Source organism: Heloderma suspectum, chromosome 2, assembly GCF_057233095.1.
Source record: "Heloderma suspectum isolate Gila_16-S chromosome 2, 16-S_ref, whole genome shotgun sequence".
NCBI lineage: Eukaryota > Metazoa > Chordata > Lepidosauria > Squamata > Helodermatidae > Heloderma > Heloderma suspectum.
This window is the reverse complement of record NC_139459.1, coordinates 400,029,301-400,171,515: the sequence shown is the minus strand read 5'-3', so window position 1 is coordinate 400,171,515 and position 142,215 is coordinate 400,029,301. Positions and strand designations below refer to the sequence as shown.

Below are 142,215 nucleotides of genomic sequence, written 5' to 3'. Positions count from 1 at the left end.
TTCTTCAAGAACAACCAAGATGTTATTCTGTCCACCACAGTTGTAGTTGGGAACATTTGCCTGCCCAGTAGAGAGCAGGTCTAGCAAGGCCTCCGAAGTCATTCCTGCATCAAAATAATTGTCATGAATCTTGTAGCCCAAGGTGATGTTGGATAAGAGCCTGGGATTCTGGTTGATCTCCTCAGTGGCAAAAAGGAAGGAGAAGATCTTCCAGTAGTTTGTGAATTCTTCCCTGTAGCATCACATAATGGAAATAACATATTCAGATCTTGCTTCTTTGACCCCACAAGTATTTTCAGGCACTATAGAGCTCTCAGTTCTACTTCTACAACTTTACTGATGCCAAAACTGATGCAGAACATAGCAGAAGCGGAACAGTCAATCCCACTTAATGGCTTCATATTGTTATGAAGCACCCCCAAATTCTGCTGATCTGGGAAGACAGGGCCTTATCGGGAAGGGCACTAGCATTTTTTCTTCTTGGAGAAGAGCAAAAAAGCAGGCAACAGGATATTGAGGCCTTGCACAAGCCTAAAGGAGTTGCAGACTTCCTTCATACAAGTTTCTGGCCAGCCATTGTGCTCTGATTGCCTTAATCCCTCATGTTAACACTTGCAGATTTCAGATCTTGCCTCAGGACAACAACCACAGAAGCCCCCACCATGAAATACTTTACACTAGGGATGGCAGAGAATTCCGCCACGGATCTCGGTGAGGCCAAATGCACTGGCATTCGGCCCCCCCGACATCTGTGGCGGAACGGCCTGCCCCCCGCCCCCCCGGGGATCCCCCCCGGGATGAGACTTACCTGTGGTGGATCTTCCGGGCGGCGGCGGCTCCGGCGGTGGCGGCAGCGGCGGCGGCAGCTGGTCTTCCGACCGGCTGCTGCCGCTGCCATTTGCAGTTTTTTGTGTGTTTTTTTACACAGACAAGATAGGCTATGTAGGTTTTTATGTAGCCTAAAATGTCTGGGTAAAAAATAAAAAATAAAAAGGCGTACGCAAATGGCGGTGGCTATGGCCACCGCCATTTGCATACGTGTTGTTCTTTTGTTTTTGTTTTTACCCAGACGTTTTAGGCTACGCAAGTTTTTACATAGCCTAAAATGACTGGGTAAAAAAAAAACACGACGCAAATGGCGGCGGCTATGGCTACGCTATTTGCGTTCCCCTTATTTTCGCCGTCTTAGTCTACGTAAATATTTACGTAGATTAAGATGGCAAAAATAAGGAACGCAAATGGCGGTGGCCCTAGCCGCCGCCATTTGTGTACGTGATTTTTTGTTGTTGTTTTTCCCCAGAGCCCTCCACAGCCGGAAATCCGGCTGCAGACAGCTCTGGCCTGGCCAGGCCTGGCCGGCTGCTCCGTGGAGCTTCCGCGGAGCACAGCCGGCCACGGAGGATTCCGGGGGGGAGGAACAGAGCGCCTCCCCCCCCATCGAGGATTCCGGAGGGAGGGACGGAACGCCTCCCCCCCACACAATCAACATAATCCGCGAAAGGTAAGTGACTTTCGTACATCCCTACTTTACACTGATTTCTAACCATGATTAAAAATAAGGAATATAGTGTCTTTTACAGCTGTGAGACCCTGAAAACCCAATATTGTGTAAGCAGGCATGCCTACATGACTGTTTTGTCACCTTTGTGTAAGACCATCACCAAAATCCACCTGGCTATCTTGCTTACCTGGACCTAGGAATGTACAAATCCCTTGCCTTGCCGTCCGTGGGGGGTCTGCTGGGGGGGGGGAGGCGATCTGTTCCTCCCCCCCCCCAGAATCCTCGCTTCCTGGCTCCGCTCCGTGGAGATTCCGCGGAGCTGCTGGCCGGCTCCAAAGCCCCAGCGATACAGCCGCCATTGCATATCGCTGGCTGGACTGACGAACTGCGGATGCAAATGGCGTCTGGCGTAGTGGACGCCATTTGCATCCCTGCTCTTTGATGTGATAGGCTACGTAAATCTTTAGCCTATCGTGCGAAGAAACAGGGATGCAAATGGTGTAGTTGTGTCCCTGTTCCTTGGCGCGATAGCCTACATAAAGATTTACATAGCCTGTCACGTCAAAGAGCAGGGACGTTAATGGTGTCCGCTATGCCGGACGCCATTTGCGTCCACAGTTTGTCAGTCCAGCCAGTGATATGGCAATGGCGGCCGTATCACTGGGGCTTCGGAGCCGGTGGCAGGCAGGATCTGCTGGCAAGGACTTGGCGATAGAGGCAGAGGTTGGAGATCCGATCCTCCACGGACTTCGGGGGGGCAGATTCAATAGAATCCAGCCTCATTGGGGTCCATGGAAGATTTCTTCAACATCCCTACCTGGACCTGTGAAAGCCAGAGATATGCACCCATCAACTCCCATCTTTTCCTCACATCAGGAAAGAAAGAGAATCCTGGCTTTCTTCCCTTAATGTCTGACACCTAAAAATCCATTTTCCAAAATCCATGAGCAATCTTAGAAGAAAGACTTGTTTTATTTTGATTACTAAATCCTGAGAGAAGAAGGATAAAAACAACAACCCAAATTCGTCGAGCACACAGAGAGGGAGAGAAGGAAAGAGGACTCCTTCCATCCTTTCTTCTCAGAAGAACAATCCCCCTTTTCTTCCCATCTTTCTCCCTTTCTTCCCCAGAGAAGGAACTCAACAGAGCTTCCCATCACTTCACAAGTCAGCAGATAAAGAGAGGTAAACCTTTGCAGCGTGGTGTAGCCTGCAACCACTTAAGACAACTGTTTAATATTTATTTATTTTAGAGCCAGTGTGGTGTAGTGGCTAGAGTGTTGGGCTGGGAGTCGGGAGATCTGGGCTCTAGTCCCCGCTCGGCTATGGAAGCTCACTGGGTGACTTTGGGCCAGTCACAGACTCTCAGCCCGAACTACCTCATGGGGTTGTTGTTGTGAGGATAAAGTGGAGAGGAGAAGGATTACGTACGCTGCCTTGGGTTCCCTAAGGAGGAAAATAGGTGGGATATCAGTGTCATAAGTAAATAAATAAATCTTCTGTTTTCCTCCTAAGTGATCCATTCGCCAATTATTCCCTTTCTTCCCTTTTTAAATATTCCATCCCATTCCAAACTCCAAAACCCCTTGGCTTTGGAGCTCCCTGTTGCTCTTTTATGCCTTTCCATCCACTTTCTTCCCAAACCCCTGCATTTGCTCTAACCCCCTCCTCTAACCCCCTGACTTGGGTTCCTGCACTGAGCAGGGGGTTGGACTCGATGGCCTTGTAGGCCCCTTCCAACCCCACTATTCTGTGATTCTTTGATTCTAAAGCTCTGTCACATTTCCCCAAAAGAGTCTATTTCTCCCCTATTCAAATTAAGCGAAGCTGAAACTTCCTTCTCTTCTCCCCCTTCTCCATGACCAGCTACTCACACACACACACACACACCCCAGTGCACCTAGCTTCACTATTAACATTAACTCACTAATTCCCCTGATGTGCGAATTTAATTCATTTGAAATTCTTCTTTAATAAAACAAAGAACCGCTTGTAGGCTCTGGCTTTCTCAGCTTGGGGTCGGGGTGGGATCAGGTTGCCCTAAGCACCTAGAGTTCAGTGCCAAAAGATCCCTCATGTGTTTGGTTTATGTGCATGTCATATGCACATCCATGTAAATTCAAGCATTCTTGGTAACAATACCTTGGGGAAGCTGATGGAGTTAGAGCTGGACTGGCTGCGTTCCAAGGTCAATAGCCATAATTCATTTGAAATCAATGGGGTGCTTGATGTCCTCTGGTTCTGTTTTGCTTCCAGGAGCTCGCACTTGTGCAACGGGACTTTCACAGTTCTGAAAATAACCCTGGAAACGGACTCTGCTCAGCGGACTCTGTTCTGTGTTGCCAGAAATTTCAGATCATTTTACAAAGTGCAAAAGACAGATGCACAAGTGAGCGCATGGGCATGATGGGATACTAGCCATGACCATGGCATAGAATCATGGAATAGTGGGGTTGGAAGGGGCCTAAAAGGCCATCGAGTCCAACCCCCTGCTCAATGCAGGAATCCAAGTCAAAGCATCCCTGACAAGTGGCTGTCCAGCTTCATCTTGAATGCCTCCAGTGTGGGAGAGCCCGCCACCTCCCTTGGTCATTGGTTCCATTGTTGTATTGCTCTGACAGGCAGGAAGTTTTTCCTGATGTTCAGCCAGGATCTGGCTTCCTGTCACTTGAGCCCATTATTCCGTGTGCTGCGCTCTGGGAGGATCGAGAAGAGATCCTGGCCTTCCTCTCTGTGACAACCTTTCAAGTACTTGAAGAGTGCTATCCTATCCTATCTCCCCTCAGTCTTCTCTTCTCAAGGCTAAACATGCCCAGTTCTTACAGACATACAGACATACATACATTCCACTGCTGGAATTCAGTATACGCAACCTTTCAAAGTCGAATCAGATATGAGGTGGACAGTCCAATGAAAACCTCAACCCAATGTGTAGCTTCTGTAAAAAGGTGATTTCCATGCTGGGTATAATTAGAAAAGGAATTAAAAATAGAACTGCCAATATCATAATGCTCTTCTACAAATTTATGGTATGATGACAGATCTGGAATATCATGTACATTTCTGGTCACTGCCCCTTGAAAAGGACATTGTAGCACTGGGGGAAAAGGGCAAAAAAGGGCAACTAAAATAATCAGGGGGATGGAACACCCTTATGAAGAAAGATTATAATATTTATTATTATTATTATTATTATTATTGTTGTTGTTATTATTGGGGCTGTTTAGCTTTGAAAAATGTTGAGTAAGAGGGGACATGATAGAGGGGTATACAATTAGGCGGTGTGTGGATAAAGTGGATAGTGAGACATTTTCCTCCCTCTCTCATAATTCTCGAAACGGGGATTATCCCATGAAGATGACTAGTGGGAGATTCAGGACAGATAAAAGGAAGGACTCCTTCATACAGCGCATAGTTAAACTCTGGAATTCACTTCCATAAGATGTAGTGATGGCCACTGATTTGAATGGCTTTAAAGGAGATTAGACAAATTCTTGGAGGAGAAGGCGGTCCATGGCTACTAGTCCTGATGGCTATGTGCTACCTCCAGAATCAGAGGCAGTGAGCCTATGTGCACCAGTGGCTGAGGAACATGGGTGGGAGGGTGCTGTTGCCATCATGTCCTGCTTGTAGGCTTCCCATTGGAGCATCCCACTGGCCACTCTGCAAACAGAACGCTGGACTTGACAGCTGTTTGTTCTGATCCAGCAAGGCTCCTCTTATGTACTTATGATAAAAGCAGATATTCAAAAGGTCCTTTCAATGATGGGGAACATTTCCTGCTATCTGATTCATTTAGAAGCTGCAGGGGACTGGATGTCCTTCTGCTAAGATGGAGCTGCTACATTAGGAAGCAAATCTTGCTTTTGTGTTTGTGTGTTGAGGGCTGGGGTTGGGCTTCTCTGCAGATGCAGTCTGTTGCAGCTTTTTCTCTTTGCTCTGCTCTGCTTCTCCTTTGAGATTTTTGTCCCATTCCCTTCATTTGAATTCTTTGATAAGAGTGGTGGGCTACATTCCAGAGTGTTCTAAGTCACCATGTCTCAGTTTTGCCCCCCAGTTCCCCACATCCTAGAATTTCTGTGTTATTGTCCTTAAAAAAATTACTGAATTACATGAGACCGTGGAAGGGGACGATTGAATTTCACTGCAGCTCTAATCATCCTCATTTTTATTACTATGTTCATAGTTTGACCAAGAGTTCAAGAAGTGGGCATGCAATGAAATATAATGTTGTTATCCTTCCACATATTGGCTGGGGGAAAGGTGGTGGATAAAAGCTGAAACAGAATCACTAATCAGTTCATCCATCCATCCATCCATCCATCCGTCTTTGTTTGCTTAAAACCAAAGCTCATCCCAAAATGGGACTAAAGGAACAAATAAAATAAAATCCACAATCAAGGGTCAAATCAGTTAATCTCTACCACTAATAAATATGATTAGACAGAATTCCAACCAATTTTAAAAGCAGCTGTTGCAGATAACAAAAGGACAAAGGAAAGGTTCCTCCTGTGCAAGCACTGGGTCATTATTGACCCCTAGAGGGACGCTGCTTGCACTGCCGTTTTCATGGCAGACTATAGTGGGGTGGTTTGCCATTGCCTTCCCCAGTCATGACTATCTTTCCCCCAGCCTGATACTTAACGTATTTGTTCTGAGCAGCCAAAAGCACACTCATTTTCCTCAAAATCTGACATCTCAGAGTGAGAGAGAAAACTGACTATTGCCCTGTTGTATTGCCCTATACAATGCAACAAATAAAACTGCCTACCCATGGTGCTTTGAACCGGATGTGTATTTCACAATGAGATGGCACAGAGTAAATACAGGTCAAGAATGATTTCTCCTTTTTGAAAACCTTCTGGATGCTCTGACTTGGATTCCTGCACTGAGCAGGGGGTTGGACTCGATGGTCTTATAGGCCCCTTCCAAGCCTACTATTCTATGATTCTATGATTCAGCAATGCCCTGGGAATTTACTGCCCATTCTTCCAGGTTGTTTAACATAAAGCTCATATAAATTGTTGAGATACAGCTAATAGGCTAATCAGTCTATAATTTCAGGTCTCCGTTTTATTTCCTTTTTGTTAACGTACGCCAAGTAAGGCAAGGAAAGAATCCTGCCTGACACCCTGGAGAGCCACAACCTGACAGTCTCAACAATACTGGGCTACATGGACCAAAAGTCTAACTCAGATCACCTTCCTATGTTCCTATGAGTAAACCAAAATATACCCATTGCCTTCTTTGAAAACTGAGGAAAATCTGATCCCGTGCCAAATTTCACAGTGAATTTGGCTCCACTTTCCTACAGAATAGCTGCAACTCAAACAGATTCAGCAACCATTGGGATAGGCGGTTATGGGGCGGTATTTGTACTTGGATAACCAAGGAAGAACCATCCTAGCCATCTGAATCTGTTCACATGGCTAACAAGAAATGTAGGTGTTTATTCCGTACATTCGAGTTATCACGGAAACGCTGACGTTTGTTCTGAACATTAAGGTTATTTTGGAAAGACTATTGATTGCTTGATTTGATTTGTACCCATCCTCTCCACCAGAGTAATGGTGCTCAAGGTGGCTAAGAGGAATAAGAACCAAAATTAAAATTAAAACATAACAGATACATTTAAAACACAACGAAAAGCGCACAATAATAAAAGAAATATGAACAGCACACAACCCAACAGACCAGCTTCCATCCCTAAGCTCTGCCTGAATAGAAATGTCTTTGTCAGTGGAAGAACAGCAGAGAGGGGGCTACCTAGTTTCCCTCAGCTGGGAGTTCCAGATCCTGGGGGCAGCCTCTGAGAAGGCCCTCTCCTCCACCCCTACCAAACATGCCTCTGATGGTGGAAGGACTGAGAGAAGGGCCTCCCCGGAAGATCTGAATGCCTGAGCAGTGTTGCCAGAAAACCCAATGTTCTGCTATTTGCAACATGGGAAGGGACTCCTCTTTTCCACCTTGGATCTCACTTCCACATTTACAGTTAAGCTCCAGATGCCAACCCAGAAGAGTCAACAGGTACATATGTAGCAGCGTGTTAATTTTTACCTTCCTGCTTAAGCTGGAAAGGGGGGGGGAAATGTTGCTAGTCTAGTTTGCTCCCCAAACTGGCACACATCTGAGCTAGTAGACAGAGGGTTTGCTGCCATCACTTGAGTTTCCATAACTCAACTCAGATTTGGGGCATATAAGCAGCACCCAGACAGCCCAGTTGTTAGGACCCATTTGACCCAAAGGAGCCTCACTCTCTCACACGATCTCACCAAGAAGCCTCACTCCAGCAGTCAATTACAGCAAAAGGATTGCTTTTAATGTGTCTGTCTTAATCATTAGAACCACTACTTTGGATGCATGAAATGTAACCCTGTAGAAAAGTCATTGCCTGAAACTGATCTTACGAATGTACAAATGTACGTATGTTTGAATCCTTTTCAATGAATGACCCCTGGGTTCTGCATCTGTGTCTTTCATCTCCAAATCCTCTTAACCCTTGAAGTGCCAAGCCCTGGAATGCTCAGCGATCTGGGTAAAAAGATCGCTTCAAGCATCAAGGTTGCATGTCTGAAGGGGCACACTCAGGCTTACATCCATGCAAAACAGGTGCTTGGGAATAGCAGGCTTTTGAAAAGGAACCTGGCCAGCTGAGGCACATGAAATTTATTTATTTATTTATTTACAACATTTCTATCCCGCCCTATATCATTAAGATCTCAGAGCGGCATACAGATAAAATCAACGTAAACAATATAAAACAACAAATAATGTAACACCTAAAAACATATTAAACTATTAAACAAGCTAAAACCAGTTAAGATCTAAAACAATAAAACAGTTAAAACAATGTGCTAGGGAATGCCTTGAGCCCTCAAAGGCTTTGTTAAAAAGCCACGTTTTTACTTGGCACCAAAACGAGACCAACGTCTGCGCCAGTTGGGCCTCCAAGGGTAGGGCAATCCACAACTGGGGTGCCACAGCAGCGAAGGCCCTCTCCCACGTCCCACCATAGTGTATGTCTCGTACTGGTGGGACACAGAGGAAGGCCCCTCCAACAGATCTCAGTTCTCGGGCAGGCATATATAGGGAGAAGCTCTCCCTATGGCAGCCTGCATACTGGATGGGTCCTTGCTGTCGATTCACCCCCCAGACTCTTCCCCCAAATGCAAACAGAACAAGCCCTTTGCCTGGAGCAGGCACCCAACAATGGGGGAGTTCCTTGGTCATCCAAGGATAACTGGACCCCATTCAGTCCGGAGAGAGTGAAGTAGCAGGAAACAAAATCACCACATAAGGACTTGCCAGTCAAGAAGGCTGCTAGAGGGAGGCGTGCTGAAGATGTCTGTCTTGGAAAAACCTGGTATTGTTACAGAGAGGACGCCGCTAATGGGGTGGTCTCCTGGCCTGTAATAACTCGACGGGTTAATTTTACCCCTTTTCAAAGTTAGCGGGCATTTGGTCTTGGGCATCCCACAGCTTTCCTTGGGCAGCAGCCAAAGCAGCAAAAGCAGGATCATTCTGAGTATGTCTGGCACTGCCTCCGCCTTATTCCTCTCAACTAATCAGAAGAATAGTTAGAAGAAGCCGAAGCCCCCTTGCCAGACCGAGGCCTCTGTAATACAGATAGCGCCCAGCCAGCCCAGGCTTCACATCTGAAGGGGATGACAGAAAGCAGCCCTCACACCCACGCAGTCCTCCTCACCTGCCCTAAGCTCTTCCCAAACTCTCAGAGGCGCAAGAGGTATTTACATGCCAGTACTTCTGTGTGTGTGTACAAGATGTCGCCTTATGTTGTCCTCGGTTCTGATGTTGATGCCAACGGCTGTCTTCGGAAAACATCTCTTGAGCTTTGCCAAGAATAATAATAAATAAATCACCAGGAACGTGAAAATTATAGGGAGAAGGAACATCACCCCTGCAACATCCTGGACTGTCCATGCGGCTTCATGCACCGCTGGAGGAAACATGTTTGTTGACATTCCCAAGGGCTTCTCCCTAATGTGATGTGAATGACTGAGCTGGGCAGCTGAGCTCCGGTAACCCTTTGTGCACAAGCAAATCCACCAGAGCCAGGATCACAACATCCTTTTAAGATATATGGTGCAATGAGTTGGAGGGGTCTGAACAGGGGTCCAACTTTGTAAACCAGACAGGGCCAGAATGACTGCAAGGGTCCCTAAATAGACGAAAGAGGGCAGACTTCCCCAACCTGATTTAGCCTGATGCGTGGGACTGCAACTTAGAATCACAGAATCATAGAACAGTAGGGTTGGAAGGGGCCCACAAGGCCATTGAGTCCAACCCCCTGCTCAAAGCAGGAATCCAAGTCAGAGCATCCCTGACAGATGGCTGTCCAGCCTCGTCTTGAATGCCCCCTTTGTGGGAGAGCCCGCCACCTCCCTGGGTCATTGGTTCCATTGTCGTATTGCTCTAACAGTCAGGAAGGTTTTCTTCCATAAGTCCCAGCCAGCATGTCCATTGCTAGAGGTTGTCTCAGTGGTGGGGTTGATTCCCCTTAAATTTGGGGGGCAACTTTGGGGCCCCAGAAACCTGTTCCTTTCCAGGCTGGCAAATTAGGTTCTGAAATTCAGCAGCAATCTGGCAAGTGCAGGAGAACAGATTGCTGTTGTAGCAGTGACTAAAAAGAGCCAATGTAGCTTTGTGTGGGGTTGTTGCTTTTGGCTGATGCCTTTGCAAAAACCTTTTGCAACAGGGTTAGCGGGGCATGTACAGAAGGACGGCATGGGGTGGGGGGTGCATGTTGTCCCTGCACTCCTTGACTGACTGTGCTGGGAAGCTTCAACATTTATCAGTGGCCCAAATGGACCTGGCCGAGTGCCTGGCCTCCATGTACTTGAGGGTAAGACCAAGCCCAGATTGCAGAATTCTCCTCAGGAGACAAAAAGGTATTTGTGTCTAATGTGTATGTCTAAAAATATAGAAAAGTAATTATTACATGGCGAATGGCTTTCCCAAACTGCTAAAGCAGGCAGAACGGAAGAATGAAATCAGATCCCTTGCAAGACAGCATTCCGTCTAGCACTAGCCAGAGTTCAATGGAGATTCAAACATGAAATGGGCAGAACTTAAGATATCAAGTGTGACTTCCTCTTTCCTCAGTGCTGATGTTTTCTTTGCCATTCAACTTCACCCTTTCCTGAGAAACTCGCAGTTTTACGTATTTGGACGAGAATGGAGTCCCGGCAGCCGTCATTGACGTTGTCAACTGGGTGGTGTTTCCCAAGAACTCCATTGTAAGAGTGAAGTTTGGGAGTGTGGAAAATTAGGGATCTGCAGGCCTCAAGTTTACCATTGAACATGATGCCATTGTTTGGCCAAAATGTCTCAACCAGGTGGGGAAGAATCATACATTTAATTTCACGCTATTTGTTTACCATCTATTAACCTCTAATAACTGTAACCAACATCACGGGTGCTTCCAGAAAGAGGGATCCTTTCTCCCTTTAATGGCTTGTTTTGCTGCGTTTGCATTCCCTAATGTGAACTTTTTCTTTTTCTTTCCAATTGGGAAAAAATATGCATTTTGAAAGTGCACACTTTCCCCAACCAAAAACATGCATTCCATAAAAATGCAGATGGGGGGGGGGGGGATTTAGGCAAATGAGCATTTGCTCACTTGCACAAGCATGCAAGTGTGCATATGTAGAAGTGTGGATTTTTGGAATTGTGCATTTTTAAAAGTGCCCATTTCATAGAATCACAGAACATTAGTGTTGGAAGGGGCCTATAAGACCATCAAGTCCAACCCCATGCTCACTGCAGGAATCCAAGTCAGAGCATCCCTGACAGATGGCTGTCCAGCCTCGTCTTGAACGCCTCCAGTGTGGGAGAGCCCACCACCTCCCTTGGTCATGGGTTCCATTGTTGCATTGCTGTAATAGTCAGGACATTTTTCCTGATGTTCAGCCGGAATCTGGCTTCCTCTAACTTGAGCCCATGATTCTGTGTCCTGCACTCTTGGATGATTGAGAAGAGATCCTGGCCTTCCTCCCAGTGACAATCTTTCAAGTACTTGAAGAACACTATCATGTCTCCCCTCAGCCTTCTCTTCTCAAGGCTAAACATGCCCAGTTCCTTCAGTCTCTCCTCACAGAGCTTTGTTTCCAGTCCCCTGATCATCTTCATTGCCCTCCTCTGAAACTTTTCCAGTTTGTCTGCATCCTTTTTAAAGTGTGGTGCCCAGAACTGGACATAGTACTCCAGATTAGGCCTAACCAGTACTGAGTAGAGGGGAACTAGTACTTCCTGGGATTTGGAAGCTATGCTTCTATTAATGCAGCCCCAAATAGCATTTGCCTTTTTTGCAGCCACATCACATTGTTGGCTCATATTCAGCTTGTGATCGACAACAGTTCCAAGATCCATGTCACTTGTAGTGTTGTTGAGCCAAGTATCCCCCATCTTGTAACTGTACCTTTGGTTTCTTTTTCCTAGGTGCAGAACTTGGCACCTATTTAATCCCTATTAAATTTCATTATGTCATTTTGCACCAGTGCACAGTTTTGAACATTCATGCAAGTTCGGGAAATTGCCAAAATTTCCCAAGAATTGGGTTCCTGCTCATGTCGACATTCTGAGTTGTGAAAGGGACATGTTAGCCTGATTTGTGAAGAGGAACAGAACTCTTCTGCATCCCTAGTTGCGAATGGAGGACGACATCGTTTGGACCCTCCGTAAAATTCTGAGAATCAGGCAGGGCGATAGCAATATAAAAGCCATGTCTGGAAGGACCTTAGGTGAGGTTGCCATCAATTCCCTGTCACTTGCAACCAGGAGCAGTTTTTCATGCCCTGGAAACAAAGCCCTATGAAGAGAGACTGAAAGAACTGGGCATGTTTAGCCTTGAGAAGAGAAGACTGAGGGGAGATAGGATAGCGCTCTTCAAGCACCTGAAAGGTTGTCACAGAGAGGAAGGCCAGGATCTCTTCTCGATCATCTCAGAGTGCAGGACACGGAATAATGGGCTCAAGTTACAGGAAGCCAGATTCCGGCTGAACATCAGGAAAAACTTCCTGACTGTTAAAGCAATACGACAATGGAACCAATGACCTATTTATTATTTATTTATTTATTTCATTTCTATACCGCCCAATAGCCGAAGCTCTCTGGGCGGTTCACAAAAACTAAAACCAAACAACACACAATAAAACAATTTAAAATATATAGAACATTAAAACCACAATATAACAATACAACCACAATAAAACCTAGCAGCAGTGCAAGAGTTTAAAATACAGATTTAAAACAGCAAAGATAAAAATTTAGAAAGCTAAAATGCCTGGGAAAATAAAAAGGTCTTCACCTGGCGCCGAAAGGAGTACAATGTAGGCGCCAGGCGAACCTCACTAGGGAGCTCATTCCAGAGCCGGGGTGCCACAGCAGAAAAAGCCCTCCTCCTAGTAGCCACCCGCCTCACTTCCTTTGGCAGGGGCTCACGGAGAAGGGCCACTGATGATGATCTTAAGGTCCGGGCAGGCACATATGGGAGGAGGCGATCCTTCAGGTAACCTGGCCCCAAGCCGTTAAGGGCTTTGTCCTTTGTCCTAGGGAGGTGGTGGGCTCTCCCACACTGGAGGCCTTCAAGACGAGGCTGGACAGCCATCTGTCAGGGATGCTCTGACTCGGATTCCTGCATTAAGCAGGGGATTGGACTCAATGGCCTTGAAGGCCCCTTCCAACCCTACTATTCTATGATTCTATGATCTCAGAGAGGGGTGGGTCTTATCTTCCTACCCTCATCCCCCACCAACACACAACACAGCATAGGTGTTTCAGGTCATAGACATATATTCTTCACACAAACTTTCATCTCTGGCTACTTTGCTCATTCTTGGCAGTGAGTCATCGGTATGCCCTGTTTGCTGAGGCAGAAACTGGGCCATCACTTTTGAATAAAAATAGTGCTGTAGCACAAATAGAATAACTGCTTTATTGGGGGGGGGGAAATCATTGTGGAAAAAAGTTTCACAAACATGGCTCTTCAGATGAATTTACCTTACCTTACCTTTCCCATACAGCAGGGGTGAGGAGCATGTGGTCCTAAGAAGATAAGAACAGCCACGTTGGATCCGACCAAGGGTCTATCCAGACCAGCTGGCCAAACAGTTGTTGACCAGGAACCGAGAAGCAGGGCATGAGCGCAACAGCACCCTCCCACCCATGTTCCCCTGCAAGTGGTGTACATAAGCTCACTGCCTCTGGTACTGGAGGTAGCATATAGCCATCAGGACTAGTAGCCATTGATAGCCGTATCCTCCAGGGATTTATCCAACCCCCTTTTTAAGTCATCCAAATTGGTGGCCATCACTACTTCTTGTGGAAGTGAATTCCATAGTTTAACTCTGCGCTGTGTGAAGAAGTCCTTCCTTTGATCTGTCCTGATTCTCCCACCAATCAGCTTCATGGGATGACCCAGGTTCTAGTATTTTGAGAGAGGGAAAAAATGTCTCCCTATCCACATTCTCCACACTGTGCATAATTTTGTACGCCTCTATCATGTCTCCCTTTACCCTCCTTGTTTCCAAGCTAAACAATCCCAGCTGTTGTAACCTTCTCTCATGGGGAGAGGCTCCAGTCCCTTGATCATTTTAGTTGCCCTTTTCTGCACTTTTTCCAGCTCTACAATATCCTTTTTAGGTGTGGTGACCAGAACTGGACACAGTCTTCCAAGTGTGGCCACACCATAGATTAGTATAGGGGCAGTATGATATTGGCACTTTTGTTCTCATTTCCTTTTCTAATTATGCCTAAGATGGAGTTTGCCTTTTTTACAGCAGCCACACACTGGGTTGGCATCTTCACTGAGCTGTCCACCACAACCCCAAGATCTCTTTCGTGGTTGGTCACCGCTAGCTCAGATCCCATCTGGCTATACTTGCAGTTGGGATTTTTTGCTCCAATGTGCATCGCTTTACACTTGCTTACGTTGAACTGCATTTGCCATTTAGATACCCATTCTCCAAGTTTGGAGAGATCCTTTTGCACTTTAAATTGGGCTTGGAAGCACAACTGTGTAATGCCAAGAAGGAATGTTTTTTTTTCTGGATTTGGAGGCAATGAATACAGGGCTACAGGTTTTATTGAATAGCCAAGCAAAGTTAGACAAAGACATTTACAAAGCAAGATTGTAAGGCTTACTTCTCCTTTCTGTTGTCAGGAACCCCTGGAGAACCACAATGGAGGGATCCCTACCAGCAGTCCAGGTCTGCATCAAGGTTTCCAACCTGAAGCAGTTATAGACTCATAGACCGTTTTAGCCCTATAGACCATAGTGCATTTTGCTAAGTCCTGCTTGCAACACTGATTAATCACTCCTGTTGGTTTGGTTATACAACAACCCTCATCCTGTTTAGATATTCTTGAACATGTGACCAGTGGCCACTAGAGATAATGGTGTGATTATCTCAATACTCCCTAAATTCCATTAGTAGATTGTTGACCTTGAGACTCTTTTTCCAGCGTGTACAGATAACTAACCTTGTGACTAACCTTGAGGATAATAAGCAGAGAAGCATTGCAAACCATTTAAGGGGGTAGAAACCAAAAGGAGATCCAGGCATGGAAGGAGCAATTGCTATACACCAACTAAATTCCTTGATGTACAATCGTCTTCCAGTGATGTCCACTACGTTCCACCACTCGGTGTACCCAATTCTCCTTCTTGTGCCTTGTCACTTTTTAATGCTTCATTTTCCTGCAGCAGAGTTCGTTTGTTTGTTTGTTTGTTTTATTTGCGATATTTATATACCGCTCCACATCAAAACATTTCAGAGCAGTGAACACCAAAGATAAAAGAATCGTTTTAATCATGTTCAGACAATTACAACATTTTAAAAGAAACAAATTCTGAATTGAATACACCGCAGCTGGTCACTCAAGGAAGGCCTCACGAAATAACAATAACAGAATGTTGGTGTCTGCCTGACTTCCGAAGGAAGGGAGTTCCACATCCTTCCACAGGGAGTTTTACATAAAATCACATAATCTTAATATTACAGATATATACTAGCAAAAGTCACAGTGTTATAAGAAATACAACCACAGGATGCTATGCCAAGTTCAAGGTATTTTTCATGGTTGGATTCTTGTATGGTAGCCACTTGTTGGTAGGGTGGATCGGAACAAGCCCATGTAGGCATCAGGAACAGAAGCCATAACAATCTCAATCTACACATACATACAAAGATAACAGAGATATGATTAATACATGCATTTATATCCTATATTTTACAACCCGTCAGGATTGGGTCGTCCTTCCCCTTCGCAGTCAACACTACAAGGGGACAAAGCTTCAGGCTAATATGACTTGATTTTGCTAGAGATGAGCCTTTCTACAAATGCAGATTCAAGGAAGGTCTCAGACTGCCCCAGGCCCTAAACAACTAATCAGAGGAGACAAACCAGAGGGTGGGGAAGTTGCCGACAGTTTGCCTGTGAACCTCACAGCCAAACCTGCTTTGCAGTGATGCCCCTCCCTTGGGGTGGCTCCCTCCTACGTTGGCTTCTAAGAGTGGTTATCCTGGCGGAGTGTCTGAGCCCTGTCCCTAACTTTTCCCACTTTGCTTTGCAGCGCGCCCTAGCATCTCTCAAGTCATGCCCCCCTTCCTCCTCCTCAGCAACGTGAGTTCTGACGGTAGAGGGAGGGGGCAGCAAGTCAGCCTGGGCCATCTCTTTGTCAAGGTCTTCTGAGGAATCTCTCCCAGCGTCTTGGGTCTCTAGGGAAGGTCCCTCCCCCAGGCTCTGATCTAGCTGTTCCAACTCTGATTCAGAATCGGAGCTGTCAGATATCTCAAGGGGCTTGGACTCATCCCTGACATCACCCTTCCTTTAGTCAACAATATTGTAGGGAATATAGCCAATTGAGATGATCACACATTGCCGGCATTTCACCCCATTTATCTCTGCCATTTTTCACTACCTGTGAGAATATGTAAATTCATGTAATATGTAAATACCAAGACAGACAGGAAAAGGCTGGAACAAATTACCTAGGGAGGTAATGGGCTCTCCCACACTGGAGGCATTCAAGACGAGGCTGGACAGCCATCTGTCAGGGATGCTCTGACTCGGATTCCTGCACTGAGCAGGGGGTTGGACTCGATGGCCTTGTAGGCCCCTTCCAACCCTACTATGCTATGATTCTATGCTTCTATGATTCTAAGGGGCATTAGCAATCAGAACCCAGTAGGTGGCTCCAGGACTCCTACTAAGAATTTCTCCAGTTTGATTGAGGTATCCTTTCTCCCCTAGTCATCGGTTGACCTGGGTTGGTCACCTCTTGACAACTGGGTACACTAAGTTTTTCACAAATCAATTGAGGAACACGCTGGACAGTTTGAAGGGTGACATCTGCTGTACTAGTCGTGTGCAGTAATACCTGTACTTCACCTTGAAAGTCTGCATTCACCACCCTTCCTAACACCTGGATACACTAGGGCTGGACCGGATCATGGGGCAATCTGCCCATAGGTCCCAAGGGGCACAGTAACTCCTATGCCGAGGGGTAGAGCAACCCACTCTGGTACTGCCAATGGAGGCTGGTGGCTCCAGTTTCAGTGGGGCTGTGAATTCATTCTGGGTTTCAGTCAGAACCAGCCAGAACTCTAAACGAGCTATCCAAAGAGGTGGACCCTATTCCCAAAATAGGTTCAGCACCTTGGATAGCTCTTTTAGAGAGTCAGCCTGATCTAAAACTCTTCCTTCTACTTGGGTGACCATGTTGTTAACCCTTTGTACACAGCCCATGAGTCAGTATAGATATACATTACATCAGACTGTTGTTCAGTAGCATGCTCAGTGACCATAACTGCTGCCATTACCTCAGTTTATTGGCTGGAGTTGCCTTTTCCAGCTTGAGACAAAGTAATTGGCTTCTTGAAATTGATGGGTGCTTTCTTTCATTTCCATGATATTGGGTGGACCCATCAGTAAACCAAGTTTCAGTATGGATCACTTGGGCGTAGGGTAGGGCCTCTTACACCAGGGACTCTCTTATCACCATCACAGGATTTTCCTGCACTTCTTTCCCTGTGGGAATTAGGGCTAGCGGTTGCTCCTGGGGTCCCGCTTGTGCCTTCTCTGAAATATAGCAGTTCCCTTTGATTATGGAGGACTGCTGTGCACGCCCCACCCAAGGGCTCGACAACACATCCTTAACTAGGGGTGTTGGAGAAATCTGTTGGGGGGGTGGAATTTGAAGAGTTTTCCGAGGCTGGTAGTTGCCACTGCAGCACCCGATTTGATTTGCAGTAACTCAGGCCAGTTTGAGGATTTTCCGGAAATTTTGCACACCTTGGGGGGGGGGGAGTTCTGCAATTTGTGCACATTTCTGAGCAATCTGTGCAAATTACAGCCAAATTTGCACAAGCTATAGCCAAATTTGCATGATTTGTGCAAATTTGACAGTAATTCACACAAATTTGGCTGTAATTTGTGCAACTTGCTCAGAAATGTGGGCAAATCGGAGAACTGTCCCCCAAAATGTGCAAAAAAGTTCCCAGAATTCGGGGAACAGCCTGCAGCTCAGCTCTCAGATGCAAAGTGAGTCGTACACACCCCAGAACTCCACCAAGCCAAAAAAGAACCGGATTTCCAAGCGATGGACATCCTTATCCTTAACCCGTGCCACGATTGGGATGGCAGGTCTCATCACTACTGGATCTTGACCTGTTAAATGTCCTGCATCTACAAGTGCCCAATAATGCATGAAAAGCTGCCTCTAAAAGGGAGAGTAATTAGCAGTGGCATCCGGTAGCTGTCAGGACCAAAAGCCTAATGGTGTTCGATAATAGGAATAACTCTGCATGCTTCCAGACACTAGGGGGTGATAGAGAATGTCCTGTAGCTTGATCAGTTCCTTTTCCTGCTCCCTCCCCTTCCTTCTTCTCATCTGCCTCTGCAACAGGCACCATGTGGTCTCTCTGGAAAGGAAGCAAGCAACCATATCCCGTGCCTTCACTCACTTGCACCCACACACCCAGCTTGAGGGGGTGCTTGTAGTTCAACAGTGTTAGACAGCTTTCTCTGATGATGTGTATAAAAGCACTAATAAGTAAGTCGATTTGAACTACCATGAGATGTAGTGATGGCCACCAATTTGGATGGCTTTGGAAGGGGGTTAGACAAATTCATGGAGGAAAATGCTATCAATGGCTACTAGTCTTGATATAGGCTATATACTACCTCCAGTATCTGGACCATCTTCACAGGCAGTCCTATGTACAGTGTATTACAGTAGTCTAACCTGGATGTCAGTAGTGCATGGATAACCGAGGTAAGATCTGTCTTCTCCAGATGAGGTCGCAGTTGGTGTACCGGTCTAAGCTGGTAAGATGCACTCCAGGACATTGCAGCCACCTTGGCTTCCCCAGTTAGCACAGAGTCCAGGAGGACTCCCAGACTCTGCACTTGGTGATTTAGGGGGACTGTTTCCCAACCCACACTACTTCCATCTTGTCCGGATGAAGTCTCAGCTCGTTCATCCTCATCCACCCCAAAACAGCCTTCCGACACTGGTTCAGGGGTTCCACAGCCTCCCTGGGTCGTGTTGCTGCAAACAGGCTCTCTTAAGTATGAGCTCCCGAAATTAGTATCTCCTCCGAAAGCATGCCAAAGGTTTGTGCCAGTTTTGTGCCACAAATCCTGAGTTTCTGGAGCTGAGAGGCCACGACATGCTCCAGCACCTTGCCCAAGAAAGGGAAATTTGACACCGGGCGGTAGCTATCCAAAACCATGGGATCTAAATTTGGTTTCTTCAGCAAGGGCCTCACCACTGCTTCCTTCAAAACTGCAGGGAACTCATCATCCCTTAGGGAGGCACTGACAACTCAGAGGTCCAGGTATCCATTCCCCAGTGTAAGACAACTTACGCCAGCAAATGGACGGCGGAGTGCATCCCTGCTGGTTCTCCTGGACCTCTCAGAGGAGTTCAACAGAGCCCTTCCCACTGGTGCCACAGTTTGGAAGTGACACAGGAGAAAGGTTTTTCATGTGTGCCTGACAAGTGGGCCTCTGCAAGTGATGGGATCTTCAAAAGAGCTTCTCCTGCAGATCTTAATAATCAGGCAGGTTCATAGCGAGAAATGCTGTCTGAAGTTGGAGGCAACCGCCTATCCGATGCAGGGCACCTGAAGCACAGAGAAGAGGATTCCCTCCATGCTCCAGCCACCCTGCAGTTTTCCTTAGATGCCCTATTTTGGGTGTCTAAGCACGGCTTTGGGGAGGAGGCAGGAACAGGGCTGGAGACTGCGTAGTGTCAGTGTTTCTGAGCACAGGGAGTTGGATAGTAGTTCAGATTCTGAAGGAGAACTGTCAGACATGGGGGAGGTGTTTTCCCAGGCCAGTCCACATATGAGTAGGCCTGCTTCTCAGGTTACAAACATCCAGATGGCTGAGCATGAGGGCCCCTCTCCCCACACCCCCCGTGAGAAGCAGTGAACAGGAGGAAGTGGGGTTTGGGGAAGATGACCTAATAGATGCTAGACACAGATGCAGAGCCAAGAGAGAGAAGGCAGGGGCGGAACTTAGACGGTCTACCTGATTCACCTTGTGTGAAAAGCTGTGCTTAGAGGCCTCACGAGAGGGACCTCCCCCCCTTAAGCTAGGCTAGCCAGACAGCCTCCCTCTTCAAACGGCGGGCAACTCTTGTAAATCCCATTTGAATCCCCTGAAGGCATTCCTTTGTAGATGGGGAGTCTCTGAGAATTTGCATCTGTATGACCCTGTGAAATAATGCATTAAAAGCTATAGACTGAAGCCTCTCATATGTGTATGTTTGGGTGTTGAAACAAAGTGGGGGCTAAGGGAATCTTAACACATAGGAAGCTGTCTAAAAAGGCTTCCACAGTTTCCTCCACTCCCTGCCCCTGGGAACACCCCCTTTTTGCCCTGTCCATGCTCCTTGCTACAAGCATGGACAGGCACAGAGGGGCAGTTTCCACGGTTCTCTCCACCCTAGCTACCAGGGGGTGGGGGGGCAGGGAGGCTTCCCAGCTGTGAGCTCAGAGCACTGTCTACAAGCTCAGAGCTGGGAAATCAAAAGAAATCCTATCTCCCCCAGACACTGTTTAGGGGACATAGGATTGCTCTCTTAGGGCTTTAAAGATTAAAACCAACACCTTAAAATGAGCCCAGAAAGCAACCAGCAACCAGTACAGATCTTTCCATATGGAGGCAATATGATCTTGACACTGTGCACCGATTAGGAAACCATCTGCTGCATTTTTCACCAACTGTAGGTTCCAGATGCTCTTCAAGGGTAGCCCTACATAGACCACACTGCAGTAGTCTAGACTTGATGTGACGAAAGCATGAATAAGTGATGCCATCTCAGACCAAGACAGGAAAGGTCGCCACTGACACACTAAACGTAAGTGTGCAAACACACGCCTTGCCACTGCCGCTACCTGAAAATCCAGAGACTGCTGCATACGTCTCCTAAATTATCCCCATCTACAGCTGCGATATGGGGTTTACTGGCTTACACTGCGGTGTAGTGGTTATAGCACTCGACTTTGAGGGATGGATTTTCCCCCTAGCTTACCTCTGTGGGATATCTTTTCCTTGCTGCCCCAATTGTAGCAATGGAGTTGAGGTTCCTCTTGGGTATTCGTTTCTAGAGTCTGGACCTCAAGCAGCTGTATGGGTTCTGAGAAGAGACGTGTTAGCAATATGGCTTTCCAATATTTGTTATCGGGCTATGTTGGGGTTTGTGTGTGTGTGTGTGTGTATGTATATATGTATATATATATATATATATATATATATATATATATATATACACACACACACACACACACACACACACCCCAATACAGTAATTCATACCAATTAAAATACTTCTGCTTAACACACATATAGTATAACTAAGGTTGCTAGATCACTTGGCCTGAGCCAGTAACTGATAAAGGGTTACAGTATTAACCTCCCTTAGCAACTTATAACTTATTTTATTCATCAGAACAATAGTCCAATTTTCTTTTTCCATCATACAAGAGGCATTTTACATCTTGCTCACCAAGCTTTTGCTAAGAGGACCCTTGCAGCTCTTGAAGGTGCAATCCTATGCATGTTTAGAGAGAGAAAAGTCCTACACCTCCCAGCATGCCCCAGCCAGCATGGGAATGCTGGGAGTTGTAGGCCCTTTCTCTGTCTAAACATGCATAGGATTGTGCCTTAAATGTTTTAGTTGCTCAGATAGTTTAATAAAGTAGCATGAGCTTTCATGGGTTACAACCCATTTCAGAAGATGCTGTAAGTGGAACTGGAGGCTTTGAGTCTGAAAAGATGGTTAAACGGTTAAATCAGCAGCATGCATTCCATTGTCTCAAAGCAACAGTTACAAACACAAGATGCGCTAAGGGCATGCTGGCTGGGGCATGCTGGGAGTTGTAGGCCTGTTCTCTCTCTAAACATGCATAGGATTGTGCCCTAAGAGACTTTATAATGTGCACCGAAACCATAGTCCCTCCTGAGTCCCTCATTAGCACAATCAAATGTCTTCATCATCTCTTTTTCTGCAATCTCACGTTCCAAGCGAGCCATGAATTTGTAAACAGAAGGCTAACACAGTTATACTATAATATTATTTATCAGCTGCCTTTCTCTTTAAAAAGAGAATCTCATCTTAATTTGCTCACATTTTGATTAATCATGTATTTGATGGCCATATACATTCAAATCAAGCCAGATTTACTGAGGGTAGAGAGAGAAATAAAATATGCTCAGTTAAGTAGAGACCTTCTTTGCTACTGTTTCTTCATACTACTAGGGCATGGAGGTATCTGTTTGAAGTAACAGAGGTTTAATATTGCACCTCAGTTTAGAATTTGGATTAAGGCTTATGCATACTCTGTGTCATTAAAAAAAAGATATTGGTGAATAGGCGATTGACCCCCAAAACCCTCCATGGTACTTAAACATGACACTAGACAGAGGTGTTCACTGGCAACTCTACCATTTGCCTTAGCAATACAATCCCTTGACGATGCATTTTTTTGTGTTCATGAAAGCACCACAAATTAAAATTACTTTGCACGTAGATGGTACTATGATTTATATGGAACAACTAGAACTGTCACGTCCCACTCTTCTTCAAATTATAAGAATACAGTCTTATTTCTGGGTATAAAATATAGCCTATACCTTTGATTTAAGGTTAAATATCAACTAATGAAGCAGTTGCATATTTAGAAGTCGAATTAGTTTCAGACCGGAATATAATTGCAAAAGTTAATTGCAATCCTCTTCTTAAGGTTTCATTTGAGAGGTTGATTATACACCTTGCAGAACTGAGAGCTCAATGAAATGTCCTAATCCGCTGAGTGGTAGACAGGCAATTATTATCTAGACAGAAACTTGCTCAGAGAACAGGTGGATGGGTCCCCCCGTGGCTCATTATTTTAAAAACAGACTTTCCTTCTAGAATAATTAGGTGCTGCCTATATAATGAAGAAGTTAACAGCATGGGAAGATTTAATTACAAGCCTCCAATGTAATAGTCTCTTGGCTAAGTACTACACCCTAATTAGCAGCTTGATTAAAAGAAGGCAAAAATTTAAAGGGCTGTTGGGAATTACGGTCTTAGAATAGAAATGGAACACTATGTTATTCTATAAAGTTATCGTCTTTAAGTCTTTCTGCCTGTGGGAGATGCAATATTAATTACTCTGGTACTTACAGAATTGCTTACAGTGCAACCTTGTACATGTCTACTCAGAAGCAATTCCCCTTGAGTTCAATGGGGATTGCTCCCTCGTACATGTATATAGAAATAGGATGTTTTTAGGTGCACATTTTGAATGATGGAAATGTTTGGTTCCACATGCAGAGCTGCTTCACATCATCTTAGGTTAAACCTTTTCATGTTATTATTTGAGAAGAAGCTTTTCTTGTTTGTATATGTTAAACTGTTAATATTTCTTTCTTTAAAAAATAATAATAATGTGATTCTAAGTCCCACTGTGTGTGCTCTCTCTCTCTCTCTCTCTCTCTCTCTCTCACACACACACACACACACACAGCCCACCTGTTTTTGGATGCCTGAATTGGCAGAGCTGTGCTACATTAAGGTGACCTCATACTCAGGGCCAGCCCTACCATGAGGCAGAATGAGGCAGCCGCTTCAGGCAGCAGATTTAAAGGGGCAGCAAATGGTTAGCTATTCAGTTTGTTAATATTGTGTTTTTACTGCTAGAGATGAGGGATTTTCTGCCTCATGTGCCCAAATAACATGCTTGGCTATGCATCACAATGTGATGTGGCTGCAGAAAAGGCAAATGCTATTTGGGGCTGCATTAATAGAAGCATAGCTTCCAAATCCCGGGAAGTACTAGTTCCCCTCTACTCAGCACTGGTTAGGCCTCATCTGGAGTACTGTGTCCAGTTCTGGGCACCACACTTGAAGAAGGATGCAGACAAACTGGAGAGGGTTCAGAGGAGGGCAACAAAGATTATCAGGGGACTGGAAACAAAGCCCTATGAGGAGAGACTGAAAGAACTGGGCATGTTTAGCCTTGAGAAGAGAAGGCTGAGGGGAGATAAGATAGCGCTCTTCAAGTACTTGAAAGGTTGTCAGAGAGAGGAAGGCCAGGATCAATTCTCGATCATCCCAGAGTGCAGGACACGGAATAATGGGCTCAAGTTACAGGCAGCCAGATTCCGGCTGAACATCAGGAGAAACTTCCTGACTGTTAGAGCAATACGACAATGGAACCAATGACCTAGGGAGGTGGTGGGCTCTCCCACACTGGAGGCGTTCAAGACGAGGCTGGACAGCCACCTGTCCGGGATGCTCTGACCTGGATTCCTGCACTGAGCAGGGGGTTGGACTCAAGGGTCTTGTAGGCCCCTTCCAACCCTACTATTCTATGATTCTATGATCCTATGATCCTATGCACCTTGACTTGGGTGGGTGACGGGGGACATTTGCTGCTCTGCCTCAGGCAGCAAAATGTCTTGGGCCAGCTCTGCCCATACTTATCAAGTGGCTCACAAGCTGTGTATCGTATCCCTCCTCTCTGAGAGGCCACCAGTTAAAACCACCTGAAAGACTGCCACCTTTTAGGTAGGGATGTTGGAGAATTCCACCACAGACTCCACTGAGGCCAGATTCTTTAGAATCCAGCCCCCCAGAGTCCATGGCAGAATGGAGCAATCCCCCCCCCCCTGCCACCCCACAAAGTCCCCCCAGGAACGGACCTACCTGGTGGCAGCGGAGGCGGCAGCAGCTGTGGTGGGTCATCTTGCAGCCGCTGCCAGGCTGCTGCAGCCACAAATGGCGGCCATCGTAGCGGCCGCCATTTGCATCCCTGCATTAGGCCATGATAGGCTACGTAAGTATTTACGTAGCCTATCATGACCTAATGCAGGGATGAAAATGGCGGCCGCTATGACGGCCGCCATTTGCGGTCGCAGCAGCCCGGCTTCAGCCGGACGTCCGGCTGTGGCCAGACCCAACCAGCAGCTCCGCGGCCTTGTTGCAGAGCGGAGCCGGCTGGGGAGGATTCCGGTAATGTCTTGTCTTGTCTTGTCTTGTAATGTCTTGTCTCTCCCACACTTTTTTTCTGCATGTTTTGTTTTTGTTTTGTTTTGTTAAAATCACAATAAAGAAGATTAATATCCAGATCACCTGAAAGAGGTCATCCTGGACAGATAAGTGATGACCAAGGGAGCCTCCAACAATTTTGGATCCTCACTTCCCCAAACACTCAGGACATGGAATAATGGGCTCAAATTATAGGAAGCCAGATTCTGGCTGAACATCAGGACAAACATCCTGACTGTTAGAGCAATACGACAATGGAACCAATGATCCAGGGAGGTGGTGGGCTCTCCCACTCTAGAGGCGTTCAAGACGAGGCTGGACAGCCATCTGTTGGGGGTGCTCTGATTTGGATTCCTGCACTGAGCAGGGGGTTGGACTCGATGGCCTTGTAGGCCCCTGTGATTCTATGATTCTATCAGTACAAGGAAGGGGAAGAAGAGAAAAAGAGAATGGGATCCATGAAACCCTCCTAATTCTGGGATCCATGGATGCTGGTCATGGGGGCAAGGAAGGCAGTGAGAACCTGATGTGCCCTATGGGACAACCCATGAAGGCAAGGAATAGGGGGAGTAATTCAAAAGGATCCATGACAGTAACACTGGCTTTGGGTTGGCCTTGAGGGGTAGATCCCGGGTTAGACTGGTGGAAGCCATATCTACAAGCTTTGAGGACCCCTTCAACCAGGTCCCCTCATCTCTCCTTGTTGGTCCAGTTATGGGAAAACTTAAGTGTCAGGTAGGAGGAGAGTAATAACTCCCCTTGGATCTGGTCTCTATCCTAAACAAGCATCCAAATCAGCCAGATCCCATGGAAGCAGAAACTGAGAGACTCTCAGACAGCTGGAATGAGCCAAGAATGTATGCAGACCACCCAAATGTGTTTGATGTTCCTTTGGTGCCAGCTTTCCAGCCCACACCACACCCAATTACCTTGCTTGTTCTTCAGGTAGAAGTAGAGTCCCACTGCCACAAAAACCACGCCCACCACGTGCCCCACAATCCCTGTCCACATTTTGCTTCTGGCAGAGTCCTGTGTCTGTGGCTCTGTGGAAACAAGAGGAACTTCAGTTGAGGAGAAAGCCAGCCTCCCCAGTCCCCTCCCCTCCCCTCCCCTCACTACCCACAAAACTGCCCCCTTTCCCCCGTTGGGTGTGAGGGGGAGGGACACTCGGACTCCTGGCTCTGACGTCAAAGCACTGTCTCCGACCTCAGATTCAGGAATCCGAACTATCCTATGGCCCCCCAGACATTGTCTAGGGGCCATATGATTGCTCTCTCTGTCTCTCTCTGTCTCTCTGTGTGTCCATTAGGATTATCAGGCCTGACTGGCTATCGTATCTGAGACTCCAGAGCCCAGAAATCCCAGCCGGGGCTATGAGTTCTGTATAGGTGGCTTACTATGGAGATGCCCCAGGTACAATAGACACTTTCCCCAGGACACCTTCACTGCTCCCACTTACGAACTGAATTCACTTATTTCTCAAATTTATAAACAGCCCTTCATCCGGAATGGATCCCATGGTGTCGTACACAACATTAAAAACCAGCAAACGTATTCAATATTTAAAACATACGATTACATTGTAAAAGGCATATTAAAACAGCAACTCTTCAAAATGGTTGGTTATTTTAGTTGATTGGTTGTAAGTAGTTAAAATTTTGATGAGTAGTTTATTTAATGTGTAATGATTGACTTTCTTTGTATTATTGTTTCGTATATTTTTGTGTTAATTGGAATGTGCTCTGGTATAGAGTACAATATAAATTACTATTATTATTATTATTATTATTATTCAATCAGCAAGCAGAACAAAAAAGCACAACCATCAATTCAGTTTAAAAATGAATTAATTTTTAAATCATAAAATTCTAAAATGTTATAATGCTTGGGCAAAAGGAAATGTCTTAATTTGGCGCTGAAAACAAAACAGAGTATTTACGTTCTTCAGGTAACTGAAGCACTTAGGACTTTTCTACATGAACCATTTATCATGCGCTTGTCTTTCCCTACTCATGGTTGTTTATGGGCTCTTCCGACGATGTTGTGACCCTCCAGTTTTGCTTCTGTGTTTAACCAGCACTTTTGGCAAGTTCTTTTAGAGCCGGGAAAATGCAGCATTTAATTGTGAAAGTGAAAGAAAGCATAGAATCATAGAATAGTAGGGTTGGAAGGGGTATGCTCCCTGCAGCCAGCCCCAGTCCTACATGTGTTGGATGAAGGCTGGATTCCACACCTGGCCCACAAAGGTTTCCAGTGAGGCCCCTCCCACTCCCTGAAGCCCCGCCCCTCAGAGAAGAGGGAGGGGTGGCAGAGTATCTCCTGACTTAGCCACCACCTCACTCACCCCTCACCTTTTACGATTTTTAAAAATCACGTTTAAAGTAACACGTAGTTTGGTCCCGGGATGCCCTGACCCCCCGGTCGGTGCCTTCACAGGGTCACCCAGAGAAGGGTCTGTGAAGCAGACCAGGCCAATCCATAATGGAGAAGGCCATCCTTTGGGTACCCTTCTCCCAAGTCTTTGAGGGCTATGGATGTTAGAACAATACATTGTGCCAGGAAACAAACTGCTAGTCCATGTAAATCGGAATGCATTGATTAGCAGGGTGAGGGTGGAGGAAATTCAAGTGGAATTTAGGAAGAGTTGTTATTATTACTATTATTAATATTATTATTCAACAACTTGGGACCAGAATACTTGAGAGTGCCTTCTCCCTTACCAACCTGCCTGGTCAGTGAGGTCATCCCAGGGCTTGCTCATGGTGGTTCCACATGGACCTATGGCCCAATTGGAGTCCACCAGGAAAAGAGCCTTCAGCGTGGTGGCCCCTTTCTATGGAACTCCCTGCCGCTGGAGGTCAGGCAGGTGCCAACACTGTGTTGCTTGCGGCACCTCCTGAAAACATCTTTATTTCAAGAAGCCTTCCTTGATTGACCAGCCATGGTTTTTATCAGAATTCTCTTTTAAAAAATAAATACTACTATTATTTTTAACAAGGAGTTATATCCTTTTATCTTATGTGTGTATCTTTTATCATTCACCACTCCAGAATGTCTCTAGATGTGGAGCGGTATATAAATGTTGTAAGTAAGTAAGTAAGTAAGTAAGAAAATCTTATTCTTCTTAAATTACTGAGTCACCCTATAGCTGAAGCTTTCAGGGCAATGTACATTAAAAAAAAAAAAAAAACAGTTGGAGAAGTAGCTGTGCCATCTCTTCTGGGGGATGCCCTCTTTCTTTGCCCCTCCACACACCCCCTTTTTTTTAGCCCCCCTACTCACGCATTTTTGGGCCGAGCTTCTCCAGAACTTCATAGCTGTCCTGGCAGAAGCCCGCCGTCTTGTTCTTCCAAAACTTCAGATAGCCCTCGTCGTCATTCCATTTCCGGGCGATGCCCTCCCCCTGTTCCGTGAAGCCTACGAATCTCCTCAGCTAGTTGTGAAAGCCGACAAAATCTTGGCCATTGATGCTCAGCCTTTCCACATAGTGCACCTGATGGGTTCTGTTGGGGATCTTGCATTCCGCCTCTCCATGGAACTCTAAACGCGCTGCCCGGATGAGGAAGGGAGAAGAGGTGGATATTTAAACATTATTTTAACCGTGTTTTAAATCACATGTTTTCGACATAACCAATGAGCATATAGAAAATATTAGTACTTTTTCAACTAAAACACGCACACATACATTACAGAAGAAATCCAATTACAGTTAAGAGGAAGCACAGGCGTTTTAATGTATGAATAACCTTAGATTTATCCACACAAGTTCGTCACGGGTTTAAGATTTGGGGAGCAATCCTATAGCCCCTAGGCAGAGTCTGGGGGGCCATAGGATAGCTTGGATTCTTGGCTCCGAGGTTGAGCTCCCCGCCCCCGCCCCCTCGCAGCCGGCATGGAGAGAACCACGTTGGCGGCCTCTCAGAGGTTTCAACAGCGACCTTGGAAAGGAGGGAAATGGGGCAGTTCTGTGGGCAGGGAGGGAAGGGGACTGGGGAAGCCGGCTTACACCATATCCCCAGGCCTCCATGGCCTTCTTCCCCTCCACTCCACAAAAGCCCATCTAGCCAAAATGCAGCGCGGGAGAAGGGCGGAGGCAAAGATCTGCGTTGTGTTGGCTGTAAACCTCTGTAGTGAGTTTGTGGGTGAGAAACAAGGTGGATTTCACAGCATTTCTATATGCTGTTGGTAGCTACCTAGAGACCTGTGTAGTTTGGCAGCTTTATAGTTAATGCCAAAGCCCTTTCACACAGGCTGGTAATTTACAGCTTTTACCTTAAAGCTGTTTTGGTCAACTAGATTACGTATGTCACCCTAGAAGATGAGATAGGTTTCACTTCTGATGGGAAAGAGACATCCCTCCCCCTATCCACCCCCCTGGCCCTCTGGGATGGGCAGAGGTAGCCTGGTATCTCCTGAATTAAGCTGAGAGAGTCTTATAAAACCCAGCCAGCTGGCTTTGTTCTTTGATCTCGCTCCATGGGGCAAAGCAGCAAAGCCTGGAGAAACTGGTGGCTCTAAGAATGACTTCTCATCTATCTTGGGGGCTCAAATAGACACCCAGTGGTGACAGCTTCATTAGCTGATGAGAGGCGTGAGCTTTCTTTGCATATTTATTTATTTATCCATCCATCCATCCACCCACCCACCCATCTGGCTGATCACCCAGCCACTCTGGGCAATGTACAGAGTGCAGAATAGAACAGTTTAAAACAATAACATTCTATATTAAGAACATCATATTTCTAAAAATACCCTAACCCACCCCAAATGCCTGCCTCAACAACTACGTTTTTAATGCGTGGTGGAAGCTCATTAAAGAGGGGGCATGGCAGAGTTCCTTAGGGAGGGAGTGGGGGCCACCACAGAGAAGGCCCTCTCCCTCATCCCCACCAGTCTAGCCGTCCTGGCTGATGGGAAGGAGAGAAGGTCATCCAAGGCTGATCTTGTTAAACGGCCTGTCTGGTGTTGCTGGAGGCGCTCCTTAAGATAGGCTGGGCCAGAACCATATAGGGTTTTGGAGGTCAATTTATTTATTTATTTATTGATTAAATTTATTAATCGCCCATCTGACTGGTCACCCAGCCACTCTGGGCGATGTACAACCCACCATAAACAATTTAAAACAATAAAATTTTACCATAATTTTTTTTTTTTTAAATACCCTAACCCACCCCAAATGCCTGCCTGAACAACCACGTTTTTAATGCATGACGGAAGCTCATTAAAGAGGGGGCATGACGGAGTTCCCTAGGGAGGGAGTTCCACAGAGTGTGGGCCACCACAGAGAAGGCCATCTCCCTCGTCCCCACCAGTCTAGCTGTCCTGGCTGATGGGACAGAGAGAAGGCCATCCGAGGCTGATCTTGTTAAGCGGCCTGTCTGGTGTTGCTGGAGGCGCTCCTTAAGATAGGCTGGGCCGGAACCATATAGGGTTTTAAAGGTCAAAACCAACACCTTGAATTTGGCCCGGAAAACAACTGGTAGCCAGTGCAACTCCTTCAGCATATTGATTCTTCATCCATTTTCTATCAATAAACTGTCGTCCTTTTGCCCAAGTGGCTTTGTTTCATCTTAGTAATCCGAAAGAATCTAATTTGACTGGGACCGGACAGGATCAGGACTCCAGATCAATACAGCCCCCGAGTTCAAAGGTTTATGGCCATCCCGATAGGACTCCATCCTTAGTTGTAATTACCTAAGGGCGCAATCCTATGGCCGCTAGACAGCGGGTAGATGGCCATAGGATTTTTCATTTTCGTTTCCCAGAAAACTGAGTCCCTGCTCCCTCGTAGGAGGTGCGGTTCGTCCCCGTCAGAGGCACCCTTATGATGCTTCCTATGCACCGTCCGGCCTCCCCCCGCCCGCCCGATCCGAGGAAACCCCAGCTTGACAGCCAAAATTGGCCGTCTAGCCACAAATGCGGGGCAGCCAGGGTGTGGCGGAGAAGATCCCCTCCACACTCTGCCCACCCTGCATTGGATTATCAGTCACCTCTGAGTTCAGAAGTGGCCCAACTATCCCCGCAGGATTGCGCTCTAAATGTATCACTCCGTATCTGTCCATGACATGCTGGTGCCTTGCTCTGGGAACCTTGTTTGTCAATACAGTCAATAAATCCATACCAAACTGTATGGGAGACGTCAGCTTCCTTTTGTTGCCTTTGTGCCATTATCATTTTAGTTATTCTTTCATCTAAAGCAATGTTCCGAAGATAGCTATACCGCGCGACTATTGACAGATCTGTAGATTCTGTCCAATTCTTCGCTATTGGTTAGCACCGTCATAAAAGGCAGCACTTCTTTCTCTGGTAAATGTCCATTTGGGCCACTAAACATAGATAATAATGAGATAAGGTGGATTTGAGAAGAGAGAAAAGAGGCCCCAGAAGAGACCCCACCCAATTCAGCAACAGCAAAGGAGTTTGGGAGGATAACCAGCAGCAAACTCAACCACCTCTGCTGTTGGGCTCCATTGCTGTTTGACTTCAACTCCCATAAGCCCCAGCCAGTATCGCTAAGGGTCAAGGATGATGGGAGCTTGAGTCCAATGACATCTGGATGGCCGGAGGGTCTCCAACCGTGGGCAAGAGGACCCCACCCAACCCCAATTCTCTCACTCCCAATTTGGTCTACGTTGGGAAATAGGGGGAAACAGGCGAGGGAGGAAAAGAAGAATGAGAATTGAAAGGGAGGAAGGAGAAAGTGGGAAAGGAAGACTGGAGGAGGTGGATGTAGATCCCTTGTTGCATTTCTGGTGGTTCTTCATTTAGTTGTTATATTTCTATAACACCTTTTCCTCCAAGGAACCCAAGGTGGCTTACGTTATCCTCCTCCTCTCCATTTTATCCTCATAACAACCCTGTGAGGTAGCTTAGGCTGGGAGTCAAGACCCAGTGAGCTTTGTGGCTGAGTGGGGACTAGAACCCAGGTGTCCCAGTCCAGCAATCTAACCACTACACCACACTGGCTCTTCTCCTTTCATAGATAAATGGCTTGCAGATTGCCTAAGTGTGGACTTGAGCAGTGCTTTCTCTTTTGACCTGTTAAACACATCCACACACTGAGGCCCAGGCAGAGCCCACAAGAACACCACTGCCAGGAGATGCTGAGGTGGCATTTGTTTGATTGATTGATTGATTGATTTTCTATCCTGCCTTTTTTTCCTCCAAGGAGCCTAAGGTGGCTTACATTATCCTCCTCCTCTCCATTTTATCCTCACAACAACGCTGTGAGGTAGGCTGGGCTGAGGGTCTGTGACTGGTCCAAAGTCACCCAGTGAGCTTCCATGGCCGGGTGGGGCCTAGAACCCAGATCTCCCGGCTCCCAGTACAGCACTTTAGCCACTACACCTCACTGGCTCTATAAGAACATAAGAGGAGCTTTGCTGGATCAGAAATGGGGAGGGTGGGGGACAATTCCACCAAATTTCTCCAAGGGGAGGAGAAATTCTCCAACAGTTTCTCATAGATTGGACTCACCAAAGCTGACATCGACGCTGAAATTCAGCATCGCCTGAGCTCTGCGAGTGTAGCATTCTCCCGAATGAAGTGTAGAGTGTTCGAGGATCGGGACATTCGCAGGGAGACCAAAATGCTTGTTTACAAAGCCATTGTACTACTGACCTTGCAGTACGCCCATGAAACATGGACTATCTATAAACACCTCTCCCAACTTCACGGAAGATTCCATCAACGCTGCCTCCGAAAAATTCTGTGAATTACTTGGGAAGACAGACGGTCTAATGTGAGCATACTGGAAGAAGCAAAGACCACCAGCATTGAAACAATGATTCTCCAGCATCAACTTCGCTGGACCGGCCATGTTGTTCAAATGCCTGATCATCGTCTCCCAAAGCAGTTACTCTATTCCCAACTTACGACTGGAAAACGGAATATTGGTGGACAGCAAAAGAGATTTAAAGATGTTCTCAAAGCTAATCTAAGAAAATGTAACATAAGCATGGAGAACTGGGCGTTCTAACCCATGAGCGTTCCAGCTGGAGGTCAGCCTATATTGACTGGGACGCTATGGACTTCAAGCAAACCCTCACCGTGACCGCCTTCCACCTGGAAACCTATGTCCTCACTGTGGGAGGCTGCGTGGATCCTGAACCGGCCTTCACAGCCCCCTGCAGACCCACTGCTAAGACTCTACTCTTGGAAGATAGTCTTACTCAGTCACGAGTGATCGCCATGATGAGCACAGCTCCTTTATTTTTTTATATAATGACGACAGAATGACAAAGAGGGTATGTGTTATCAGCACAGGTGATTTCTTGTTATGGCCAGTGGGGGCAACACCCTCGCTCCCACTTGCAGACCCCCCCCCCAGCAAATCACATTTGTCATAGCCTGCAGTGCTCTCTCTCTTCCACTGGGTGGCTCTGCTCCAAACTGGGATTCCATTTCTATTAGAGCTGCTCACTAATAAAGTTTGAGCAGCTTCACAATGACTTCTCAGTGTGGTGTAGTGGCAAGAGCGTTGGACTGGGAGCCGGGAGATCCGGGTTCTAGTCCCCACTCGGCCATGAAGCTCACTGGGTGACTTTGGGCCGCTCACCAACTCTCAGCCTAACCTACCTCACAGGGCTGTCGTGAAATAAAATAAATAAATAAACAAACAAACAAAACATAAAATGAAATAATAATAATAATGTTGTTGTTGTTGTTAATAATAATACTACCACCCCATAGCTGAAGCTCTCTGGGCAGTTTACAAAGATTGAAATCCATTAGAAACACAGTATACAAAGTTTTTTAAAAAAACTATTTACATAAAAACACACAGACAGTACACACAGAGGGGCTGCTCAGGCAACACGCTAACCCACGCTCAGTGGTTGAGTGTGGGTTGTTGTCCAACTGTGGGCTTATTGAAACATGGGTTAGCATGTTGTCTGAATGTCCTCAGTGTGGCTTGTTAACCACCCTGAACAACCCAACAACAAACCATGGGTTCTCAAGGTGGCTGGTTTGAGAAAAAATTAGCCACACTGCATGGTTAACAAGCCACCCTGTGGAAAATGTCTTGGGTTCATACAACAGGCTAACCCATGGTTCAACAACACCCCACACTCAACCACTGAATGTGGGTTAGCATGTTAGCATCTGTTCAGCAGGCTGAACAGGTAGACACACAGGTCCCCTGGTCACAGTCTACCACACGATGGTGAGATGTACTGTTTTTCCATACTTACACATTAGCATATTCATAGAATCATAGAATAGTAGGGTTGGAAGGGGCCTATAAGACCATCGAGTCCAACCCCCAATTCAACGGCCTTCTATTGCCCTCTTTTTTCATGAATGCATTTCCTCTTTCCTGCCGCCCCTACTCACTGGTCTGGTTGGAGATCAAGGAAGAAAAAACTTGATTGTGGTTGCAGAAGTCTTCCTCCTCAAACCGCTTTCTGTCCAGGAGGTCCTTCTGCCTGTTCCACCCTTGGATCACATTCTGGCTCCGCTCCCCAACAGCCGAAAAGTTTTTCATGTTGCTGTCATAGCGGGCAAACTCTTCCCCATTGTCCAAGAATCTGAATACAAAGTGCCTCCACGGTCTCCCCTTGGTCAGGTGGCATTCTAGCTTCGTCTGGTACTGGGAACGTACGACTGGTTTGGGGAGAGAGGAGACTGGTCAGAGGAGAAGGGAGCCAACAGAGACACTGCAGCTCACACCATCTAACTCAACCTTTGCGACTCGGCCAGGATAAATGGATGTCTCCCTCTCCACCCCTCTACATTCCTGTTCTCAACAATATCCACAGTGGAAAGTGGGGTGTAAAGGTGAAGTCTGAAGAAGAGAAAAAAAATGGGGTTGAAAGGAGGGATATATGGATTGTGTGAAATTCATTCCATCTGTGTTTCGTGGATTGTCAGGTGCCTTTTGTTCCACCGTCCACCCATCACCGGAATCGGATTTTTTTCTGTTCCCAAATTTGCTCAAATGCACAGTTGTGCAAAGTTGCACATGCAAAAATGTGCAAATTCTCCCAAAATGAGCAAAATCCCCCAAAATGTGTATTTTCACACTTCAGCCTATGGGGAAATGCACATTTTGGGCCAGTATTTTTTTTTAAAAAAATGCATATTCTTTGATGATGAAATTTGCACAAAATCAAGAAAGTTAGGAAAATGGTCTGCAAGTTGGTGTAGTCCGCCCAGCAGGGGGAAAGGCCGTCCGCTGTGGAATCTGCCGGTTGGATTGATCAAAATCCAAACTTATTTGGTTCCATTGTGGATTTCTCCAACATCCTCAGTTGAAAGCAGGGACTGTGTAAAATCCGTTCCATCTGTGTTTTGCAGGTTGTCAGTGGCTTTTCGTTCCATTGTCTGCCCATCGACGGAATGAGATTTTGTTTTAGTTTCTGAATTTGTGCAAATTCGCACATGCAAAAATGCACAAATGCCCACAAAATGCGCAAATCCCCCCATGCGCATTTTCACACTATAGCCTGTGGGGAAGTGCGTATTTTCGGCCTTCTTTATTTTTTTTGCAAATTTTTCTACGGCAAAATCTGCACAAACTTCCCGTAGGTTAGAAAACTGCTCTGCAAACCTGAGGAATCTGCCCAATAGGGGAAAAGCCAGTCTGCTGCGGAACCCGTGGGTCAGATTCACAAAAATCCAAATGCAGTTAGTTCTGTTGGGGATTTCTGTGACATCCCTAGTTGAAAAGTAGGGCCAGCATCAAAGGTAGGCATGAATGGGCAGCTGCTGAGGGCCCAAACCCCAGCAGGGACCCACTGACAAAAGCCCCCTGGACTTGCTCCTCTTCTTCCCCATTGCAACGTTCTTGTTCACCTGCCTCCCGCTCCGGCCCAGACAACGGTGGTGGTGAGAAGGAGCAGCAGTAGATGCCACAGCCTACTTGCTCATTGTCTCTCTGCCTGTCAAGCAAGCAAGTGGTAGTAATGATGAGGAAGAAGAAGAGGAGGAGAGGAGGAGTGGAGGAGCTGGTGACAATGGTGGTGAAAAGGTAGACCCACTGAGGAAGGGAGCCCATGGAAGGTGCCTCCTGCCCATGGGTGCCCCTGGAGCCAGCACTGTTCGAATGTCTGGGAAGAGATGTTGGGAAAAGCAACGAAGGGGGGACAGAAATTTCAAGGGGGTGGATTTAGGGCCCCACAAGGAGTCCCTAACTCAGCCTTCCTCAACCTGGTGCCTTCCAGATGTGTTGGGCTACGATTCCCATAGCTGGGTAAACTTGTTCAAAGTGCTGTTCTCAACCTCTCCCCATTCAAAGGCTCTTTGCCAGATGATTCTAGCTCTCTGTAAGACTTCCCTTATTCTGCCCGCCTCTCTTCCTTGCAAATGGTTCTGTGGGTGAAGGCAACATCGTATATCAGGGGCTCCCCAGCCCTTTTTGGATGCATTTGGGAATTCGAGAAACTGCTCTGGGCACCACCATGGAGGATGTGGCTGGTCACACAATGGCTGCTGTGGGGGCCTAGCTAGTCAAAAGTGAACTAAGAGGGGGTAAGGTGAGAGTAATAGTGAGACTAGAGGCTGGGAAGGAGTGAGAAATAGCCAAGCAAAAGGGTAGAGGGAGAGAAAGAGCAAGGCTAGAGGCTGGGAGTGGGGAGAAAGAGCAAGGTAAACAAGTGGGGAGAGAAAGAGTGAGGCTAGAGGCTGGGAGGGAGGGAGAAATAGCAAAGCAAAGGACTAGAGGGAGAGAAACAGCAAGGTTAGAGGCTGCGAGGGAAGGGGGAAAGTAAGGCAAAGTGGTAGAGAAACAGCAAGGCTAGAGGCGAGGAGGAGGAGAAACAGTGAGCTAAAGAGGTGGGGCAAAATAGCAAGGCTAGATGCTGGGAGGAAGGGGGAAATAGGAAGGCAAAGAGGGAGAGGGGGGAGAAAGAACAAGGCTGGAGAGAAAGAAGGCTGCCCTGACATTTTCCCAGGTTTTTACTATTTTTTGAAGGGGGCAGGGAGGGGGAGAGCTTTTTGGGTGCCGTTGGAGGTCCCTGCAGGTGCCATGTCGCCCGCATGCACCGCTTTGGGAGCCCCTGTTGTGTCCAGTTTCCTGACTTGCCTATTTCCCTTTTCCTGCAAGGACAATGGGGCTAGAAAGGAGGGAGCAATGGGGCAAGGGGTTTCTGGAGTTGCCAACCAACTTTTTCAGCTTGTCGGCCTGCCTCCCGCTTTTCCTGAGCCTTTGAGGCTTCATGAACTCCTCCCCATCTCCCTTTTTCCCTGGACCATTGTCCCACTGCTCTTGGATAATCGGAGGTTCCACCTCTTAACCACATCCCCAGGACAGACTCATTTGATGTCCCACTGTGATGGGTGTGCCTGTGTGACTATCTCCAAGCCCCAACTTCTTTTCACCCGACCTCGTGCTGCCCCCCTGGAAATACTTACCAGTCAAGTTGTTTCTTCCCTGAGTTCCATGGACCAGGGATGGCCTCAGCAGTGAGAACATCAGTGGCACCAGCAGGTCTCCAGGGACCAAAGAAGACCCCATGGCTGCCCTACATGGAAGCCTCCAGTCCTAGAAGAAAGACTGCAGTTCATTCAGTCTAAGGAATGTGTATGGGGATAGGGAAGAAGTCATTGTTTCTTAACTGTCAAGGAGACCGGGCACCGCCTGGGCACAGAGGAGAAGTGAGAATACGTTGTTCCTTCATGTCATCAGTGTCCGGGCAGAAGGACCCATAGCATGTCTCATTTTGGAAGGTTGTGGTGGCAGAAAAAGATGAATGCGTGCACTTTTGTGGAGGAAGAAGGGGAATGTAATGGCGACATTTGTGGTATTTCTACTGAAGCTAAAGGATGAGACATCTGAAGTCCCCCACATGACCCCCAGCTCCAGAAAGGAAGTGCTCTCTCTCTCATCCTCTGCTGATTTACTTGGTCCTGGATCACAGAATCATATAGAATCATAGAATAGTAGGATTGGAAGGGGCCTGCAAGACCATCGAGTCCAACCCCCTGCTCGGGGCAAGAGTACAAGTCAGAACATCCCCGACAGATGGCTGTCCAGCCTCGTCTTGAATGCCTCCAGTGTGGGACAGCCCGCCACCTCCCTGGGTCATTGGTTCCATTGTCGTACTGCTCTAACAGTCAGGACGTTTCTCCTGATGTTCAGCCGGAATCTGGCTTCCTGTCGCTTGAGCCCATTATTCCGTGTCCTGCACTCTGGGATGATCGAGAAGATCAGAGGTATGTGTAGCACATTTCATTAGGGTGTGCACCTAGGGAATTTCTTTTTTTAAGGTGAACATTTATTGAATACTAAATCATAAAGGACATTATTTTTATTCATCACATGAACTAAAGAAGGTAAAACTTAAGTACACTTTTTTTTTTAAGTTCACAACTAAACTTTACCGAAAAAATACGAACCTAAAAAAATGAGACACGAAATACCCTCTCTCTTTTTTGCGGCCACTTATATAGGTCCAAGAATTTTATAGAATAGTAGTCGGAGGGGGAGGGAAAGTCCAACGATAATGCAGCCCCGCAGTAGTGGGGACGCATCCTGTGAGCGAACGCAGGCTTCCAATACATTTCCGCAACGTCGGTATTACGGAATTTGGTGCTTATTGTGTAGTACGGCAATACGTACTTTAAAACTAAAAGAGTGTATCATGCGATTGAATTCGAACACAAAGCCACTTTCTTTTGGAGACGTTAGGGTGTGCTTTTGCACACCCAGCATACCCTGTACGCACGCCTGTGCCCTGGATGTGAGCACGCTGGAGACTGGACCTCAATCCAGGCAAGAACAGCCCTGTGTGAACGAGCTCACAGAGCACATGTCTTGTGATGCAATGGAGGTATAGTGGAACCAGGACTCACGGAGACACAGCACCAGCACTTTTTTATTAGCAGGGACGTCATCTGGCACCCCCCTCAGAACTACCTCTCAGCTAAGCTGCAATCCTCACAGTAGCTGAGCAGGGGGGCGGGGATTGATTTTCCCAGAAATAATATATCGTTCCTCATATTTTGCGGCGGCTGGGTCTCCAGTGGGCAATTAAGACCCCTTTGTTTGTTTGTTTACAGCATTTATATATCGCTCCACATCTAAACAGATTCCAAAGCAGTGGACGGTAAAAGATAAACCGATAAAAAGATAAAAGAAATAAAGCACAATATTAAAAACTGTTCTTTTGAAAAAGAGAGTACTGATAACAACCGTGGCTGGTCAAATCAAGGAAGGCTTCCTGGAATAAAGGTGTTTTCAGGAGGCGCTGGAAACAACAGTGTTGGTGCTTGCCTGACCTCCAGAGGCAGGGAGTTCTATAAAGGGGCCACCACACTGAAGGCTCTTCCAGGTTGCATTGGCCCCAGAAGCATAACCAAGTCACTTGTAGTGTTAGAGGGGCCTAGAGATCCATAATGCCTTGCTTAAGTTCATTATTAGTGCAATTCCCTTGCTAGTAGGCCTCTGAGCATGTGAAGATGAGTCAAAGGGCCGATAGCGCAGCCTAGCACATTCCATACTAATAAGTAGAGTATCTAATCAAGATGTGTCTGGGAAGTGAAGTTTGTTTACCTTAAAGCTACAGGTGGCTGTGCTGAGAACCAAGTGCTGTTAGTCAATGCTGGGAATAAACGCTGGTGGGGGGGGTGCTTGCTGCTGTTGTGCTGCTTCATTGCTAACATGTATGGTATAAAACCCATTGTACCCCATGGCTCTGGGTTCACAGAAGCTGTCTGATCCAACCATTGGGTACACCTGTGTGCTGTAAGTAACTCAATAAACTATCTCCTTGTGAGTAAACCTGGGTCTGATTTATCACTATCTTGGCACCTCTTAATTAAGAGTTCGAAGCCTACAGCTGGGGCAATACACAGGTGGACTCCAATCGGGCCATAGGCCCATGTGGAACCGCCAGGAGTGAGCCTTCTGATGACCTCAGTGACTGGGCAGGCTGATAGGGGAGAAGGCGCTCTCTCATTTACAAAAGGCCTGCTCCTGGTGGAGATGAAAACCGCTAGAATTGGTTTGTTGATAAGGATCAACAGAGCTGCCTGTATTTTGGGACTCTCTTGGGGGGCGTGGCTAAGGAGCAACTGTCATGATGACCGCCTGCACTTCAAAAAGTCTCACTGCACCACTGCTTGTGATCTTGCAGTGGAGAGTGGGCAGATAGAGGCTCCTGACACTGACAAGGCTCAGCCTCCCCTCTCGCAGATTGTGTTGCAAGGGTCTCTCAGGTCTTCCAAAGGTCCTTTGGATTCTTCTACCACAGTGTGATTCTGTCTGTCTGTCCGTGCCACAGCATCAAGACCAGAAACCTAGACACTTGAAACTTGGCATGCATACTAAGAGAATCCTATGGGTATGTACCTCAGGATTACTTTTTTTAAAAAAAGATGCATTAATTAATTTTAATAAATTTAAATGTGTTGGTGTGGTTGACGTTGAAGATGTTACTCTTCAGCCACTAGGGGGCAGACCTTCCTAACCAGAACATAGCTTTGCAGTCCATACAGTTTGAAGCCAAGGGAGATTAGTAGGCCGAGGGACAGTTATACACCTGCCTGCCCCCCCCCGCCCCTGCGCCACTGCTGTGGGGCAGCCCCCCTCAGGGAAGTGGACAGACTCCTACCTCAGATAGTTATATGGGTGCACCATGACAGGGGCTGTGGGTTGGGCTGCCCAGCTCCAACAGCTTGCTTGAAGGTTCGCTGTATCCAGCCAAGGGCAATCTTTGCAAAGCTGGTCCATGTGCTAGTTTAAAACAAGAAGAAAAAAGAAATGTTTTTTTAAAAAACACACAACAATCCTGCAACATTCTAACTTAAAAACAACAACAACCCACCACCCTCCAGTCAAAGTCCATTCCAGCTAGGATACAAAACCAGTAAGCAATGGGGGTGATACAGTGAGGGCAGTGAGGTTAGCCAGAAGGACTGAAAATCCGAGGGAACCTTTGCTGCCGTGCCAGAGAAGTCTTCTTCAACCTGGTGCCCGCCAGACATGTTGGACTACAACTCCCATCAGCCCCAGCCAGCATGGCCATGGCTGATGGGAGCTGCGGTCCAACACATTGCAGTCAATAAGTCCAACTGATGGGAGTTGTAGTCTGACACATTGCAGTCCAATAAGTCCAACAGATGGGAGTTGTAGTCTGACACATGGCAGTCCAATAAGTCCAACTGATGGGAGTTGTAGTCTGACACATTGCAGTCCAATAAGTCCAACTGACGGGAGTTGTAGTCCCACACATTGCAGTCCAATAAGTCCAACTGACGGGAGCTGTAGTCCAACACATTGCCGTTCAATAAGTCCAACTGATGGGAGCTGTAGTCCAACACATTGCCGTCCAATAAGTCCAACTGATGGGAGTTGTAGTCCAATACATTGCAGTCCAATAAGTCCAACTGATGGGAGTTGTAGTCTGACACATGGCAGTCCAATAAGTCCAACTGACGGGAGTTGTAGTCTGACACATGGCAGTCCAATAAGTCCAACTGACGGGAGTTGTAGTCCCACACATTGCAGTCCAATAAGTCCAACTGACGGGAGTTGTAGTCCCACACATTGCAGTCCAATAAGTCCAACTGATGGGAGCTGTAGTCCAACACATTGCCGTCCAATAAGTCCAACTGATGGGAGTTGTAGTCCAATACATTGCAGTCCAATAAGTCCAACTGATGGGCATTGTAGTCTGACACATTGCAGTCCAATAAGTCCAACTGATGGGCATTGTAGTCCCACACATTGCAGTCCAATAAGTCCAACTGATGGGCATTGTAGTCTGACACATTGAAGTCCAATAAGTCCAACTGGTGAGAGTTTTAGTCCAATACATTATAGTCCAATAAGTACTACAATAGATTCCTGCACTGAGCAGGGGGTTGGACTCAATGGTCTTATAGGCCCCTTCCAACCCTACTATTTGATGATTCTGTGATTCTAAGAACATAAGCAGAACCCTTCTGGATCAGACCAAGGGTCCATCCAGTCCAGCATTCTTTTCACACGGTGGCCAACCAGCTGTCAATCAGGAACCCACAAGCAGGACACGAGTGCAGCAGCACCCTCCCGCCCATATTGCCTCTGATATTGGAGGTAAAATATAAGCCATCAGGACTAGTCCACATTAATGCCCAATCCCATTTTAAAGCCATCCAAACTGGTGACCATCACAATGATATCTATTTCTTTATGATTGCATGTACGTATAGCCCATGGATATAAATATAAATTCTCCACTGAAGTGTTTTCCTTCTATTAGACTTTTGTTCTCTTTCTCTCCTTTTTGTTGCATATTTTTGCCTTTTGTTATTACATTGATCTCCCGCCTTTTCTCCTCTTGCAAGGAACCCAAGGCAGCTTATGTACAGGATCGTCCCCCACCTCTCCCTTTTATCCTCGCAACAACCCTGCCAGGTAGGTTAGGCTGAGAGTCAGCGACTGGCCCAAAGTCACCCAGTGAGCACCGTGGCCGAGTGGGGACTAGAACCCAGGTCTCCCGAGGCCGAGCCCAACACTCTAGCCATTCCGCCACACTGGCTCTTGCTCTCATGATGACCGTGGTGGCTGGGGGTTGATGGGAGTTGTGGTGGGGAAGGCCAAAGGAAGCTGCCTTGCTGAATGAGACGAGCTGCGGGTTCTTCTTGCCTGGTGACGAATGATGCTTCTCAGGAGGAATTGTCACTGGTGCGTCTGCCTCCCCTGGGCACCTCCTCCTCTCCAGGCCAAGCTAGAGATAGCGAGGGTTGCTTCTTCTCCCCCCACAAGAAAAGACCCAGAGCTGCTCTCCCCACCTCCCTGCCCCGTCCCTGTCCTGTGGGGAGTGGGCAGCCATGAGGTCTCCTTTGGTGTTGCTAGCAATTCTGCCTGTGCTGCTGGAACCATCCCTGATCCGTGGAACTGCAGGAAGAAACACGAACCCGGGTAAGCACACACACAAAAAAAACCTGCCCCTCACCATCCCAATGGGGGAGCAAACCTGTCTTTGCTGAGGATGGGTGAGGTGTGTGTGTTTGTGGGGAGGGGGACTCGAGACCAGTAGAGACTGGTGGCTCTGGTATCAGAGGGGCAGTGAATCTACTCCGGGTTTCACTCAGAACCAGTCAGAACTACCTTGGAGAGCTCCTTTAGCATCCTGGCTGGTCCTGACTGAAACCTGGAGTGCATCCACTGCCCCACTGACATCAGAGCCCCCGGCCTCCACTGCTTGAGACCCTTAAGAGTTCTGGCTGGTTCTGACTGAAGCCTGGAGTGGATTCACCGCCCCACTGACTTTGGAGCCATCAGCCTCCACTGCCTGAGACCACCATAAGCCAAAAGGCGGATGGTCCTGATGGGGGGGAGGGGGTTCTGGGAAAGCTGGAAGGCTCGGGAACAGCAAGGCGGCCGGGGTAGGTAGGCTGAATGCCTCCTTGCCTTTCTAGGGGTGGTGACAGAGATACTAGAGATGAGAATGTCCCAAACCCCAGGACACTTTGAAAGGGAGAGGGTCCAGGGGAGGAGGGAAAGTTTCTCTGGATAAGGGCTAGGGGGTGGAGCACTTAGAACAGCCCTCCCCAACCCGGTGCCCTCCACAGGTTTTGGACTTCGAGTCCCACCAGCTCCAGCCAGCATAGCCAATCGTCAGGAATGCTGGGAATTGTAGTCCCCAACCTTCTAGGAGAGGGCACCAGGCTGGGGAAAGCTGACTTAGAAGAACGTCCTTAGTTGGTTATGTATTTAGTTATTACATGTATATCCCCCCTTTTATCCTCATACATGATCTCCCTCCTCTTCATTTTATCCTCGCAACAACCCTGTGAGGTAGGTTCGGTGAGGGTCGGTGCCTGGCCCGAAGTCACCCAGTGAGCTTCATGGCTGAGTGGGGACTAGAACTCGGATCTCCCAGCTGCGGGTCCAGCACTCTAACCATGTTCCAGCTAATTCGGCCGTCCTTTGCCAACTAGGGCCAACGCCCAGGTGTCTCCTGGAAGCTCTCACAAGAGGGCCATCCAGCTTTCTCCTCCTCACTGGCAACTGGGCTTTCCTTGCTTTCAACAGCTGTGTGGCAGGTAGAAGTTCAACCAATGCAGTGTCCCCCCCCTCTCCACACATCTCCATCTCCACTGTTGAAGGTCCTAAATCTACAGCCCTTACCCGCCTTTCCAAGCATCTACACACACACACACACAGAGGTGTACCACAGCCCTGCAGTGTAGTCCAGTGTTGTGATGTACTTAGCGTCATCTAACACCACAAGGCCATACTTGTGTACGACAACTGGAGCTGCTAACTGAGGACAGCTTAAAAAGGAACAACCCAGAGAGGTTAAAAAAAAGCAAAACGTGGCAGAAGCTTTCGTGGACACTCTCCAGACCATCAGATGCAAGAACTGTTAATCTCAAATTGGCAGTTCCATATACACATAAGCGTGGTGGGGAGATGTAAATAGAGTTTTATTTCTTTTTTAACCCCCATGTAGAGGGGAGAATGTCGGGAAGCAAAGGTGTGTGTGTGTGTGTGTGAGAATCCTCCCCTCCTATTCTGATGTGGTCCTGATCTGAATGGGGGCTGCATGCGCTTCCCTTAGAGTAAAAAATAAAAGGCATGCTACATCATTAAGAGTGCAATTCTATGCACGTTTAAACAGGAAAAAGTCCTAGAACTCCCAGCATTTCCAAGCTAGTCATGCTGGCTGGGGAATGCTGGGAGTTCTAAGACTCCTTTCTGTCTAAATATACAGTCAGGGCCAGAAATATTGGAACAAGGGTAACTGTTTTGGCAGTTGGCCTCTGTACACCACCACATTGAAGTTGGAAGGAAACACACCCAGACAGGAGCGAAGTCAGGACTTCCAGCTGTTATTCAAGGGGTTTGACAAAAGTGGGGCACCAACCATTCAGGAAGGACAGCCAGTGGCATACACACACACCCATCGTTGGGGGCTCATAAGTAATGGAACAAACCAACATCATTTCAAACTTAAGGGTTGCCTTTAATACCTGGATGAAAATCCTTTGCAGTCAATGACTGCCTGAAGTCTGGGACCCATGGACATGACCCAATGCTGAGTTTCCTCCACTGAGATGCTTTGCCAGGCCTTTACTGCAGCTGCCTTCAGCTGCTGCTTGTTTGTGGGTCTTTCTGCCTTCAGTCTTGTCTTCAGTAAGTGAGAAGCATGCTCTGTTGGGTGGAGATCAGGTGACTGACTTGGCCATTGAAGAACATCTCACTTTTCCTGGAGAAACTCTTGGGTAGCTTTTGCTGTATGTTTTGGGTCATTATCCAGCTGCAATATGAAGCGGCGTCCTCTCAGTTTGGCAGCATTCGGCTGAATCTGAGCAGAAAGCATAGCCCTATACACTTCAGAATTCATCCTGCTGCTTTTGTCAGCAGTCAGGTCATCAATAAACACCAGTGACCCGGTTCCATTGGCAGCCATACATGCCCATGCCGTAACACTGCCTCCACCATAGTTGACAGATGATGTGGTATGCTTGGATCATGAGCTGTTCCATTCCTTCTCCATACTTTTCTCTTCCCATCATTCTGGTACAAGTTAATCTTGGTTTCCTCAGTCCAAAGAATCTTATTCCAGAACTGGGCAGGCTTTTTTAGGTGTTTTTTGGCAAAGGCTGATCTGGCCTGTCTGTTTTTGAGCGTTACCAGTGGTTTGCACCTTGTTGTGAAGCCTCTGTATTTACCTTCATAAAGCCGTCTCTTGACTGTAGATGTTGACAATGACATGCCTACCTCCTCAAGAGCATTCTTGACCTGGCTAGATGTTGTGAAAGCATTCCTCTTCACCATGAGCAGAATTCTGCAGCCGGTCATCCACTTTAGTTATCTTCCGTGGTCTTCCAGGCCCTTTGCTGTTGCTGAGCTTGCCAGTTAATTCCTTCTTTTTCAGGATGTTCCAAACTGTTGTGTTGGCCACTCCCACTGTTTTTGCTATCTCTCTGATGGGTTTGTTTCCTCAGCCTAATGAAGGCTTCCTTCACTCGCATGGGCACCTCTTTGGACCTCATGTTGGGGGTTCCAGTGATCAGCTACCAAATGCAAATGTAACACTCAGAACCAACTCCAGGCCTTTCATCTGCTTGATGGGTCATGGGGCACCCAGGTAACAGGCCACACCTGGCCGTGCAGGTGTGGATCTCGCACCTACCAGAGTACTTTCTCTCAATCACTGCTTCTTCTCTCCCTGCTGCAGTCCATTTCTTGATCCAGTGCAAAGCCAAGAGTTGTAAGACGTTTTTTCTGTTGAAACATGGGTAGGATTGTGCCTTAAGAGAAAAAAAAAAAAAACTTTCCTGGAGAATTGTTTGTGCTTTGGAGGAAATGGGGAAGATCCAAGGAATTGAGTTCTGTTTTAACCCCCAACAGGACAGGGCTCCTGCATCTTTAATTACAGGCTACCTGCTGAAATTATCTCTTCTATATAACTATTAAATTCAGATGAATTGTGGTGGATCTTGCACCCACCCGAGTCCTTTCTCTCAATCACTGCTTCTTCTCTCCCTGCTGCAGTCCATTTCCTGATCCAGTGCAAAGCCGAGTGCCGCTTCAGCAAAGGCCAGCCACCGCTACAGGCACGCTACCTGCTCAGGTTCTTCTATGATGGGCAGGAGATTGTTCACTTCGATAGCGACCTTGGGAGATTCCTGGCTCTGTCTATACTGGGCGAGCCTGATGCCGTGTTATGGAACAGTCGGGCAGAGATTCTACACTACAACCAGGCCATGGTGGATCGCTTCTGCTGGCACAACTATGAGACGGCGAAAGCAGGGAATGCAGCTGGCAGGACGGGTAAGTGCGTCGGGGACTGAGAGCTTCTCACACAAGCTATTTATTGCACCCTTGTGACTGGTTATGCACGGACGTTAGCAGGTCCTTTACACAATGTCGTCAAGCTCCAGAACATCTCCCACGCTTTCCCCCATTTATTCTGCTTTCAAAAAATCAGAGGTAATGCAAAAGGGAACGTTATTCCGATCTATCGGCTGTGTGAAATGCCGGCGTAGCGCTATAACACTATACAATGACAGCACCATCTAGTGGCTGTAAATTGAAACACATGGAAACATATGGAACTCGCCGAGGAAGGACTTTCCTCGATTCAAACCACATGTCTGCCGTGTAAAGGAGCCCGTCATAATCCTGCAGAGAAACTGAAAGCAGAAAGCCCTGGCAAAGATGTGGGGGTTTTACTTAATGTAGAGAGGCTTTGAGTGGCAGGGGCTTATGGGTATCCAATGGAGGGGCCTTTTCACCTATCTAGTGGGGGTGTCTCAGAGGGGGAGAGAAGGAGGCCGGAAAGGCCTTGGGATAATGCATATCCCAGCCTCTCCAGTCCCCTCCCCTCCCACTGGAACACCCCCTTTACCCCCTCTCCAAGGTCGCTTTTGTGACCCCATACAGGCAGCTGGCTGCATGGGGAAGGGGGAGGGGGCTGCAGTTCCCCAGCTCTGAGGTCAGAGTGGTGTTTCTGAACATGGAGGTGGGAATCCAAAATATCCTATGGCCCCCAGACGCTGTCTAGGGGCCATAAGATTACTCCCTAAGTAACATACAAATTACTAACATGTATATCAATGTATTATCAACATACAAAGTCAAATGCTGAGAGTAAATACAATTGTCTATGTATATTGGGTTTGGGTTGAGCTTGCAACTGGGACCATTTTCCTTTCTAGCTTTAACTCTCCCCACCCCCCCTCTCTCTGGATCATGATCTGCCTCCCCGCCCCCCCCCCAATTCTTTCCTATTATAATAACCCTTTCTCCTTTTGATGCCTCCCTGATTTCATTCTCCATCTCAAGATCCCTATGAGTAGTTTGCTCAAGGAGAGATCTTTCAGTAGTCATGCAGGGAGGCAGTGTACCTCTGAATACCAGCTACAGAGGACTAGCAAAGGGGAATGGCCCTTCTCCCCATGTGTTCCTATGAGTGCTTCACAGGGGCAAAAGGGCAATGGAAAGAAAAGTAGGTGGGAGGAAGAGGTGAAACTTAAGCAGGGGCCCAAAGAGAACTGACTGGATCAGTATGCTATCAAAAGGTTTTCCCAAAGAGTTTTACTTGACTTCCCAAGGGGCATATTAGCCGTCTGGTGGAAAGATGATGCTGAATTTGGTGGGCTCTTGCCAGAGTCTTCAAGGCAATTCTTATGTGGCTCCGAAGAAACGTGGAACCTGGAGAGGGTAATGAGTCTGTGTGCACTTACAGTATGTGTCCCTTTAGCTGTAGGAACCATGCAAGGAAGGAGAGGCAAGGAGAGGTTATATTACACAGATCGGCTGGTGTCTTGATATTAAGTCTTTATACAGTTTGCTGATTGAGCTCTCTTTTCAAGTTCCATGAAAATAAGGAACTAGGTAGGACCTAATAGCCAACCAGCATTGTCTTTCCTTGATCTCTTGTAACTTCTCTCTTTTCCTGTATTTCATGCATGTCTGGGTGTCTCATGCACATCCTTCCATTTTCCTTCCAGCTGCACCCACAGTCACCATCTCCCCCACCAAGGATGACCCCGCCTCCCCCCACACCCTGGTGCTCTGCACCGTGTCGGGTTTCTATCCCTTGGAAATCGAGATCAGGTGGCTGAAGAACGGGCGGGAGGAGAAGGAAGGGGTGGCCTACGGGGAAGAGCTCCAGAACGGAGACTGGACGTACCAGAGCCAGTTGATGCTGGAGACGACACCGAAGTACGGAGATGTCTACATCTGCCAAGTGGAGCACGCCAGCCTGGAGACACCCATCACCATCCGATGGGGTATGACTCAATGGGTTAGATGCTTTATTTCCCCCATTCTTGCATGGGGAGACATGATTCCCCAAAGGGAATGAGCATCCCCAAATCCTGTGTCAACCTTGACCAGGAGATAGCCACCTCTCTCAAGAGTCCCCCATTCTCAAAGAAGCCAATGTTTTGAGCTCTCCTTCATTCCCTGTATCACACCCTAAGAGCGTAAGAGGAGCCCTGCTGGATCAGACCCAGGGTCCATCTAGTCCAGCATTCTGTTCACACAGTGGCCAACCAGCTGTCGACTGGGAACCGACAGGCAGAGCATGAGTGCAACAGCACCCTCCCACCCACGTTCCCCAGCAACTGGTGTACATAGGCTGACTGCCTCTGGTACTGGAGGTAGCACATAGCCATCAGGACTAGTAGCCATTGATAGCCTTCTCCTCCAGGAATTTGTGTAACCCCCTTTTAAAGCCATCCAAATTGGTGGCCATCACTACATCCTTTGGTAGCAAATTCCATAGTTTAACTATGCGCTGTGTGAAGGAGTCCTTCCTTTGATCTGTCCTGAATCTCCCACCAATTAGCTTCATGGGATGACCCGGGTTCTAGTATTTTGAGAGAGGGAGAAAGATGTCTCCCTATACACATTCTCCACACCATGCGTAATTTTGTAGACCTCTCTCCCCTTACCCTCCTTTTTTCGAAGCCAAACAATCCTAGCTGTTGCAACCTTCCCTTATAGGGAGATGCTCCAGCCCCTTGATAGTTTCAGTTGCCCCTTTCCGCACTTTTCCTAGCTCTAAAAAAACGTTCTTTAGGTATGGTGACCAGAACTGTACACAGTATTCTAAGTGCGGTTACACCATAGACTTGTATAAAGGCAGTATGGATGTTTGCCAGGGAATTTGGTTCTCCTGGTTTTGTGAGCATTTATGCCATAACACCTTCTAAAGAACGTTGTGGTCCTTCTAACATGGATAGTAAATAAACCCACCTCAGACACCTTGTGCCTTCTTGTCCTTTCTGGGTTCATGCTTGTTAAGTAATGTACCTCATTTTTGGATGTGACTGTTCTGAAGCTCAGTCTATCTATCTATCTATCTATCTATCTATCTATCTATCTATCCATCCATCTATCTATCCATCTACCCCGCCCAATAGCCAAAGCTCTCTGGGCAGTTCACAACAAATAAAACCATAAAGTACAACATGAGATACACTCTAAAAGTTGAAAAGCTTAAAACTACAGTATAAAATAAAAGTAAAAAGCCAAAATAAAACCTAGCAGCAATGCAATACAGGAACAGATTTAAAACAACAGAAGCTGAAATCTAAAATGCCTGAGGAAATAAAAAAGTTCTTCACCTGGAGCCGGAAAGGCATAATGTAGGCACCAGGTGAGCCTCTCTGGGAAGCTCATTCCACAACTGGGATGCCACAGCAGAAAAGGCCCTCTTCTTTGTGGCCACCCACTTCACTTCCTTTGGCAGGGGCCCCAGAGATGGACCCCTGAGGATGACCTTAGGGTCTGGGCAGGTACATGTGGGAGGAAACGATCTTTCAGGTAACCTGGCCATAAGCCATTTAGGGCTTTGAATGTTAATACCAGCACTTTGAATTGGGCCGGGACATGGGCTGGCAGCCAGTGCAGCTGGAAAAGTACCAGCATAACATGATCTCATTGGCCAGTCCCCATTAACAATCTCGCTGCACTATGTTGGACCAGCTGAAGTTGCTGCCTTGTTTTCAAGGGTAGCCCCACGTATAATGCATTGCAGTAATCCAGACTACAGGTTACCAGAGCATGGATAACTGTAGCTAGGCTGTTTACAGAATAGAGAACAGCCGTAGCCCAGTGGTAGAGCCCCTGCTTTGCATCCAGAATGTCCCCAAGGCTGTTGCTTCCCGTCAGTGTTGACAATACTAGGCTTGATTGACCAGTAGTCTGCCTCAGTATAAAGCAGTTTCTGATGTTCCTTACTGGCATCAGTAATCTCCATCAAGCCCAACTGCACACACTCTGCAGTTGATTTACGTTCCCAGTTCCTCCACTGAGGGTACCAAGACACCACATTCATCCTTAAAGGGTTTTTTCTTTTAGTTCTATAGCCCTCAAGCCAGGCCTTCCTGTTCTCAATGTTGCCTCATTTGGGGTACACCTGGACCCCTTACCCAATGGGTTGGGTTGGATCCAGATTTAAGCTGCTCTGGCAGAAGTTGACTTCCCCACCCGCTCCTTCCAAGGGCAGCCCCTCCAGTCCCCCGAAAATGCTTCACAGAAAGTCAGGAGCCCCTGATGTTGGGGGAGAGTGAATCCTGCAAAACTGGATGGAGGGACTTATCACAAGCAGGGACCTTACTGTCACAGCAGTTAAACTGCACATAGTTCCAACTATAGAACTTGCTACCACAGGATGTAGTGATGGCCACCAATTTGGATGTCCTTTAAAGGAGGTTGGACAAATTCCTGGAGGAGAAGGCTATCAATGGCTACTGGTCCTGATGGCTATATGCTACTTCCAGTATCAGAGGCAGCATTGAGCCTATGTACACCAGTTGCTCCCGTTCATGGATCACTGCCTTGTTTTGGCAAAGGGCCTTGTGTAACTCAGTGAAGCCATAAGCTATGCCATGCAGGGCCACCCAAGATGGACAGGTCATAGCGGAGAGTTCTGACAAAATGTGGTCCATTGGAGAAGGAAACGACAACCCACTCCGGTATTCTTGCCAAGAAAACCCCATGGAACGTATCACAAGGCTAAAAGAGATGACGCCAGAAGATGAGCCCCTCAGGTCGCAAGGTGTCCAATATACTACTGGGGAAGAGCAGAGGGTATTTCCAAGTAGCGCCAGAAAGAGTGAAGCGGCTGGGCCAAAGCCGGAAGGACACTCAGCTGTGGATGTGTCTGGTGGTGAAAAGAAAATCCGATGCTGTAAAGAACAATATTGTATAGGGACCTGGAATGTAAGATCAATGAATCCAGGTAAGCTGGAGGTAGTCAAACATGAGATGGCAAGATTGAACATCGACATCTTGGGAATCAGCGAACTAAAATGGATAGGCATGGGCGAATTTAATTCAGGTGACTATCATATCTTCTACTGTGGGCAAGAATCCCTTAGAAGAAATGGAGTAGCACTCATAGTCAAGAAAAGGGTGGGAAAAGCAGTACTGGGCTATGGTCTCAAAAACGATAGAATGATCTCAGTACGAATCCAAGGCAAACCATTCAACATCACAGTAATTCAAGTCTATGCCCCAACCACTGAGGCCGAAGAAGCTGAGGTTGATCGGTTCTATGAAGACCTACAACACCTTCTAGAACTAACACCAACAAAAGATGTCCTCTTCACCATAGGGGATTGGAATGCTAAAGTAGGAAGTCAAGAAATCACCAGGATAACAGGCAAGCATGGCCTTGGTGCACAAAATGAAGCAGGACAAAGGCTAATAGAGTTCTGCCAAGAGAACATACTGATCATAGCAAACACTCTTTTCCAACAGCACAAGAGGCGACTCTACACATGGACATCACCAGATGATCAATATCGAAATCAGATGGATTATGTCCTTTACAGCCAAAGATGGAGAAGCTCTATACAGTCAGTAAAAACAAGACCTGGAGCTGACTGTGGCTCAGATCATGAGCTTCCTGATGCAAAATTTCGGCTTAAATTGAAGAATGTCGGGAAAACCACTAAACCATTCAGGTATGACCTAAATCATATCCCTTATGAATACACAGTGGAGGTGAGGAATAGATTTCAGGGATTAGACCTGATAGACAGAGTGCCTGAAGAACTATGGACGGAGGTCCGTAACATTGTTCAGGAGGCAGCAACGAAATCCATCCCAAAGAAAAAGAAATGCAAGAAAGCCAAGTGGCTGTCTGATGAGGCTTTACAAGTCGCTGAGGAAAGAAGGGAAGTGAAAAGCAAGGGAGAAAGGGGAAGATATATCCAACTGAATGCAGAGTTCCAGAGAATAGCAAGGACACGACTGAACGACTGAACAACAACACCAGCTGCTGGGGAAGATGGGTGGGAGGGTGCTGTTGCACTCATGCCCTGCTTGTGGGTTCCTGGTCGACCTCTGGTTAGCCACTGTGGGAACAGAATGCTGGACTAGATGGACCCTTGGTCTGGTCCAGCAGGGCTCTTATGTTCTTATGCCCTGTACTTACTATATACTTTCCTCTGTGCATGGGAGATATCAGAATATCTTGCCTCAGGAATCCTCAAATTGTACAAGTTCATGACAAATGCTCTCAGTACATTATCTGCTTTATATGAAAACACAAACAAGAACCACTGCTATATAGAGTGAAAATGTTATGTTCCTCTCATGGAAGGCAGATCCTGGATCCAACTCCTTGTTTGATGCTTAAGTTTGCACATGGAGAAACTGGAGGAGTTCTGAGGAAAATGCCATTTTTCTCATGGCATTCCAGAAATCACGGAGAAGCTCCAGAAATCACGGAGAGGTCGCCAGTTTGGCCTGAGGAACTGGAAGACCCATGCCTCAATGCTGAAAGGCCAGATCTGCCCCTGAGCCTTCTCCTCACCTGAGCCTCCTTCTCTTTCCTCAGATCCATGCATGTCAGACTCTGCTAGGAGCAAAGCGTGGGCAGGGGTCATGGCAGCAATCTTGGGCCTCCTCTTCTTGGCTGTGGGACTGTACTGCTACCTGAAAGACAAGGAAGGTAATGGGCTGTGGGATGCAGAGATGGTTCCTCTTTCAGGAAGGGCTCCCTGAAATTGTGGCCCTATCTAGAGAAAGCAGGCCTAGCCACAGGGGCACGTGTCTTGCTTACGCCCAGGTTAGACTACTGTACTGTGCGGCTGAACTGCCCTTTGAGGCACAGGTGAACTCAGTGGCACGGAGCACTTTTTGTCAGCTTAGACTGGTATACCAACTACGCCCTTATCTGGTCAGAGATAGCCTAGCTACAGTTATCCATGCGCTGATAACTTCTCGTCTGGTTTACTGCAATACGTTATATGCGGGGCTGCCTTTGAAAATGGTCCGGAAACTTCAGCTGGTCCAAAATAGGGCAGCAAGATTGTTAACAGGGACTGGCCTGGGAGCTCATATTACGCCAGTACTTTTCCAGCTGCACTGGCTGCCAGTCCATTTCCGGGCCCGATTCAAAGTGCTGGTGTTAACATTCAAAGCCCTTAACGGCTTGGGGCCAGGTTACCTGAAGGATCGCCTCCTCCCACATGTGCCTGCCTGGACCTTAAGATCATCGTCAGCGGCCCTTCTCCGTGAGCCCCTGCCAAAGGAAGTGAGGCGGGTGGCTACTAGGAGGAGGGCCTTTTCCGCTGTGGCACCCCAGCTCTGGAATGAGCTCCCTAGTGAGGTTCGCTGGGCACCTACATTGTTTTCCTTCTGGCGCCAGGTGAAGACCTTTTTATTTTCCCAGGCATTTTAGCATTTTAGCTTTCTAGACTTTTAGCTTTGCTGTTTTAAATCTGTATTTTAAATCTCTGCATTGCTGCTAGGTTTTATTCTGGTTGCATTTCTATACTGTGGTTTTAATGTTTTATATATTATATATTGTTTAATTGTGTGCTCTTTGGTTTTCATTTTTTGTGAACCACATGGAGAGCTTCAGCTATTGGGCAGTATAGAAATGAAATTAAGTAAGTAAGAAAGATGATTCGAAAACTACAATTGGTACAGAATGCCATAGCTAGAATGCTTGTGGAATCAAGGAGTTTGGATGATCTGACTCCTGTTCTGCCTTGTTTACATTGGCTGCCTGTTCGTTTCCCGGGCCAATTCAAGGCTTTGGCGTTTAAAACCCTAAATGGTTTGGGACCACGTTATCATAACCTGTATCGGCTGCTCAAGCATTAAGATTGGCACTTATTCTCTGCCCCGCCTGATTTTTATTTTATTTCTTAAGATTTAAAAATAATAATATTCCAGAGGCTGGTATGCTGCAGAGTGAAGTCCTGCCCTCCGGCGCCATCTTTGAGTTCAAAAGAGTGATTTTCTGTTTTGAAGATCAGATCCCATCTCTGCCTTATTCTTGGGCGAGTTAATTTTGTTTTAGACTCACTGCTTTGCCTGTTTTGGGGGCCAGTTATGCCCACCGTGGCAGCCATTTTAAGAATGAGTATGCCACTCCCCCTCCATGGCAGCCATTTTGTGAGAACACCCATGACATTCTCTCAGAATTCCAGATGTGCCCACTGACCCAAAAAGATTGAGGGCCGATGGGATAGGGCTTTCTCAGTCATGGTCCCACATCTTTGGAACTCCCTCTTCAGGGAGTCTACTGGCTTTTTGAAACAAGACTCATTTATCCCAGTCTGCATGTGGTGGTTTAAAATCATTAGCTGCTGCATGCTCATGTTTTGTAACATTGTAAGGCGCTTTGTGACAACAGTGTGCCCTAAAAAGCAAGTGAAAAATCTATTAAATAAACAAGAAATATACAAGGAAATGGGGGGGGGGGTTTGCACAGTTTTGCCTAGGAATCCCCCAGCGCCTGCCCCACTGAAGTCTCCCTGAACTAGTGGAAGGTGGAGATCTGATCCAAGGGCAGTTATCACTTTCATCCTACCTTCAACAGGAATGGATTAAGATACAGGAGATATGAGGGAACCTGGGTCAAGGGTTCCTCAGATCGTAGGCGTATCATTTCCACTAGCTTATTTTGGAGTATGCTTCACCTGTGAAGACAGCCCATCCCAACATAAGAAGGGGTGGGTTGCAGCCTTATGGGGCAGGCCATTCATGCCCAGTCTGGACTGGTTAACATCTCTTCATCCCCAGGTAGGTAGTTGCTTGGGTGGCTAGATTTAGCAGAAGACAGGGCTCCTGCATCTTCAGTTGCAAACTACCTGCTGAAATTTCCTCTTCTATACAGCTATTCAAGGTGCACGAGCCACGCTGTCCTCTTTGCTGCATCTGGCTACCCTAAGAGTTGCACAAGAGAGGAGAGATCTGGCATAGTTGGGGGGGGGGGCAGGGAAGTGCTGACCACAGAAAGAGGATCCTTCTTGTGCTTTCATGTCACTGCAGCTGCCGGAAGCACGGGAAGCCTCAGAAGAAGAGTTCAGTGTTGTAGCACAGTCAACCACCCTAGCCAGCTTTATCCAGTTAGACCAATCTTGCGCAAGGCAGGAAGACAGGCGGTAGGAGTGCCATACTCGGCAGTTCCCATTGGGCAGTAAAGAGACGTTGGAGGGTTTTGCACTTTGTGGGACAGTTCAAGGTGTGGTGCTGGAGGTGTTATTAACCCACAACAGGACAGAATACGCCACTCAAGGATCAATCTCACCACCCCCCACCCCCACCTAAATTATTTCGCCAATGTTAAACACAAAGTTAAAGTGATTTTTGTGTATATCCTCTAAGAAATCATTACAACATCCCTGTAACTTAGGTATTATTATTCCTATATAAGGGAATGAGGCCATGTGTTTGCTTGTGTGTGTGCTTGTGTTAGCAGGAGTGTAGAAATCCTGGATAACTATTCAGTTGTGCTCTGTGTTTTATCAGCTTTCCCCAAGTCCTGGAAAGGGCATCTTCACTGCTCTCTCCATCCTACCCACTTTATAGACATATCGTTTCCTCTTCTTTGTTTGTTTTGAATTATTTCTTCTCATTATTGCCCCCCTCCTCACTCCTCACAGCATCCTTCAGCAGTCCTGACAGCTACTGATGTCACATGGAAAAGCATTTCTCTTGCGAAGGGACCCCTTCCTTTACTTGGTGGATGCAAACTGGAGGAGATGAACAGCGGGCCAAGAGGGAATGGCAATTACCGTCTGGCTCATGGAAGCCCTCTCCGAGGGGTACAAAAGCACACTCCGGTTTTCCTGACCACCTGGCCCCGCAATACCAATGACCAAGTGGTTACGAGAGGGGCAGATTTCCATTCCTAAAAGGGTTGTCTGAATTCGCCCACAGCTGCGTTTCTGGACCCAGGCAATTTCAGACAGCTGATCTGAAAAAAATGCAATTTGATTCTTTTCTACGTTTCCTGTCTGACTACTGACAATATTGCTGTTGAATATTGCTAGGAAGCAGGAAGGCTATGGGCAGTAAGGCTCAACATTTCCTTGGGTGGTAAGAGATGTCAGACTTAACAACTGCTGCTGAAAACTGTTCACCGTTTGCTTTTATATCTGTTATTCTGTAAAATGTATATTATTGGCACCCTTTCAGTGTCCACTTTGATTGGAGACTCTGGTTCACAGTTGAATCTTATATGCAGAAAGAAAGAAAGAAAGAAAGAAAGAAAGAAAGAAAGAAAGAAAGAAAGAAAGATGTCTAAGGGTGCATTCTTGTGCATGTTTAGACAGAAAGAATTCCTACAACTCCCAACATTCCCCAGCCAGCCTTGCTAGGGAAAGCTGGCTGGAGAATGCTGGGAGTTGTAGGACTTCTTTCTGTCTAAATATACATAGGATTGCTTGCTCCCAAACATAACACGTAGTTTGATCCCCTAGAAACGCTGGCGCGGGTGTTATATATACACAGTCCCTGCTGCAGCAACTCCGACGGCAGAAAAGGCAATCGGTCTGGTCCGATTGCCTCCTCCTGCAAACCGGATCTAGCGCTCAGTCAGTGGAATAGTGTAGACAAGTGTTGTGTCTCATTCACTCGCAATGCAGACACAGGTTGCACATTGAAGCCCCCAAGACATGCCTCTAAGTGTGCCCTCCATGGGCCATGGAGGGGGGGGGAGCTTTCCACCAAAGGGTGACCATTCAGATGAATTGTGGTGGATCTCACACCCACCTGAGTCCTTTCTCTCAATCGCTGCTTCTTCTCTCCCTGCTGCAGTCCATTTCCTGATCCATTGCAAAGCCAAGAATTGTAGGACTTTTTTCTGTTGAAACATGGGTAGGATTCTGTGCCTTAAGAGAAAAAAAAAATACTTTCCTGGAGAATTGTTTTGGGGGAAATGGGGAAGATCCAAGGAACTGAATTTTGTTTTAACCCGCAACGGGACAGGGCTCCTGCAACGTTAATTACAAGCTACCTACTGAAATTCCCTCTTCTATATAACTATTAAAGGTGCAGGAGCCCTGCTGTTCTCTTTGCTGCATCTGGCTACCCTAATAGTTGCACAACAGAGGATGCAGATCTTCTTCAGAGGAAGATCTGAGGAACTGTTCTGCGGAGATCTATTCTGTGGATGGTGGATGGTGAGATCTATTATATGGAACAGGAGGGTGTCTGGAATAAGGGACATTTCCTAACAATGGTGCAGTGTGGGGAAAAAATAGGGTATTTTGAAGGATTAGTTGAAAAGTGTTCTGCTGTCAAGCTGTCAAGTACTACAACATTCTCCAGAAGATACGATGTATCAGCTGTATCAAGGAGAACAGGAACCTGGTGACACCATGGGACATTGCAAAGATAATGAGAAATGGAGGACAGGGAGGCAAAGATTGCCTCTGCCAGTCCTCCTGCCCTGCCAGCATCAGCCCTGCAGGGGATAGGAATCTCAGAAGCCTCCGAGTTTGGGGGCTTCCATGCAGCAAGGGCACAAGCCATAGGATTGCGCCCTTACGGTCTTTTAGAGCAAGAGGCTGCTGAGTTAGAATGCATCAACAGGTTTAATTCTACTATGGGAGGCTTGAATCAGGATAAAGGATTTTTATCACACTACATGTTTCAATGGGCTTACCTAGTTCCAGAATGTTTGTGTTACCAGCAACAAGCCATAGGATTGCACCCTTACAGTATTTTAGAGCAAGAGGCTGGTGAGTTAGAATTCATCAACAGGTTTAATTCTACTGTGGGAAGCTTGAATCAGGATAAAGGGTTTTTATCACACTACATGTTTCAATGGGCTTACCTAGTGCCAGAATGTTTGTGTTACCAGCAACAAGCCATAGGATTGCACCCTTACAGTATTTTAGAGCAAGAGGCTGGTGAGTTAGAATTCATCAACAGGTTTAATTCTACTATGGGAAGCTTGAATCAGGATAAAGGGTTTTTATCACACTACATGTTTCAATGGGCTTACCGAATGCCATAATGTTTGTGTTACCAGCAACCACAGCACTGTGAATGGCCTCTGTTCATAATATGAATGCAATTTCCTTCTGACCTCCCCCTTTACCATTCTTCTCATCCCACACATACCACATGTATTGTAACCTACAACTCTCCATAACACTCCTTGCATCTGACACAGTGGGATGAAGTCCACAAAAGTTTATGCCCAAATAAATGTGTTAGTCTTTAAGGTACCACAAGACTCTTTGTCGTTCGTACTTACTGATGCATATGATGACAAGCAGGACGGCAGCAAACACGACCCCCAAATTGCCCCCTGGAATGAGTACCACTGAGGCTGAAAGGGAAAAAGGAGTAAAGGAAAGGAACTCCAAAGGATGTTCTTCTGTTAACGGGGAACCTGTATGTGTCTAAAGCTGGGGAGCTCATGATGTTCATTAACCAAGCTAAGTCAGGGGAGGAGTAGCCAAAAGGGATCCACACACATCACCCTTCTTGGGGCTCATAACTCAGTGGAGAGGTCTCCTGTAGAGCTGGAGTATGTGTGTGTAGGGGGGTGGGGAGAGAGAGAGAGAGAGAGACTTCCTTATGGACATAGGAAGTCAGACCATTTGTTTATCTAGGTCCATATTGTGTACACCAGTGCTGGGGTGAGCAGACTTCAGGCTTGCGGGATCTCCTCTGCTTTTTACTAGAACACCAAGATCCACCAACTGGAGCCAGGCCCAAGAGGCACACAGCTGAATTAAAGTTCTGAGTACCAGAACTGAACAGAACGCACTGTCCTTCTAACACAAAAATTCAGCCCTGGTGATCCGTGAGGTTTCTTCATTTCAGCAATATAATTTAACTCTGTGTGTGTGTGTGTGTGTGTGTGTGTGAGAGAGAGAGAGGGGGGGGAAAGGGATACAGGGGGAGAGAGACACAGGGGGAGAGAGAGAGATGGGGAGGGAGAGAGACGGGGAGAGACAGGGGGAGAGAGACGGGGGAGAGAGAGACAAGGAAAGAGAGAGGGCGGGAGAGATGGGGGGAGAGGGAGAGACGGGGAGAGAGAGACAGGGGGAGAGGGAGAGACAGTGGGAGGGAGAGAGATGGGGCGGGAGAGAGATGGGGGAGAGGGAGAGAGATGGGGAGAGAGAGACAGGGGGAGAGAGAGAGAGAGAGAGAGAGAAGGAAAGAGAGGGAGAGAGATGGGGGAGGGAGAGAGACGGGGAGGGAGAGAGATGGTGGAGAGGGAGAGAGATGGGGAGAGAGGGAGAGAGAGAGAGAGAGAAGGAAAGAGAGAGGGAGAGAGAGACGGGGAGAGACGGGGAGAGACGGGGATGTAGAGAGACGGGGAGAGAGAGACGGGGAGAGGGAGAGACAGTGGGAGGGAGAGAGATGGGGAGGGAGAGAGACGGGGAGGGAGAGAGATGGGGGGAGAGGGAGAGAGATGGGGAGAGAGAGACAGGGAGAGAGAGAGAGAGAGAGAGAAGGAAAGAGAGAGGGAGAGAGAGACGGGGAGAGACGGGGAGAGAGAGACAGGGGGAGAGGGAGAGACAGTGGGAGGGAGAGAGATGGGGGAGGGAGAGAGACCGGGAGGGAGAGAGAGACAGGGAGAGAGAGAGAGAGAGAGAGAGAGAGAGAAGGAAAGAGAGAGGGAGAGAGAGACAGGGGGAGAGAGAGAGATGTTGTTTACAGAGGTTCCTTGTTGTCACACATCCCACTAATATCAGTGCTGCCTTTGTTTGGGATAATAACGCAAGTGGGGAGAGGAAGAATTGCCAGCCGTTCCTCCATAAGTTCATTCTGCCTCCATTTCCTACCTTTACCTTTCCTCAGCAGAGACTTTCTCCCCATAGTCCCGGTACTGCTGCAGCCACTCAACACAGGTCTCTTCCAAGGATTTCTTACGACTTAGGGTCCTGCCTCTGCCAGCATCGCATTTCCTCTTGGGCCTGAGCTGTCATCTGCCGTCCAGGTGCGATTCTCCTTGTCAAAGCTGAGGAAGTCTGTCCAGCTGCAGCCAAGCCCAAAATGCCCGCTTTTGCTTCCGCCCTCGCTCAGCTCACAGCCAACTCTGAACTGCCGTGTTCAATAATCTGAAAGCAATGCACAACATGGGGACATCTCACCAAGGTTGCTCCCCGCTGCAAATCCCATCACTGATGCTGTCTTTTTTGCAGTCCCAGAACAGGAAGCTCTGCCCCCCGTCATGTTCTCCAGCTTCAATCCCCTCTCTGGCTCAGAGCAGGAACCCGAGGAGAGGAGGCTTCATCCAGTAACCCATCTTCTGGTACTCTGGGACCTTCCAGGCCGGAGGATGTGGCTTTACCAGACTCCTCAGACTCAAAGGGCACCCCTCTGATGCAGTCCTCATCGCCGCCACCACTGCAGACAACAGCAGCGGCAGAACTGGGCAATGGCTCTTTAAGAAGTAGACTGTTCTTTAGAGGGGGTCCGAGTTAACAGCAGGTTGAGACCTGCCAGCCTTCATAAGGCTTCAGGAGGCCTCTGCATGTTGCTGAGACAACAACTCTTCCTGGGTGAGTTCCAGCCAGCAGAGGGTGGAGCCTATGGAGAGTGCGCAACCCTCTATGGGCCAGATTAAGCCCACAGACAAGAGGCTGCCCTCCCCTGTTCTAACGTATCAGGGATATAGAAATATTGCAAAGCCTGGAACAGCAGTGGGAGTGGGGAAGAGAAATGCGAGTTGTCTGCTTCACCACTGAAGTAGCACAGGTGGCTATCTGAAGGGGGGACCCCATAAGGCCATTTAGACCAGCAACTAAAATGACCTAGCTGCACACCACTGCATGCTGTACTCACCAAAAGGGGAAGATGCATTGCAAGAAGCACTGGAGGATTCATTTTAGTGACGGGAGTGTCTCCCTGCAAGGGAAGAAGGAAAAGACCCAGACTCAGACAGGCACTAGACTCTCTCTCTCTCTCTGTCTCTCTCTCTCTCTCTCTGTCTCTGTCTCTCTCTAGCATACCTTCTCCTGCATCAGCCCTAACAGCTCTTTCTACATACACCTTCAAACAGACCCCTGCCAGACCCCTTCTGTTTTCCCTCTCCTCTGCAAACGGCAAAGCGGATTGAAATGGCTTCAGTACACCCAAATTAACAAGTAATATCGCTCTTTGCACACAACCTCTGCCATGCCATGGTTCAACAATGCTTCTGTATGCCTGATATGACAGACCAAACATTTTTTGTGAATACTGTTCGCCTGCCCTGATTTTTTTTTTTTTTTTTAGGAATCCTCTGAGCATGTGCAGTTTTGCACTTTACGCTCCCTTAAATCACGGCACCCTCATGGCTACAGGAATAACAGGGGAGTTTGCTTCTGCTGCCCTGAGGCCAAGCGCGCTGACTGGGGAACACGCACCATTTTGTTAGAGGAAGGGAGGAAATTTTTTTTAAAGTATAATTCATAAAAAGAGTACCTGTAACTCCTGCATTGGGCAGGGGGTTGGACTCGATGGTTTTATAGGCCTCTTCCAGCCCTACTATTCTAGGATTTGATAACCATGTACATCCCTGACCGGTCCGTGACTATATAATGTTTTTAAACATGAGAAAGGATTCTACTTTCCCCCACCGTTGTTCTTTTAGGGGTCATTTCCCCCTTCAGGTTGTGGGGAGCTGGACTTTCACCCGAAGCTCCAGCCCCAGCTGCACCTTTGGCTGCTCCCTCCTTTGCAGTGAACCTGGAGCGCAGGGGAGTGCTTACTCTTCCTCCTCCGGCCCCGCTCCTTTTCCTCTCGTGCTCTGCCAACGCAAACCGGTTTCCATCCACTCCAAATTTCATCCAGGAAACAGCTTCGAGTCGTCCATCCCTGGGATCTTCATTCAGCATCACTGTCCCCTGAGCAACTTAAAAATAATAATAATAATCCCCACTTTTCTGCCTTGCGTCTCCCTCTCAACCCCGTCCCTGGGGATTTGCTGCACCGAGATCCACTTTGCACTCCAGCGATCCCTCGGAGAGTTCCACGCTCCACCCCTACCCCCTGCCCCCCTTTTCCGGAGCTGCAGTGCATTTCCCTTCCGCCCGGCCTCCGTTCTTCCAATGCATTCTGCACTCACCGGATCCCCTTGGAAGGAAGGGGGCAGCGCAGTGGAAACTGGTGACTCTGATTTCGGTGGGGCTGGGAATCCATTCTGGGTTTCGGCCAGAACCCTACAGAGGCTGTCCAAGGTACTGAACCTGATAGGCGCAGCACCTTGGATAGCTCCTTTAGCGTTGGAGCTGGTTCCAACGGAAACCCGGAATTAGGCTGACCATATTTCCTTGAGACAAAAACGGGATATTGGGATGACAAAAACGGGACGGGGTTATGTAATATTCCGTACTCATGAAAAACTAAGACGATAACAAAAGTTTTATTACATGAACATATTGAGCTATCAATTATTCTTCAGTGACAGAACTCATACAAAAATTTAGGTAGACACAGAGGCAGACTGTATTTCATGAATACCATGAATATTTCTCCAATGAAGTAATCTTACGCAGCAAATTTCGGTCTTTCAACACCTTATCGTAAAACTTGTCACACTCCATGACACAGTTTTGTTTTACAACTATCATAGCCCTCATTGTCTCAACACTTAATCTAGATTTCTCCTTTGACCACATACCGTTCATGACAGAAAATATTCTCTCGATAGGCACTGCACTTCCTGTTGCGTACTACACAATATAACAAAACAACTGCAGCTCCCTTTGTGGTCTCTCAGGCAATAAGAGACCTAAAAAAACAACCTAAACTCGCTGCAAAAGAACATGGAGAAGGGTGCAAATGAATAACAGTAATTTATTGCGTATACACACAAAAAACACTCATAAATATACATTATGTATATTTTGTATACATATTTTGTATATTATGTATACAGAAATATACATATTTATGTATATCCTGCACTGAGCAGGGGGTTGGCCTGCATTGAGTAGGGGGTTGGACTCGATGGCCTTGTAGGCCCCTTCCAACCCTACTATTCTATAATTCTATGATTGAGATATATATATATGTATGTATGTATGTATGTATGGGCCAGTGTGGTGTAGTGGCAAAAGTGTTGGACTAGGAGCTGGGAGATCCGGGTTCTAGTCCTCACTCGGCCATGGAAGCTCACTGGGTGACTTTGGGCCAGTCACACACTCTCAGCCCAACCCACCTCACAGGGTTGTTGTGAAGATAAACTGGAGAGGAGGAGGATAATGTAAGCTGCCTTGGGTTCCTTGCAAGAGGAAAAACGGCGGGGTATAAATGCAATAAATATAAAATACTTATAAAATATCACGGGCAGTAAACAAATCTGCATGGCATACCCCACTGAACACTCTAAAGCAGGACCGCAGTGGCCAGACTGCAAAAAATCATAAACATGCACCAAAAAGAAAAAGGGAAAAAAGGAACGAACACCCCGACTGCTGTCACAAGCCGGCATGTGCCAATGTCCCACCGGAGAGTCCCGCTGTAATAAAAAAATAGCTAACAGCCTGTTGAACCGAAATATGAGTCCGAGAAGCCCGAATCGAACTGAGTGTAGGGCAGAAAGAATCTATGGGCAGAATGATGGTAGAAATAACAGCGAGACTCGCCCTCCTGGCTCGCCGCTCCAATTCCCCGCTGCTGCAGACAAGCCAGGGGGCGGCGTCCGATCGTCGCTAGCGCAAGAAGCCCGGCACCGGCTGGATACAGTAAATGGACCTCCCTCTTCCGCCGCACTAGTCGTTTCGCTGCACGCACTGATTCGCACAGAGCCTTATGATAAACGCGTTCAGTTTTTTACAAAAAATTAAAAACGGGACAAAATTGACATTTGTATTAAAACGACGGGGCGGTCGGGAAATGTGGGGGGAAAAAACACGGTACCGTCCCGTGGTACGTACAGTCAGCCTACCCAGAATGCATTTGCAGCCCTAGCCTCATCAGAGCCACCAAACTGGGATGGAGACAGCCTGGAGACCAGAGGCTTCTTTCCCCAGACAGGCCCAGATGCACACAGCCTTAGCTCTAGCCTTTCTAGGAGCCCGGCTCCCTTCCTTTAACCCACCCTTCGCCAACCCGGTGCCCTACAGATGTGCTGGGCTACAAATCAGTGAGAGCCAGCGTGGTGTAGTGGCTAGAGCATCGGACTGGGAGCCGGGAGCACCGGGTTCTGGTCCCCACTTGGCCATGGAAGCTCACTGGGCGACTTTGGGCCAGCCACACACTCTCAGCCCAACCTACCTCGCAGGGTTGTTGCCGTGAGGCTAAAATGGAGAGGGGGAGGATTATGTACGCCGCCTTGGGTTTTCCTTAAAGAGGAAAAAAGGCCGGATATAAATGCAATAAGTAAGTAAGTAAATAAATAATACATAAATCCCATCTGCTTCAACACATCACATTAGGAAACAAAGAAAGAGGTTTTTGCTCTAAGTCATGCTTAACAGAATCAGGGAACTGGGGTGCGGGTCTCCTCCTGGAGGACTTCACTGCAGGAGCCTAGAGTCCCAGAGTTCGGCGCTTTACTCTTTCCTTTCCCGCCTGGTGCAGGCCCTGCTACAGCCCGTCTCTCTTTTCATGGACGGAGCGGGAGGAAAACCTCCGTCTGACAAAGCATGCTGTGTAGTCTGCGAAAGCTGCTGCCCTAATAAACTTGTTAGCCTTTAGGGTGTTTCAAGACTTGGGGCGGGGGGTGTGTGCTCCTCTTCTTCGTTGTTTTTGGGGAGAGGGAGGACAGAGTGGGGGGAAATAAACTGTCATGCGTCATTCCCACATTTTAAAAAAATAGTGATTTGATTTATGTATTATTTTGCTATTACAGAGGAAACCCCCAGTAGATAAAGGCAGGGAAACATCTCATCTTACAACAAAGAACATAACATGAACATAATCAAACTCATACCGGTTAAATTGCCCCGAACAGTAAACAAGGTTGTACTGGATCCTGAACTTTATCGTCCCAATATAAAACAGGGAGACTCCATTTTTCTATTAAAAAGTTATTTACTGGTCATCCCTCTCTGACTCTGATCATATTAGTTAATTTCATCATCGAGCCCGCATCCCGAACCCTCATACACCAGTCATCAATTGCTGAAGGGTTAACTCTCTCCCATTTATAGCTTATTGCTATGCGGGCAGCCGTCAGCAAGTGAAAAGCCATTTCCACCTTGTGCACCTTCCACCTTATATCTTTAATATATCCACAAAAAAAAAAAATTAAAAATCAGTGGATGCAGTGGGTCTTTGGATCAGCCGCACATCCTGAACATGCTGTGACTTCACCATCAACCTTGGGTTCCCCCCGGCCACCCTATGCGCCCACCACCATTTATTGTAACATAGATTCATAGTGTTGGAAGACCTGTTCACAGAATCATAGAATCCTAGAATAGCGGGGTTGGAAGGGGCCCACAAGGCCATCGAGTCCAGCCCCCTGCTCAATGCAGGAATCCAGGTCAGAGCATCCCTGACAGGTGGCTGTCCAGCCTCCTCTTGAACGCCTCCAGCGTGGGAGAGCCCACCGCCTCCCTGGGTCATTGGTCCCATTGCCGTATTGCTTGCCGGATGAAGAGATCTGCGAATCTCCGAAGCTTGCACATTCGGGACCACTTTTCAGTCGGCCCAATAAAGGTATTACGCTAACGTGGATTCTGGAATTCTCCACTTTGCTTTTGCATAGGAACATAAGAACAGCCCTGCTGGATCGGACCCGGGGTTCGCCTGGTCCGGCAGTAGCGGCTGCCCACAGGGACCCCACAAGCGGGGCATGGGTGCAACAGCACCTCCCCACCCATGTTCCCCAGCAACCGGGGTACATAGGCTCGCTGCCTCTGGTTCTGGAGGCGGCACGTAGCCATCGGGACTAGTAGCCATCGGCGGCTTTTCAAGGCCACCCAAATGGGCTTTGTCGGATATATTGCAGAGGTTTTGCAACGTTTTGCAAGGTTTCCTCCCTCCCCGGCATGCGCCTCCCTGCAGAGGAGAGAAAGCGAGCGAGCGAGCGAGAGAGGAAAAACTCTTCTCCGGGGCAGGCTGGGAATGATGGGAGTTGCAGTCCAGCCCTCGGGGCGCGAAGGGGTTAAAGCCACCGCTTGCTTTCCTAGAGAGGCCACTGGGAGGTGTCACTTCCTCCCCATTTGGGAGTCTGGTGAGTGCACTGGGAGGTCTGGGCGCGGGTGGCCCCCCTTTTGGGGTGGGGCGGGAGGGCTGGCATGGCTCAGTGGAAGACCCCCCCCACACACACACGCACACACACACACACACGCACACCCCATTGCATGCAGAAGATCCTGGGGAGAAAGGTGCAGACGTCACCGCGCCAGCTGCTTCGCCCCGCCCCTCCTCCGCCGGGGGCAGGAGACTGGGGAGAGGCAAGCGCGAGCGGGGAGCGTAAGCGCAGCGGCGCCCCGGGAAAGAAGCTGCCTGGTCTGTCCTTGTGCACGCACGGCGCTCCTGCTTCTCCCAGCCCGTCTCTGGGGCGTCACAGCGCTGGGGTAGAGCAAAGACCCTCAGTGCACGGTGTCCCGGGGTCCACCCACCTGGCCCCCAAAGACCCTTCCTCGCGCTCTCTCTGCCTGAGGCTCTGCAAAGTCCGGCTGCGCATCGGGCCGGTTCTTTTGGTGCCCCGGCCAAAGAGGGAGACCTCGGCCCTGGCATGTCAGCAGCGGGGTCCAGTGGCAAGGGTCTCCCTGGCAGGGGTGGCGCGGGGTGGGGGCGACAGCCAGCGGGGAGCTCTGTCTTCGTCCCCCGCTGTCCTACGGGTCGGATCGAAAGCCGAGCCAGTAAAACGGCTTTCCCCACCCTGGGGCCTTCCGGGCGTCTTGGACTGCAACTCCCACCGTCCCCAGATCCTGCTTGCCAGGAATTGGGCTCCTGCACTGAACAGGGGGCTGGACTCGATGGTCTTGCAGGCCCCCGCCAACCCTACTGTTCTGTGATTCCAGGATTCTATGCCAGCATCTTTCCACCGGGCCCTACTGCAAAATGAAGGATAGCACGTCCAGATGCATTTGCTGACAAAACTGTTGCTTTCCAGCTGTTGCTTGGCTTCTGGAATGTCATTCCCAGGTATTTATACTTACTGCCTTGGCCAAGCGGCTGGTGCCCTAGCTCGCTCTTCTTTTCCGTAAACCGCATTTCTGTTGTTGCCGTTTGTTTCTTGAATTCCCTGCTTGCAGTCCAACATGTCTGGGAGCTGCCATTATGCCGGATGTGGAGAAGGTGGGCAGGGAGGCAGGTTTCTCCCTCTGACAAAACACTAGAACCCAGGGTGCTCCCATGCAGCCGAATGTTGCGAGATCCTGTCCCCTCGACGCCGAGGCCCAGATTTCAGCGAGGCTTTTATTGCCGTAATTCTAGCCCCCGGCGTTGAGCCTTTATTTATTTATTCATTTATTACATTTCTATCCCGCCTTGTTTCCTCTTTAATGAGCCGCAGGCGGCGTACATAGGCCTCCTTCTCCTCCGTTTTATCCTCACAACAACAACCCTGTGAGGTGGGTTGGGCTGAGAGTCTGTGACTGGCCCAAAGTCACCCAGTGAGCTTCGTGGCCGAGTGGTTCCCAGTCCAACACCCCTCCACCACACTGACTCTAGCTAGGAGACCTGACCTTGACGGCGACCTTGACGGAGACCCGACCCAGTGAGCTTGCATGGCCGAGCGGGGACTCGAACCCGGATCTCCCGACTCCCAGTCCAACACCCTCGCCACTACACCACGCTGACTCGCTGGCCTTTGCGGTCCCCGATATGAATCAGCCAAGAACCGATTGCAACGGAGTTCCTTAGCCAGGATCAGTCTCTGGGTTTCCCAACAACGGACCCAAACCGTTCAGGATACAGAAGAAAGAGTCTGGAGTTTTCACAGAGACCCTTTGGGTCCCGGTTTAATGCAGAGCGCGGTCAGACATCCGATTCTGGCGACGCATCCTAGCTTGCAAAATCACCAGCCGCCTCTGTTCTGCCCCTTGGAGCTAATGCTGCAACTTAAGACATAGCCCTGAAGCCCCCATCCCCACAGAGTCCTAGGATCACAGAAGAGGAGGGTTGCCGGGGGCCTACAAGACCATCAAGTCCAACCCCCTGCTCAGTGCAGGAATCCACGTTCTGGCAAGGAGGATCTGGGGATGGTGGGAGTTGCAGTCCAAGACGCCTGGAAGGCACCAGGTGGGGGAAGCTGTTTTGCTGGCTCGGTTTTTGATCCGTGCGACAGCAGGGGACGGAGACAGCCCTCCCCTTGCTGCCCCGTTGCCACAGAAGATGCCCCTAGCCGAGAAGCAAAGGCCGCCATCGAGGTCGGGTCTCCTAGTAGAGTCAGTGTGGTGGAGGGGTGTTGGACTGGGAACCGCTCGGCCACGAAGCTCACTGGGTGACTTTGGGCCGGTCACTGACTCTCCGCCTAACCTACCTCACAGGGTTGTTGTGAGGATAAAACGGAGAGGAGGCGGAGAACCGCCTGGGGTTCCTTTCGAGAGGAAGAAAGGTGGGATATAAATGTAATGACCAATAGAACACTGGGCGAGATGGACCCTTTGTCTGATCCAGCACGGCTCTTCTTATGTTCTTATATTTGCCCTGCATGCAACCTTGGGCTCCTTGCGAGTGGGGGAAAATGGTGGGCTGTAAGTGCAGCAATCATCGTCATCATCATCAACGATAAGCCATATCAGCATCCTGCGTCTCACCCCCCCCCCAGCTTGTAACCGAGTACGAAGCCTGACAGACCTGAATTCTCACCAGCCGGTCTCCCCGCAGCTGAGCACGGCTTCTCAGCGTCTTCCTCTGACGTGGGGATGGCCACCAATTTGGATGGCTTTAAAAGGGGGTTGGATACATTCCTGGGGGAGAAGGCTATTGATGGCTACTAGTCCTGATGGCCATGTGCTCCCTCCAGTACCAGAGGCGGTGAGCCTATATACAGCAGTTGCTGGGGAACATGGGCATGAGGGTGCTGTTGCAGTCATGTCCTGCTTGTGGGTTCCTGGCCAACAGCTGGTTGGCCACTGTGTGAACAGAATGCTGGACTGGATGGACCCTTGTTCTGATCCAGAAGAGCTCTTCTTACAGTGGTGTGAGTGTTGGACTGGGACTCGGGAAACCCAGGGTGACTTTGGGCCATTCGCTGACTCTCAGCCTAACCTACAGTACTGTGCAAAAGTCTTAGGCCACCATTAGATTTGTTGTTTTAGCAATGGCATAATGACCATATATAATTATTTCTCAGTCTCTTCATTAGAATACAACCAGAAAATACAGGAAACTTGTATGCAGTATTCAACAATAGAAAAAAAAAATCAGAAAAAACAGCTTCCATAGGCTAAAGTGGCAAGTATTTAGTGTGACCTCCCCTTACGCTAGAGTAACAGCAGGCGCCTGGCCAGGAATGGTCTTCGTGGAAGGGTAGTAGCCAAGAAACCACTTTTGCGGAAGGGGAACACGGTGAAAAGGCTAAGATATGCTAAAGCTCACAAAGATTGGAATGGGGATCAGTGGAAAAGAGTATTATGGAGTGATGAATCCAAGTCTGAAATTTGGGGGTCCAGTCGTCGACAATATGTGAGAAGAAGAGCTGGAGAGAGATGGACGAATGAGTGCTTGCGGCCTTCGGTGAAACATGGTGGAGGGTCTGTCCTGGTTTGGGCCTGCATTTCTGCCAGTGGTGTTGGCGATCTTGTCCGTACTGATGGGATCATGAATGCTGAAAAGTACAGACCAGTTTTAATTCATCATGCCATTCCTTCTGGAAGGCGCCTGATTGGGAATGGCTTCATTTTTCAGCATGATAATGATCCCAAGCACACTGCTAATGCAGCGAAACCATATTTAGCGAGGTAAACAGCTGATAAAGCACTGACAGTCATGGACTGGCCTCCACAGAGTCCAGACCTGAATATTACAGAGGCAGTGTGGGATCACCTGGACAGAGAAAGAAATAAAAGACAACCTACATCTACAGAAGAGCTCTGGGAAGTGCTGAAAGAAGCCTGGTATAATATACCAGAAGATTACTTCATAAAACGTCAGGAGAGTCTCCCCAAAAGAGTTCAAGATGTGCTTAGAGCCAAGGGGGGTCACACTGAATACTGGCTTTTGCCTGTACGTATTTCCTGTATTTTCTGTTTGTATCTTAATACAGAGACCGAAAAATAATTATGGATGGTCATTAAAACTTTGCTAAAACAACACAGCTGGTGCTGGCCTAAGACTTTCGCACAGTACTGTACCTCACAGGGTTGTTGCGCGGATAAAACGGAGAGGAGGAGGAGAACCGCCTGGGGTTCCTTTTGAGAGGAAGAAAGGTGGGATATAAATGTAATAATAAATAGAATGCTGGACGAGATGGACCCTTGGTCTGATCCAGCATGGCTTTTCTTGTGTTCTTATATTTACCAGGCTGGGAAAGGTTGCAGTGAAATAATACCTTTATTGCACTTGTTGAGTGCTGACAATGCAGTTTGTGAGCTTTCGCGTTACAAAGCAGTCTTTGTTTGGACAGATTAATCTTTTTTAAAGTCAGCAGCAGTGGGGGAGAATGTTTCTGCGTGAGGGCATGGCGACACTGTTTTTGTTTGTGGCTGGCTCTTGCTTCAATTAATCTAAATATTTCTTGGTCATCTTTCCGGGCAGGAACCCTCCCAAGGCAGCATACAATGTTAACACACACAATCAAAACCGATGCGGCAATAAAAGCAGTAAAAACACAATAAAGATTCATTCATTCATTCTTTCCATTTATGAATCCCCCTGTAGCCAAAGCTGCCAGGGTGACACACATAATAGAAACCAACGCAATAAAACCAGTCGTAAAAGACATTGAAAGAATTGTGTTGAAAGATGCAGCAGCTATAATTCAGACAAAATGTAAAAGAGAGAAATATCTGAGCCGCTAAGCTTTGGTTTTAAAGAAGCAGCATTAAACATATCTTTAAAGGTAAAGCAAGCAGGAGTTTTAAAAAAAATGTTTCTTAAGGCCTAGGAGGATATAAAGCTCTTTGCCTGTTGCTGAAAAGTCAGTGAAGTTGGGACCAGGCAGACCTCTCTAAAGAGGGCATGCCACAATTTGGGGCCACCACAGAAAAGCCCTGCTTACGAGTAGCCACACGCTGAATTTCAGTGCATAGGGGCTCTCGGAGCAGGGCCTCAGATGATGATCTCAGGGCACAGGCAGAAACATATGGGCAGAGGGTGGTCCTTCAGATACTGTGCCCCCAAGTCACGAAGGGCTTTATAGGTTAAGATCCACAGCCTGGATTGTCCCTAGAAACAAAAGAGGTTGTTTTCTTTCCTGCAGGAGATGCTCCTGGTTGCCGGACAGATCCAGTTTTGCACCTAAAAGCCTCTGCTTGCTTACAGGCTACAAATAACGCGTACTGCGTCCAGGAAAGACCCATTGGTCTTGAGTCGAACCCGGAGCCTCCCCACACCATTCTGCAATGGAGGTGCGAAGCTCAGCAGGGCAGGGAGCAGGTAAAGACCCTGAAGCCAGCCAGGCTGGGAGTGGTGGGGAACTCTGGGAAAAAACAGTGCCAAAGATCCTAGGCATGGACACAGCCTGCTCAGATGTACAGTGCCAGCACTTCAGGGAGTTCTGTTACCACGATGCAGAGGGGCCCCGAGAGGTCTGCAGCCAACTCCATGGCCTTTGCCATCAGTGGCTGAAGCCAGAAAGGCGCACGAAAGCTCAGATGCTGGACCTGGTGCTCCTGGAGCAGTTTCTGGCCATCCTGCCCCCGGAGATGGAGAGCTGGGTCAGAGGATGCGGAGCGGAGACCAGTTCCCAGGCAGTGGCCCTGGCAGAAGGTTTCCTCCTGAGCCAGGCGGAGGAAAAGAAGCAGGAAGAGGAACAGGTGAGAGAGCATTTCCTCTTGGGAGTTCCAAGGGGGGTGCAGCTCTATGGCATGTCTAACTGCCCCACTAGCAGTCCTTTCTTGGACTCACCCTAGGGAGAGATTTCACTCTTTCTTCATTCAGGTTGTTCCAGTGGCCAGTCGGCAATCTGCGGCTTTCCTGCCCTTTCAGGATAACGACCAAGGCAGTTTAGGAAGCCCAAGCATCGTTCCAGCCCTGATGATGGCCACGGGGGTCTGCAGAGTTAGGGAAGAGGGTGCGCGTCCATACCGTTCCTTTAACGTTTCCCCTTCTAACTTTTCTCCCTGTCCCGTGTGTTGGATCCTGGCTGACCTTTCAGGAGCAGGAGGCATCCCTGGAGGTGGTTGGTGAATCTTCTGGCTTGTCGCTTTCCGGGGGGATCTCACGGGAGGAGCCAACTTGGGACACCTCACCGGGTAAGGGAGAATTCCTTCTGCCCGGGTTTCTGACTGCTGCGGAACTCAAACTCCCTCCGTCCCTCCCTCTCTTCACAGATGCCTCAAATCCATGAGCTGCTTGTACAAGAGCACCCTGACCCTGTGTGTGCTAAAGAGGAGTTTGCCTCCAGCCACCTCAACAGTTTATTAACACTACTTTAAACGTGACTCATTTCACCATCTCCCTCTTCCTCACAGGCCACGGAATGACACCGCCCACGCTCACGAAGACGTCGCCTGTTTGCGGGGATGCAGAAACAGCTGCTGTGTGGCTAGCTCAGGTAGGGGAGAAGCCGTCGGACAATATGTGCCATTTGTTTTGTTACAGGGCTCAAAGAGCCAGTGTGGTTTAGTGGCGAGGGTGTTGGGCTGGGACTCGGGAGAGCCGGGTTCTAGTCCCCACTCGGCCATGGAAGCTCACTGGGTGACTTTGGGCCTGTCACAGACTCTCAGCCCAACCCACCTCACAGGGTTGTTGTTTGTGAGGTTAAAATGGGGAGCAAGACGACGGTGTATGCCACCTTGGGTTCCTTGGAGGAAAAAAGGTGGGCTATAAATGCAATAAGTAAATAAATAAATAATACATAAATCCTATCTGTTTCAACACATCACATTAGGAAAACAAAGAAAGAGGTTTTTGCTCTAAGCCATGCTTAACAGGCAGGATATAAATGTAATAAATAAATAAGAAATAAAGCATGACCTGTTTGTTTGTTTTTTAACTCATATTTCATTATAAAATTTTGACAAAGAGAAAGGGGGTGTCAGGATTCCCCTTATGACCTGGACCCCCTGAGCAACTCCTTAGAGATCTCTGGCCTCCTCAAGAGTCCCACTTTCCTTCTTTTAAACTTCCCCTTCCCAGTAACGTGGGGTTTAGGTTGGAGACATGGGGGTGATTAGCACTTCAGACACCTGGGTGTTAACCATAACCTTTGACTGGTAAATTAGAGCAAACAAATTACAACTAAAGGTATTTACAGAATAGAGCTGAGTGATACAGAAGGCATTAAGAGAAAATAAAGCTTGCAAAAACGCAAGTTCCTCTGCCCTAGCTGCACTTAGACTTCTCCAGGCTGCTTCTTCCTGCTTTCTCTTCCTGCTCCGGTCTTCCTGGCTCTCTGGTCTCCCGCTGGCTCTCATTGGCTCTCTCTCCCTTCTTATCCCCTCCTTCCCCCAAACCAAAAGTAGTACTGTTACACACGTGGAGAAATGAAACCTAACTCAGGAAAATGAAACTTAACTGGGGAAATGAAATGACTCTTCTCAGGGTTACCCCCTCAAAAAAAAAACCCAGGCCTCTAGGCCTGACTTTTTTCTTTTCCTTGCCTCTGTAGGCCTCAAACCTTCACAGGGGGGAAAAAGAAAGAAAGAAAAATGTGACTAAGTAGATTTTAATATATCACTTTCAACAGACCCCATAGGCAGGGATGGGAACAGATCCATGTGGATCCACCTCCTCTCTCCTGCCCACTGCCCCCTAAACACCCATTTGGTGGCCTTTCCACAGGGCTTTCTGCAGTGCCAGGGGTGGGGGTGGAAAGCCAAGGGGTATTTCTCCCCCTCAAGGTCATAGCTCCGTCTACAGCCTTGAAGGTTTAAATCCCCGGTGTCCTGTGCTTTCTTAGAGTTCCTTTCTTGGAGCTTCGATGGTAATCATCGGCACTTCGAATTGGGTCCTGAAATGAATTAGCAACCATGGCAGGTGTTTCAAGATCAGTATAATAGGCTTCCTGGGGGAGCGTCTTTGCTCCAAGTGACGCTCCAGAGACTCTTCGAAGGTAGTTCCCGGCATTAAGTCATCCTCCACAGCTAATACGATTTGCACAAGTTTATCGTCAGATGGAGACTGTGAGCTGGGCCTGTTTTCTCATCCAGAGTTTGAATTCCTGGGTGGAAATGCACCTTTATCCCGTTCCGAATGCCTCTTCAGGGACTTGTGAGTGAAGGAGGAGAATTCGCACGTCCTACCTGGGCCCGTCTGTTAATAGGGGATGTTTTTCTTCCTCTTTCAGGGTCCCGTCTCCTTCGAGGAGGTGGCTGTGTATTTCACCAACGAGGAGTGGGCTCTGCTGGATTCAGGCCAAAAATCCCTCCACAGGGAAGTCCTGCTGGAGAATTCTCGGAACGTGGCCTCTCTGGGTAAGGGTCCCTTTGGCACTGTGGGTAAAGAGTTTGGGGAGGCCTGGATTCATGGTTCTTTGCTGCAAGGGAGGCCTTCGCCAGGGGGTCCGTATCTGGGTGCCATGGCCCGGTTGCAGCTGGCGCCCCTCAGCATCACGGCCTTCCAGCCTGGCAGGATTCTGGGCTCTCTTCCCAGGGTAGAAAGCCTGTGGTCCTTATTTGGTGGTCCTCTGTCAGGGGGAGACGAGATGGCGATGGGTGTTCCAAGAGGGAGAGTCCCTCCAGGTTGCGCCTTCCTTCCCTGTGCTGAGGTGTGGCCAAGGAGAACATAAGAACCTCAAAAGAGCCCTGCTGGATCAGACCAAGGGTCCATCTAGTCCAGCATTCTGTTCACACAGTGGCCAGCCAGCTGTCAACCAGAACCCACAAGCAGGGCATGAGCGCAACAGCACCCTCCCACCTATGTTGCCCAGCAACTGGTTTACATAGGCTCACTGCCTCTGGTCCTGGAGGTAGCTCATAGCCATCAGGACTAGTACCCATTGATAGCCCTTTCCTCCAGGAATTTGTCCAGCCCCCTTTTAAAGGCATCCAAATTGGTGGCCATCACTACATCCTGTGGTAGCGAGTTCCATAGTTTAACTACAAGCACTGCTGGCTCCCCCATGGCTGTGATCCTGACCCACATTTCATTTCAAGCTGGACCAAAGCTGCTTTCTCACTTGAGGCCTGCTTGGCATTCCAACCATTCTGTGCTTTGCTTTTCTTTGCTTTGCTTTCCTGGTCAAAGTAAGACAGCAGTGTGACTCAGGACAAGCAGTTTGGGATCTTTTCAGGGTTGCAACATTTAGGGCACAATCCTGTGCATGTTTAGACAAATAAGTCCTACAACTCCCAGCATTCCCCAGCCAGCCAAGCTGGCTGGAGAATGCTGGGAGTTGTAGGACTTATTTCTGTCTAAACATGCATAGGATTGCTCCCTTAATCAGTGAATTGGTATCTAGTACTGTCCTCCCAGGCTCTCTGTTCAGAAGGGAATTTCTCTTCTTTATCTTTCAACACTTAATAATTCCCCATAACAATCTTGTAATAAATTCACCCCGTTGGTTGCATTAGAACATAACGTCATTTTGCAGATGAGCAAACCAACCATTCCTTGTTTTCTATTTCTGGTGTCTTTCTCTCCCCCTGCCCCTGCCACCCCTGTATGAGAAACTTCGGAGTGGTTTCATTTTCAGGCTGTTCTTGCTGGGCACCTCGCAAGGCAGCAGCGCAAACAGGCCTGCGATAAGCCACAGTTCTGGGTTCAGAGATTACAACATGGTTTAAACAAACCAGACTTTGTCAGCCAACAACAAGCCATGGTTTCTATTTGTGGTTTATAGCTGGTTTACAAACCATGGTTTGTTTGCAGGGTTGGGATACAGACACAACAACAAGCCAGATTTCAACAAACCACATCCTGGCTCAATGTTATGTGCGAACCAGACCTATGCTAGCCTAATCAACCCATGCCAGGGAGAAAGCTACAGTATAAACTGTGAATCCTCTGATACCAGCCTTACATTGCATGGTCTTGTGATTCTACCGACTGCATAGAACAGCTCTAACTCTTTGGAAAGGGTGTAGAAGCAGAGTCACACTCATACTAATTAATTAATTAATGTATTTCTTGGCCGCCTTTCAGGGCAGAAGCCCTCCCAAGGTGGCTTACAACAATAAAATACATAAAAACAGTTAAACAACAATTGAAACCAACAATAAAACCAACAAATGAGTTTAACAGCTGCAACAGTAGCAGTCATATCAATAGAAGGCCAAGGTAAAATAATACGTTTTCAAGGCCTTCTTAAAAGTCTGCAATGGCAGAGCATGGCGGACCTCCAATGAGAGCTTGTTCCAAAGGTGTGGGGCCACTGCAGAGAAGGCCCTCTCACATGTGATCACCCACCTGACTGTTCTCATGGTTGGGCAAATGGGAAGGGCCTCTCTTTCTGATCTTAAAGTGTGGGCAGGCTGGGTGAGGCAGTCCTTCAAGTAGAAAAGAAAAAAAGAAAGAAAGGTTTCTCCTGTGCAAGCACCGGGTCATTACTGACCCCTAGAGGGACGCTGCTTGCGCTGGCGTTTTCATGGCAGACTATAGCGGGGTGGTTTGCCATTGCCTTCCCCAGTCGTGACTACCTTTCCCCCAGCAAGCTGGGTACTCAATTTACCAACCTCAGAAGGATGAAGGGCTGAATCGTCCCGAGCCAGCTACCCGAGACCCGGCTTCTGCTAGGATCGAACTCAGGTCGTGGGGACAGTTTCGATTGCAATACTGCCGCCTACCACTCTGCGCCACACGAGGCTTAGTCCTTCAAGTAACTTGGTCCCAAACCATTTAAGGCTTCAAAGGTCAAAACCAGCACCTTGAGTTGGGCTCAGAAATGCACCGTTAACTAGTGCAGCTGGCCAGTATAGGTGTTACATGATCGAATCACCTCGCCCCTACAGCACTGAGTTGGATGTGCTGTAAAATCTTACCAGATTTTTCTCTTTTTTCCCATCAGGCGATGGGTGGGACAGTCACAATGTTGACAACCCATGCGGGGTATCACCGAAGAGAAACGAGCTCCAACAGATGGAACAGGTCTTCAGAAATCTAGAAGGACCAAAGGAGCTGGACGGGAGCCAAATGGAGGTTTTGAGGAATAAATCTTGGCTGGGGGATAGCTTCCATGAAAATCCAGTTCAGCAAGAAAAGCGAAAAGAAAAGAAACGGTATGTCTGCCCAGCGTGTGAGAAAATCTTCAACCACAAATCGCACTTCGATGTCCACCGGAGAATCCACACAGGTCAGAAGCAGCATAAATGTCTGGAGTGCGGAAAGTGCTTCAGGCAGGGTTCGCACTTAACTGCCCATCAAAGAATCCACACAGGAGAGAGACCTTATCAGTGCCCGGAGTGCGGAAAGAGCTTCAGGGAGCGTGCACACTTTACCTCCCATCAAAGAATCCACACGGGGGAGAAACCGTACATATGTTCGGAGTGTGGAAAGAGTTTCAGCAGGAGTGCAAACCTCGCTTCCCATCTGAGAAAACACAAAGGAGAGAAGCCACATAAATGCCTGGAGTGTGGAAAGAGCTTCAGGGAGCGTACACACTTTAGTTCCCATCGAAGAATTCACACAGGGGAGAAACCATATACGTGTTCAGAGTGTGGGAAGAGTTTCAATAGGAGCACAAACCTGGCTTCCCATCTAAGAAAACACACAGGGGAGAAACCATATAACTGCTCGGTATGCAGTAGGAGCTTCTGTGATAAATCAGGCTTGAATCTACATCAGTTAATTCATTCAAGGGATAAGCCACACAAATGTTTGGTATGTGGCAAGACTTTCATTCGGCGTTCACAGCTTACTTCCCATGAGGGAATCCACACAGGGGAGAAGCCTTACAAATGCTTGTTGTGTGGGAAGAGCTTCCATCGGAGCTCCAACCTTACGTCACATCAAAGGATCCATGTAGGAGAGAAGCGTTTCAACTGCTCAGAATGTAGCAAGAGCTTTTATGATAAATCACGCCTTCTGAAACACCAAAGAATCCACACAGGGGAGAAACCATATGAATGCCTGGAGTGTGGAAAGGCCTTCAGTCAGAGAATATATCTTACTTCCCACCAAAGAATGCACAACAGAGACAAACCCTATAAATGCTTGGAGTGTGGAAAAAGCTTCCATCGGAGTGACAACTTTACTTTGCATCAAAGAACTCACACAGGGGAGAAACCCTACGAATGCCTGGAGTGCGGAAAGAGCTTCAGCCAGAGGTCAAGCCTTACTTCCCATCGAAGGGTCCACACGGAAGAGAAACCGTTTCAGTGTTTGGAGTGTGGAAAGAGCTTTAGCCAGAGGAGAAATCTTATCAGGCATCAAAAAATCCACTCTGGAGAAAAACCACATCCGTGCTTGGAATGTGAAAAGAGCTTTTATGATAAGTGTAAGCTAAAGAGACACCAGAGAAGTCACGGAGAGGAAGGAAAAGCGATAATGTCTTGGAGTGTCGAAATGGCTTCGGATGGTGTGCCAATGTTATGTCCCCTCAGAGAATTCAAAGAGGAAGAACAGTATAACATTTCTGAGATTGAGTAACAAATGTCTTGTTTGATCAGCCCTTATAAACATTAGATAATTGCCACTGGAAAGACACCTTCCCCTCCCTTCCTCAATTCTTGGGGTGTGAAAAGCGCATCTGTCAGTGTCACATATATAAATGTGTAAGAAACCAAACTTTACTGTAATTCTGATTGGTTGCAACCACCCTTTCTTCACAAACAAGAGTAGGGCCCAGATTTCTTGACTTGGGATGTGTAAACTCTTGCAACCTATTATGTATGTTTTGTGCCTTTACAGGCCTTTGTGCCTGTCATCGCTTGCTGAAAATTACTGGTCGACCATCCTGCGTAACCTTCCTTTTATTTTCCGTTTTCACAAACGGTTGTGCATTATGCTTGCGCCGCTCATGCAGTTGCTCATGCAACCTGTTGCACAACTGTCTGCACAACCAAAGGACTCGGCGGAGTTCCACTAGCACTATTTGAGTTTGCAGAATGACGCCGTCGGGGCACTGCCCCCAAGTGCCTTAATTCTTTGCCTGCATTTTTATTTTTGTACCAAAATATATACACTTACTGAAACTTTCTTCTGTCCAGTGGACCGGGGTTCTTTCTCCGCCCCACCTTTCGAAGTGATGTTGCGTTATTAAACAAGTTTAGCTAATGACGGTATTGCCATGTTCTTGTGGTTAGTAATTTGGGTGGTAGATCTGAATAATTTTATTATTTTAAAATAATATTTTTTATTAATTATTATTAATAATAATTTTCCACTTACCAGATCCTGAGGTTGTTGGCTAAAGACGTGAAATGAAAAAGATACTCATGCTGTTGTGAAGAAATTTTTGAGGCTCTCTTGGTCATGCTGTGACATCTGTCCTGGTTCAGAGGTTTTCTGAAATTATGTTACCGATATGTAAGCAACTCTGAATTACCTGTTTAACTACACATAATTAGATTTCTCCCCAAACCAGATACCATCTAAAGGTAAGACAAAATCTTCACACTAGATGTAGGTCATAAAGAGTTTTCTGTTTCCAAAAATAACCCTCTCAGGGAAGATTTGTCTTTTGTTTCTTTACTATAAAATATTGGCATAATACTAAATACATGGTGTGCATATATATATATACACACACACACACACCTACATACACACACACATACGCACATACATACATACATATACACACACACTCTCTCTCTCAAACACCTGATACATTCAATGTCATTTTAAGCCAAGACTTCTAAGAACAGCAATAATAATATCAGTCTCAATGATAGCATGAAGCTTACCAGGCACTTTCTACAGGAAATTAAAGTTGGGGTAAGTTCTTTCTGAGAGAACTCCCAATTCCATGTGTTCAGAATCCCCTTTGTATACTCTTTTGAGGCTTGTTTAGACATTTAGTTTATTTGGGTTTCTAAATTTATGTTCCATCAGCCACATTCCTGTGATGGCCACCAATTTGAATGGCTTTAAAAAGGGGTTGGATAAATTCCTGGAGGAACAGGCTATCAATGGCTCCTATTCCTGATGGCTATGTGCTCCCTCCAGGACCAGAGGCAGTGGGCCTATGTACACCAGTTGTTGGGGAACATGGGTGAGAGGGTGCTGTTGCGCTCATGCCCTGCTTCTGGGTTGCCAGATGACAGCTGGTTGGCCACTGTGCGCACAGAATGCTGGGCTAGATGGACCCTTGGTCTGATCCAGCAGGGCTCTTCTTATGTTCTATTTTTAATCAACATGTCTAAATAATATTGAATTTCAATATTCTTCTTATAAAAAATGTTTGTACCAACATATATTGTGGTTCAGTCGTTCAGTCGTGTCTGACTCTTCGTGACCCCATGGACCAGAGCACGCCAGGCCTTCCTGTCCTGCGCTCTCTCCTGGAGTGTGCTCAAGTTCATATTCATCGCATCAGTGATGCTATCTAGCCATCTCATCCTCTGCCGTCCCCTTCTCCTTTTGCCTTCAGTCTTTCCCAGCATCAGGGTCTTTTCCAGAGAGTTTTCTCTTCGCAACCAACATATATATATATATGAAAACATTCCAGAATCCCGACAAGCGTGGTTGTGACACACAAATTATTTCTTTGACTTGTAAGACACATCTTGCCACAATCTGGGATCTCCCTCCTGTTCTCTTATCAGTATTATCAAACTAACTGTTTTACAATCAGCCTCAATGTCTTTATGGTTGTTTGTCAGTGCTGTGAGGGAGGTGTTTCTGATGGCTTGGCATTTCTCTCTCCCATCAGGGAAGCCTCAAAGAGAAGATGGACTTCTCTTGTGCCAAGAGGCCAAGCTGTGTCGCATTAGCCGTTGCGGTCCCATTCTTTAATCATGGAATCATAGAATAGTAGGGTTGGAAGGGGCCTATAAGACCATCGAGTCCAACCCCTGTGAATGAATAACGATTGAATAATGACTGAATTTCCTAATTGGGCAGCAGGAGTAAGGGGGCGCAAATATGGAAGATTCCACTCATCTGCTACAAGGTGTGTGTGTGAATACTAATGTATGCCCCAGATGCTTCACTGCTTCCACCCCCCACCCCGGGACGGGACTTACCTTGGGCGAATCCTCCTGGTGGCGGCAGCTCCGGCGGCAGTCCGGCTGCCGCCGCCGCCGCCGCCATTTCCAGTAAACAAAAAAACAAAAAAAGTGATAGGCTACGTAAAGATTTACGTAGCCTATCACGGCTAGATTTTTTAAAAATACCATGATAGGCTACGTAAATGTTTACGTAGCCTATCACAGCTGAGTAAAAAAACCTAAAACGAACCGCGCATACGCAAATGGTGGTGCCTATGGGCGCCATTTGTGTTCCTTATTTTGGCACATCTAGTCTACGTAAACATTTACGTAGACTACGGCGAAAATAAGGGGAAGGCAAATTGCGTAGCGTCTATGCTATTTGCGTTCCCCTTATTTTCGCTGTAGTCTACGTAAATCTTTACGTAGACTAGACGTGCCAAAATAAGGAACGCAAATGGTGGCGCCCATGGGTGCCGCCATTTGCGTACATGCGGTTGTTGTTGTTTTTTTACTCAGCCATAGGCTACGTAAACATTTACGTAGCCTATCACGGCTGACTGCAGGGACGCAAACGGTGGCGGCTACGGCAGCCATTTGCGTCTCGGCCGGCCAGGATTCGCAGCAAGAGGGACAGGGTGCTTCCCCCCCCGGCCAGAATTTCAGGGGGAGGGATGGAGCGCCTCCCCCCCACCGCGAATCAAGTTTCGTAAAAGGTAAGGGACTTTCGTACATCCCTAGTTACAACTCTATTTCTTGTTCCTTTTGGCATGAATAAGGAGCTGAAGTTTCCATTCCATCTCACATTAACACATGATGACTTCTGGCCTCACACAGGAACCAGGGCCTACGCCCCTTGAAATAAAATCTTTTTCCTGCCTGACTTAACTCTAGCATTTGAACATTTTGGAGTGGGTTTTTTTTTCTAAGCGAAGTACTGTTTAGTTCTTGGTTTTCATTCATTCATCACATTTCTATCCTGCCTTTGTTCCTCCTTAAGGAACCCAAGACAGCTGACATTATCCTCCTCCTCTCCATTCTATCCTCACAACCACAACCCTGTGAGGTGGGTTGGGCTGAGAGTCTGTGACTGGCCCAAAGTCACCCAGTGAGCTTCCATGGCCAAGAGGGGACTAGAACCCGGATCTCCCGACTCCCAGTCCAACACTCTAGTCACTACACCACACTGGTTATCTTTTCCATTTCCAGCAGGGCCTTCCATCAAAGAAATGAAGTCGTTCCAAGTGAGCAAACCATAAAGAGTGATTCTCTAACACACCCATGCCCATCTGTGGTCATGCGCTCTCTTTAAAGAAACACATTAGAAGTAATATAATAAGGCAGGGGTCTCTGAGCTTTTTGGACCCATGGACACATTTGGGAATTTGAGAAACTGCTGTGGGCGGCATCACAAAATGGCTCCCACAGTGGATGTGGCTAGCCATCACAGCTGCTGTGAGGAACTGTCTAGTTAAAAGCAAGCTAAAGAGGTTGGGCAGTGGAGAGAAACAGGCTAGAGGCTGGGTGGGAGAGCGAAACAGCAAGGCAAATTCCTGGAGAAGAAGGCTATCAATGGCGACATATCCTGATGGCTATATGCTATGTCCAGTGCCAGAGGCAGTGAGCCTATATGTACACCAGTTGCTGGGGAACATGGGCGGGAGGGTGCTGTTGCTTGTGGGTTTCCCGTGGGCAGCCAGTTGGCCACTGTGTGAACAGAAAGTTGATGCATTCACCATGAGCTGTTCGAATACTTGTAAATCTTTGTTTTATTTTTGAAACCACTCAATAACTGAAGTTCTCTGGACAGTACACAATACACGAAAAACAAAACACACAGACATTAAAACAAAACAACAAATAAATAAAATATTTGTAAAGATTTGCATGGGATCGTCAAGCGAGCCTGCGGGAAACAGGAGACAGGCAGATTTTCACTTATTGTATGCAAAACATTCCTCTAGGACAGGAGTGGGGAACCTTGACCCCTCCAGAAGTTGTTGGACTACAACTCCCATGAGCCCCGACCATTGCCCATGCTGCTGGAGCTGGTAAGAGTCAGAGTCCAACATCATCTCAAGGGCTACAGGTACACCACCACTGCTCTAAAAATTCACTAGTGTATATTGCCGATATATTACCGACATTACGTATACTGCCGACATTACGTATACTGCCGACATTACGTCGCACTGGGTGACCAGGGCCTGACTCGGCACAAGCGGATCATATTGCTACTGCAAGCAGGAACTGCAACAACACTTCGAAGTCACCATGTTCAGGTGCCAGGCAGCTGTGCCCTTGGATTTTCTCCCAAATCCAAATTATCCCACCAGCTGGATACAAGACGTTCGCTTGGATCCAGAGCTAGGATCCGGTAGAAGAATATCAAGTAGGGCTGTGAGCAAATGGCCTCTTGAAATTCTCCACCTTACTTGTGGGCAGAGAAATTTGGGAGCCAATGTCACCGAACTTCTCCAGGGGGAAGGAGAAATTCTCCTCACAGTTTCTCCCAGCTAGGGCTCCCCGTTGGCAGGGCTTGTAGCTCAGCTTCTTTCTTTTGTGGTAAGGGTTTTGGGGGGTTTCACACTGCAACGGCGTCAACTGTCTTGGCAGGCCGGCCCCCAGTTTACCTCCACTGCAATGCAGATGTCTGGCCCTTTAACTTCCCGAGTTTTCTCCCCCTGTGAAAGAGGCTTCCCTTGTTCTGTCTCATTCAGGTTATCTTATAATTCATTTTTGTGGTGTTTTGGAGCTTACCTAAACACAGCCAGCCTCCCAGGCTGCCTGCACGTCCTGATCTGAAAAAGCCCTATGGAAGGAGTTACCTCACGGTGCCTTAATCTGGACTTTAATTGAAGTGTCGGAAGGTCAGGAGGCTACAGGCTGCCAAAGAGACGATTGTACCATGAAAAACAGGACGCTCCTCAACCACCTCCTAAGTCAGGCAAGCCCAAAAAAACCAAACCCGGCACATGAGAATGTCTCCAAAATATCGTCACCATAGAATTTCTTTTCGGAAGCAATTTCCCTTCTATCCAATTGAATGAGAATGGTCCAAAAAAGGGTGGGAGAAATTTTCAGCATGGCACTAATATAGAATCATAGAATAGTAGGGTTGGAAGGGGCCTATAAGACCATCGAGTCCAACCGCCCGCTCAGTACAGGAATCCGAGTCAAAGTATCCCCGACACATGGCTGTCCAGCCTCATCTTGAACGCCTCCAGAGTGGGAGAGCCCACCACCTCCCCAGGTAATGGGTCCCACTGTCGTATTGCTCTGACAGTCAGGAAGTTTTTCCCGATGTTCAGCCGGAATCTGGCTTCCTGTCACTTGAGCCCATTATTCTGTGTCCTGCACTCTGGGATGATTGAGAAGAGATCCTGGCCTTCCTCTCTGTGACAACCTTTCAAGTCCTTGAAGAGTGCTATCCTATCTCCTCTTCTCAAGGCTAAACATGCCCAATTCTTTAGTCTCTCCTCAAAGGGCTTAATTCCAGTCTCTTGACCACCTTTGTTGCCCTCCTCTGAACCCTCTAAAGTTTGTCCGCATCCTTCTTAAAGTGTGCTGCCCAGGACTATAAAGTGATGAAGGTTGGCAGAAGCCATAGAGGAGCTTATATGCAGGACATGTACCAAGAGTTGGCGTGACCGGGCATGTGCCAAGGGACCACAGCCCAGCAGGGTCCCTCTGACAAAAGCCCCCTGGACTTGCTCCTCCGCTCCTGTCAAGGAGAAGGCCTCATGGGGCCGAAGATACGGTGGGAAAGGGTTAACTTTGTCTTGCATGATTTTAGGTTGTGTTTGTGGTGTTTTATGGTAGGAGGGAGTAGGATCCTGCAGGAAGATTTGCAATTCGGGCCACCCGGAGGGAGGAGGAGATGTGGGCCATCCCAGGACTGAAGGCACCAGTCCGGAGGTCTTATCAGAACCTAAGGTCCTAAGGCAGCTTGGCCTGCCAAAGGGCCAGCACATCTGGAAAGGTGTGAAAACCCCAGCCCACCCTCCCTGAGGGAAGGAAGCGGGGACAAAAGAACTACAAGCTGGACAGTGACTAGATAAAAGAGGCAAGCGGCTCGCCTTCTGTTGTCGTTTGGTTTCCATTCAGTCCAGGTGGAAGGTGCTGGAGCGCTGGCTACGACGAAGGCTCCTAGCACGAGGTGTGAGTAGCTAGGCCAAGTAGTCTGTTATTGTTTTATTCTATGTTGGGTTTCCAAACAGGGAATTGGCACTTGGGGGAATTCTAAATTGTGCTTCGTCTTGTTTCTCGTCCCGTCCCCTTACCCCTTAACTTGTAAATAAATATCTGCTGCTATTTCTTTCCTGGGACAGTGCTAAGTTCAGGGGCTAGTGCTTTCGTCCCAAGGTTGGGAGGAGGTCGGGGTCTGGCCAAGCCAGCTCAGAGAGGTCAAGGAGGCGAGGAGAGCCTTCCTTTACAGCGTCGCCAGCCTCTTGCTCCGGTCCTGACAACAGTGGTGCTGGTGACGAGAAGCAGATGCCACGGCCTTCTTGCTCACGACGGCAGTGAGAAGGAAGAGACTCTCTGAGGGAGGGGGGCAACAGAGGGTGCCTTGGCCAAGCCTCCCCCCCAAACCTGGAGGCGACATTGCACAGATGCTTCGCAGGGCGTCTTGGATGGAGAGCCCCTCTGCTCTCTGCTCGCACAGCAAGGGTCATGCTACAAAATAAACAAAACAGGACAGGAGAGCGTCAGTCTCAGCCAGCCGCATGGAACTGTCGTGGTGGAGGCCTTAGAATTACAGAAGTGGCACCCAGCCCCTCTAGGACCATTTCATTCAGGGGTGGGGAACCTCTGTCAGCCCGAAGGCCAGATTCCATTTCAGACGAGCTCTCGGGGGCTGCATTCCAGTGGTGGGCAGGGCCGAAGGCAAAAGGAGCACAGCCCAAACTCCCCCAATGCCAGCATATTTTAGCTTAAAGCTCATACTGCCTGTAACTACCCAATGGAGCGCCTCGCCTGACACAAACCTACCCCTACACTACGCTCAACATCTAAGGTCCTCCTCTGGCTGCCTATTCCAAGGGAAGCTCAGAAAACAGCCACAAGGGACAGGGCCTTCTCGGTGGCGGCCCCCCAATTCTGGACGCCTGGTGCCAGCCTTTTTCATCTTTTTGGTGCCAGGTTAAGAGTCTTTTCTCCCAGGCATTCGGCACCACATGATGAGTTTTAATCGATCCTGGATTTGTCTTATGATTATGTTTTTTTACTGGAGGTTGCTTGTCTGAAGTTGTTTCAGATATATGATTTCGTGTGTACATTGCCTGCTTGTGTGTTTTTTATGCAAATGGCTTTTAATCTCTGTATGCTGTATTTTGTAACGTTCTTAATCTCTGCAAACCACCCAGAGAGCTTTGGCTATTGGGCGGTATAGAAATGTACTAATTAATTATTATTATTATTAATAATAATAATAACTAACATTTTAAATCAATAAATACCAATAACAATAACTAAGCCTTAGGAGAGGTATTTCAATGTTTTAGAGTGGCAAAAGCTGGGTTGGGTGGGGAGTTCCAGCCTCTTGGAGGCAAGGGCGGTCCACCCAGGGGCTGAGCCGGTGACTGGCTAAAAGAAAATCTGTCCGGGGTTGCCAGGGCTGGGCGTTAAAAGAGGGCTGAGGGAGAGCCATGGGGTCTCCCTTCGTCCTGGTGGTCCTGGACCTTCTGACAGCTGGAAAAAGTGCAGAAAAGGGCAACTAAAATGATCAAGGGGCTGGAGCATCTCAACAGCTGGGATTGTTTAGCTTGGAAAAAAGGAGGGTAAGGGGTCTACAGAATTATGTGTGGTGTGGAGAATGTGGATAGGGAGACATCTTTCTCCCTCTGCCAAAACACTAGAACCCGGGATCATGCCATGAAGCTGATTGGTGGGAGATTCAAGACAGATCAAAGGAAGGACTCCTTCACACAGCGCAGAGTTAAACTAGGGAATTCGCTAGTTCAGGATGTAGTGATGGCCACCAATTTGGATGGCTTTAGAAGGCGGTTAGATAAATTCCTGGAGGAGAAGGCTATGAATGACTACTAGTCCTGATGGCTATGTGCTCCCTCCAGTACCAGAGGCAGTGAGCCTACATGCACCAGTTGCTGGGGAACATGGGTGCTGTTGTCCTCATGCCCTGCTTGTGGGTTCTTGGTCGACAGCCAGTTGGCTGCTGTGTGAGCAGAATGCTGGACTAGATGGACCTTTGGTCTGCTCCAGCAGGGCTCTTACGTTCTTTCGGCTGGATGCTATCCTGGGAGACCCAAATGTAGGTATGTTAAGGTTGGGCCAGGCAGCTTTATTATTTTGCTTGGGTGTGCTTTGTGCGGCTCTCTGTGTATGTTTAAGTAATTTGGCTTTGTACCCTTTTGTGCAACTTGCTACTTCCATTCTTCCCTTTCCCTCTACCCCCTTTTTTTTCCTTAATAAATATTTATCCAGTCTGTAGTTGGTGTGATATTCTCTGCATAACCTCAGTGCTAATTTCAGTGCCTCTTGGCCTAGGAAGGTGGCTACTGGGTAGTTTGGAAGACTTGGAGGCCGGGTTTGGCCAGTCCTACCTTGCAGGAGAGCTCGAATTAGTTCCAGAGTGGTCCGACCTTGCAAGAAGGTCGGACTTAGTTCCAGCAATCCTTCACAGCTGGCCTTGGGGCAGCATCCTTCGCCATGCCTGAAGGCAGCAAGCATGCTCAGGGAGCGCGAGGCAGGACGCTTATCACACAGCTCTCTCCTCCAATACAGCCGTGCCACCTCCCGCCACCTGCCACCCGAGGCCACTGCTTCACTCTGCCCTAATGGTAGGGCCGGCCCTGAAGCCACCAGTCCACTACTTATCAAGCCTCACACAAGATGAGCAGGTGAGGGAGAGCAAATTCCTCCAGCCGATGACTAAAGCAGTTAATCCAAGCTGCCTACCTGCGGGGGGAGGCAGAGAAACGAACTACGGCTGTTGTAATATGGCTGAGCAAAACCCATCTTTCCAAGGCTTGGAGGAAGGGGATCATCCACAGGTTCGGAGGAGGTCAAAGACTGGGAATGATGGTCTGGGTAGCAGCAGACGGGCCTCTTCCTTCTAATACTGAACGGGGGACCCCTAATTATAGTTTGGTGCTGACAAGGTAATAGTCTACATAAACATACAAATGAATTCAGGTTGAAGGAGGTTTGACACGCCTGGTTTATAATGGCGGGCAGTGTATCTCCAGAGTTTCAGGCTGGAGCTTTTCCCAGCCCTACCTGGAGATGCCGGTGATTGAACCTGGGACCTTCTCGTGCAAAGCAGAGACTATGCTACTGAGCTCAGGATTCCACATCTTTGAAATATGCCCACCTGCCCATCCCATTCCCCTCTCACTCACCGCTGCTAAGGTTGTCGGATGCCCCACTGCTTCCTGCAAAAGGGAGCCAACAGCAGGAGTCAATATCGCAGGCTGAACTGTGGGGTCCATTCTCCCCACCCACTTTTTTCTCCCCCCCCAATCCTTCTCCCCCATGATTTCAGACCTGAACGTCCCCTTTATCCATGAGCCATTTCAAATCAATCATATAGCACAAAAAATAGATGCAGAAGCACACTGGATAAAATAGATGCAGAGGCACATTAAATAAAATAGATAAAAATAGATGCAGAAATAAAATAGATGCAGAAATAAAAACGGTGCAGAAGCACAATAGATAAATAGATAAAAGTAGATGCAGAAATAAAATAGATGCAGAAATAAAAAAGATGCAGAAATAAAATAGATGCAGAAGCACAATAGATAAAATAGATAAAAGTAGATGCAGAAATAAAATAGATGCAGAAATAAAATAGATGCAGAAATAAAATAGATGTAGAAGCACACTAGATCGATAAAAGTAGAAGCAGAAATAAAATAGATGCAGAAATAAAAAAGGTGCAGAAGCACAATAGAGAAAATAGATAAAAGTAGAAGCAGAAATAAAATAGATGCAGAAATAAAAAAGGTGCAGAAGCACAATAGATAAAATAGATAAAAGTAGAAGCAGAAATAAAATAGATGCAGAAATAAAAAAGGTGCAGAAGCACAATAGATAAAATAGATAAAAGTAGAAGCAGAAATAAAATAGATGCAGAAATAAAAAAGGTGCAGAAGCACAATAGATAAATAGATAAAAGTAGATGCAGAAATAAAATAGATGCAGAAGCACACTAGATCGATAAAAGTAGAAGCAGAAATAAAATAGATGCAGAAATAAAAAGGTGAAGAAGCACAATAGATAAATAGATAAAAGTACATGCAGAAATAAAAGAGATGCAGAAGCACAATAGATAAAATAGATAAAAGTAGATGCAGAAATAAAATAGATCCAGAAATAAAATTGATGCAGAAATAAAATTGATGCAGAAGCACAATAGATAAAATAGATAAAAGTAGATGCAGAAATAAAATAGATGCAGAAATGACAAAGATGCAGAAGCACACTGGATAAAATCAGTATGGAACCATTAACAAGGTTCCTGCTCCAGGCTGGCCGTTGCAGGCTGAAAACGTTGCCATTCTATGGAAATCTCACTGTATGCAACTGGGACACACCTTTCCCAGATCGTGTTTAGGGGAGAGGGGTCAAGGAGCGTGATGGTCAGTGTTTTGGGCAGCAGCTCCATGCCACTTCAGGCTAATGCTTTTTTTTTAGCATTTTTACATAAAGGTATGCTTTGGAGGTGACAGTCTGCACATGTTCAGAGGCACTCTGTCCTTTCGGTTTGGATTTTTTTAAAGCTGCTCAAACTCTGGATTTCTCAAAAGCTGCTCTCCCTCGGAAGTGGGAAGCACTCTGTGCATTCTCAGAGGACACATTGGCCTTGGGTCCTCTGTGCCCACACTCGGAGAGGCACGCAGCCTGAGGGGCCAGAATCCCAGGGAACAAAAAGGTGGCAACCCCGACAAAACACCTGCAGAAAAGCTTCTGCGTGCAAGAAGCGTGCCCCCCTCCCACTCAACTCCCACTTCGAGACGCTCCTGTGTTGACCTAACATGTCAAAGAGGGAAAGGCCACTCACCCGACGCTGCTTTGTAGGCGGCTCGTCCACACTTCCCTGGGGAGACAGAGTCAGGAAGTCAGAGCTGAAACTCTCCTCCAGAGATTATCCAGTCCCTGGCATCTGCAGGGGGCAGGGATCTTGGATCCCCAACAAGGCCGGCCAAAGCATTTTGCTGCCTGAGGCAAAGGACAAAATGGCGGCCCCCTCCTGCTCCATGCACAAACCCCTTTCTTCAAGACTGGGCATCTTTCTTCAACACCAGTGAGGAGACAGCATCCCCCACCACACCTGAAGGCAGCAGGCCAGCTCAGGGGGCGTTAGGAGAGACAGGTGGCACACAGTTCCCTCCTCCAACACCTTGCTGCCGCCTCCCATAATTTGCCGCCCGAGGCACTCGCCTCACTTTGCCTAATGGTAGGGCCGGCTCTGACCCTCAACCCTCCCGAGCAAGGTCCTCCCCATGTCTCCTCCTAACAACCCTCTGAGGATGCTCAGAAGCTGTCTGAGTCATCGCTATCTGTCGTTAGGAAGTCCAGTTGTTTCCTTACTCCAGTGTAACTCCATTGCCTCTAGAAGACAACAGAGGTCAGCGTAAGAAGCAGGTTGGCTACGAAACAGGGCAGAGCGGAGCAGCATGACTTTGAGAAGACCGAACTCGGGTGTCTCTTCCTCACCCAGAGAACCCTCCGAACATCAGAAAAGGTTGAAACGCAATTGGATCCCCAGGCAAAAGGCCCAGGATGTGCTGGGTTTGACTTGTAACGCTCTACACAGCGCGAGACGTTTGTACCTGATCAAATGCTTCCTCCCATATGTATCTGACCATACTTTAAGGTCATCCACAGAAGCCTAGTCTTCCTCAACCTAACGTCCAGATACCTTGGTCTACAACTCCCATAATCCCCCCAGCCAGCAGAGCCAGAAAAGCTGGCTGAGGAACATGGCAGCTGAAGTCATAAGAAGATAAGAAGGGCCATGCTGGATTAGACCGAGGGTCCATCTAGTCCAGCGTTCTGTTCACACAGTGGCCAACCAACCACCCCCCTGGAAAACTCACAAGCAGGACATGAGAGCAATAGCCCTCTCCCACCCATGTTCCCCAGCAACTGGTGTGCATAGCCTCTCTGCCTCTGGTACGGGAGGTAGCACATAACCATCAGGAATAGTCGCTGTTGACTTCCTCCACACCATGCCTAATTTTGTACACTTCTATCATCTCTCCCCTCACATGCCATTTCGCTAGGCTAAACAGTCTCAGATATTGCTGCAAGCCACCTTGGGTGGGCTTCTCCCCTGAAAGGTGGCCAATAAATATTATTTATAGACAGACAGACATTGTAACCTTCCCTCATAGGGGACTTCCTCCAGCCCCTTGATCATGTTAGCTGGCCTTTTCTGCACTTTTTCCAACACTACAATGTCCTTTTTTAGGTGCGGTGACCAGAACTGTGCACGGTCTTCTACGTGTGGTCGCAGTCTAACACATCTGGGCCCGGTCTACATGGCATCGCTTTCACCCTTCACTGCGTCGCAATTGCGCAGCACTGCAGCTTTGAATTAAGCTTCTGCTGCAACACACTCGCGATTTACTGCGGGCTTCCCCAGAAGACTCCACTCTGCCCCTTTTTTGCCATTACATGTTAATGCGCAGCTGTGCAAGCCCGTGAGCATGGAGGTACAATGCTTCAGTGGCTATTTTGTATTTCAGGGGTTCTGTTGTGTCTGTCCGCCCCTCATTAGGCAAAATGTAGGTGATCTGTGCTCCTCCATTTCCACATCAACTGTTTGGCAGTTCCCCAGCCTGAGACTCTCGTGACGGTACGTGCCTACCCATCACTCCAAAATGGTGGCCGGAGCGAAGTTGGTCCTCTCCCAAGACCCCCCCCCCCCCAGCCCTTGGGCACCGAGTCCAAAAGCAACCACTGCGAAGATACGAAGATGCAAAAATGTGTGGAAGTGTGATTCAATAGATGAAAACGCCTCTCCGTGCCTCTGTAACTGCACAGCTGTGAAGGGACGGGGGGAGTAAAGGAGTGTCACAGTCACGCAAGCACTACGCACACCTACAACACGCCCACTGCAAAATGCGAAGTCCATTTGGGGAAGGGACAGATGGCTCGCAACCATGGGAAAACCCGCAGCAACCCAAAAACATTACAGCAAAACGCCTCCTCGGAAATCCGCATTTTCTGAGAGAAAACCACGGATGGCTGTGAAGTGTCGACTGCGTCACGCAGGACCTCGACCTGCAGCCACCCCGGAGTAAAAGGCTCGTGTCGACGGGGCCGAGGAGGACACATGGTTAAGGAGGGCTGGATTAGCTCCAATGAGGACTCGAGCTGCTGCGTTCTGCGCCAGCCAAACTTTGAGATGTCTTCAAAGGCAGCCCTGTCTAGAATGCATTGCAGTCGACATGTCTGGCAGTAACTGGTGTATGCATAAGTGAAGGGAGTTATTGTCAGGAGCGTTTCTGAGCACAGGGAGTGGGATAGTAGTTCAGATTCTGAAGAAGAACCACCAGACATGGGGGCGGTACTTTCCCAGGCTAGTCCAGACATGACTAGGCAGGTTCCTCGAGTTTCAAAGGTCCAGCTGGCAGAGGATGAGGGTCCCTCTTCACCCCCCACCCCCATGAGAGACAGCGAACAGGGAGAGGCGGGGTTTGGGGAGTCTGAATTAATAGATGACAGGCGCAGACACAGAGCTAAGAGACAGAAGGCAGGGGCGGAACTTAGATGGTCTACCCGATTGGCCTTGCGTGAAAAGCTGTGCTTACAGGCCTCACGAGAAGAGCGGGACCTCCCCCACTTTTGTTAGACTAGCCAGACCGCCTCCCTCTTTGAACGGCAGGCAACTCTCGTAAATCCCATTTGAATCCCCTGAAGGCATTTCCTTGTTGATGGAGAGTCACTGGGAATTTGCATCTGTATGACCCTTTGCAGGATTCTGCGTTTGAAGTTCAGTGGCGGCAAAAGGAATCCTGACGGCTGAGCCTGGAGGACTTCCTTAGTGAGGATCTCACCGAAAATGGTACACAGAGGGCCCACCAGAAGCATTTGCAAGTGGCTTACTGTTGTACGCGATCACCCCAGCTGTAAGCAGGATAGCAGCAGCAGCTGCAGCCACCACGATGACCCCCACCACGAGCCCCATGCTGGGCGCTGAATCTGGAAGGAGAGCAAAAGGATTGAAGGGGACCCCGCAAATACTCTCCCTTTTCACAGGGAAGGCTTTTATTGTACAAAAGTTGGGGCCACCCCCCCCCCGAGGCTAAAGCGTAGTGGGGGATATCACAGAAACTGCCCCTCTTCCCTTCATCACCACTTGGAACCCCCAGCTGAATAGAAAGAAAGAAATTGTATTTTTTTAAAAAGGGACTATAGCAGCAGTGAAGGAAACCACCAAAGCATCAGTGGTTGGGGAAAAGAAGGGGCAGGGGGATGGTCCGTGGCCCTTTGGGAAACCACGGAGGGCCACATCAGTAGCCCAGGTAAGTGGGACGTTTGGTAGCCCTGAACTACGCCCTCACATCACCTGCTTCGTACCCCAAACACACACGGGGTCCCACCTTGGACCGCTCTTTTTGCCAGGAATGAATCTGAGTGTGTGGAGATGTTTGGCAGCTCAGAGTCAGATCCAGAAGGGGAACAGCCAGAACAGGGGGAGGCACTCTCCATCATGAGATCAGATATGGCAAGACTTTCTTCCTGAGACCTTCATAGAATAGCAGGGTTGAAAGGGGCCTATAAGGCCACCGAGTCCATTGCCCTTGACACGCAGATGGCCCAGCTTGAATGCCCCCCCCCCTTTCCTCCACCGTGAGAACCCAGGTTTCGGAGGAGGATGAGAGCGAGGGGAGTGACTTGAGGGATGCTAGGGTCCGTCGCAGAGCGAAGCGGGAAAAGTTAGGGACAGGGCTCAGACGCTCCGCCGGATTGGCCACTCATGGAAGCCAATGTAGGAGGGGCGTCCCTGCGAAGCAAGTCTGGCCAAGACGTTCTTGCCCAGACTGCTGGAAACTTCTCTAACTTCCACTTGGTCTCCTCTATTGATATTCGTAGATGTGTGGATTAGCTGTTTCATTGCAGTCTGAGAGTTTCCTAGAATCTTGTAAAGAAGCTGGTCGTTAACCAAGAGCATCAGAACCTCAGAAGAGCCCTGCTGGATCAGAACAAGGGTCCACCTAGTCCAGCATTCTGTTCACACAGTGGCCAACCAGCTATTGCCCAGGAACCCACAAGCAGGGCATGAGGGCACCAGCACCCTCCCACCCATGTTCCCCAGCAACTGGTGGACATAGGCTGACTGCCTCTGGTCCTGGAGGGAGCACATAGCCATCAGGACTAGTAGCCATTGATAGCCCTTTCCTCCAGGAAACTAATAAAGTAGTGTACCCCGAAGCCTTGTTTCCTGAAGTGTGTTGATTGCGAAGGGGGAGGAGGGAGGAACGTGACACTTTCTTCCCTGTGCGAAGATCCATTTCCCCAACTCTGTCCCTCACCACGCCCCTCCCTCCTGCCCTGCAATCTCTCACCAGATCCTTCCCAGGCCAAGTCCAGAGGCTCCAGCAGGCCGGCATGTTCCACGCGGCACCGGTAGCGGTCCCTCTCCTTGGGGTCGATCCGGACACTCAGCCAGGTGTGGTAAGTCCCGTCCGAATTGGGGGCGACGCTCCCATGGAACACATCCTGCTCCCATACCTCCCCGTCCCTCCTCCAGGTGGCGTCAATCTCCTTGGGGTAGAAGCCATAGGCAGAGCAGACGAGGGCTTCCAGGCCATCATAGCCCTCCTTGCGTGACACCTTCACGACTGGTGGCTCTGTGGAAATCACGAGATTGGCCCCGTTTAAGACCGTGCCTCTCCAGGGGCTGGTAGGGTGAACAGCACATGGTCACACATCACATTGAACCCTGGTGTGGTTTTTTGAAACAGACCAAACAGGAAATATCTCCCACCCCCAAAGCAAAAAGCAATAAACCAACTGGGATAAGCACACTGGTGAAGATAAATAATATCCAGAAGGTCCGATCGTGTTATTTTATCTCTACAGACTACAAACATACAGTCAAAGGTAATCGAAGTTAGTTTGGACAACAGATGTGAGAAGTATGGACTGAAGTATGAGTATGTGAATATATAAGCTTGTTTATATATTCTTTTCATGCACCTTTTTATACACTAGACCATTGAACAGGACCTTAGGTCGAAATGGGTTTGGTCATTTCTAGTACTGGTTATTCCTGGTATTGAAGGATATAATTGCATCACTATTTTGTACTCTCTTCTATTGCCTTTGACTGTATGATTGTAGTCTGTAGAGATAAAGAAACATTATCAGGCTATGTGGTTTGTTGAAATCCAGCTTCTTAGTGTGTCTGAAACCATCCCTGCAAACAAACCATGGTTTGTTAACCGGCTGCAAATCTCAGACAGAAGCCATGCTTTGTTGTTGGCTGATGAAGACTGGCTTGTTTAAACCATGGCTTGTTGTGATGTCTGAACCCAGAAATGCAGCTTATCCCTGGCTTGCTTGTGCTGCTCTGGCCTGAAACAGAGGCGCCCAGCAAAAGCAGCCTGAAAACAAAACCTCTCTGGGAGACAAACAAACCAAAAATAGGGGAAACAATCTCTAGTTTGTTTGCTCATCTGCGACAAACCATGGCTAAAGCAACAAACCATGGTTAACATAAGCCATGGCTTAGCATCATGTGCAAAACAAAGACGGGACCAAGGGCAAAGAAGCAAAAGGGACAGGACCCCAAACACCAGCACACTGTTGCTGGAAGCTTTTAGTGCCAGTAGCTAAGCTTTGGGAGAAGCATTTCCACCTTTTAGAATAAATGGAGGGGAAACTGCCAGGAAGCCACCGAATGGGCACATGAGGGAACCTCTGGTGTAGAAGGGCCATCTCCCCGGCTCATTGGCTCCCCCCTTCCTTCCTCACCTCTCCTCAGCAGGGACTCCTTCCCATACTCTGTGAATTTCTGCAGCAACTCAATGCATTCCTCCTCCAGGAAGTGGTTCCGGCTCTGGGCAATGAGAGGCTCCGCCTCCCAGCTCCTCTTGGTCACCTGGGCCCTGACGTCGGCCGCCGTCCAGGTGAGCGTCTCCTTGTCCAGGCTGATGAAGTCTCGGCCGTCGTAGCCGTACTGGTAGTAACCTCCTTTGCGCCCATCTTTGCTCAGCTCGCAGCCGATCATGCGCTGCCAGGTATGGAATCCTGAAGCCGACACAGGTGAGGAGGAGACTGATCACAGCCAGAACAAGGTCAGTGCAGAGTAAGAACAGGGTAACACAGGAGAAACAGAGGTAGGACAGGAAAAACAGAGCCAGGGTCAGCACAGGAGACTGATCAGAGCCAGAACAGGGTCAGCACAGAGTAAAAACAGGGTAAAACAGTAAAAACAGAGGGAAAAACAGAGGTAAAATGAGAAGTGACAGAGGTAAAAGAGGTAAACAGAGGTAAAACAGTAAAAACAGAGACAGAACAGGGTCAGCACAGAGTAAAAACAGGGTAAAACAGTAAAACCAGAGGTAACACGGTAAAACCAGAGGTAAAACAGGAAAAAACTGGGAAAAACAGAGGTAAAACCAGAAGTAACAGAGGTAAAACCAGAGATAAGGCAGAGGTAAAACAGTAAAAACAGAGCCAGAACAGGGTCAGCACAGGAGACTGATCAGAGTCAGAACAGAATCAGCGCAGGATAAAAACAAACAAAATCTGCAAAAACCAAAACACTCAGAGCTCCTTTGACACACAAATCCCCTTCCTTGTTCAGATCCATGCTAAGGAATGTGCAATAAAACCCACAGGTCTGCCACCCTCCTTGCAAAGTGTGGATCTCGCACAATCGGGCCGGGCTCGCCACCTCATCACCCCCTCACCAGACCAGCGGTGGCCCTATCTGGAGAGGACAGAACTTGCCTCGGTTCTTCATGCTCTGGTGACATCCAGGCTGGACCGCTGCAATGCGATGTACAGGGGGCTGCCTTTGGAAACGGTCCAGAAACTTCAGCTGGTGCAGGATGCGGCCACTCCAGTGTTGCTGGAGGTGAGGCGATCAGATCGCACGTTTATACTGAGCCACGTAGAGTGCCGTTTTTGACCTTTAACTGTGTTCTCACCCCGGCCTTCCCTGGATTGTTTGACTGGCCTGGCCAGGCTTGTAGCTGCAGTTGTGCGGCACGTTCCTTGTTTTGTCTAGGCCAGAAGTTGTGTTGCTGGTGTTTTCATTATTTTGCGCCGTTTTATTAATGTCATTATTTATTTTATTGCTGCAAGCCGCCTTGGAAGGGTTTCTGCCCTGAAAGGCAGCCTAGATATATTTAAAATAAATTGAAGGCGCACTCCTATGCACATTTAGACAGCAAAAAGTCCTACAGCTCCCAGCATTCCCCAGCCAGCATAGCTGGCTGGGGAATGCTGGGAGTTGTAGGCCTTTTTGCTACCGAAACATGCATAGGAATGCGCCCTAAATCACTAAAATCATCTCTTGTCCAAGGGAATGAAAGGGAGTTGTCTGTACACCCACTGCAGTCTGAGTCATGCAGCAGAGAGGGCCCCATGAATCTGTGATGTGCTTCCCTATTATTTACTTGTTTTATTATATCCCGTCTTTCCTAGAAACACAGTTCAGAGGTCATCTAGTCCAACCCCCTGCTTAACGCAGGCCCTGCACTGCAGGGTGCAGCTATAGCATCCCTCACCGCTGGCCACCCAGGCTCTGCTGAAATCCCTCCAGCGAAGGAGAGCCCACCACCTCTTGAGATGATCTGTTGCACTGCTGAGCAGCTCCCGCTGACAGGACGTTTCTCCTAACGTTTAGCTGAAATCCGCTTCCCTGCCATTTCCACCTCTTGGTTCTAGTCCTGCCCTCTGGGGCAACAGAGAAGACGTCTGCTCCAGCTTCTGCATGGCAGCTCTACAGAGATCTGAAGACCAACGTCATCTCCCCGCCTTCGTCTTCTCTTCTCCAAGCTGGACATGTAGCCCTAGGTTACCTCAGAACCCAGGATTTGAATCTTCATTGAATGGTAAAGGTGCCCTCAGTTAACGTTGCGGCATTCTGTTGATTAGGGCAGGTTCTAATACCAAACCAAGAGCGAGTCCCTTATACGTTTACTCAGAAGTAAGTCTCAGTGAACTCAGTGGGGCTTACCCCTAAGTACATTTTCATAAGGTTGAAATAAGGCCCCTCCCGCCCACCCGCCCGCCTCTCACCTTTGCTGAGGTTGTGGTGGCTCTGCACGACTTCCAGGTCTCCTTTCAGCCTCTGCTCCGTGTTCCTCACTCTCTGGCTGCTCCAGTCCCAGAAATGGGGGTCCTCCCTCTCCACCTTTTGAATCCAGGGGACTTGAGGAAGCACCTTCTTCATGCGGGCATCAAAGCGGGCAAAGAGCTGGTCATCCACGTACCCCATAACGAGATACTGGGGCAGCTCCTGGGGGGACTCATATACCAAGGTGTAGAAGATGCGCAGGGAGTGGAAGGAGGAGGCTGGAAAGGGCAGAAGAGAAGAGTGGGGGGGGGGGCTCCGAAGTAGAGGGCACCCCAAACCCAGCCATGAACCCCTGCTCCTTCCCACCAAGGCAGAAAGAGGGTTCTTTTTGGCCCACCATGGTGCCGAACCAGCCCCCTTCATTACATCGACGTGCTGAGGAGACTGCATTGGCTGTCTATATGCTACTGGACCAGGTTTAATGAGTAAAATTCAACCCAAGTCCTGGGGAGGGGGGCATATTGTGACGGAACACATGCTCGGCATGCAGGAGGTCCCAGGTTCGAACCCCGGCTCCTCCAGGTAGGGCGAGGAAAGAATCCCGCCTGAAACCCTCGAGAGCCGCTGCCAGTCAGTGTCGACAATCCTGGGCTCCGTATAGGGCAGCTTCCTACTTTCCCATGTACTTAGAGCAGATCCATTGAAACGACTGGGATTCACGCTAGTCATGATTAACCGGCGTCCCATTCGTTCCAATGGGAGCTTCTGCGGGGTTTTACCCAAGTTTTGTTCCTTGTTTACAAAGCAACCCCCAAATAAGCCAAGGGCTGTTCCTGGGTCGCCAGCCACTCCCAGCAAGCACGCCGACCGGGTTCGCACAACACACTGAGCCACGGTGTGCCGGCCACCCACGGGTGCCACGCAAAAGTGGTGCCCGGCACGGCATGACAACTCCTGCAGCTAAATTACCCCACAGCGGGTTGCCATGTCACACAAACCGGCCCACTGCCCTTCTCCCTGGTGATGGGAAACTAAAGCCCTGGAAATCTGCGGGCTGGTGGCAGATGATGGTAATAAATGAGATGTTACGCTTCGGCTGGTGCAGGATGCGGCCGCTCCAGTGTTGCTGGAGGCAAGGCGAGCAGATCACACAACGGTGACCGGTGTGTTCCCGAGCCCAGTTTAAAGTGCTGGTTTTGACCTTTAAACACTTAAAAAGGACCAAATTGCTTGAAGAACTTCACCCCTATCAGCCTGCCCGCACTTTAAGAACAGCAACAGAGGCCCTTTTCACTTGCCTGCCTTTGAGAGCAGCTAGGTGGGCAAGCACACATGACAGGGCCTTTCCTGCAGTAGCCCCATGCCTCTGGAATAAGTCACTATCGGCGGTCCATTGGGTACCAACATTGCAGGCTTTTAGGAAGGCCCAGGAGGCCTGTGTTCTCACGCCGGCCTTCCCCGGATTGTGTTTGACTGGCCTGGCCTGGCCTGTAGCTCCAGTTGCGCGGCACGTTCCTCGTTTTGTCTAGGCCAGAAGTCGTGTTGCTGGTGTTTTAATTATTTTATGCTGTTGTAATCCTGCCATTGTTTCTTTTATTGTTGCACCCGCCTTGGACGGCCTTCCGCCCTGAAAGGCGGCCTAGAAATATTTAAGATAAATTACAGGCGCAGCGTAATCGAGATGCTCTTGGAGAGGCAGGAGGTGTACAAACAAGCACACGTACACATACGTATTACACACAGACACGCATAATCCACGAAGGCAGATATATGTAGCTACGCGTGAACACAGCTGCCTGCCTTTTTAGATCCTCCTTGGGGGCTGTCCGGAGCACTCGCACCTCAAAACAGAGCCCTGTGCCACTAGACCAGAGCTTTCCAAACTGTGTGCCGCGACACATTAGTGTGTCGGCGGCAGCGTGTAGGTGTGTCGCGCGAAATGCAGAAAATTGTGCAGAAGGGCGCCGCGGAGCTCCCTCACTCGCGTTTGCTTCCCTCGGCCCCTCCCCTGGAACTTCCTACAGCAGCTCATGTTAAAGCAGCTAAGGCTTAGCTGCTTTAACATTAGCTGCTTCAGGATCATGCGGCGTCTTGACGTAGGGCGCTCGTGATTGGCGGTGTTGGAGCAGTACGGCGAGGTAGAGGCGCGGGGCGAAGAGAGGGGAGGGGAGGCGCCACCCTGGGAGCAGAGCTTGGCCGACGCCGGCGCGTGGAAGTGGCAGCGGCCACCAGCCCTGCGAGATTTCGAGCACGCCCTTCGCGGACCTCTGCACCGCGCTCCTGCGCGGCCAGGCCGGAGTAGCGCGCGGGTGGAAACACCGCTTGGGGCTGCACCAAGCAGGCCGTCCGCCATCTTGGCCAGTCAGAACGGAGCTCAGTGGAGGCCAGAAGCCTCAGAATCAGTGTGCTCACAATCACCCGGGCGAGCGCAGCTGCAGGTTGTCACCCAGTCAACCCACCTGCTGCTGGCTGAAGGGAGGCCACCCTCCCAAACCCAATGTGGCAAACCGCAAGCCACCCACCACGTGGCACTTATAATTTTATTTCTGCCATTTATTTTTATTTTTATTCTGCTGTAATTGAGGATTAACCATCCACTGGCAGTGTACCACCGGAGAGTGCTGGAACTGGACTCTGGACATAGGCATTGCAAATATTTACAGCAATATAGCCTTGTAGTGAGACATATATATTTACACCATTTTTGTTGGACTTTTGCTTCTCTACTTCATGTGTTTTTGCAGCTGAGCTCCTACCTGGGCCTATGTGTCCTAATATGTATTGTAAATACCTTAGTTAATTTTGTTTATTTTTCACATTTTCTTGCACTTATTTACATACTGTTACTCATAAATGACAACAATGTATGTTATTATCTTACCAAACATATATTTTTAAAAATATAAATGAAAGGTTTTCATGAGATATGTTCTATCCCCATACATTTCGTTATTACAATTTATGTATGTGTCTGTATCTCTTATAACGGGTTAGTTTAACCTCCGGTGTGCTAGTAAAACTGAATTACCGTGTCACAAAATGATGCATGTCTAAAAAGTGTGTCACCAACATGAAAAGTTTGGAAAGCTCTGCACTAGATGACAGATTTCGTCATCTGCTCCAGTAGATTCCACTACAGGAAGTGTTAGATGCTGGGGAGGCTCAGCTACGACAGACCGACACACATCTGGATGATGCTGTCGTGCCCCCGCTGGGCTCCTCCGAGGGTCAGAGGCCCCGACAGAGGACGATGCCCAGTTCCTGCCAGGGCCCGCACCGCAACAGGGGCCTGAGTCCGTGGCGGGGCCTGCTGAGGTCCCAGCTGCCCGGGAAAAGGGGGACTCCGCCTCAGAGGAGGACGCTGAGCGCCCCCCAAGTCCCAGGGAGCAACGACGCCAGAGGAGGCAGGCCCAGCTCGGGGAACCAGGAGGAAGTGCCAGGCTGCAGCAGAGATCCAGTCGGGAGGAAAGGGGCTCCTTGTGAGTAGGGCTCCGGCCAGGGAGCTCTAACCTGCTGCAGCTGAGCCCTGGACCCTCCGCTTCTGGGCTCTGGTTCTGGCTTCTGGACTCCGGGCTCTGCTTCTGGGCTCTGGACTCTGGTTCTGGTTTCTGGACTTTAGGCTCTGCTTCTGGCTTTTGGACTTTGCCTGTGGGCTCCACTTCTGGACTCCGCTTCTGGACTCCGGGCTCTGCTTCTGGACGGACTCCACATCTGGGCTCCGGGCTCCGCTTCTGGACTTCGGGCTCTGCTTCTGGTTTCTGGACTTTGGCTCTGGGCTCCGGGCTCTGCTTCCGGACTCTGGTTCTGGCTTCTGGACTTCAGGCTCTGCTTCTGGACTCCGGGCTCTGCTTCTGGCTTCTGGACTCCGGGCTCTGCTTCTGGCTTCTGGACTTTGCCTCTGGGCTCCGGGCTCTGCCTCCGGACTCTGCTTCTGGACTCTGGACTCTGGTTCTGGACTCTGGACTTTGCCTCTGGGCTCCAGGCTCTGCTTCCGGGTCTGCTTCCGGGCTCTGCTTCCGGACTGTGGTGCTGGCTTCTGGACTCTGCTTCTGGACTTTGCCTCTGGGCTCCGGGCTCTGTTCCTGGACTCTGGGCTCCGGGCTCTGCTCCTGGTAGGGTTGGCGGAGAATTTCTCCCCGAAACTTCGGGGGGCCGAGCGCCAACGTGTTCGGCCCCCCGAACAAGTTTCGGGGAGAAATCCTCCGAACCCCCCCCGCCCCCCACACCCCTCCCGGGACGGGACTTACCTTCACCGAATGTCCCTCCCGGTGGCTGGTCCGGCCGGCGGTTCGGCAGGTGTTCGAGCGAGGCGGGAGCGGCAGCCGGTCTTTCGACCGGCTGCCGCCGCCACCAGTGCAATGAAAGAAGAAGAAAAAACACGCCCCCGTGATAGGCTACGTGACGATTCACGTAGCCTATCACGGCTAGATTTGCAAAGTCAGCCATGATAGGCTACGTCAATCGTCACGTAGCCTATCACGGGTGACTTTAAAAAAAAAAAGCGTACGGATAATGGCGGCCCCCATAGGGAGCCGCCATTCCCGTTCCTTATTTGGTCGCTGTAGTGTACGTAAAGATTTACGTAGACTACGGCGAAAATAAGGGCAACGCTATTTGCGTTGAATTTTGGCCGGGCGAGGCGGGAAGCCTCCACCCCCGGCCTGAACTTCGTGGGGGGAGCAGTGAAGCGCCTCCCCCCCACCGCGAACGTCCTTCGAGGACAGGTAAGTGACTTTCATCCACCCCTAGCTCCTGGCCTCTGGGCTCCGGGCTCTGCTCCTGCACTCTGCTTCTGGCTTCTGGACTTCGGGCTCTGCCTCCGGGCTCTGCTCCTGGCCTCTGGACTCTGCTCCTGGCCACTGGACTTTGCCTCTGGGCTCCGGGCTCCGCTCCTGGCCTCTGCTCCTGGCTTCTGGACTCCGGGCTCTGCCTCCGGACTCTGCTCCTGGACTCCGCTCCTGGCCTCTGGACTTTGCTTCTGGGCTCCGGGCTCTGCTCCTGGCCTCTGCTCCTGGCTTCTGGACTCCGGGCTCTGCCTCCGGACTCTGCTCCTGGACTCCACTCCTGGCCTCTGGACTTTGCCTCTGGGCTCCGGGCTCCGCTCCTGGCCTCTGCTCCTGGCTTCTGGACTCCGGGCTCTGCCTCCGGACTCTGCTCCTGGACTCCGCTCCTGGCCTCTGGACTTTGCCTCTGGGCTCCGCTCCTGGCCTCTGCTCCTGGCCTCTGGACTTTGCCTCCGGGCTCCGCTCCTGGCCTCTGCTCCTGGCTTCTGGACTCCGGGCTCTGCCTCCGGACTCTGCTCCTGGCCTCTGCTCCTGGCCTCTGGACTTTGCCTCTGGGCTCCGGGCTCCGCTCCTGGCCTCTGCTCCTGGCTTCTGGACTCCGGACTCTGCTCCTGGCCTCCGCTCCTGGCCTCTGGGCTCCGCTCCTGGCCTCTGCTCCTGGCCTCTGCTCCTGGCCTCTGGACTTTGCCTCCGGGCTCCGGGCTCCGCTCCTGGCCTCTGCTCCTGGCTTCTGGACTCCGGGCTCTGCCTCCGGACTCTGCTCCTGGCCTCTGCTCCTGGCCTCTGGACTTTGCCTCTGGGCTCCGGGCTCCGCTCCTGGCCTCTGCTCCTGGCTTCTGGACTCCGGGCTCTGCCTCCGGACTCTGCTCCTGGACTCCGCTCCTGGCCTCTGGACTTTGCCTCTGGGCTCCGGGCTCCGCTCCTGGCCTCTGCTCCTGGCTTCTGGACTCCGGACTCTGCTCCTGGACTCCGCTCCTGGCCTCTGGACTTTGCCTCTGGGCTCCGCTCCTGGCCTCTGCTCCTGGCCTCTGGACTTTGCCTCCGGGCTCCGGGCTCCGCTCCTGGCCTCTGCTCCTGGCTTCTGGACTCCGGGCTCTGCCTCCGGACTCTGCTCCTGGCCTCTGCTCCTGGCCTCTGGACTTTGCCTCTGGGCTCCGGGCTCCGCTCCTGGCCTCTGCTCCTGGCTTCTGGACTCCGGGCTCTGCCTCCGGACTCTGCTCCTGGACTCCGCTCCTGGCCTCTGGACTTTGCCTCTGGGCTCCGGGCTCCGCTCCTGGCCTCTGCTCCTGGCTTCTGGACTCCGGGCTCTGCCTCCGGACTCTGCTCCTGGACTCCGCTCCTGGCCTCTGGACTTTGCCTCTGGGCTCCGGGCTCCGCTCCTGGCCTCTGCTCCTGGCTTCTGGACTCCGGACTCTGCTCCTGGACTCCGCTCCTGGCCTCTGGACTTTGCCTCTGGGCTCCGCTCCTGGCCTCTGCTCCTGGCCTCTGGACTTTGCCTCCGGGCTCCGGGCTCCGCTCCTGGCCTCTGCTCCTGGCTTCTGGACTCCGGGCTCTGCCTCCGGACTCTGCTCCTGGACTCCGCTCCTGGCCTCTGGACTTTGCCTCTGGGCTCCGGGCTCCGCTCCTGGCCTCTGCTCCTGGCTTCTGGACTCCGGACTCTGCTCCTGGACTCCGCTCCTGGCCTCTGGACTTTGCCTCTGGGCTCCGGGCTCCGCTCCTGGCCTCTGCTCCTGGCCTCTGGACTTTGCCTCCGGGCTCCGGGCTCCGCTCCTGGCCTCTGCTCCTGGCTTCTGGACTCCGGGCTCTGCCTCCGGACTCTGCTCCTGGCCTCTGCTCCTGGCCTCTGGACTTTGCCTCTGGGCTCCGGGCTCCGCTCCTGGCCTCTGCTCCTGGCTTCTGGACTCCGGGCTCTGCCTCCGGACTCTGCTCCTGGACTCCGCTCCTGGCCTCTGGACTTTGCCTCTGGGCTCCGGGCTCCGCTCCTGGCCTCTGCTCCTGGCTTCTGGACTCCGGGCTCCGCTTCTGGGCTTCGCCTGTGGACTCCAGGCTCCGCTTCCGGACTACGTGCCGCATCTGGCCGCGTGCGGACCGCGGCCGGCCCTTCCGACTGACCCCGCGCCTCTCTCCGCCGCCCGCCCGCCCGCTCGGTGGGACCCAGCCTGGAGCGGCCAGCGGCCCGGGAAGCCCCCGCCAGCCCCGTCGGCAGCCGCTCGCCGGCACTCACCAGGGCGCCCTGCCGGCAGCAGGAGGAGCAGCGCCGCGGCAGCGGTGCGCCACAGCGCGCCGCGGCGCCGCGGCAGCCGCGGCCCCATCGCCGCTGGCGGGCGTGGGAGGAACCCGGAAGGGCAGCCGCGGGGCGCCCGGGCGGGGCCGGCCTCGCCGGGCGGAGACAGAGGGGCGCCCGCCGGGACTCGCCCCCCGCCCCGCCCCGCGCCCGCCCCTCCGCGCGAAGCGAGGGCAGCGGGGCTCTGCGCCCGGGCGCGGCAGAAGCGCTCCGGAGCAATCCGTGAGGACTCCGACCCTCGCGATATTCTATTAGTAGCCACCCCGTAATGTCCAGAACTCACCCGGAACCGAACAGCCCGGAACGGCCGCTTTCGGTTGAGGAAAATCAGCCGCACTCCCCAGTCACACAGAGCGCCGCGGCGAGGATGCGATAAGCCACACGACGTCCACGGAAACCACGTCCCACTACCAGCTCTGGGCAATAGTGCATATTCTGGGAAATGGCTCGGAGGGCGCTCCATCTAAAGGGCTTGATCCTTTTACTTAGGTGTCAGGTTAAACTTCTCTCTCTCTCTCTCTCTCTCTCTCTCAAGCGGCTAACAAATTTAAGAGGAAATAGGCCCCAAATATGATGAAATACAAAAGCAGGATTAAAGTAGTGTAGCAGGGGAACTAAGAAAAACAGCAGATGAACTAAGGACGTTTCTTGAAACGCCCACGTCCTTGAATCATTGCGGCTGCCCTTTTCTGCATCTTTCCCAGTTCTCCAGTATGTTTTGTTTTGTTTTTGCAGGTGTGACCAGAACTGTACACAGACAGTATTCCAAGTGTGGTCGCACCATAGATTTGTTTAGGGGCAGTATGATATTGGCAATTTTATTCTCAATTCCCTTTTTAATTATGTCTAACGGAGTTTCCCCCCCCCCTTTTTTTTTAACTGTGTCCGCACACTGGGGTGACATCTTCATCAAGCTGTCCACCACAACCCCAAGATCTCTTCCTTGGTCGGTCACCGCTAGCTCAGCTCCCATCAGGCTGTATGTGAAGTTGGGATTTTTTGTCCCAACGTGCATTGCTTCACACTTGCTGCAGCTGAGCTGCATTTTCCATTTTGATGCCCATTCTCCCAGTTTGGGGAGATCCTTTCGGAGCTCTTCACAATCCCTTTTTGATTTAACCGCCCTAAACAATTGAGTGTCGTCGGCAAACTTGGCCACCTCACTGCTCACTCCTAATTACTTATGAACAGCCAGAAAGCATTGGCCTCAATACAGAACCCTGTGGGACCCCACTGAACTGACAATTTATTCCTACTCCTCGCTTTCTATTCTTTAACCAGTGACTGATCCATAAGAGGACCTCTTCTCTTATTCCACGACTGACACATTCGTCCAGGAGTCCTTGGTGAGGAACTTTGCCAAAAGCCTTTTGGATCTCCAAGTAAACAAAGGCCTGATTCACATGTAATGACAACCAACAATTTCTATTTTTATTTCAGTTTTGTTGCCATCCTCCAAGCAACAAAATTAACATGAGGAGGTCCTCCTCATATGGTGAGTGTAGTAGACAGGTAGGTTCATGCCAGGAGAGGAACCCTGTCAAGTATTGCAGTCCCAAGCCATGCAAGACTACATAGGTCAAAACCAGCACCTCGAATTGGGCTCATGCGTGTACAGGAAGCCAGTGCAAGTGGAACACAATTGTTGTTATATGTTCAGACCTTTTGGTGCCTGCTCTAAATCTGGCTGCCACATTTTTCACAAGCTCCAGCTTCTGAACCACCTTCAAAGGCAGCCCCACATAGAACGCATGGCGCTACCAGGAGCCTCCATAGAATTGTGGGGCCGATCCTCAGAGCAGGAAGTTTTCAAATGAAGATAGGAAGCTGCTTTACACTGTATCAGAGGCCATTGCTCCATTCATCCACGGCACGAGAGAGGACGTGGAAGCCCCAAGAGAAAACGTTCCACCAGCAGCTCCTCCAGATTGCATGCAGGCCTCAAGTAAACAAAGTTAAAACTGGGGAAGAGGTTTGCCTGAGAACTTTCCAATTCTCTGTCTCCTTTCGATAGATGAATTCTTCTGACACATTTTCCTGATGCTTCCTCTCTTTCTGCTTAGCCTCTGCCTCGTTCCAGGCGCGTGGAAAGCTGTCACAGTGGATTCATGAAGGTGGTTCTAGAAGGAAAGCCAGGTTGCTGCTATGACTGTGTTCCCTGCAAGGAAGGGACCATCTCCACCCAGGAAGGTGGGTGGCTGCCAAGTAGCGGTAATCTAACTTGGAGGTTACCAAAGCATAGTCTACTGAAGCCAGGTTATTCCTATCCTGATATGGCGTATAGTTGGGCCATGAGCAGGAACTGACAGAAGGCCACCTGGGTCTCAAGTGACAACCATTGAACGGGTGGAATGTTGACATCCCCCTGAACCGACACTCTGGAGGATCTCGACGGCACACCTGAGACTACCTCCATCAGTTCAGGCAGGGGAACCGCTGGAGAACAGGCTTAGTGGTGCACCAACAGAATCCCCAATCTGTCCTGCTAGCCCAGCACAAGGTGCAAACACTCCAGACCAGAAGTCAGATGGGCAGATGGCCTGCAAGTAACTTGGTGGGCACAGCTGGAAGAAGCTAACTCTCCCCGCTCACCCACCCAGGTTTCAGTTATGCACAAGGCCAAGGCTGTGTTTTTCTTAACTGATGTTTGGAGAGTCATAATGGCTCAGAGTACAGAGATAACGTTGATTTCTAGGGGACCCTAAGGGCACAATAACAGCTGGGACGGAATCAAGAAAGAGCTGAAAAATCAAGGGTTCTTGGAGAAGGAGAAGATGAGCCATTGGACTGAAAGCTGCCTGCTGTTTCAGATGGGCTTCTAGGCCCTAGATTGGAAGCCAATGGGACTTAGTAGAGAGGAAGGACATGGGGTTTGTCAGAGGAACCCACCACCCTAAATTTCACAATCCCTCCCGAAATGTTGGGAGTAGGGTCAGAGCTTCGGCTACTGGGCGGTATAGAAAGAAAGAAAGAAAGAAAGTTCAGCTTTCTGATTCCTCTCTGCTCAGAATTAAACAAATACACATCCTCAAATAATAAATCATCATTTCCTTCTTTGCTGAAACCAGAGGTCTATCAGAAGCAGAATTGGGGGGCAGGGGTGTGCTGTATTATCCTTTCCAGTTCAAGGAGTAACATGCTGTCAGCTCTGTGTGATAAAACAACCTCAAGTTGACCCAGTTCTCATGACATGCTGGGTTAAATAACCTATGATAAGTCATGGTGTCTGCTGGCCTCCATTTTTAAAATGCAACCCCCAATCGGTTTGTAGTAGGGTTATGTGAGGGTTGTTTAACCCTTGAATAACCCACAAGGGCCAGGTTCACACGACATGACACAACCCCTGACTGAGGGGTTGAATATTCAAAATGGAGACTGGCATGCACCGTGGCTCGTTGTGGGTTATTTAACCCAGTGACATGCATTTATTTATTTACAATATTTATATACCGCTTCTCATCAGAAGATTTTGGAGTGGTGAACAACATGTTGTTGTTGTTCAGTCGTTCAGTCGTGTCCGACTCTTCGTGACCCCATGGACCATAGCACGCCAGGCCTTCCTGTCCTGCGCTCTCTCCTGGAGCGTGCTCAAGTTCATATTCATTGCATCCGTGATGCTATCTAGCCATCTCATCCTCTGCCGTCCCCTTCTCCTTTTGCCTTCAGTCTTTCCCAGCATCAGGGTCTTTTCCAGGGAGTTTTCTCTTCGCATTAGGTGGCCAAAATATTGGAGCTTCAGCTTCATTATCTGTCCTTCCAATGAGCACTCAGGGTTGATTTCCTTTAGGATGGACTGATTTGACCTCCTTGCAGGCCAGGGGACTCGTAAGAGTCTTCTCCAGCACCACAGTTCGAAAGCATCAATTCTTCGGCGCTCAGCCTTCCTTATAGTCCAGCTCTCACAGCCATACATTACTACTGGGAAAACCATAGCTTTGATTAGACGGACCTTTGTCGGCAAGGTGATGTCTCTGCTTCTTACTATGCTGTCTAGGTTGGCCATAGCTTTCCTCCCAAGGAGCAAGCGTCTTTTAATTTCATGGCTACAGTCACCGTCTGCGGTGATCTTGGAGCCCAAGAAAGTAAAATCTGTCACTGCTTCCATTTCTTCCCCTTCTATATGCCAGGAAGTGATGGGGCCAGATGCCATGATCTTAGTTTTTTGAATGTTGAGTTTCAAACCAGCTTTTGCACTCTCCACTTTCACCCTCAACAAGAGGCTCTTGAGATCCTCTTCGCTTAACTCTTTTAGCCATTGTTTTATTCTTTTATGTTGTTCCCCTTCATGGATCACTGCCTTGTTGTGGCAAGCCAGCGCTGTCCGAAGATGCTTCCGTGGTCATGTGGCCGGCATGACTGAACACCGAGGTGCACGGAACGCTGTTACCTTTCCCGCCGAGGCGGTACCTATTTATCTACTTGCAATTTCTTGCTTTCGAACTGCTAGGTTGGCAGAAGCTGGGACTGAAGACGGGAGCTCACTCCATCATGCAGCACTCGGGTCTCGAACTGCTGACCTGCCGACCTTCCAGTCTGCAGTTCAGCGTCTTAACCACTAAGCCACTGCAGTGACTTCAATTACCCCAACATCGACTGGATAAATGCATGTTCCAGCCATAACAAAGAGGTTAAATTTCTCGATGACATAAATGACTGTGCCCTAGAACAGTTGGTCATGGAACCGACCAGAAGGTTGGTGACCCTGGATTTAAATTTATTTATTTATTTATTAAATTTATTAATCGCCCATCTGGCCGGTCACCCAGCCATTCTGGGCGATGTACAACAATAAAAACAGTTCATACAATAAAATTCAACATTAAAAACATCACATTTCTAAAATTACCCTAGCCCACCCCAAATGCCTGCCTGAACAACCACGTTTTTAATGCGTGGCGGAAGCTCATTAAAGAGGGGGCATGGCGGAGTTCCCTAGGGAGGGAGTTCCACAGAGTGGGGGCCACCACAGAGAAGGCCCTCTCCCTCAGCCTCACCAGTCTAGCTGTCCTGGCGTAGTGGGCACGTAGTGGACACTTAGTGGGCGCCATTTGTGTTCCTCCCCCCGCCCGCCGTTTATTTATTTATTTATTCATTCATTCATTTCATTTCTATACCGCCCAATAGCCGAAGCTCTCTGGGCAGTTAAATATTTACATAGGCTATTACGGTGAAAAAAAAAGGAACGCAAATAGTGCCCACTATGCCATTTGCGTTCCCCTTTTTTTTTTCGTCATAATAGCCTATGTAAATATTTACGTAGGCTAAAATGGCGAAAAAAAGGGAATGCAAATGGCGGCCGCTGTAGCCGCCGCCATTTGCGTCCGCTGTTTGTTTTTTTGCTTGCCGTGATAGCCTACGTAAATACTTACGTAGCCTATCACGGCCTCTGCAGGGATGCAAATGGTGTCCCTGCGTTAGCCGTGATAGGCTACGTAATTATTTACGTAGCCTATCACGGCTATGATGAGGAAGCGAATGGCAGCTGCAGACGTGGCCACCATTCGCAAGTCAGCGCGGACGGCAGCAGGTAAGTGCTCCGTTTCGCGCGCCTTTCATGGGGTGGGGGGCGGGGCTTCGTTCCGCCATGGATTTTGGGGGGCCAAATGCACTGGCATTCGGCCTCACCGAGATCCGTGGTGGAATTCTCTGACATCCCTAGTCAAAACCGACCAGAAGTCTACAGGAGCTATCCAAGGGGCGAAACCTATTCGGGGGATAGTATTCAGCATCTTGGACAGATCCTTACAGTTCTGACTGAAACCTGGAATGTATTCACAGCCCCACTGAAATTGGAACCACGAGCCTCCACTGCAAAGAAAGATACTGATTGATTTGCTGTTGAAGCTCAAACGTTGAACTTTTTGCAGTGTCAGACTTTTCTGCACTCGACTGACGCAGGGGCTGATAGTCTTTGATGGGTATGCACATTTTCAATTTTGCTGGTGAGATTTCATATTGTGCCAAGATGTAGTTTCCCCCATAATTTTGTATTAAACTAATCACTTATTAGAAAGCTGCCCACTGTTACGGCAGGCACTGCAGACTACCATGACAGTTGGCGACCATAGAGGTGGCAGCACTTTAAGCAACCTTGTCTAAGCACAGCTAGGCAATGGGAGTTCAAAAATGTCCTTGTAATCAAAATTGCACATGTTCAGAAGCTGCAGGATGGGCAAACTTGGATTTAATCATGCATAGATGTGCCCGCCCTGGAGTGATTTCTGCATGCATGATTGGATCGCTTGCCCAGGAATTAGAGAAGGAATTGAGAATAAATCTGCCAATAAAACTGCTTGGCCAGACATTAGACCAGGAATTCCTTAACTTTTTAGAAAAACTGAATTGGACTCAAAGAGTGCTTATCAATGGGACCTTCTCAAACTGGGGAGAGGTAACGAGTGGGGTACTGCAGGGCTCAGTCCTGGGCCCAGTGCTCTTCAACGTTTTATGAATGACTTGGAGGAGGAGGTGCAGGAAATGCTGATCAAATGTGCAGATGACACAAAATTGGGCGGGATAGCTAATACCTTGGAAGACAGAAACAAAATTCTGCACCTAGGAAAAAGAAACCAAATGCACAGTTACAAGATGGGGGATACGTGGCTCAACCACACTACAAGCGAGAAGGATCTTGGCATTGTTGTCGATCACAAGCTGAATATGAGCCAACAATGGGATGTGGCTGCAAAAAAGGCAAATGATATTTTGGGCTGCATTAATAGAAGCATAGCTTCCAAATCCCGGGAAGTACTAGTTCCCCTCTACTCAGCACTGGTTAGGCCTCATCTGGAGCACTGTGTCCAGTTCTGGGCACCACACTTTAAGAAGGATGCAGACAAGCTGGAGGGGGTTCAGAGGAGGGCAACAAAGATGATCAGGGGACTGGAAACAAAGCCCTGTGAGGAGAGACTGAAAGAACTGGGCATGTTTAGCCTTGAGAACAGAAGACTGAGGGGAGATATGAGAGCACTCTTCAAGTACTTGAAAGGTTGTCCCAGAGAAGAAGGCCAGGATCTCTTCTTGATCATCCCAGAGTGCAGGACATGGAATCATGGGCTCAAGTGACAAGAAGCCAGATTCCGGCTGAACATCAGGAGAAACGTCCTGACTGTGAGAGCAATACGACAATGGAACCTATTACCTGGGGAGGTGGTGGGCTCTCCCACACTGGAGGCCTTCAAGACGAGGCTGGACAGCCATCTGTCTGGGATGCTGTGACGGATTCCTGCACTGAGCAGGGGGTTGGACTCTCGGGTCTTGTAGGCCCCTTCCAGCCCTACTGTTCTATCATTCAACATAGGCCGATGTCAAGAGTTTGAAGTGAGTTCTCGCAGAGTTGTTTTTCTCCAGCCATGCACCTGCGCCTGGAGCTGAATAGAGATTTCAGGAAGTTGCAGAGAAGATGGAGCTTCTTCCCCTTACAATTATCAAAATCATAGTGATTTCTTCTTCTTCTCGCCTAAGCTCATGCGTTCCGCCCCCCATCACTTTTGAGGCCGCTGACATAAACATCTGATTTGACAGCAACATGAATCCAAGCACAAAAGAACTGGGCTTGGGAGGAGGTTCCGGGCCGTGAGGGTCAGCTCCTCTCTTCCCCTTCTGATGTGGAGCCTTGGCTGGCTGGCTGGCCTCCATCTGGATTAGGAAACCCACCGAAGCCTCCGTCTGGCCAGGGTGGTGGGGTGGCTTCTTCTATTCCTCTTCCAGTTCGTGGAGAGGAGCAAGTGGGGGCTGTGCCAGGTGCTCTGCAAATGATCCTGCTGTTGCTGCTGCTCCTGCTGCTGCCCCAGGCGACCTGCGGGATGCTCGAGGCGGGATGCCCCTTGACTCTGAGGAGGGATGGGATAGACCCACCGAATTATTACAGGCCAGGAGACCACGTCGTTAGTGGGGTCATCTCTCCAACGCGTGCTGCATTTCTACCATACGCTTTCAACCAGCCCCCCTCTCACAGAGTTGCTTGGTAAGTCGTTATGTGTGTGATAACTGGTGCAGCTAGTCCTCTCGCTACAGATTCCCGGAGCTCCATGCATCCCCAGTTATGAAGAACTGACTGTGTTATCTGGCACCTGGTAAATCGCTGTCCTATTTTGACTTTGGTGATGAAGGAACACCAGATTTGCAGATGACACAAACTTGGGCGGGATAGCTAATGCTTTGGAAGACAGAAACAAAATTCAAAGTGATCTGGATAGACTGGAGTGCTGGGCAGAAAACAACAGAATGGCATTTAATAGGGACAAATGCCAAGTTCTGCACCTAGGAAAAAGAAACCAAATGCACAGTTACAAGATGGGGGATACGTGGCTCAACCACACTACAAGCGAGAAGGATCTTGGCATTGTTGTCGATCACAAGCTGAATATGATGTGGCTGCAAAAAGGGCAAATGCTATTTTGGGCTGCATTAACAGAAGCATAGCTTCCAAATCCCGGGAAGTACTAGTTCCCCTCTACTCAGCACTGGTTAGGCCTCATCTGGAGTACTGTGTCCAGTTCTGGGCACCACACTTTAAGAAGGATGCAGACGAAATGGAGAGTGTTCAGAGGAGGGCAACAAAGATGATCAGGGGACTGGAAACAAAGCCACAGAGAGGAAGCCCAGGATCTCTTCTTGATCATCCCAGAGTGCAGGACACGGAATCATGGGCTCAAGTGACAGGAAGCCAGATTCCAGCTGAACATCAGGAAAAACCTCCTGACTGTTAGAGCAATACGACAATGGGACCAATTACCTAGGGAGGTGGTGGGCTCTCCCACACTGGAGGCCTTCAAGATGAGGCTGGACAGCCATCTGTCAGGGATGCTCTGACTTGGACTCCTGCACTGAGCAGGGGGTTGGACTCGATGGCCTTGTAGGCCCCTTCCAACCCTACTATCCTATGACTCTATGTGACAGCCTGCCATGTCAGATGCTGGGCTGGGTTCCTTTTGCTCTGTGCAATGTGGTACCTACCTTGCAGGACTACATGGTCTTTCCGCCATCTTGTTAATGTGCAGAACAAACATTGACCTTTCTTTTAAACCTTTACATAGGGGGAGGGAGAGTTAAAATGTTCAGATGTCAAATGGTGTCTCCTGATTGGCTGTTCCTTTTTCATTTTGGAGAGTAAGTGAATAACGGATGCTTCATTTTCTTTAGTGGTTTAGATATGGATTGGCTTTCTGAGCGGTAGGATTAGGAAACTGGCTCTAGCTTTGGGGATGGTTTCCCTTTGGCTCGCATTGAAAACCAGAAACGGCCGTAACGTTTTCAGTTTTCATGATAAATACATGAAATTTGGGGACCACAGAGGTGATCATACCTGCCAAATATCAGACAGTTTGGCCTTGTAATTTTTGTGCTAGGCACAGATAAAATTTGATTTTTTCAACAAAAACTCTCAAAGCAAAGAGCTATTATTTTTCACTGGTTGCACAGTAGTGCATGACATTTGGAAACCTGTCAGTTCCCATGGAGGGGATTCCACCTGACAATGTTCAGATGTCTGGACCTGTAGTTTTTGTGCTAGGTGCATGTAAAATGTACTGTTCTCAGAAACTCAAACCAAAGGTCCGAAGGGATAATCAGAGAAGTTAGGTGTTGAAGTGCAGTGTAAGAGGAGGTCACTATCCCTAATCTCTGCTGCAGGTTTCTTTGAAGTGCAACACAACCCCTTTCCCCTAGTATAAGGCTACCTTCCACCCCCCATCCTCCAAAACCATAAACCATTAAGTGGGGATTGGTTGATGTGCTTCTGCCTTTTGCTCTGGATCAGTGTTAGCATGCGCAGAGTTCTAGAAATTTAATCCAGAGATTTATACATCCTGGAAAAGTTTGTAAAGTCAAAGAAGCAACAATCAAATATTTTCATTTCATGGAAGATAGGATGACAATGTTACCCATGTTTTTTCAGGAAAAGATTCACAGATTCCTGGAAGATCTTTTCCTTCTTGATCACCATTGAGGAGATCAACCAGAACCCCAGGCTCTTACCCAACATCACCCTGGGCTACAACATCCATGAAAATTATTTCAATGCAAGAGTCACTTCTGATGCCTTGCTAGACCTTCTCTCGACCGGGCAGGCAAATATTCCCAACTATAACTCTGGAAGACGGGATCACCTGTTGGCTATTCTTGAAGGGGCTGAATCTGACATCTCCATCCAGATCTCAACTACGCTGGGCATCTACAAAGTCCCACAGGTAGCAGAGGGGTGTCTGCAGACTGCGTCGAACTCTACTTGGGGTCCTCTCCAGAGAAATCAAAAGGCTCTGCAGAGAACATAAACGTGAGCTTTCCCCAGCCCCATGCAAATTCAGATCCACAGTGGGAGCAAAGTGTCCTGATCTGAATGGTGGGGTGGGGGTGGGGAGCACACCGGCTACAGGTAAAAGGAAAATCCTTCCCCTAAGGGGAAAACCACATGATTAACCATGTGCAGTTTAGGCTAGTGCTGTGCCGAATCCTGCCCCCCTATTTGGGGGATTTTTTCTCTCCCTGCAAAAGAGTCATTGTCTTTTTCTGCCTTTTTCGCAGGGAAGGGGAAAATGTCAGAGAATTTTCTTCTTGGGGAAGGGGACAGGGTTTCCACATACATTTTTAAGTTTGGGAAGTGGTTGAAGGATCTTCTTTCTATTTTTTTCTTCTTCACCCCACCCCTTCGCCCCTCAGCATGAGACTCTTTACAGAGAGGCTTCTCTAGCCCAGCAGCACTACTGGAACGCCATGACACCACATGACCATGCCATCTCCAATAGGCATTCAGGAAGAACTCCCAGGTTTCAGAAGTGTTGCCAAAAAAAAAAGCGTTGCAAAAAAAGAATCATTGCAAAGAACAAATGCGACTTTGGGAGCTTTAGAAAACCAATTATTTGGGAACTTGCTTCCATTATTGAGATGCAGGAGATATTTTGCAGTTTAGGGCATCATCATTGTTCAGTGTTGTTTCATTACGAAGCCTGAACATTTTCTCCCCCATAAAATTAGGAGTGTTTGTTCTAGCCACATTCCAGAAATATCCAATGACGAATTGCAATTTGGTCCTGAAACAAATGAAACAAAAAGTCTCTTCCTTTCCTTCCCAGGTCGGTTATGCCTTTGCTTCACATGTTCTGAGTGATACAACGCAGTTCCCTTTTTTCTACCGGATGGTCCCCAAAGAAGGAATCCAATACCCAGGGATTGTCAGACTGCTCCTGCATTTCAGATGGACGATGGTTGGTCTCGCTGCTCTTGACAGCAACAATGGAGAGAGGTTCCTGAGGACCTTGACGCCTGAGCTCACTAGAAATGGCATTTGTGTCGTTCTGTCACAAAGCATCTCTGGACTGAATATGGACAACGTGCAGTTCCAACTGGCTTCATTGCACTGGTGGAGACAAGTCAATGTCTTTGTTTATTGTGCAGAGACAACGTCCTTCTTAAAGGGAATAGGGATTATGCATCAAGTGTTTGCAATGGTGACGAAACCCATTGTAGGGAAAGTCTGGATTGTAACAGCTTTGTGGGACATCACTTGGGAGCTGAAGCATACTAAACTACCTTTCCAGCACATCCATGGCCTTTTTTCCTTCTCTCTCCAGACAGAGAAAAGGGCTGATGACAGTGATATTCTACCCCTTTTGTCTGCTATGAATCGCTTGGGTGAGACAGCATTCAGTTGCTCATATTCAAAGCATGCATTGTCTGTGAAAGGTTGGACAAGATGCAGACAGAAGGAGAAACTGGAGACATTGCATCAGAAGGAAACTGAGGGTATCCTGACTTTAGACGGCTACACCATTCACAACAGTATCCATGCTGTGGCCCGGGCCTTAGATGCTGCTTACTCATCCAGAGCCAAGAGGAGGGTGGTGGAGGGTGGCGACAGGCTGGACGTTCAGTGGCTTCAGCCCTGGCAGGTATTCCCTTTGCCATCAGAAACATCCCTGCTGAACATGACAGTCAACTGTACAATTCCAAAATGCTTGGCTTAGAAATAGTGAAACGAAGCGGTGAGGTGAAATGTTGTGTATTTATGGAGCAAAACCAGCGGTGAAACTCCCTGCGCTGCTGCCTCTTCTGGCCCCCTTGCACCGGCTGCTGAGGTCTCCGCCCAGCTGGTCCCAGCCCCCATCCTTGGGGCCACCTTCTGCCTCTGGAGGTAGACCACCCCTCAGCACTCTACACAGGAGACCCCCATCAGAGGGGATTGCAATGGTGCCACCGAGCTCCCTGTTTTGTCTGCAGGAGTGTCATGCTGGACCTCGGGGTCTGCGTGGTGCATGTGCTGATAGTAGGGCTGTACGGATTCTTATAGCGTATAAGCCTAAGGACACATATACGGAAGATTCACAGCACTGTTTTGTGTATCAGTCTATGGGCACATCCTGCCGGTCGCCTTTTTTTAAAAAAGAAAAGAAATGGTGATCAGCACAGAGGAGGCGAACGGTTCCGGTGGAAGAAGCAGCCGACTGCCGTTCCACCTCCAATCCTCCTGGGGCGGAGGTAAGTGGTGCCGATCCGCCACGGATTCCTGAGGCCGGATTCCAAAGAATCTGGCCTCATCTGAATCCACGGCGGATTTCTCTAACATCCGTAACATCCAGATTTCTCTAACATGGGTATGCACATTTTCAACTTCGCTGGTGATATTTAATATGGTGCCAAGCTGTACTTTTGTACTTTTGTATTACGAATCACTTATTAGCAAGCTGCTTGGCGTTAGGATAGTCAGTGCAGACTCCCATGATAGTTGACCAACATGGAAGTGGCCATTTCAAGCAACGTTGTCTAAGCACAGCTAGGCAGGGGCAGGAAAAATGGGAGTGCAAAATGTTCTTGCCCAATAGCTCTGCAGGTCATGTCTGTCAATCAGTTCTAGCAGCACCAGTTTAACCAAAACTGTATATGTTCAGAAGCTCCAAGATGGGGAAACACCGATTTAATTATGCATGGATGTGCTGGCCCTGGAGTGATTTTTGCATGCATGAATGGATTGCTTGTCAAGACATTAGACCAGGAATTCCTTCGCTTTTTAGAAAAACTGCTGTTCTGAGTAGCTGTAGGCTCAGCGTTCCTTTGGTTTGCAAGGCCCATCCCAGATCGCCTCTATCTGTTAACTGTACAAACACACCCCTGGAAAGATTCCCCCCTTGATACATACATACCCCTCTCAAATACCCTTTCAGTAACCCCATCCAAATATCCTGTCATTCCCACCCATGTTCCCCAGAATTTTTGTTTCTATGTAATGTCAGACCTGGCACCCGCTATGCCTTGGCAGCTTTTGATAAAAGAAATTGTGCTAGCTTGCTGAATCCTTTGGTGGTTCTAGGACCAATAACATACTTGATGGCACTATCGAAACCACCTTGGGGCAGTATCTAATAGGGCACTTAACCCCTCCCCTGCAGATTCCTTTCTGCCCCACTGATTCCATCATGCAAATGGGACCACAATGGGACCTCCAAGGTCCCTTCCACCTCTGTCACTGGCATCAATAGTGGTGATGCTGGGACTAACCACAGCATAGGATATCATACCAAATGCATATTGCCTAAATAACACGTATGTTAACACCATGGCCTTTCGCAGCGGTAATTTTCCAGCATATTGGACCTTCGGTGACCATGGAAAGCCCTTAAGGTCCCAGGGCACAGTCTGAGGTCCCAGGGCATCGTTTGAAGTCACACGAGGCAGCCACCTTGCTGAAGCTAAGCAGCTTTGGGTCTGGTCAGTGCTTGGAGGGGAGACCACCTGGGAACCACATACAGCCCCCTTGAGTTGCACGATGGAAGAAAGGTGGGATATACATGGAATAAATACATAAAAACACAAATAAATAAAATCAACACAACTTATACTGAAAGGGCGGTGTTGTTGCTGATTGAATGTGTCTAATGGCATCAGCTTCCCAAACTGCTAAAGCAGAGAAAAGGCATTCAGGTCTGCAATTCAGGCCAATACGAATTTAAAACCACAACAACACTCAGTCACTTGGGACTGGAACCAGATTCAAGCATGAAATAGGCAGACCTGAGATGTTCTTCTTGTTGCCCAACGTTGGTGTTTCCTTTCCCATTCTAGCTTCACCCTTATCTGAGAAACCCCCAGTTGTACAATACTTCCCTCATTGACGGAGTGTATTTGGACGAGAACGGAGACCTGGCAGCCAACTTTGACATTATGAACTGGGTGAAGTTTCCCAATAGATCCGTCACTAGGGAGGAGATTGGGAGTTTAGAAAGACAGGGATCCCCAGGCCTCAAGTTCACCATCAATCAAGATGCCATGGAATGGCCCCAAAGGCTCAACAAGGTGGGGGAAATCATTTCTTTCAGTTCCCTGTACTTGTTTAGGAAAAAGGACAGGTTCCCCCTGTGCAAGCACCGGGTCATTACTGACTCCTAGGGGGACACCGCTTGCGCTGGCATTTTCATGGCAGACTATAGCGGGGTGGTTTGCCATTGCCTTCCCCAGTCGGGACTACCTTTCCCCCAGCAAGCTGGGTACTCGTTTTACCGACCTCGGAAGGATGGAAGGCTGAGTTGACCTGAGCTGGCTACCTGGGACCCGGCTTCTACTAGGATCGAGCTCAGGTCATTCTAAGGAATGTAGCAGAATCTCTGTAAGTCTTCCCTAACTAAGTGCCCTCCAGATCTGTTGAACTGCAACTTTGGACATGCTGGATGGGAGTTGCAGTCCAACACATCTGGGGGCGCACCATGCTGGGGAAGTCCACTCCAGGTGGGGCTGCGTTCAGCTCCCTGTCAGTTCAACTAGCATCAGCTCTCGGAGAGAGGGGAGGCTTTTCCCAACTCTGCTACCCGGCTGTGCGCCAGACGCAATGCCTTCAAACACAGACTGAGGGTTATTTGCTCCTTAAATGGTTTATCCATTTATCTAGGACCACCAGTGTATGTGGCACTGTATGGACTCCAAGGGGACAGGTGCCTGCCCCAAGGTGCTTGCAATCTAAAATTGGACACGAGAAACAAGGGAGGATGCAGAAGGAACGGATGCTCAGGGGTAGTAAACAGGGAAGCAACCTGCAGTTCTTTCCGTTGCACACGCTTAGGATTCAGTACAGGCTTCGCGTTTAACTTTTAAGTCTCGCTGGGTGCATTCCAACTCAGTGTCTCTTTTCCATAGATGAATGAGCCCTAATGCTTTTTCCTGGATGGTCCTTGTTTTCCTGCTTAGCCCCTGCCTCATTCCAGGTGTGTGGAAAGCTGTCGCCCAGGATTCTTCAAGGTGGTTCAAGATGGAAGACCGGTCTGCTGCTACGGCTGTGCTCCGTGTGCAGAAGGGTCCATCTCCACTCAGGAAGGTGGGTGACTCCCGCGGAGAAGGCTGGACCTGGGAAGAAATGGAAAGACCCCCAAATACCCCCCTCCCCCCCGACATTTTCTGTGGAGGTCTTTTTCACAGGCATATCTAAACCTGGATCCTTCCTTGCAGTATCCGCAATTTCACAAAGTGTGTTACAAGGATTGACCTTGGAGGATGTACCTGGGGGCGGAGTGGGGACAGAGTGGATGAGGCAGGAGTCAGCACCACCAAGCCTACATGGGTCTTCTGCGCCTTAAAGCACATGCACATCCTCCATGGTTCGTTTTGTTATGTCCCCCCACTTCTCTGAGCTGTGAGAAATTCCAGGGATAGCATGTCCACCAAGGTTTGGTTTCCTCTGGAAGATCAGTGGAGGTTCATGGCATTTGGGGAGGTTTGAGTTCATTTCCTAATATACTTAAGAACATAAGAAGAGATCTGGTGGATCAGACCAAGGGCCCATCTTGTCCAGGATTTTATTTGGACCGTGGCCAATCACATGCCCCAAATATGCAACTGCCCTGTTCAGGCGTTGACTGGAATGTATGAGGGCTTAAAGTGTGTACTGGGATGGAGCTGTACATGCTGACACTGCCCTCTACATCTCTGCACATGCCAAACATGCCCTCCTCAGCTCAGACCCTGCGTTGTCGAACCATCGAGGCCTGAAAGGGAGTTCTACTCGCATTTGCTTAAACACAAGGAGAACCCTCCACCTGATTGTGGACCCTGCTTTATCAGCGTACCCAGTTGCACTAATTGTGCATAAGATGTAGGAATGGGGTCTTGTGCACACTCCCGCCCTAGGTCATGGTTTAAGCACTCATGCATTCAAGTGAACTCAACAGGGCTCATATTGGAGGCCATCGCGACATCTTGTGATGGTGAATCAATAGTTCAAATATGTGCTGTGTGATGAAGTACTTATTTCATCCAGCTTCATTGGATGACCCTGGTTAGGCACAGAGTGAGCAGAGAGGGAGGAACAGCCAGAAACATGCTGGGTGTGGATGATGGGAATTGTTATCCAACACATCTGGAGGGCACCAGGTTGTGGAAGGCTGGCTAAACACTCCATCAGGCAGCCAAGGACCATAGCTCCAAATCTCCTGAGAGACAGAGCCAGCACCCAGAGATGCTTGCAGACCCTAAACTGTGCTCTCTGTGTCTCTTCCCCTGCCTCACATTCCTTCCTAGACACCTAGATTACATCCTTATTATCTGGGGGGTGGGGGAGAGCATGCTCTTTCCACAAAATGGCTCTCACCTTTCAGAGGAACCTCCACATTCCCAGGCATTGTGGGCCTGGTAATTTCCCTAACAAAGGAAGAGACACTTGCCCAAGGATTAAAAAGGCAGTCTCCAGGAATACTCCTGGATCCAATCCCCTGCCCAAACCCATATCTTACAACAATATGATTTCTTAGACACTTCTTTAAACATATGAAATACAAAAGGTGGGTTATTGATATGGAAGAGATTTCACTCTTGTTCTTCGCAGATGCAGACCTTTGCACGAAGTGCCCGGAAGATCAGCATCCAAACAAGGACCGAGATGAATGTATCCCCAAGGTTACAACCTTCCTGACCTATGATGAATATTTGGGGATCATCCTGGCTTCCTTTGCCCTATTCTTGTCCTTAACCACAGGCTTTGTGTTAGGAATCTTCATTAAAAAGCTTGAAACCCCAATAGTTAAAGCCAACAACCGGGACTTGTCCTACATTCTCCTTGTCTCCCTATTGTTTTCCTTCTTGTGCTCCTTCCTCTTCATTGGCTGGCCAAGGAAAGCAACCTGTCTTCTCCGACAAACAGCTTTCAGCATCATCTTTTCAGTCGCTGTTTCGTCTCTGCTGGCCAAAACGATCACTGTGGTGCTGGCCTTCCTGGCCACAAAGCCAGGGAACAGGGTGCGAGGATGGCTGGGAAAGAGTCTGGCTAGCTCCATTGTCATTTCCTGTTCCAGTGTTGAAGTTGTCATCTGCACAATCTGGCTGGGCATCTCTCCCCCATTCCCAGATTCTGACATGCACTCCCAGCCTGGACAGATCGTCCTGCAATGCAATGAAGGGTCTGTCACCATGTTTTACGCTGCTCTGGGCTACACGGGCTTCCTGGCTGCCATCTGCTTCATGGTGGCTTTCCTAGCCAGGAAGCTGCCTGGGGCCTTCAATGAAGCCAAGCTGATCACCTTCAGCATGCTGGTCTTTTGCAGTGTTTGGGTGTCCTTTGTGCCCACCTACCTGAGCACCAAGAGGAAATACATGGTAGCCGTGCAGGTCTTCTCCATCTTGGCCTCCAGTGCTGGGTTACTGGCCTGTATCTTCATTCCCAAGTGTTACATTATTCTATGGAGGCCTGATCTGAATACAAAAGAGCATCTCATGATGAAAAGCAAAGTAGAAATCTGATTGATACTTATAAATCTATTTATCTGATTTGTGTTGTTACCAAACACCCCGATGTTGTCGTTGTTGTGTTTTAATGTATTAGTCTGCACTTCAAAAGAGGCTTGATTCCAGCTTGTCAAATGCACCATAGACACCTATTTGCCATTTTAACTCTGAGAGGTGTGATGACTTCGTCCTTGCCGAGGGATTTTAGGAGATGGGATGTTGTATTTAGCTTCATCATGGATCAGCAGTTCATATATCCCATTCCATTTCCCAGCTTCATCCACAACATTGTCACTGAGGCTCTGCCCTTGGCAAGTAATTCCTGACAGAGGCTGGACGGGGTCTTGGCATAGTGCATGTTGCAGCCAGGCAAACCAAGTTGGCATCTCTCTGCCTACACCTGTCTTCTGCCATGCACAACTCTACATGGCCATGAGTCATGTGCGCCCACTGGCAAACCTGAAGATTCAAGTCATCGATGGAGCAGAACAAAGACGTTACAGTGGCCGCCCTGGAGTTTACACCAAGAACACTGTATTTAAGGAAGTCTTGTAAAGATAAAAGATGTCACCCTTCGAATGTTTCAGGAAACGCAGTTAGTTAAGTTAAACCTTTCATTAGATTTGATTTTTTTCTGCGAAATGTGTTCACAGATAACCAACTTGTACAAAACAAAACAAAAAAGAGGGGGCTGCAGCAACAGAAATGTGAACATATTATTTTCAATGCATGCCTATGAAGTGTGTGTGTGTGTGTGTGTGTGTGTATAATGAGCGTAAGGATTTCCAAGAATATCACGTAGACCTCAACAAAAACAATCCAAATTTTAAAGTAAGTATCCATTCGCAGGTACAAAGGTCTTCATTCCACTGCATTATAGGAGGTGACTGTTTATCCTTCCAGTCTTGTAATATCAGTCTTGTAGCTGTCAGAAGGGCCTGGAGAATTCATTTGCGCCCCCCATACATTAGCTTCCAGGAAGCAGGAAGGGAATTTAAAAGACATATGTGTCACTATATATTAAAGAATGCTCCAGTACAAATTGTATCTGTATAATAACCTCCCCTCAAAAAGAGGCAACTATTGGACATTGCCAAAACATATGGTTTAAAGAAGCATTAGCTCTATTACACTTCCAGCAATTAGCCGACTTAAACAAACGTTTATTAAACGTTTCTTCCACTCTGTGGAACTCCTTCCCTCGGGAACTCTGCCATGCCCCTCTTTAATAAGCTTCCACTGCACATTAAAACCGTGGTTGTTCAGGCAGGCATTTGTGGTGGGTTAGTGTCAGGGTGGACACTGAGCCCATAGAATCCCAGAGTAGTTCTGATTCTGAGGAAGAGGAGTCGCTCCTGGGAGAGGAGCGCGCTCCACTTTCCCAGGCCCAACAGCTGACGGAGATTCCTCCCACCAGCATTCCTAGCTTAGATAGCAGTCCTGGGAGTGACAGAGCACGGGAAGCAGACTTGATGGACGCGCGACGCCGACGCAGAGAGCGGTGCCAAATGGAGGGCACGGAAAGGAGGCGTAGTGCCCGGTTGGCGCGCAAACAACGGCTGCGCCCAGAGGATCCAAGGGAAAAGGGGAGGGACTCTCCCTAGTCCTTAAGTTCAGGGGTCTGCCAGTAATTCCCTTTCAAATGGGGACCAACTGTTCCAACGTAGGGCATAGGTGCTCTGCTGCTCATATCTAGTTGCTAGGGTATTTTTAGAAAATGATGTTTTTACTGTAGAATTTTATTATTTTAAACTGTTCTATTATATACTTGTACATCACCCAGAGTGGCTGGGTGACCAACCAGATGGGCGAATAATAAATTTAATAAATCAAGAAATAATAAATAAAGAGATGCTGTGGCATCCAATTAGGGATGCTGGAGAAATCCGCTGCAGACTCCAGTAAGGTCTGATTCCCAAGAATCTGGCCCACAGAGTCTACGCCGGATTGTCTTTTGGTTCTCTGTGTGGTGGCTTCCTGGCTCTAAAAAAGGAATGATATGTACACTAATAGAGCCTACCAGTAGCATATCTAGGAAACGTGAGAGCTGTAATTTACATATTTTAAGACATTTGCAGCTGAAAAGCACTTCCTTCTATGTAAATTGCTCTGTTAAGTGCTTACTTCTATGGAAATAGTGTCTGTAAGTGCTTTACGGCTGCAAATGTATGCAGAAGTAAGTAATTTCACCAGATACTCTAACGGCAGCCACCATTAGCGTCTCTTGCCTTTTCAGAGCTGGGAAGCCATGCCGTGAAACCCAGCAGTTGCACCAGGACTCCAGGGCAATCTGGTGGCCCAGATTTCCCCGCAACAGACCCCCCCCCCAGACCGGACATCAGGGGTTCACCTATCCCTAGTGTCAGGGTTCCCCTGTTCCCTACTGAATGCTTCAATGGCCAAATCAAGGCTTTAATTGCTAGAGACTCAGAGAACTACAAAGGAACAGCCATCTATGGCTTCAAAGGGAAAGTACATCAGTTGATCTCCATTTGGGAAAAGGGTGGCAATTCTCTGAACTTCAGGGGTGGGAGGGGAAGATCTCCCCCTCTCCCGTGATGCTTCTGGGCGCAGCTGTTGACATCGAGCCAATCGGGCTGAGCGCCTAAGCTCAGCTCCTGCAATCTCTCGCTTGTGCCTGCGCCTGCGCCTCGCGTCTAAAAGCTCACGTTGTCCCTCCCTTTCCATGCCTGGGTCACTGTCGCACTCAGGGATGTGAGCGGCGGGGGGGGCCTCCCCCTCCAGCTGCGCCTCTGAAGTCTGAGAGAGTTCCTCCCCCACGAATTGTATCCCCTCCTCAGAATCAGAGCTGTTTTGGGACTCTATGGGCTCAGATACAACCCTGACATCAAGGTCCAATAGACACGGAACAAGAATTTTTCTGAGTAAGGTGGAACCTGAGATCCATGGATGCTTCAGATACAAATGCGAAAGCAGCGATCCATTGCTTAGGCAAAATGGGAGAATCCAGTTCCTTATGCTGTGTACAGTTCTGATCACCACACCTAACAAAGGGGATTGTAGAGCTGGAAAAGGTGCAAAGAAAGGCAACTAAAATGATGACGCGGCTGGAGCATCTCCCCTCTGAGGGAAGGTTACAGCAGCTGGGACTGTTTAGCTTAGAGAAAAGGTAAGCAAGAGGAGACACAATAGAGGTGTATAAAATTATGCTTGGTGCGGACAGTGTGAATAGGGAGACATTTTCCCCCCTTCTCTCAAGTTGCTAAAACTTTAAGAGGTAGTCTCTTGAAGCTGATTGGTGGGAGATTCAGCACAGATAAATGGAAGTCCCTCTTCACACAGCGCGTAGTTGAACTATGGAATTCGCTACCTCAGGATGTAGCGATGGCCACCAATTTGGATGGCTTTAAAAGGGCGTTAGACAGGCTCTTGGAGAAGTCTATCAATGGCTACTAGTCCTGATGGCTATGTGCTACCTCCAGTACCAGAAGCAGTGAGCCTTGTACACCAGTTCCTGGGGAACATGGGTGGGAGGGTGCTGTTGCACTTGTGTCCTGCTGGTGGGTTCCCAGTGAACAGCTGGTTGGCCACTGTGTGAACAGAATGCTGGGCCAGACGGACCCTTGGTGCGATCCAGCAGGGCTCTTATGTTCTTCTTCCTTTCCTGCTGAAGACCCGGTGTATCATATTTGTTCACGAGAAATAAATATTCATAGACGTGGATCATGGGTTAATTCATCGGCCTCAATAATGGTACCTTTACTAATATCTTCCATATTGTGAGCTCTTTCTCTCTTTTTTTTTTTTTTGCTTTCAAAAGATTGTATTATATTTGATTGTCATTTAATTTTGCTTTGCAAATGAGTTGTTAGTTACCCTGAAGGCCCTTTGCAGTCATAGAGTTATAGTATAGTAGCGTTGGAAAGGGGCGTATAGGACCCTCGAGGCCAACCGCCTGGTCAATGCAGGAGTCCAAGTCAAAGTGTAATAGCAGGATAGACATTTCAAAAATGAATCGCTAGATAACTCTAGTCTTCCTCCAAATGTTAAAGCAGAAAGAAGAATGGACTTCAGGTCCATTGTGAAAGTGGGGCAAATCCATACAACCATTATAACCCTCACACACTCTTCAGAGAGTAGAGATTCAAACTGGCACCACTGATCCGACCTGGTTTGGTGGTTTCTAAATGTTGGTGTCATTTATTTTATTTTATTTATTTATTTATTTATTTATTTATTTTTATTAAATGTATTAATCGTCCATCTGTCTGGTCACCCAGCCGCTCTGGGCGATGTACAGCATATAATAAAACAGTTTAAAACAATACAATTCTACAATAAAAACATTTTCTAAAATACCCTTCTTCTTGTTGTTGTTCAGTCGTTCAGTCGTGTCCGACTCTTCGTGACCCCATGGACCAGAGCACGCCAGGCCTTCCTGTCCTCCGCTCTCTCCCGGAGCGTGCCCAAGCTCATAACAACATCCATAAAGACAGTTACATGCGAGGGTTCCTTTCTTCAGAGCTAGGCTACGGGCGTTCGTAAAGAATTTGGCTTGGTCAGGGATGGGCATGTGAGTGTGAAGGAGTCAAGAGGTGGGTGGGATTAAGATAATGGAGTCCCTAACATGGATGGGCAAGGAAATAAAAGCCTGTTGCATTGCAAGAATCCGAAGACACCAGAGACAGATCCTTAAAAGCTTCTCTATTCTAGGCCTTCACTAAAACTGAAACCCCAACGAACGCTATCCCTTTGCAGTCCTCCTGACTCCTCCCTTCACTTCCTCTTCCCCCTAGCTCCTTTCCATTACCCTGCTACAACTCCAAACATACAGCTCACCTCCCACAAAGATATAGGGTGAGCTTGCAAGACTGGGGAGGAGGAAAAGGGTTTCAGGGAAATTTGTTCCACCCAGGAGCTGTTAGGCAAATTGTGCACTCTGGCTAACCCTGGAGCATGGTCACAGTAACAAAAGGGGATGGGAGAGAAACACTACCTAAAGCTCAAAACTCCTCCACTCCCATTTATGGTGCTCTGTGTTCTGCAAGGGTTTGCACCACCCAAATCAGAGAATTTGTGTCCTTTGTTGCGGCTGCTGGTTTGGCCAAATCTTCTGAAAGATTTGGACAAGGGAGAGAAGAGCAAAGAGGAAACATGAGGGGTTCTACCCATAGTCCCCTCGACTACCCAGCCAGGGAAGAGCAGAAGAGCCATGCTAGGTAAGACCAAGGTCCATCTAGTCCACCATTCTGTTCACACAGTGGCCAACCAGTTGCTCATGGGAAACCAACAGCAGGACATGAGTGCAACAGCATGCACAGACGCAGCCATGTTCCCCAGCAACTGGTGTACATCTGTAGGCTGCCTCTGATCCTGGAGGTGCACAGGACTGAGCTGAAAGGGAGCCAAGTCATTGGAGTGGGATGGGGTGGGAAGTTCATTGATATCTGGGGAAGCATGCCCAGGATCAAGCTCTCTGCTCCCTCACCTTCCTTCTTCTCCTGTGTCCCTGCCACAAACACCACGCGGCTCTCTCCCTGAAGGAAGCAAGTCACCATATCTCATGCCTTTGCTTACTTACATTCATGCACCGGCCTTTAGGGGTGCTTCTAATTAAACAGGGTTAGGTAGCCTTCTCTGACAATGTGTATAAAAGCACTGTTATTATTCATGTGTTACATTTACATCCTGCCTTTTTTCCTCCTTAAGGAACCTAAGGTGGCATACATAATCGTCCTGATCCCCATTTTATCCCCACAACAACAACCGGTGAGGTCGGTTGAGCTGAGAGTCTGTGGCCGGCCCAAAGTCGCCCAGTGACCTTCCATGGCCAAGTGGGGACAAGAACCTGGATCTCCCGACTGCCAGTCGAACACTCCAGCCACAGCACCACATTGGCTCTCCATAAAGTCAGTTGATTTGAACTGCTTCTAAACAGACTCTAGCCTGCATCTATTCCCTCAAAGAGTAAATGCTGTGTTGCAACACTTTCTCTGCATAAGGCAACTCTGCTGTCAGTCACACCAGACTTTCCAACACTTTGTTTCCTGGAAGAAAGCACCATTGAACATAATGGGACTCACTTCTGATTGTATAGGTGAGCAGTATTGATCTCTCCCCGCCCACCCCATCAACTCCTGCTTTTATTAAAGCTTGCCATTCAATTGCTGAATAATGGCAACTAACAGAATAGACCCAGATTCCTTCCTCTGCAAACACGTGAACCCACTTTTCCCAAGCCAGATGAGGAGAAGGGGAAAAATAAATCCTCCCCTCTCTTTGCATAATGTCACATACACTTCAGAGCATGTGTTACCCACCACCCTCCCCTGTTGAGAATTCCCAGATTTGCTCTGGATGGAATAAAGAAGAGAAAGAAAGACCAGGATAGGATAAGGGCGGAAAGAAGGGGAAGAGAAAATGGGTGACTGGAAATGGAGTGGGGATAGCTTTTTCCAGAGCAGTAGCACTTCAGAGGAATTGGGGTGGGGATGTGGAGGTTGTGTGAGGGTTGTACATGCCTTAATTAACTTTATGAGTTGAGGTGGTTGAGACTTGGGGGGCGGGTGTTTGCTTTTTGTGCTTTTTTGGAAATGGCAAAACGTATTTAAAAGCCCCATCGGGGAAGGGCCATAGTTCAGTGGTAGAATACACACGTGGTTTGCATACTGAAAGTCCCAGCTTGGATCCCTGGCATCACAAGGTGGGGCAAGGAAAACTCCTGCCTGAAACCCTGGAGAGCCACTGCTGTCAGCCACTGTCAGCAATACTGGGCTAGATGCACCAAATGTCTGACTCGGTATAAGGCAGCTTCCTGTGTTCCTGTGGTAGAGGCGTGAGGCACCCTCCATGCAGCCTCCCCAGCACTTCTTGGAACACGATGTCGTATTAGTCCTAACCTTCCTCTCTGTAAAATCTGCTCCCTGCAGCTGTGTGGGAGAAGTTAAAGATGGAGGGAGAAGAAAGAGTTTGTGGGGGCTCATTAAATCCTTTGCTGCGCTGAACTCACAGCATTTCTGTAGAACCCAAAGGTTCTGTGAGCAATCCAGAAAGCAATCCATCTGTAAGCACGTTGAAGACAATGCAGTGATTACTCGAAGCCAACATGGATTTGTCAAGAACAAATCCTGCCAGACACATCTGATCTCATTTTTGGATCAGGTCACCTCCCTTGTGGACTGCGGGAATGCTGTGGACATCATATACCTCGACTTCAGCACTGCTTTCGACAAAGTGCCCCATGATCTCCTGATGAGCAAACTAGGTCAAAGTGGCTAGATGAAACAACGATCCGGTGGACCCACAGTTAGCTACAGAACTGGACTCAAAGAGTGCTTGTCAATGGGACCTTCTCAAACTGGGGAGAGGTAACGAGTGGGGTACAGCAGGGCTCAGTCCTGGGCCCAGTGCTCTTCAACATTTTCATTAATGACTTGGAGGAGGAGGTGCTGGGAATGATGATCAAATTTGCACATGACACAAAATTGGGTGGGATAGCTAATACCTTGGAAGACAGAAACAAAATTCAAAGTGATCTGGATAGACTGGAGCTCTGGGCAGAAAACAACAGAATGAAATTGAATAGGGATAAATGCCAAGTTCTGCACCTAGGAAAAAGAAACCAAAGGCACAGTTACAAGATGGGGGATACATGGCTCAACAACACTACAAGCGAGAAGGATCTTGGGATTGTTGTCGATCACAAGCTGAATATGAGCCAGCAATGGGATGTGGCTGCAAAAAAGGCAAATGCTATTTGGGGCTGCATTAATAGAAGCGTAGCTTCCAAATTCCGGGAAGTACTAGTCCCCCTCTACTCAGCCCTGGTTAGGCCTCATTCATCTGGAGTACTGTGTCCAGTTCTGGGCACCACACTTGAAGAAGGATGCAGACATGCTGGAGAGGGTTCAGAGGAGGGCAGCAAAGATGATCAGGGGACTGGAAACAAAGCCCTATGAAGAGAGACTGAAAGAACTGGGCATGTTAGGCCTTGAGAAGTCTGAGGGGAGATGGGATAGCACTTTTCAAGCACTTGAAAGGTTGCCACAGAGAGGAAGGCCAGGATCTCTTCTTGATCATCCCAGAGTGCAGGACACGGAATCATGGGCTCAAGTGACAGGAAGCCAGATTCCGGATGAACATCAGGAGAAACCACCTGACTGTTAGAGCAATACAACAATGGAACCAATGACCTCGGGAGGCGGCGGGCTGTCCCACCCTGGAGGCATTCAAGATGAGGCTGGACAGCCATCTGTCCGGGATGCTCTGACTTGGACTCCTGCACTGAGCAGGGGGTTGGACTCTCGGGTCTTGTAGGCCCCTTCCAACCCTACTGTTCTATCATTCAACATAGGCCGATGTCAAGAGTTTGAAGTGAGTTCTCGCAGAGTTGTTTTTCTCCAGCCATGCACCTGCGCCGGAGCTGAATAGAGATTTCAGGAAGTTGCAGAGGAGATGGAGCTTCTTCCCCTTACAATTATCCAAATCATAGTGATTTCTTCTTCTTCTCGCCTAAGCTCATGCGTTCCGCCCCCCATCACCTTTGAGGCCGCTGACATAAACATCTGATTTGACAGCAACATGAATCCAAGCACAAAAGAACTGGGCTTGGGAGGAGGTTCCGGGCCGTGAGGGTCAGCTCCTCTCTTCGCCTTCTGATGTGGAGCCTTGGCTGGCTGGCTGGCCTCCATCTGGATTAGGAAACCCACCGAAGCCTCCGTCTGGCCAGGGTGGTGGGGTGGCTTCTTCTATTCCTCTTCCAGTTCGAGGAGAGGAGCAAGTGGGGGCTATGCCAGGTGCTCTGCAAATGATCCTGCTGTTGCTGCTGCCCCAGGCGACCTGCGGGATGCTCGAGGCGGGATGCCCCTTGACTCTGAGGAGGGATGGGATAGACCCACCGAATTATTACAGGCCAGGAGACCACGTCGTTAGTGGGGTCATCTCCCCAACGCGTGCCATGTTTCAAGCATACGCTTTCAACCAGCCCCCCTCTCACAGAGTTTTCTGGTAAGTCGTTATGTAGAATCATAGAATAGTAGGGTTGGAAGGGGCCTACAAGGCCATCGAGTCCAACCCCCTGTTCAATGCAGGAATCCAAGTCGGAGCATCCCTGACAGGTGGCTGTCCAGCCTCGTCTTGAAGGCCTCCAGTGTGGGAGAGCCCACCACCTCCCCAGGTAATTGGTTCCATTGCCGTATTGCTCTGACACTCAGGAAGTTTCTCCTGATGTTCAGCCGGGATCTGGCTTCCTGTCACTTGAGCCCATTATTCCGTGTCCTGCACTCTGGGATGATCAAGAAGAGATCCTGGCCTTCTTCTCTGTGACAACCTTTCAAGTACTTGAAGAGTGCTATCATATCTCCCCTCAGTCTTCTCTTCTCAAGGCTAAACATGCCCAGTTCTTTCAGTCTCTCTTCATAGGGCTTTGTTTCCAGTCCCCTGATCATCTTATTATGTGTGTGATAACTGGTGCAGCTAGTCCTCTCGCTACAGATTCCCGGAGCTCCATACATCCCCAGTTATGAAGAATTGACTGTGTTATCTGGCACCTGGTAAATCGCTGTCCTATTTTGACTTGGGGGGAAGACTTTGGTGACGAAGGAACGTTGAACGACAGCCTGCCATGTCAGATGCTGGGCTGGGCTCCTTTTGCTCTGTACGATGCGGTAACGGCCTTACAGGACAACATGATCTTTCCGCCATCTCGCTAATGTGCAGAACAAACAGCGACCTTTCTTTTAAACCAAGTGGGCACTGGGCAGGCACAGGCTGTGGCTAAGACAGGAGCCATGCCACCTCTATTCCTCCATAACTGCCTGTTATGATTGTAGATGTCAGCCTGGAAGCCACATCTGATGACAAACAGGTCAAAAAACTGGGGATGTTTAGCCTGGAGAAGTGAAGGTGAAGGGGAGATGCGATCGCCGCTGTGATGCATTGATATTTTGTGTTGTTGTTTAATCATATGTTTGAAAGTTTTGTTTGCATGACTGATGTGTTCAAACATCTTTTCTCCTAAAAGCTATGGTAAATGGGGGGGGAGGGGGGAGTTAAAATGTTCAGATGTCAAATGGTGTCTCCTGATTGGCTGTTGCTTTTTCAGTTTGGAGACTAAGCGAATAAGGGGCACTTGGTTTTCTTTAGAGGTTTAGATATGGATTGGCTTTTTGAGGGGTAGAATTAAGAAACTGGGCTCTAGCTTTGGGGATGGTTAGATACCCCAGGGAGGTACATTTATTATTTAAGCCTCATTAGTAGAAGGGGTATAGTGGGTAAGGAATTAATAAAAACTTGAATCACGAATGTTACCACATAAAACTCAAACTGCATTGAAACATCTTATACCTTGTAAATAAAGTTTCATTTTTGATGTGTTCTGTCAAACCATGCCATTCTGGGTCTCGTTCTCTACCAGAAAAAGGGTTAGTTGAAACTAGGGCTGGGCATGGACCCCTTTGCTTTGCTTCAGACTGATTTGCACCCCATCTGCTTCGCTTCGCTTCAGATTTGGAGATTTGGATATCCGAATCATTTGGATTTGACCTTTTCCCATTGACTTGCATTGGAAACCAGAAACGGCCATAACTTTTTCAGTTGTCATTATAACTACATGACATTTGTGGACCATGGAGGTGAACATAACTGCCAAATATCAGACAATTTGGCCCCATAGTTTTTGTGCTAGGCTAGGCACAGATGAATTTAGATTTTTTTCAACAAAATCTCTCAAAGCAAAGAGCTATTACTTTTCACTGGTTGCACAGTAGTGCACGACATTTGGAAACCTGTCAGTTCCCATGGAGGGGATTCCACCTGACAATGTTCAGATGTTTGGCCCCGTAGTTTTTGTGCTAGGTGCAGGCAAAATGTGCTGTTCTCAGAAACTCGGTCCAAAGGGATAATCAGAGAAGTTAGGCGTTGAAGCGCAGCGTAAGAGAAGGTCTCTATCCGTTATCTCTGCTGTAGGTTTCCTTGAAGTGCAGAACAACCCTTTTCCCCTAGTATAAGGCTACCTCCTACCCACGCACCCACCCACCCCCACCACAAAACACATAAACCATTAAGGGAGGATTGGTTGATGTGCTTTTCCCTTTTGCTTTGGAACAGTGTTAGCATGCGCAGAGTTCTAGAAATTTAATCCAGAGATTTATACATCCTGGAAAAGTTTGTAAAGTCAAGGAAGCAACAATCAAATATTTTCATTTCATGGAAGACAGGATGACAATGTTACACTTTTTTTTCCAGGGAAAGATTCACAGATCCCTGGAAGATCCTGTCCTACTTGATCGCCATTGAGGAGATCAACCAGAACCCCAGGCTCTTACCCAACATCACCCTGGGCTACAACATCCATGAAAATTATTTCAATGCAAGAGTCACTTCTGATGCCTTGCTAGACCTTCTCTCGACCGGGCAGGCAAATATTCCCAACTATAACTGTGGAAGACGGGATCACCTGTTGGCTATTCTTGAAGGGGCTGAATCTGACATCTCCATCCAGATCTCAACTATGTTGGGCATCTACAAAATCCCACAGGTAGCAGTGGGGTGTCTGCAGACTGCGTCTAGCTCTACTTGCGGTCCTCTCCAGAGAAATCAAAAGGCTCTGCAGAGAACATAAACGTGAGCTTTCCCCAGCCCCATGCAAATTCAGGGTTAAAAAAAAAGGGAGCAAAGGGTTAAAAAAGTTCTCCTTGAGGAAGGGGACAGAGTTTCCATACACATTGTTAAGTCTGGGAAGTGGTTGAAGGATCTTCTTTCTATTTTGTTATTCTTGACACCTCCTGCCATGACACTCTTTACAGAGAGGTTTCTCTAGCCCGGCAGCACTACAGGAACTCCATGAGACCACATGACCATGCCCTCTCCAATAGGCATTCAGGAAGAACTTCCAGGTTTCAGAAGTGCTGCCAAAAAAAAAAAAAAGCTTTGTGAAAAAAGCATAATTGCAAAGAACAACTGGGACCTTGGGAACTTTAGAAAACCACTCATCTTATTTGGGAACTTGCTTCCATTATTGAGATGCAGGAGATATTTCGCAGTTTAGGGCATCGTCATTGTTCAGTGTTGTTTCATTACGAAGCCTGAACATTTTGTTCCCCATAAAATTAGGAGTGTTTGTTCTAGCCACATTCCAGAAATATCCAATGACGAATTGAAATTTGGTTCTGAAACAAAACGAACTGACAGCCTCTTCCTTTCCTTTCCAGGTCGGTTATGCTTTTGTTTCTCCTGTTCTGAGTGATACAACGCAGTTCCCTTTCTTCTACCGGATGGTCCCCAAAGAAGGAATCCAATACCCAGGGATTGTCAAACTGCTCCTGCATTTCAGATGGACGATGGTTGGTCTCGCTGCTCTTGACAGCAACAATGGAGAGAGGTTCCTGAGGACCTTGACGCCTGAGCTCACTAGAAGTGGTGTTTGTGTCGTTCTGTCACAAAGCATCTCTGGACTGAATATGGACAACGTGCAGTTCCAACTGGCTTCATTGCACTGGTGGAGACAAGTCAATGTCTTTGTTTATTGTGCAGAGACAACGTCCTTCTTAAAGGGAATAGGGATTATGCATCAAGTGTTTGCAATGGTGACGAAACCCATTGTAGGGAAAGTCTGGATTGTAACAGCTTTGTGGGACATCACTTGGGAGCTGAAGCATACTAAACTACCTTTCCAGCACATCCATGGCCTTTTTTCCTTCTCTCTCCAGACAGAGAAAAGGGCTGATGACAGTGATATTCTACCCCTTTTGTCTGCTATGAATCGCTTGGGTGAGACAGCATTCAGTTGCTCATATTCAAAGCATGCATTGTCTGTGAAAGGTTGGACAAGATGCAGACAGAAGGAGAAACTGGAGACATTGCATGAGAAGGAAACTGAGGGTATCCTGACTTTAGACGGCTACACCATTCACAACAGTATCCATGCTGTGGCCCGGGCCTTAGATGCTGCTTACTCATCCAGAGCCAAGAGGAGGGTGGTGGAGGGTGGCGACGGGCTGGACGTTCAGTGGCTTCAGCCCTGGCAGGTATTCCCTTTGCCATCAGAGACATCCCTGCTGAACATGACAGTCAACTGTACAATTCCAAAATGCTTGGCTTAGAAAAAGTGAAACGAAGCAGTGAGGTGAAATGTTGTGTATTTATGGAGCAAAACCAGCGGTGAAACTCCCTGCGCTGCTGCCTCTTCTGGCCCCCTTGCACCGGCCTCTGAGGTCTCAGCCCAGCTGGTCCCAGCCCCCATCCTTGGGGCCACTTTCTGCCTCTGGAGGTAGACCACCCCTCAGCACTCTACACAGGAGACCCCCATCAGAGGGGATTGCAATGGTGCCACCGAGCTCCCTGTTTTGTCTGCAGGAGTGTCATGCTGGACCTCGGGGTCTGCGTGGTGCATGTGCTGATAGTAGGGCTGTACGGATTCTTATAGCGTATAAGCCTAAGGACACATATACGGAAGATTCACAGCACTGTTTTGTGTATCAGTCTATGGGCACATCCTGCCGGTCGCCTTTTTTTAAAAAAGAAAAGAAATGGTGATCGGCACAGAGGAGGCGAACGGCTCCGGTGGAAGAAGCAGCCGACTGCCGTTCCACCTCCAATCCTCCTGGGGCGGAGGTGAGTGGTGCCGATCCGCCACGGATTCCTGAAGCCGGATTCCAAAGAATCTGGCCTCATCTGAATCCATGGTGGACTTCTCTAACATCCGTAACATCTGGATTTCTCTAACATGGGCCAATAAAACTGCTTGGCCAGACATTAGACCAGGAATTCCTTCGCTTTTTAGAAAAAATGCTGTTCTGAGTAGCTGTAGGCTCAGCGCTCCTTTGGTTTGCAAGGCCCATCCCAGATCGCCTCTTTGTGGCATCAGCTTCCCAAACTGCTAAAGCAGAGAAAAGGCATTCAGGTCTGCAATCCGGGTCCATGCGAATTTAAAACCACAACAACACTCAGTCACTTGGGACTGGAACCAGATTCAAGCACAAAATAGGCAGACCTGAGATGTTCTTCTTGTTGCCCAACGTTGGTGTTTCCTTTCCCATTCTAGCTTCACCCTTATCTGAGAAACCCCCAGTTGTACAATACTTCCCTCATTGATGGAGTGTATTTGGACGAGAACGGAGACCTGGCAGCCAACTTTGACATTATGAACTGGGTGAAGTTTCCCAATAGATCCGTCACTAGGGAGGAGATTGGGAGTTTAGAAAGACAGGGATCCCCAGACCTCACGTTCACCATCAATCAAGATGCCATGGAATGGCTCCAAAGGCTCAACAAGGTGGGGGAAATAATTTCTTTCAGTACCCTATATTTATTTAGGAAAAAGGACAGGTTCCCCCTATGCAAGCACTGGGTCATTACTGACTCCTAGAGGGACACCGCTTGCGCTGGCATTTTCATGGCAGACTATAGCGGGGTGGTTTGCCATTGCCTTCCCCAGTTGGGACTACCTTTCCCCCAGCAAGCTGGGTACTCGTTTTACCGACCTCGGAAAGATGGAAGGCTGAGTTGACCTGAGCCGGCTACCTGGGACCCGGCTTCCACTAGGATCGAGCTCAGGTCATTCTAAGGAATGTAGCAGAATCTCTGTAAGTCTTCCCTAACTAAGTGCCCTCCAGATCTGTTGAACTGCAACTTTGGACATGCTGGATGGGAGTTGCAGTCCAACACATCTGGGGGGGCACCATGCTGGGGAAGTCCACTCCAGGTGGGGCTGCGTTCAACTCCCTGTCAGTTCAACTAGCATCAGCTCTCGGAGAGAGGGGAGGCTTTTCCCAACTCTGCTACCCGGCTGTGCGCCAGACGCAATGCCTTCAAACACAGACTGAGGGTTATTTGCTCCTTAAATGGTTTATCCATTTATCTAGGACCACCAGTGTATGTGGCACTGTATGGACTCCAAGGGGACAGGTGCCTGCCCCAAGGTGCTTGCAATCTAAAATTGGACACGAGAAACAAGGGAGGATGCGGAAGGAACGGATGCTCAGGGGTAGTAAACAGGGAAGCAACCTGCAGTTCTTTCCATTGCACACGCTTAGGATTCAGTACAGGCTTCGCGTTTAACTTTTAAGTCTCGCTGGGTGCATTCCAACTCAGTGTCTCTTTTCCATAGATGAATGAGCCCTAATGCTTTTTCCTGGATGGTCCTTGTTTTCCTGCTTAGCCCCTGCCTCATTCCAGGTGTGTGGAAAGCTGTCGCCCAGGATTCTTCAAGGTGGTTCAAGATGGAAGGCCGGTCTGCTGCTACGGCTGTGCTCCGTGTGCAGAAGGGTCCATCTCCACTCAGGAAGGTGGGTGACTCCCGCGGAGAAGGCTGGACCTGCGAAGAAGGGGAAAGACCCCCAAATACCCCCCTCCCCCCGCCCAACATTTTCTGTGGAGGTCTTTTTCACAGGCATATCTAAACCTGGATCCTTCCTTGCAATATCCGCAATTTCACAAAGCGTGTTACAAGGATTGACCTTGGAGGATGTACCTGGGGGCGGAGTGGGGACAGAGTGGATGAGGCAGGAGTCAGCACCACCAAGCCTACATGGTCCTTCTGCGCCTTAAAGCACATGCACATTCTCCATGGTTCGTTTTGTTATGTCCCCCCACTTCTCTGAGCTGTGAGAAATTCACAGTTTAAGCACTCATGCATTAAAGTGAACTAGTTAACAGAGCTCATGTGGGTGGCCATCACGACATCTTGTGATCATGAATTCCATAGTTTAAACATGTGCTATGTGATGAAGTATTTCTTTCATCCAGCTTCATTGGATGACCCTGGTTGAGCATAAATTGAGCACAGGTGGAGGAACAGCTTAAAACATGCTGGATGATTGGAATTGTTATCCAACACATCTGGAGGGCACCAGGTTGGGGAAGACTGGTTTAAACACTCCATCAGGCAGCCAAAGGCCATTACTCCAGATCCCCAGAGAGGCAGGGCCAGCACCCAGAGATGCTTCCAGAGACCAAACTCTGCTCTCTGTGTCTCTTCCCCTGCCTCACGTTCCTTCTTAGAAACCTAGATTACATCCTCCTTAAGTCCTTTCCTAAGGAGTGGGGTGGGGAAGTAAAGCATGCCCTTTCCACAAAATGGTTCTCACCCTTCAGAGGAATCTCCAGATTCCCAGTCATTGTGGGCCATGGACTGGTAATTTCCCTAACCAAGGAGATACTTGGAAACTTTCCAAGGACTAAAAAAGGCCCTCTCCAGGAATATTCCTGGATCTGCTCCCCTGTCCAACTTACAACAATATGATATCTTACAACAATATGATTTGCTTAGATATTTATTTAAACACATGAAAGACAAAAGGTGGGTTATTGATATGAAAGAATGATGAGGCCCAGCAGGCCTAACCCTGCCCTGCAAGAAATGAATGTATGCTGTCAGTCACACCAGAAAAATAAATTTCAGGGAATGTAAAAGAAAAGAGTTTGGCAAAGATATAAGGGGGATTTTACTCTTGTTCTTTGCAGATGCAGACCATTGCACCAAGTGTCTGGAAGATCAGCATCCAAACAAAGACCGAGATGAATGTATCCCCAAGGTTACAACCTTCCTGTCCTATGATGAATATCTGGGGATCATCCTGGCTTCCTTTGCCCTATTCTTGTCCTTAACCACAGGCTTTGTGTTAGGAATCTTCATTAAAAAGCTTGAAACCCCAATAGTTAAAGCCAACAACCGGGACTTGTCCTACATTCTCCTTGTCTCCCTCTTGCTTTCCTTCTTGTGCTGTTTCCTCTTCATTGGCTGGCCAAGGAAGGCGACCTGCCTTCTCCGACAAACAGCTTTCAGCATCATCTTTTCAGCCGCTGTTTCTTCTCTGTTGGCCAAAACGATCACTGTGGTGCTGGCCTTCCTGGCCACCAAACCAGGAAACAGGGTGCGGGGATGGCTGGGAAAGCGTTTGGCCAACTCCACTGTCATTTCCTGTTCCGGTGTCCAAGTTGTCATCTGCACCACCTGGCTGGGAATCTCTCCACCATTCCCTGACTCTGACATGCAATCCCAGCCTGGGCAGATCATCCTGCAATGCAATGAAGGGTCCATCACCATGTTCTATGCTGCCCTTGGCTACATGGGCTTCCTGGCTGCCATCTGCTTCATGGTGGCTTTCCTGGCCAGGAAGCTGCCTGGGGCCTTCAACGAAGCCAAGCTGATCACCTTCAGCATGCTGGTCTTTTGCAGTGTTTGGGTGTCCTTTGTGCCCACCTACCTGAGCACCAAGGGGAAATACATGGTGGCCGTGCAGGTCTTCTCCATCTTGGCCTCCAGTGCTGGGCTGCTGGGCTGTATCTTCATTCCCAAGTGTTACATTATTCTATTGAGGCCTGATCTGAATACAAAAGAGCATCTCATGATGAAAACCAAAGTAGAAATCTGACGTGTACTGTTATCAAACACCACAATGTTTTCTTTTTTTAATGCGTTAGTCTGTGCTTCAAAAAGAGGCTTGATTCCATCTTGTGAAATATGCCATAGAAACCTTTTTTGCCATTTTAACGCTACTTGCCATGATGAATTTGTCCTTGCCCAGGGATTCTATGAGAGAAGATTTTTGTATTTAGCTCCATCATGGATCAGCAATTAACATATCCCATTTCATTTCCCAAAACTGAAGTGTCATCCTGGTACTGACACACAGAAAGTATTTAACAGTGCCCTGAGATCAGGTATGTCTTTTCATCTTTTACCTCAAAACCTTAAGTGATCTTTACAGTGAATCCTAAAATATAATACCGTATAAGATCACAGACCACAGAGAAAAAAGTACACAGTTGTTGTAATAAGCAAAACAAGTTTTAAAAAGCATTTAAAGAACTGTTTTTAGAAGCATACTTTTTAAAAAAGGGGAAATAAAGGAACATTCCTATTAGATCTTCCCTGGGCACTCACAAGTCTCCAAACGTGGAGGCTAATGAGTATCCAGTGCACAGTGGGAGGCGTGTTTTTGCCAATCTTGCTTTGCGGAGGGGGAGGGAAGGAAGCTGGAGCTGGCTGAGGATAGGTTGGATCCCTACATCCCTAGTTTCCTCCCCTCCCCTCCCACCAACAATCCTCCTTTCACCCCTCTATGAGCTCGCATCAGCAGCTGGTGTGGTTCTCTGTGCACCAGCCATGAAGGGGCGGGGAGCTTGGACTCCTGGGTCCGAGGTTGGAGCGCTGTCTCCGGTCTCAGATCCACGAATCTGAAATGTCCTGTGTCCCCCAGGTGCTGTCTAGGGGACATAGGATTTCTCTTTGAGTAACTTGCCCACATGAGATTTCTGAGCTTTTTTTTTTGCTTTGAAGTCTCCCTCCTTTGCCTTGCATTATTTATACGAGTTCTTATGAGCACTTATTGACGTTTTTACAAAGAAAGAAACTCAAGAGCAGCACTTTAACAATTTCTTCCCCCCTAAAATCCCCAACTTTGATTTGCGAGTAATATATTTCCTTCGTACCCTCGTCAGCCCTGCTGCTCAACATTTTTCCTTAAGTTCCCAAGCAGGATATTTGAAGTCCCATCTGCACTCTTT

At 48.6% G+C, this 142,215-nt stretch overlaps 5 protein-coding genes across 21 annotated transcripts; 2 read left to right on the top strand and 3 right to left on the bottom strand.

Moving 5' to 3' along the window:
* Positions 1-42,723: 42,723 nt before the first annotated feature.
* Positions 42,724-56,953, top strand: LOC146356627 (H-2 class II histocompatibility antigen, E-S beta chain-like). The gene is made up of 5 exons (XM_084832642.1): positions 42,724-42,915; positions 46,501-46,779; positions 48,462-48,743; positions 53,309-53,422; positions 56,370-56,953. Exons 1-5 carry the CDS (start codon positions 42,825-42,827, stop codon positions 56,396-56,398), a joined length of 795 nt encoding a protein of 264 aa, XP_084688768.1. The 5' UTR covers positions 42,724-42,824; the 3' UTR covers positions 56,399-56,953.
* A 9,890-nt stretch (positions 56,954-66,843) lies between these two features.
* Positions 66,844-79,987, top strand: LOC146356626 (uncharacterized). 10 transcript variants are annotated; one of them, XM_084841149.1, is made up of 8 exons: positions 66,844-67,119; positions 67,638-67,761; positions 72,046-72,159; positions 72,298-72,539; positions 72,881-72,977; positions 73,197-73,279; positions 75,014-75,140; positions 77,672-79,987. In XM_084841149.1, the coding sequence occupies exons 3-8, from the start codon at positions 72,126-72,128 to the stop codon at positions 79,249-79,251; spliced, it is 2,163 nt and encodes a 720-aa protein (XP_084697275.1). In that variant the 5' UTR covers positions 66,844-67,119; positions 67,638-67,761; positions 72,046-72,125; the 3' UTR covers positions 79,252-79,987. The 10 variants fall into 10 exon arrangements, with proteins under 10 accessions (XP_084697275.1, XP_084697274.1, XP_084697272.1 ...); XM_084841148.1 differs by having other exon boundaries at positions 66,844-67,187; positions 71,984-72,159; XM_084841146.1 differs by having other exon boundaries at positions 66,844-67,064; positions 72,046-72,539.
* Positions 79,988-82,735: 2,748 nt separating this feature from the next.
* LOC146356623 (class I histocompatibility antigen, F10 alpha chain-like) lies at positions 82,736-106,294 on the bottom strand. 8 transcript variants are annotated; one of them, XM_084841219.1, is made up of 8 exons: positions 105,991-106,294; positions 98,985-99,260; positions 96,708-96,983; positions 95,297-95,581; positions 93,834-93,929; positions 90,781-90,816; positions 89,117-89,149; positions 82,736-86,432 (listed from the first exon to the last, which is right to left on the bottom strand). In XM_084841219.1, exons 1-8 carry the CDS (start codon positions 106,076-106,078, stop codon positions 86,428-86,430), a joined length of 1,095 nt encoding a protein of 364 aa, XP_084697345.1. In that variant the 5' UTR covers positions 106,079-106,294; the 3' UTR covers positions 82,736-86,427. The 8 variants fall into 8 exon arrangements, 7 of the variants coding, with proteins under 7 accessions (XP_084697345.1, XP_084697349.1, XP_084697350.1 ...); XM_084841223.1 differs by lacking the exon at positions 105,991-106,294 and adding an exon at positions 100,388-100,470; XM_084841224.1 differs by lacking the exon at positions 105,991-106,294 and adding an exon at positions 100,072-100,198.
* LOC146356625 (uncharacterized) lies at positions 102,045-102,800 on the bottom strand (the record flags this gene model as incomplete). The annotated part of the gene is made up of 1 exon (XM_084841261.1): positions 102,045-102,800. A coding segment is annotated over one exon (756 nt), but the record flags the coding sequence as incomplete, so codon positions are not given.
* LOC146356624 (uncharacterized) lies at positions 102,800-105,926 on the bottom strand. The gene has a single exon (XM_084841165.1). It carries the CDS (start codon positions 105,837-105,839, stop codon positions 103,728-103,730), a length of 2,112 nt encoding a protein of 703 aa, XP_084697291.1. The 5' UTR covers positions 105,840-105,926; the 3' UTR covers positions 102,800-103,727.
* Positions 106,295-142,215: the final 35,921 nt, after the last annotated feature.

What these genes read in the sequence shown, in the direction of transcription:
- LOC146356624 (XM_084841165.1), bottom strand. Translation starts at nt 105,839, where the DNA reads ATGCGGCACGTAGTCCGGAAGCGGAGCCTGGAGTCCACAGGCGAAGCC.
- LOC146356627 (XM_084832642.1), top strand. Translation starts at nt 42,825, where the DNA reads ATGAGGTCTCCTTTGGTGTTGCTAGCAATTCTGCCTGTGCTGCTGGAA. An exon ending in ACCCATCACCATCCGATGGG is followed by an intron (nt 48,744 to 53,308) that starts GTATGACTCAAT and finishes CTCTTTCCTCAG; the next exon opens with ATCCATGCATGTCAGACTCT. An exon ending in CTACCTGAAAGACAAGGAAG is followed by an intron (nt 53,423 to 56,369) that starts GTAATGGGCTGT and finishes CACTCCTCACAG; the next exon opens with CATCCTTCAGCAGTCCTGAC.
- LOC146356623 (XM_084841217.1), bottom strand. Translation starts at nt 99,432, where the DNA reads ATGCAGTCTCCTCAGCACGTCGATGTAATGAAGGGGGCTGGTTCGGCA. An exon ending in GGAGTCCCTGCTGAGGAGAG is followed by an intron (nt 95,582 to 96,707) that starts GTGAGGAAGGAA and finishes TGATTTCCACAG; the next exon opens with AGCCACCAGTCGTGAAGGTG. An exon ending in CTTGGCCTGGGAAGGATCTG is followed by an intron (nt 93,930 to 95,296) that starts GTGAGAGATTGC and finishes CTCTCCTTCCAG; the next exon opens with ATTCAGCGCCCAGCATGGGG.
- LOC146356626 (XM_084841146.1), top strand. Translation starts at nt 72,126, where the DNA reads ATGGAGGTGCGAAGCTCAGCAGGGCAGGGAGCAGGTAAAGACCCTGAA. An exon ending in CTGCTGTGTGGCTAGCTCAG is followed by an intron (nt 73,280 to 75,013) that starts GTAGGGGAGAAG and finishes TTCCTCTTTCAG; the next exon opens with GGTCCCGTCTCCTTCGAGGA. An exon ending in TCGGAACGTGGCCTCTCTGG is followed by an intron (nt 75,141 to 77,671) that starts GTAAGGGTCCCT and finishes TTTTCCCATCAG; the next exon opens with GCGATGGGTGGGACAGTCAC.